Source organism: Melopsittacus undulatus, chromosome 5, assembly GCF_012275295.1.
Source record: "Melopsittacus undulatus isolate bMelUnd1 chromosome 5, bMelUnd1.mat.Z, whole genome shotgun sequence".
Lineage (NCBI taxonomy): Eukaryota > Metazoa > Chordata > Aves > Psittaciformes > Psittaculidae > Melopsittacus > Melopsittacus undulatus.
The window spans coordinates 55,442,570-55,547,731 of record NC_047531.1 but is presented as its reverse complement, the minus strand read 5'-3'; the positions used below and the strand labels follow the sequence as shown (position 1 = coordinate 55,547,731).

Here is a 105,162-nt window from a genome sequence, read left to right as displayed (position 1 = left end):
CCAGCTATGGCTTTATGGTCTTTTTATCATAAACCTATGAATTTACAGTAAGGTATTTTATACTTCTGTAAGATATGTATTTCTTTTTCTTTTGGGAGAAGAATTGTCTATAAGCGCACCTGAATATAACAAAGATTATGTGTTCAAGGTCAGGGCCTTAGTACTCAAGGAAAAGCATATTTAATGTTGGCCAACCAACCTGAATTAACCTACTGTTTTCTCCCGCTTTTCCTGGTTCTCTCAAAACTATGGCAGAATCTTGAATGAAATCCCCACAGCCAGTGTTTGTTTCCAACCAGATCAATTCTTACTCAGTTCAGGAAGTACACACAAGGAAGCTAACATGAATCATGTAAAGAAGACAGAATTAAAAAATGGGAGGGAAGAGATACAAGTATCGTGGTCTTGTGTTGCCACCTTCTATTCTGATTTCAGGGGAAGCCAGGGCATTTTCAGAGCCACCTGGAGGTTAGAAGCTGCTTGAGTAGAGACTCTTAGAGCTGCTTGCAAACAGCCTACAGACAAAAAAAATCTGCAGGAATTAGATGAATAATCTCAAAACAGAGGGTAGAATCAAGACAATCACGTTGTACTCATGCATAATTCATGTACTGGGGGGGGAGGTTGAATCTGCATCTCCTGAATGCTTCTTTCACTTGGGCTTCTTTCACTTAAGGCCTCATCCAAAACTATTCAGACCAATGAGAGATGTTTCACCATCTTGAGTCTAAGTCAAGTTACTGTCTGCTTACACCTGTAAAACAGATGCATAAAATGAGGCTAAGGCCAATCACAGTTTGTTGCCCACAATCTCACGGTGTGCAACTGAGGGCCTGTAATCAGAAAGCATTGGAGTCAACAGCAGTTCTTCTGGCGCTTCAGATGAGCATTGAGTAAAGGCTGGAGCTCTGCTTTAGATGAGTATGGAGTAAAGGCAAGAGGAGACCTCTGGCATCTTTTGCATCTCTCCAGCTTATAAAAGTGAGGTGGTATGGTCTAAACTAAAGTGAATGCTTTCTCTTTTATTGGGGCTGTTGAATTGTTAATTCATACTGTATCATAAAACCAAAAGCAAAAAGAAAATACCTTGTTCTATAAATCACACATAAAGACCTGAGAGGCAGTTTCAATGTTTAGTTGGGTTTTTTTCCTCTCTTAGCTGAGTACAGCTAAGATGGTAAATAACTGTTTCAAATCAGCTGCTCATCAGGAAATAATGAACAAGCTCAGTATTGTAGCCTTAGCTGATGTGCAGTTTTGACAGATTTTCAAATCTTGACTGTGTCTGAACTGTGTCTGAACTGTGCTGTTGCGGCGTTGCATTATTTACTGCAAATTAAAGGGAATCAAGGTGCTCTTTAGAATACACTTTCCCTTTTAATGTTGCTAAATGTTATATTATCTCCTGTCTTTTTCATGAAAGAAAATAAGCTTTGACCACTTAATTGATTAATTCTGGAGAGCAAATGCTGCACAGGGACATTTTCTTCAGAATCAGTCGGGTTTTTGTTTGAACTGACGGTTGTTCAGTCTTTTGTAAATACTGCAGTAAAATGAAAAAAGGGAATATGAGCTCAGTTCTCCAAAGGTTACCTGACTAGTCCCACTGAATTACATTGAGATTTTCAGATGGGACAAGTTTGGGTGATCTGATCTTGCATAAGATACACAGAAAAAAAGAGAAGAAATTGAATAATGTTAAGTCTAAACTCCAACTAGAAGGTTTTCCTGCAATGGCAGAGATGATATGCTGTCAAGAAAGCAAAAAGCATGCATGAACAGCATACATTTCCGCTAAGGCTACAATATACCATTTTCTGATGGGCAGCTGTTTAAAATATTTGTCAGTTGCATTCCAGGGGAAAAATAATAAAAATTTAAATAAACTGAAGTATTTGTCACATCTCAGCTCTTTGTTTGATTTATTGAATGAGATACTTCCTCTTCTGATTTTGTGATATTGTATGAACTAACAGTTCAGCAGCCCCAATATGAGAGAGTGTTTACCTTGTTGCAGATTTCTGTTTAAAGACGGTATGGCTGTAGAGCATAGAGTCTGGCTTTGAGGAGCAAGACTGAGGATGAAGATACCAGAGGATTCTTCTTGCCTTTTACTCAATGCCCATCTGAAACAGAGCAAGCATTTTCTGATTACATGCCCTCAGTGGCGTCCTGTTTCACCTTGAAAGCATGGCTTGTCTAGTCTGTGCTCCTGTTATGCAAAAGGGGTGAGCAGATGCTGACTTCTCAGGGAAATTAAGGCCAGGACAAATCAATAAAGCATCTGGCCTGATGTGCTACATACCCTATAATCTCATGCAGCTTGGAACATGAGTTTAATAAAAACCTATCTCCAGAAATGCCTTTGATACTACTGTGAAGACAGTAGAAGGTAGAGAATTTGTCTTGTTCCTTGATATTGTGTCACTATAGTTAATCTGACATTGTTGACAAGCTGGAATATTTTTCTGATTTGAATTTATCCTTTTTGCTTTCCAGAAGTGAGTATGCCGTTTTCCACTAGAGTAAAGAGCACTTTAGCCCTAAAGCCCTTCTCTCCTTGGAGAAGACTGATCAGCTCACCTGATGCTAATATTTTTAGCAAGCTAAACAGACTGAACTCTTTAAATTATGCAGTTTTATTATAACTTGAGTCATTTTTGGGTTTTTTTCTTGCTTTTGAGGTAATCTTTCAGACTTGCTGATATACACTATGGTCCAGCTAGAGGTAGGTCAAATATTTGATGAAGAGGTTGCTGCTTAGATGTGTTCCTGTCTCTTGTTGCTCATTATTTTGGGTGTCAGGCTTCTGCTCAGGTTAACCTTTGCCTTCAAATCTGCTTACAGACAGGATCCCTTGTGCTCAGACATGCTGACTTGTGATAGGTTCTATTTTGGTGTTTGAAAGAATTTCAAGGAGTAAACAAAGAGACCAGAAGGATCCTGTGACTCAAAACCAACAGACTAGACTCTTCTTTGAGGGACACGGCAAAATTGCTTCGGGCAGCTACCACCATCCACACTGCTGCAATTGATGCCATATGCCAGAGCCTCTGTGTGCACAGCCTCTTGCAAAAGACAGAAGAGATCACTGTTTTGGGAATCCCAGATATAAAGAGCAGGAGATAGGTCAAATGGTGGCAGATCACAGGTCTAGTTTTTGTGTTGCATGCATTAGCTTAACTTACGGTTAAGCTCTGGGTGCAAGCCATTCTGTCATGTGAATTTCTTGGGATTTCTCTTGGGATTTTGGCAAAATTTCTCTTGGGATTTTGGCAAAAGTTGAAGTCAGTCTAGTGACAAAACAAACAACTGAAACTTTACAATATTTAACTTGGCCGGAGAGGAATTCTCTACTGCTTTTCTGGCTACTTCATTGGCCCAAGTAAAAGCCTCCTAGGAGACCTTCCCAGACAGTGAGCAGAACTACCTTCTCAAACAACACTACACTCGATTTTAAAAGATAGAGAAAATGTGTCATGGGTTCAGCAGTAGCAGTCATTTTTTTCTCCTTCTTGGTAGCTGGTGCAGTGCTGTGTTTTGACTTTTGGGCTGAGAATGGTTGCTGATAGCAAGTATGTTTTGAGTTACTGCTTGGGTGTTTGGTTTGTCCAAGGCCTTTTCTGAGCTCATGCTCTGCCAGGGAGGAGGGGAAGCCGGGAGGAAGTAGAGACAGGACACCTGACCCAGGCTAGCCAAAGAGGTATTCCATACCATAGCACGTCATACCCAGGATGTAACCAGGAGAAACCCAGAAGGGCTGGAGGCTCTGGGAGGATGGAAGAGGTATCGGTCGGTGCTCGGTCGGACAGGGTGGGGTGAGTTATGGGTCAGTGGCTGGTGAGGTGTTGTATTCTCTTCACTTGTTATTGGCTTTATCATTATTATTTGTTGTAGTAGTAATAGCAGTAGTGATTTGTGTTGTGCCTTAGCTCTTAAACCATTCTTATCTCAACCCGTGGGGGCTACATTCCTTGGATTCTCCTTCCTAACTCTCCGGGAGTTGGGGGAGTGAGGGGGGGAGTGAGTGAACGAGCTGTGCGGCTTGGGTTTAAACCACGACAAAATGAAAATAAGAAATAATCCCCAAAGCTCACAGCAGCACTGCACTTTATTTCCATCCCATGCAGAGATGACAGTTCAGTTACTCCTTCCCTCTGCAGCACTCTCTGCAGCGCTCACCTTGGAAAGGGGGAGGGAGACATGGCAAAGAACCAAGGTGGATTTGGAAGCATGACACAGGAAGATGGGTGAGAACTAACAGGGGGCAGGATACTGAAGATGCATATATGGGTTCTTAGTCACTGGGGTGGGCAGAACTGAGGCAAGGGGAAGACTGATGTTTTGTCTGCAGGCAAGAATGATGTGGAAGTTGTGGAAGAGAAGTAAATGTGCAGAAGGAGGCACAAAGGTGTGAGGGAGGAGGTATCTGAAGTGTTTCTCAGTAAACAAGTATCTGGATATTTATTAAAAAGACATACTGAATATGGTCAAAAGGGAGACTCAAAACTTGAAAGGTTGAAATCCACTGTGTAAGACTTCAATAGCATATAAATAACAAAAATCAGGTGCCTAGAAAAGAGAATCACAGTGGGAGCAGCACAAAGTGATACTTTCCCAAAATACACTTCCAACCAGACTTCCTGAGCCAGAGGTGATACCCTTGCATTAAAAAAAAAATCCCTCAGTAGTTTTCCCTTCTATCAGTTTGTCTGGTCTCACCTTGATCCTGTCTGGATTTTTAGCATCATCCTGTGGCAGGGAGCAGATCTTTGCTTCAGCTGTCCTTACCTAACACTCTTCCTGTGCACTACTAGGAACAAGGACAGCATCATGTACATGATCAGGTACTTGGTCAAGGCCACTTGAGCAAACAGAATCCTCTCTCCAAAGATGTCATGGTGCAGGAGCACGTAGGTACGTGGGACATGGTCAAAAGACAAGGCCAGTCTTTCCATTGACTCTGTCTTCATTTCAGGTCTGGATCCTAACGAAGACAGAGTTATTTGCTGCTGTCTTAAGTTATGATTTGTTTAAAAGTATCCCATCTGTTCAGGTTTGTGCTCAGTTGCATACACATTTAAATTACTGCTGTGAATGTACATAGTAGAGTGATAATTTTGGAAATAGTGGGTTTTAATTTCTTCTGTTCTGTGTTTTTTACAGAGATCAGCACAAAAAGGCAAAACACAACCAACTGTGACAGAATATATAAAACAGCATGAGCTGCCTACGGAAAAATTAGAACAGTCCAAAATAATAGAGACCAATGTGAATCATGACCAATAAGCATATTTGTTACAATAAACATGTCATCAGTGTCAGATGAACAAATCACAAATATTTATTAAGATAAGAAACAGATTATTAATAGACATCCCAAATTCAAATCATGTCCTTCAGTCCTAGTAGATAGGAATTAGCAGCCAAGACTGCCAGAATGAATCTGGCACTCTCACAGAGGTCATCATACCTAACAAATTTAAAAATAAAGAGAGTACAAAGAAGGAGAGAGTAGACAAGTGTTTTTTTTTAACTCTCTTCTACTAGTCTGACATAGTTTAGATTAGAGAGATCAGGCTGCATTAGTGCTCCTAAAGATGATATAAGCATGATGATAACAAGAAAAAACTGGTTGTTAGAAGCATGACCATATTATTTTGTTTTACAGTTTTCTTTGACTCTTGTAAAAGATTGGTTGGTTGTTTTTGGGTATTTTTGGTGGTGGGTTTTTTGGTTGTTGTGTTTCGGTAGTTTTTTTTGTTTTGGTTTTTGTTCTTAAACTTACCAAAGAGATGAAATGACAGAAGAATTAACTGCAAAAAGCTACAGTTCACATTGCAGACATTGCATGCTTATTGTCTCTTTTAGGTCTGAATTTGCAGGATTCTATAGAGAGAATAAATGAGATATTCTCATTACAAAGATGATGTGGCTTAATCTGCCTCCTGTGCTGTGGTTCGCTGACACATACCTTTAAGATGATGAAGTTTGGTGTCACTAATTAAATCTCTAGATCTTGATTGGTTTTTTGACTTTAGTAATGTTGTAAATCAAGTCTTTTAAGGTTTGAGAAATGGGAAAACCTGTAGTTGCTGAAGGAGAGTGTTCAGTGTATGCAGATACTTCTTGCATAGTGGTTGTGATTTTTAGGAATAGTGAAATTGAAACCTAATGATATACATTTTGAAGAAAATTCCTTTTTTTTTTTTCAAACTTGGCTAACAGAAGTTTTAGGGGTAGAACAGTGAAAGAAACAACAGAAATTTTAGGGGTAGAACAGTGAAAGATGCTGTATTTGTATATAGGATTAGTGGCTTGAGAGAGGACACCTGCAACACTGGAGTGGAGCGGAGGGAGATCAGCATCCAGGAATCTCACCTCAGAGTAACAAGAGACACTGAGGAGGGAGCCTCAAGTCCTCGACAGGACTTGCCCAGGAGCTGGCAGCTCATCTCCCGCAAGGAGCTGACTCACCAGGGACGGAGCTAGGAGGAGTGGCACCAGCTGTGAGTGGTTAAAAACCTACCCAAGGAGCACAGCAGCCAGGAGTAAGGTGATCAGAGCGGGCAAACAGAGCGGGTCGAGGCAGTTTGCACGGCAGTTTGCACGGGCAGTAAGCGGGCTGGCAAGCGGGCTGGCAAGTGGGCTGGCAAGCGGGCTAACCGCCTTATCAACAGGACTCGCCTGGAGCTCAGGAGGGGAAGGAGTGCTTGCTTGTGTGGAGAGACGTAGACGGATCGATCGACCAGATAGGTCATGGTTACAACACGATCAAAAGCTGTAGTGAGAAATAATGTGAGTATGCAGACTGAGCCTTCCTGCAGACATGCGGCCGTGCAGGTCTCTGGCTGCAGTGAATGCCTGAGCCTGGCACTTGTATTGCAGGGAGCCAGTGACACTGCTTGTGTTCGCTGTGAGCAAATAAATGATCTGCTCAGGCAGGTGGTTGAACTGAGGGAGGAGGTAGAAAGGTTGAGAGCCATCAGAGAACGCGAAAGTGAAATAGATTGGTGGAGCCACACCCTAAGGCAAGGGCAGACGGAAGTGGTTGAACAAGTGATGGATCCCCTTCCCTCCTACCATCAGAGAGAAGGAGCGAACTTAAGGGACAAGGATGTATGGAGGGAGGTCCCTCCTTGGAGAGGTAAGTGAAAACCCTCGCAATCCCTTCCTCCCTCCCAGTTGCCCTTGAATAACAGGTATGAGGTCTTGGAACTAGAGGGCCAGGTAAATGGAGATGGAGAGGTACATCTATCTAGTGAGTCACCTATAGGGCTTGTCACTCACCCCCATGCCTTAGAACTTCCCCAACCAAGAAGAAAGGAAGAATAATTGTGGTGGGTGACTCCCTTCTGAGGGGAACAGAAGGGCCCATTTGTCGACCAGATCCATCCCACAGGGAAGTCTGATGCCTACCTGGGACTCAGATTAGAGATGTTAAAAAGAAACTCTCTGATCTGGTGCAGCCCTCTGACTACTATCCGCTGCTGGTTTTTCAGGTTGGCAGTGGTGAAATTATTACAAGGAGGGCAAGGGCAATGAAGAGAGACTTCAGGGCCCTGGGACAGCTGGTTAAAGGGTCTGGAGCACAAGTGGTGTTTGCCTCTGTACCTGTTACAAGCAAGGGTGAAGAGATAAATAGGAAGAGTCTGCAGATTAATGTATGGCTACATGACTGGTGCCAAGGGCAGGGTTTTGGGTTTTTCAGTCATGGGCTGCTATATGAGACACCTGGTTTGCTGGTGGCAGGTGGGATACACCAGTCCCAGAGGGGGGAAAGGGTTTTGGGGCTGGGGTTAGCAGGGCTTATTGACAGGGCTTTAAACTAGATATGAAGGGGGGAGGGGATTTAACTGGGCCTGTTAGGGACAAGCCCAAAAGAAACACGCTAGGACTTGAAGGATGGCGGACTAGGGAGGACTATCAATCTATTATTTCATTTGTGGGAAAGGGTAGTTGTTTAGACCCTGTCCTGCAGGGGAAAAAGGGTACTAGGGCAAGAGTTAGCAGAGCTCACTCACAGAGCTTCAGGTTAGATTCAAAGTGCGAGGGGGTTGTAGCTGGGTTTGAACTAGTGGGGCATTGTTCTAGTATTAATGAAGACCAGAAGGCCTCCCACCTCCCAAGGGTGCCATCAGCGTGCTCTGCTCAATCCCTGAAATGCCTGTACACCAATGCATGCAGCATGAGGAATAAACAGGAGGAGTTAGAAGTCTGTGTGTGGTCTAAAGGTTATGATCTAGTGGCAATTACAGAGACATGGTAGGACAGCTCACATGACTGGAATGTTGTCATGGATGGCTATGTCCTTTTTAGGAAAGATAGGCCAGCAAAGCGAGGTGGTGGAGTCACTCTTTATGTGAGAGAGTGACTAGAATGTATTGAGTTCTGTCCGGGGGCAGATGACGAGCAGGTGGAATGTCTGTACAAATTAAGGGACAGACTGGTATGGGTGATACAGTTGTGGGGGTCTATTATAGACCTCCTGATCAGGATGAAGGAGTTGATGAGGCTTTCTACAGGCAACTGAAAGCAGACTCGCAACCACATGCCTTAGTCCTCATGGGGGATTTTAACTACCTTGATATTTGCTGGAAGACTGTCCTTAGCAGTCATTTTTCTCCTTCTTGGTAGCTGGTGCAGTGCTGTGTTTTGACTTTCAGGCTGGGAACAGTTGCTGATAGCAAGCATGTTTTGAGTTACTGCTCAAATGTTTGGTTTGTCCAAGTCCTTTTCTGAGCTCATGCTCCGCCAGGGAGGAGGGGAAGCTGGGAGGAAGCAGAGACAGGACACCTGACCCAGGCTAGCCAAAGAGGTATTCCATACCATAGCACATCATACCCAGGATGTAACCAGGAGAGACCCGGAAGGGCTGGAGCTCTGGGAGGATGGAGGTGGTATTGGTCGGTGCTCGGTCGGACAGGGTGGGGTGAGTTATGGGTCAGTGGCTGGTGAGGTGTTGTATTCTCTTCACTTGTTATTGGCTTTATCATTATTATTTGTTGTAGTAGTAATAGCAGTAGTGATTTGTGTTGTGCCTTAGCTCTTAAACCATTCTTATCTCAACCCGTGGGGGCTACATTCCTTGGATTCTCCTTCCTAACTCTCCGGGAGTTGGGGGAGCAAGGTGGGGGGGAGTGAACGAGCTGTGTGGACTTGGTTTAAACCACGACAGTTCTTTTTGGCACCCAACGTGGGGCCCAAGGGGTTGAGATAACAACAGATCTGAGTGGATTTATAGACAGTTGTCACAATGCTGATTTATTGGCTCTCAAAGTTGTTTCTCTTGATCTCACAGTTTCAGATTCTTATCAGTTACTTTGGCCCTGTATTTGCTGTGTTCGTGTTTGTCAAGGTTCTTGTGTCACTGTACTGTACGGCAATGACTTGTAATACGGGGAGGCTCCTGCAGCAGGGGGGGATGGACGTGGCCGTGGACTTGGACTTGTACCAGGCCATCCCATTGCTCTTCACCGTCCTTGCCCTAGTCCTTGCCTCCGTCTGCGTGAAGCTGTGTGAAGCCGGGAAGGAGCGGCCCTGGGAGCTGCCGGCAGCTGAGGCTGCCAGGGAGAGCAGCACGGGGAGCCAAAGGGCAGTAGCAGAGCAGCGGGGGGAGGCGGTGGAGGAGCAGAGAGTGGCAGTAGCTGAGCAGCGGGAGCAGGCGCCAGAAGAACCGAGTCCCGCCGCCGTTCCGAACCCCGCGACGGTCGAGAGTATCCCCCAGAAGTCACCCACTGAGCCCCAGCAGGATGCAGGAGACCACGCAGCACTTCCCAGCAAGGCAGAGAAGGAAGATCCGGACTCGGGAGAAGAGAAGCTGGTGGTGGGAGAACTGGCAAGCACGGCAGCTACATCAGCCCCAGTGACAAGTGCAGCAGCATCATCTGAGAGTTCTGACGGTTATGAATGGTTTTTGGGTGCCCTTGGGACCTGCCTGCTGATTGTGATGGTGATCAGCATGGTGGCACACACACAGAGTGTGTTCTATCCACAACCATTTCGTCTGATCCCAAAAGTTAAGCAGAGTCAGGTTTGGGTCTTGTCTAGGGTTAGACAAATATATAGGAGCACCAGGAGACTGTCCCCAAAGCTGGACAGTCATGAGTGGCAGGGCATGTGGGACAGTATGGCCAAGTATTTGGTCCACTGGACACCTTCAGTGCTTTGGAAGCATTGGAGATGGAAGGCAGCTGTATGGAGTCCCCAGCAGCAAGCTGTAGAACTGCTGAAGGGGACGGTGAATGATTTTGAGCCTGGTGGGCCCAGATACTTCAGGCCATCAGTCCAGAGATGCAACATAGAGGTTGACTCATGATCGAGGGGTGGACTCAATGACCTTTACGGCCTACTCCAACCTAAATGATTCCTGTGCCTCTCATTACCATTCCACTATTACTTTAGCACCATTTGCTTACGCTATGATTTTCCTTCAGTCGTCGATTCCTTACCATTTGATCGTTGCTTCATCATGAAGAAAGCCCTTTTAATTAACCCACCAAGGATGACTTCCCTGAATAATTCACCTGCGACACCAGGACAAACACCAGACCGTGTCTGGAGCACAGCCAGAGTAGAAGAAAAGGAATGATGGAATAGTTTGGGTTGGATGGACCTTCAAAGGTCCACTTAGTGGCAGGTGTATTGTTTATCCATAAAAATAGAGAAGCCGCTGTTGGTTGTGGCAGTCATCGGGACTCCATTAAACTAATGCGGTGAGCACAGCTGTCCTGGGTTCAGCAGTAGTAGTCTTTTTTTCTCCTTCTTGGTAGCTGGTGCAGTGCTGTGGTTTGACTTTCGGGATGGGAACGGTGTGATGGGCACAAGTTGACATTTAGGAAATGCCGTTAATAAAATCCCAAAAATGCATAGCTTTTCACAATGTGGGTGTGTGAAAACTGGCACTGACTGCCCAGAGAGGTTGTGGCCTCTCCATCCTTGCAGCTATTCAAACCTTGCTGGACATGGCCCTGGGCAACATGCTCTAGCTGACCCTGCTTTGAGCTGAGGTTGAACTAGGTGATCCTCAGAGGTACCTACCAGCACCAATGATTCTGCAGCAATGTGGGAAGCCACAGGCATTCTTTTCCTTTACATCAGTGAGGAACAAGATACCTGATTTGTGGTGATGTCCATGGAGTTGATGTGGAGACAAAAAGTGGGAATGATTTGCAGCACAGCTTTCCCAAAGCATATTTGCTTTTTGTGAGTGAAATAATCTACCTTGAATTGCTTAATTGTTGGCAATAAAAGAAACCATAAGGCTGATCTGCAAATCACAGGGAAATGCTGGACAGGGGTGGTGCAGCTGATGTCATCTATCTGGACTGGTGCAAAGCATTCAACACTGTCCCACATGACATCCTTGTCTCTAAATTGGAGAGACATCAATTTGATAGGTGGACCACTCAGTGGATAAAAGAACTGTCTGGATGGCCGCACGCAAAGAGATGTGGTCAACGCCTGAATGTCCAGCTGGAGACCAGAAATGAGTAGTGTCCCTCAGGGATTGGTGTTGAGACCGGTCTTGTTTAACATCTTTGTAAGTGACACGGACAGTGGGATTGAGTGTGCCCTCAGCAAGTTTGCCGATGACACCAAGCTGTGTGGTTCTATTGATACGCTGGAGGGAAAGACTGCCATCCAGAGGGACCTTGGCACGCTTGTGAGGTGGGCTGATGCCAGCCTCATGAAGTTTAACCATGCCAAGTGCAAGGTCCTACACCTGGGTCAGAGCAATCCCAGGCACAGCTACAGGTTGGGCAAATAGGAAAGTCAGGGCAGCCCTGCAGAGAAGGACTTGGGGGTGTTGGTCAGTGAGAAATGAACATGAGCCAGCTGCAGTGTGCGCTCACAGCCCAGAAAGCCAACCGTATCCTGGGCTGCATCAAGAGGAGCGTGACCAGCAGGTCAAAGGAGGTGATCCTGCCCCTGTGCTCTGCTCTTGTGAGACCTCACTTGGAGTATTGTGTTCAGTTCTGGTGTCCTCAACATAAAAAGGACATGGAACTGTTGGAACAAGTCCAGAGGAGGGCCATGAGGATGATCAGGGGACTGGAGCACCTCTCATATGAAGACAGGCTGAGAAAGTTGGGGCTGTTCAGCCTGGAGAAGAGAAGGCTGCATGGAGACCTCATAGCAGCCTTCCAGTATCTGAAGGGGGCCTACAGGGATGCTGGGCAGGGACTATTCATTAGGGACTGTAGTGATAGGACAAGGGGTAATGGGTTGAAACTTAAACAGGGGAAGTTTAGATTGGATATAAAGAAGAAATTCTTTACTGTTAGGGTGGTGAGGCACTGGAATGGGTTGCCCAGGGAGGTTGTGAATGCTCCATCCCTGGCAGTGTTCAAGGCCAAGTTGGACGAAGCCTTGGGTGATATGGTTTAGTGTGAGGTGTCCCTGCCCATGACAGGGGGGTTGGAACTAGATGATCTTAAGGTCCTTTCTAACCCTAACTATTCTATGATTCTATGAAATGTTTGTATTGCTGTAGATTTTCTGTAATAGCACTAAGGGCTTGTGTACATTGCAAAATTAACACAAAGAAAGTTATAACTAGTACTTCTCCTTACTGCAGATGCAGTCCAACCATCTACATCACTGGTGTGATTTTTGATTCCTACTGATTTTTTTTGGCTGCAACTTGCTATTGTAAATTATTGTCCATCAATGTAAACAATCAGTATTATGGATGACTTAGGAGAGGCAATATAATGACCAAAAAAAAATTATTCAGGTGACGTGTAATTCTTGCCATTATTTCTAATGAGAAAATTTTTCAGATAGTTCTATTTTGTATAGAGATTTAAGGAGACATGGATTGTGAGCCTGTCATTTCAGTCAGGCAGAGTTGAGGGAGAGGCTTCCCTGGTAGCTGCAGTTCTAACCCCGATCCTATAAGCTGCTCCCGGCAAGCAGGTGCATGAGGCCTCATTTTGAAATCAGTGGGTTCAAGCCAAGTACAAAAATCTGTCTGGTCTGGGCATCAGTCTGCAGTTTCCATTTACCTCCTTTTGCCATTCTTTCAGATGCAGATAATACTGATATGGTGTGAATTCTGACATTATGAAAAAATAGAAGAGTATAACAGTATTTATTCTTCCACACTGGTGGTTGCAGAATGAAGCCTGCCAGTTTAAAAAGTGAACCAAAGTTAATTTTCAGGAGGAGCTAAATAAAACCAGTTGTTTCTTAATGCAGACCTAGCACTAGTACATCATGCAGGTGATGGATATATAGTCCTTAGCTACTGGAAACTGAGTGGCTGAGGCTATAGCAGCAGTGTTCAAAACATACATTCTGTATGTTTCACAGCATAGTTTTCAGGACATAAACAGCATTATGCCAAACTGAACAAAATTAGGCATGTAAAATGCTGAATGTGACTGAAACAATATTGGTTTTGGCATTATATTTTTGTGTTCCCCTCTGTGTAACATCTACATTGTTTTTCTAGTGGTTCTGGGACAGTGGTGAATCATAGTATCATAGAATACTTATGGTTGGAAGGTACTTTAAGATCCTTTATTTCCAACCCCCCTGCCATAGGCAGGGACACCTCACACTAAACCATGTCACCCAAGGCTCTGTCCAACCTGACCTTGAACATCACCAGGGATGCAACTTCCCTGGGCAACCCATTCCAGTGCCTCACCACCCTCACAGTAAAGAACTTCCTCCTTATATCCAATCTAAACTTCCCCTGTTTAAGTTTTAACCCATTACCCATTGTCCTGTCACTACGGTCCCTGATGAAGAGTCCCTCTCTCCAGCATCCCTGTAGGCCCCCTTCAGATACTGGAAGGCTGCTATGAGGTCTCCACGCAGCCTTCTCTTCTCCACGTTGAACAGCCCCAACTTTCTCAGCCTGTCTTCATATGAGAGGTGCTCCAGACCCTGATCATCCTCGTGGCCCTCCTCTGGACTTGTTCCAACAGTTCCCTGTCCTTTTTATGTTGAAGACACCAGAACTGCACACAATTACTCCAAGTGAGGTCTCACAAGAGCAGAGTAGAGGGGCAGGATCACTTCCTTTGACCTGCTGGTCATGCTGCTTTTGATACAGCCCAGAGTATGTTTGGCTTTCTGGGCTGCGAGCACACACTTGCTGGCTCATGTTCATTTTCTCATCAACCAACACCCCCAAGTCCTTCTCCGCAGGGCTGATCTGAATCTCTTCTCTGCTCAACCTGTAGCTGTGTCTGGGATTGCTCCGACCCAGGTGTAGGACCTTGCACTTGTCATGGTTAAACTTCATGAGGTTGGCATCAGCCCACCTCACAGATGTGTCAAGGTCCCTCTGGAGAATATTAAGAACTTTACAGTGATAGAGACAAGGTGGACTATTGTGCCACCATTTGCATGACTATAGGCCCAAAATAAATCCAGGAGCTCTCAATAACTGTAAGTACCAGTCAGCATAATAAGAGGTAAGTGCTGCCCTACTCGCCACTGGAGCTAGTGCCATCACTGCCAGGCCAGTTTGAATTTTAAGGAATATTCTTGTAGCTGGTTTATATTTTCATTTGTTTTCTGATAAGTTGTACTTAGTCATTTTGAGATAACCCCCACCAAAAAATCCTCCTTTTATGTTTGTATATTTGAATCCTTTCAGATATTCCTTCCCACACACAGCAGTTGTTTTGTGATGGTCCTGAGTTCTTTTGACTCTTTTCCTTACAAGCCAGTGTCTTGCTCCTAGTGCTGTTTGACTTACCTGCCTTTGCCATCTCTGTGCTTAGGCTACTTCCCTGCATTCTGGAAAGAAAGGTCAAGTCTGTAAGTTCCCTGCACTGTACACAGGCATATCCACAACTGCCTGCTGTAAAGGCAGCAGTACCCCAAGGCTTTGCATACAGAGGAGATCTGTGCTGTCTCACCCTTCAGAGGAGATGCAGCTTGTTTGTAGCAATCCAGCTCAGCACCTTTGCCCAGCAGCAAAATACTTAGACAAAAAAAGGTAGAGAGGCTCCCTTGAACAAACTTAGAGGATTTCTGGGCTCAACCCTGATTCTCTGCATTCAATGGGAAATTCAAGGACATATTCATGATTCATATAGATCCGAGAACATGTCTTTCATTGTTATTGAAGCTCAGCCTGAGCTGAGAGGTTAGGAGCTTGGCTGTGGTCCTGTCTTGCTCAAAATTCTTGGTTCCTGGCTCATATTAGTGGATGTGCTCACCTATAGCCATGTTGAAATTGATGTAGTGAATTGTTGGTCATAAACTGTTTATTTTCTAATATAAGTATTCAGTCAATGCAAAATTGTGAGTTTGAGATGTAGTCACTGAACATTTTGGACATCTAAAACAATGAGGACAACTTCATAGGAATGCCAAAATGCTTATTTTCCATGTATTTTTAAACAAATTTTTTGGATGTCCTGGATGAGGTCATAAGGTGGCAGGGACAGAGGGAAGTCCTACACCATCACCCAGCTGCCATCCTGTTCAGCAGCTCCTGGGGCCAGGACGCTCACGTGGACCATGACTGAATGATGCCACATGTCACAGGGGTGCACAAATGTAAACTGTTTCTCAGGAAAGAGGCTTTACCGTTGGAGCATAAAGGTGCACTCCCCTTCCTGCTCTCCAGTTTGTATGAAACTCCCCAGACTTGTAAGTCTTGAGGGTGTTTTTTTCCTAAGACCTCTGTCTTCTCCCAAGAATGGAAAAAAAGAAAACCTGGAGTAGTTACTTATTGATGCTTAACTTTAGCATTTTTAAAAGAATGAGCAATGCAGTTTAGCTAGCACATAGAAGTACTATTAGAAATATTTATTAAATAAATGCAGTGGTTTCATTATGAAACAATGACAAAGATACTGTTAAAATGGATGTTGTATTGCACACAGTATTATTTTTGCCTGTTTGCATCTCTCTAAATTGGAGGGGGGAATTAAAAGCTGAAGTGGGAGATATATCCTACTGCTTTGTAAATGAAAAGAAAGATTATATCTGTAGGTCTTAGAAACAGAAATAAGTAGGGACCTGACACTGCAATATAGATGCAAAATAAATTAATGTTTCTAGAGAAAAATCCTGTGAAATTAACGTGGCACCTTGGTATACAGTTATTACAAGGCTGTTAATATGGCATAATTCTAAGGACCACCAGGAAATTTGGCCTGCAGCACAGAGGCATTCTAATAGCCTGATATGGTAAGCTTTGAAATTAAATAACTTCATGTGAATACTTAACAGCAATAGAAAGCATTTGAAAGATTGAAATGCAAGAGTAATAGTATCACTGGAAATGTTTAACATGTATTTCACTGCTCATTCAGGAAGAAAATATTTCACGTAAGAATTTCAAGTTTTTTGCTAGATTTGCAGTTGAGTAGAAATTGGAAAAACATCTCTGAAGGTGATACCTGAGCTCTTTTATGAATCCAGTTCTTTGGCTTTATTGTATATACCTGGAAAAAGAATGGCAGAACTAAATTTTGTACCAACCAACCAAATAGATTATTTTTTACCCTAAGACTGTGGAGTTTAAATTATTTACCAAATACAATAAAAACTGTGATCTGAGGTTGACTTTGGAAAGAAGCAGGGTTTCATTTTTTGGTTCAACAACTGAATCAAATAACCAATTATCCACACAACCCAGCCATTTGAACACCCCCTTAAATCCTAAAAGAGGAGCTTTCCATTAACAGCAAAGAGTTCAGATAAACTTACTCTCACAGGGGTAAGTCTCAGGGAATATTGATTTCTGTTATTTAGGTTTTAGATTTGAAAAGATGAAAAATTGTTTCAAGCTTGAAACTAACTCTGCAGGAATAAGCTTTTATTAAAGGAATTTTTTCAGTGCACATTTTTCTTTACCACATATTACATCATTTTCTGAAATATATTTCTAGATGGCAATGTCAAAAGTACAATTAAATGGTGCAGGACTGAGTCCTAATTGATGGTGACAATAATTAAAATTAATTATTTCATGAAAACTTCAATTTTTTGTTGTTTTGGGTGGGGTTTTTTTCTTTTTTGTTTGTTTTTTTCTTTCACCCTCATTATTCTGTTTGGAAACATCCCCTCCTAAAATATATTGAATGTTATGCTGTCACTATTAGGCAAGCATTTGACAGTAGGTTCTTAATACACACTATTTTCAGTAGGCTTTTAATAGAACATCTTTCTCTCCTCAGTTATATTTCATTCTAATCTTTAATGTAAAGATGTGTTCCATCTTGTTTCATGCTTCGCTTTTTATTAACTTTCCAAATATATTCAGAAATCCCCTAATTTGTATCCAGCAATGACTTCTGTCTCGAAGCATTAAAATGTACATTTAAACATACTGAAGCTAATGTAGGAAACAGATAAAATACTATTAGGAGTTCCTGGATTAAATAGATGTGATTTGAAAAATATGACTTTTTAAAAGAGCTATTTAAAAAAAAGTAATGTTCTTGAAAATTCCTTTTTTTTTTTCTTTTATTAGGAATTAAAAGTCCAGAAGATTAGGGAACAAAAAAAAAAAAGGCATGTCCAAAGCCATGCAGGGAATGTAGTGGATTTTTGTCAGAATGCTGACATTTATTTATTTCAGAATGGCAAAAAAAAAGGAACCTGGAAATAAGGTCTAGTATTTAGTACCCACATTGCTCTAAAGGAACTTAATGGGTAATGGGTTAAAACTTAAACAGGGAAAGTTCAGGTTAGATGTAAGGAAGAAGTTCTTTACTGTGAGGGTGGTGAGGCACTGGCACAGGTTGCCCAGAGAAGCTGTGGCTGCCGCATCCCTGACAGTGTTCAAGGCCAGGTTGGATGGGGATTGGAGCAACCTGGTCTAGTGGATGGTGTCCCTGCCTATGGCAGGGGATTGGAACTGGGCGATCTTAAGGTCCCTTCCAACCCAAAGCATTCTATGATTTAAGGTAGTCGGAGCCAAGAGAATGATAGTCACGACTTAATAACACGGTAGCTGCTAGTTGTATTCACCCCTGGATGAAGGATCCTTGGATCCTTAATGTCCTCTTCATGTGACCAAGGGGGGTTAATCTGTGACAACTCCAAACTTAATCACAGCAACAGAAGAATGGCCAGCAATGAGGTTCATGTCTGAAACAAAGTGGAGAAGGTTTGGATAGCTGACTTTTGAGTTGGATATGCAATGGTAACTGGGACTGCATGGCACATAGCAGGGTGTCTGAGAGTGCTGCAGGTTCTGTGAGTTTTGTATGTGTTGACTTTAAAATTAAACAAGTAATCTGTGCCTGTTAGGAGCACAGTTAAGTGGAATGCCTTTGAATACTTGTTGCTTTTCTCTTATGACCATGGCTGTTCTTCATATTTCTCGCCCCCCCTTTTTTTTTTTTAAAGGCCTGGTATAGGATGTTTGATTCCTTGCCAGGTAGCCTAACAGGAATACTCTGTTCAGTTATGCAAGAAGCATGGATTTGATCCCTAACTCTTGTTACCATGCTCCTAGGAATAAATGGTTACAGAAATAAAAGCATTAGCCTGCAGCCATACTGCTATGTGCTGTGCTCTCCTCAGATCTCACATGTCAGTGAGGTCAGCCCTGCTCAGGACTCACAGCGCTGGGGGTGCTGTGGGGATGTAGAAAGGAGACACAGAATAAAAGAATATGTGGGAATCACTGTCCTCATCTGTGCTCCATGCCAGGGAGTTTCTACTCTCTTGTCTGTTTCTTTGCTACCTTTTTTTCTCCTCAGATTACCATTATTTCATAAATGTGTTTTATTTTCTTTTTTTTCTCAAAGTCAACAAAGGCACTTACTGAGAGTACACAAATTTGTGTGGATACAATGCTAAGAATGACATTTTGGAATCTGTAGCTAAAAGTCTTTCCAGCAACACTTACGATGGAGACCTTTGCAGTCCAGGCTTTCCTTACAGACCACTTTAAGGGGCATCAATACGAGACATATGTCCAGTGCAGCTGTAAAAAAAGGTACCATTTTAACCTATGATAGTAACACACAGGTTATTTGATACTTACGTGTACACTGAAGAAGTTGCATTGTTGTTGTTAATCATGGGGTTTTTTCCAGCACTGCCTGAGAAGCAGCCACAGCCCAAGCCCTGCATGAAACATTGCAGCACGCTGTGCTCTGGGGAACTTACAGTCTGACACACATTGCAGGCACAGGATGTCAGAAGGGCTCTGGCACTCATGAAGAGTAAGTTACGTGGTGCTGGTGAGTGATGTTTAAAGCTGTGATTCCAGGGCTGAGGAGGAGGCTTGGATAATAGGGAAGAAAAGATGGAACCAGAAGGGGTTGAGGAGGGGAATTTGACAAGAGTGGCAGAGAAGGCAAAAAGGGACAGATTACAGAATCACAGCATCACAGAATGGTTTGGGTTGGAAGGGACTTTAACGACCATGTAGTTTCAACCCCCTGCTATGGGCAGGGACACCCTCCAGTAGACCAAGTTGCATAAAGCCCTGTCCAACCTGATGAAGTCAAAGGTGAAGGAAAGGATCCTTCAGGATAATTTATATGAGGCAAGGAGCAGCAGCCTCTCAGTCTTGCAGCCATCACTCAGGTACCGTGCTTATGCTGTATACAGTACATAGCATATTACTTTTGTCTCCCAAATGGCAGAACATGGTTTAGTTATGTCTACATTCAACATCCTGTGAGCATATACTGATGGCTAGCATGCACTCAGAGGAGGTGCTCATTGTCACAGAACAAGGGACAGGTGTTCAAGGAGGACAGGGATCCTGCCTGTTCCTCCAAGGCAATGCTACAAGCAAAACATCAGCATCAGACCTGAAGCAAAACCTGAGTTCCAAACACTTCTAAATGTTAGGTGAGATGAACCCTACGTCCAACTGGAATAGCAAAAAATTCCTTGGATGTGAAAAACCGCAAAACAAGAGGGCTGTCTGGAGTAAAATCTGATCTGTTTTCTGGGCCTGTCCTGATGGTGCAAAAGCAACTCATGCAGCTCTGCCTGAATGTTTGACAAACAATGTTCAACAGACTATGAAGTATTTCCAGCATCTTCAGAACACACAACCACAGCAGCACTTTGTATGCTCCTCACCTTTGTTTTTACATTTTCCCTTCAGGTTCTGAGTTTTATGTTATTAAATTTTAGTGCAAAACATTGTAATAAATACTAAGTAGCAACATTTTCCATCCTAAAGATATCAAAGATGGAAAAATATTATTCTTTCCATTTTTCTAGTGAGGAAAGTGAGGCTTTAATTACTTGCCCAAGGTGACTTTGTTCAGTAAAAGATACCGCAGCAAGAGAAAGAGCAAATTAATTTAACATTTTGAAGGTTGGGATTGTTGGTTTGCTTTTTTTTACTTGAGAAAAGGCACTGTGGTAGGAAAATGCAGTTTCAAAAAACAAAAATGAGTTCAAACCTAATGTCTATCTAAACGGGTTGGCTTTTGCAAATGAATTTGTGGCTGCAACACAACAGATGAGTGATCAGTTTATGTATAGATAATTGCAATGAGCCTACAGGAAAAAAGAGTTCTGGATTCTGGGCAGGGTGGAAGCACATGAATATTGTGGTGATGGAAAAGCTAATAGGCAGACTAAGCACTCTAGACAGCCAGAGAGTAGCATGCCAAAGCACAGAAAATCTGATGTGCCCTGAGCAGCTCTGGATCAGACAGTTGTTTAGAGGGGGTTCTGTGGGCAGCTAAGACCAAAGCAGATCATGCAAAGCCTCTCCACAGCTGGCAAGAAAACTGGTGGAAACATCTGGCTTTATTTATTCAATGGGCCAAGAGCAAAAGCAGGTCTGACTGGGGGGTGGGGGGATCCAGGTCACTATCTTGCCACAGCAGAACAAGTGACTGAAAGTGGCACTGCCACCAGGCATAAATAGCATCTCTCTTCAGCTCCTCCCTCCCAACTTGTGTTTCCTGCTGGAATTGACTTGGACAGTTGCTCTGGGAAAGCCAGGGGGCATTTTCCAAACCAGTAGTTAGCATGTTTCCTAACTGCAAAGCCTCTGCCATGCTGTCATGCATGATCTGGCACACTACAAGGTGCTGTTTTTTGCACCCTAAGGAAGATCTTGTCTTCCTGACTGACCTCTGTATCAACCTTTCTGTACCTGGGCAACAGTGGGGATTAGTGATCCTTTTGTTAAGGGAGAAATATACTCTATGATTTTGTTCCTGTGGGCTGGGACTTGCCAGTACAAAGCAGTAGCAGGGTGAGTTTGGTGGCTAGAGGTGCCAGTCAGCTCCCCTGGACACAGCCCCTGCTTAAGCAGAAGGATGCTGTCCTCATGACCACTGAAAATGAGCCAGTGAGAGGTTATGTAGCCAGTGAACTTTGTTCTGGAGAGAGATGGTGTCCATTTCTTTCTGGCTGGTCTCCACCGGCCAGTAGCATGGCTGAGATATGCAACCCCCCAGAGGCTAGTGCTTCCGCAGTTGAATTGAACACTGTATTCAGCAGCTGCTCTACTGATTTGCCTCCATACCCTTTCTGCGCTGTTGTTCGCAGCCACTCGTGCCTGGATAGATAGGTCTTGCCTTCACAGGAAAGACATTTGATATATGACAAAGTTGCTGTGATTTACAGCCTCTCACCCACTACCAGGGTCTTTCCCCTGCTTTCTGCAATCCAGTGCTGCTGTATCACTTCTCTTGTGCAGCTTGCTGTACACCTGCTGCTCTTATCACCTCTCTGCCTGCCTGGCTTGAGGTTTACTGCATCCACTTTCTCCATGTTAGCTCTCTTTTTGCCTTTTAATAATGGGTCATCCAACCTGCTGGCTTTTCTTCCTCAGGGTGGCTGGGAGGGGAACACAGGAAGGGGCTGTGTCAGTCTGCCATCACTTCTTGCTTTCTCTGAATTTGATAAAGGCATTGAATTGGATTTTTACCCAAGCAGCAGCAAGCATTTGGAGGGCTTTCTGTCAGTGGTGTATAAATAAAAGTGAATCAGAATAGATTGGATTGTTGCTTCTTACATCCGCTTCCCTATTTTGTTTTTGACAGGTCCTGACACCCACACAGGCTCCTTGCTCAGACTTGGCTAGATCTGGTTTTTTTGTCTGCTTTGAGTTTTTGGCAGGATTTTTCATTTCTTATAACCTTCTTTCTTCATTGGAGGATTTTAGCAGCTCTTACTCTGGTCCTTAGCTCTTAGGCCTAGTGCCTTTATGCTCTCCATACTGATGGGTCTTACCAGGCCTATCATTAAAACATCACAGAGGCAAGCACTGCACCCTCCTGCAGGCTCTGAAATGGGGAAGCTGCTGCTGCTGGCTCCTGATCTGCTGTTCAACTCCACCAGGTCTAACATTACTCCCCTGCTTCAGGCCATGTATATAGAATCATAGGATGGTTTGGATCGGAAGCGATCTCAAAAGCCACCTAGTTCCAATACTTGCCAGGGATGGGGAAGCCACAGCTTCTTTGGACAACCTGTGCCAGTGTCTCACCACTCTCACAAGGAAGAACTTCTTCCTAATACATAAACTAAATCTACTCTCTGTCACTTTAAAGCCATTCCCCCTTGTCCTGTCACTACATGCTCTTGTAAAAAGCCCCTCTGTAGCTTTCCTGTAGGCCCCCTTTAGGTACTGGAAGCTGCTCAAGTGTCTCCCCAAAGCCTTCCCTTCTCCAGGTGAACAAGCCCACCTCTCAGTGTGTCTCCATAGGAGAGGTGCTCCAGTTCTCTGAGCATCTCTGTGGCCTCCTCTGGACTTGCTTGAGCAGGTCCACGTCCCTCTTGTTTTGAGGGCCCCAGAGCTGAACACAGTACTGCAGATGGGGTCTCATGAGAGCAGAGTAGAGGGGCAGGATCACCTCCCTTGACCTGCTGCTCACGCTGCTTTTGATGAAGCCCAGCACATGGTTGGTTTCTGGGCTGCAAGCGCACACTGCTGGGTCAGGTTGAGCTTCTCATCACCCCCCTCTGCTTCCCACTGCAGAGAGGTGGAACCAAGAAAAGAATCTGCACAGGCAATTTCTGTAATGGATTTACCTTTCTTTCCCCTAATTGAATATGCATGAGTGGGTCCTGATGTGTTCAAGTGCATTCACTGCTAGAAGAGGCTTGCCTCATTGTTTTCCTTGTGTACTGTTTTTGATGCTACATATCAATCACAAATGTTCCGTGTATACATTCAAAAACTGGTATTTGCTATTCAAATAGTGTTAAGTTGTAACTGTTTACCTAAGTCTTGAGAAATTGTTTCTGATCCTAAAATGGATGAGTATGCAAATACCTCTGTCATGTGTAGCACATACCCCTTTAAAATGCTGATTTTTATATTTACAGATGCACTCTTCAAATTCACTTTTCAGAAGCATTTGTGCTGGAAGAACCTGGTTGCCTGAATGCGTGCATGAAGGAGAGTATAAAAGCGACACAAGAACAAACAAGTAGAGCGTACTTAAAAATATCCACTATTTTACGAAGTCAATTTTTACATTGCCCAACTCTAAACATGAGCACTGGAGAAAAAACAAGTGTGAGTCAGAGATCCCCCTTTTGCTTGCCACGCTCTGTACATGGCAGCAGAAAAGCAGCCAGGCACAGAAGCAGGGCTGAATGTGGCAACTAAAAAACATCTGTGGGGTTTTCCCTAAATCCATGACTCTGCAGCACGTGGCAGGGACCAGAATGAGTGCTGTGCCAACACCACCTCTCTTTGCAATGGGGTCCTGCTCACAGAACCGGGAGCTCCGCTGAGGACCCCTCTGTGAAGGCATGCTGGAGGCACATTGCCTCCTCACCAAAGCAACCAGCAGTGCTCCAAGGAGCCTCAGCGGGGTCCCTGCGCTGCCTCTGCCCTGTTGCGGGGCAGGCAGATGACTGTTTCCTCCTGCACACTCCTTGTGACTCAGGCCAGCACAGAGGCTGGGCCACAACAGCCCCATGCAATGCTCCAGGCTTGGGCAAGAGTGGCTGGAAAGCTGCTTGGTGGAAAAGGACCTGGGGGTGCTGACTGATAGAGCTGAACTTGAGCAGCTTGTGCCCTGGCAGCCAAGAAGGCCAACAGTATCCTGGCCTGTATCAGCAACAGCATAGCCAGCAGGGTCAGAGCAGTGATCATCCCCCTGTACTGGGCACTGGTGAGGCTGCACCTCGAATCCTGTGTTCAGCTCTGAGCCCCTCACAGACATTGAGGTGATGGAGCAGGTCCAGAGAAGGGCAGTGGAGCTGGTGAAGGGTCTGAAGCACAAGCATGGTGAGGAACAGCTGAGAGAAATGAGGGTGTTTGGTCTGGAGAAGAGATGGCTCAGGGGCGACCTTATCACTCTCTATGATACAGGGGTAACCAATGTACAGGGGGGTAATAACAGAGAAATTGTACACGGGGTTAAAGGAATTCCTTTGCTTAAAAGTATTGTCTGTCCTAAGTACCTGCCATTGCCATCATGCCAAGGCATTGATTACTGCTGGAGGGGGAGAAGCAGATGCTAGTTCTACTGACAAAAGCAGATGACTGGTCCTGCTGATAAGCCGGGGAGAGGCAGACTGGGTGACCAAACCCTAAGACCATGACAAAAGCACAGGTGTTTGGTCCTACTGAGAGGTGGGGGAGAAGCAGACTGGGCACAGACCTAACCCTAAGGCCATGTCTGAAGGTTAAAAGGTGAAAAGTTTAAGAAGAGGAAGACTCATTTACTTCATCTTGAAGACCCCTACCCACAGAAGGCAGACTCATTTACTTCATCCTGAGACCCCTGCCCATGACCAGAAGGGGCACTGCGCAGGTGCAAAGGACCTTCTGGCTCATTATAATACGAAGCGGGGATAGATAATAAATATGTATAAGCGGACTGAGCAACGCCATGTCTATGTATACCTTAAGAGGATAAATGTAAAGGGAGAACAACCCTGAGGTGTACATGCTTTGGAGGAGCTATCCCCATGCACCTCAGTGCTGAATAAAAGCATACCTACTTTACAACTTTAACTAGCTGTGGCGTCTATCCACGCATCATCTACAGCTACCTGAAAGGAGGTTGTAGTGAGGTGAGTGATGGTCTCTTCTTCCACATAAGTGACAGGACAAGAGGAAACAGCCTCAAGCTACACCAGGGGTGGTTCAGCGTGGGTATTAGGAACAAGTTCTTAACAGAGAGGGTGCTTGGGCATTGGCACAGGCTGCCCAGAGCAGCCCTGAAATCACTGTCCCTGGGGGTGTTCAGAAACCATGCAGATTAAACAGTGAGTGACATGATTTAGTGCTGGACTTGACAGTCCTTGGGTAACAGTAAACTTGATGATCTTCGAGGTATTTGCCAACCCAGATGATTCTTTAAAGATGGCGGCAATGCCAGCCGGGGTTCAGGCAGGGCACACAGCTCAAGGCCATTCCCCACAGTGCTCGGGCAATGCAGCGGGCAGGCGGCTCCAGCCTCACAAGATGGCCGCCCCGCCGCCCGGGGGCGCTCCAGGCGAGGCGCCCCGCTCTCCAATGCGCGCATGCGCAGCTCCGCCCCTCACCCGGCGAGGGGGTAAGCACGCCTTAGCATTCACGGGACGCCCTAACTGGGCGGAAGTTACGTCAAACTAAGGGCGGAAGCGGTGCGGAGCCGCTTCTTGATCGGCGGTGGGGCGTGGTTGGCTGGCGGCAGGTAAGGGGCGCGCGGCGTGTTTGGGAGTGCGCGCGGGGCGGGGCTGGGCCTCTCTGCCTCCCTCCGCACTGCGCGGGGCTGCGCTCGGCCTTGGATCCGTGCGGCCCGGCCCGGCCCGCGGGGACAGCGGGAGGCCAAGGGGCTGGCGGAGCGGGGCAGCTTGGGCTTTACCCGGCGGAGCTCGGGCAGGGGCAGGTGCGCTGGCGGGGCCCAGTGAGGGGCTGTGGAGGGCTCTGTGGCTCATCAGCCCCCGGTGAGACGCTTTTGCGCTCCGTCTGCTGGGGACCTCGTGAGGTCTTGGTAATGGGGTGTGAGCGGCAGGCAGGACCTGTTTGTTACACTTACTACGCCGTGCTTCAGTGCTGAGCCGTGGACTTGGTTGGAAAACCTGTCAGGCGAGCATGGAGTATAGGAATCTGAGCTTGGCGGTGGTGTATGGGACACTTGTACTTAATGTTACGCTTCGGGGATTGAGAAGGGCAATGCCCTCCCTACATGTAGGTTAGGTATCCTGAAGGGATGGACAGCTGGGTGCTGCAGCCTGAAGGGAGTCACAAAAATGATGAAAAGGCGTCCAAAATAGGAGGTTAGAGTACTCTGGTGTGTGGGTTACATACTTTTCCTCAGAAAGTTAACTAATGGCTTATAACAGAGTTGTGTCATTCAGAGTTTCATAGAATCGTGGAATGGTTTGTGTTAGCAGGGACCTTGACGATCATCCAGTCCGACGCCCTTGCCATGGGTAGGGACACCTCACATTAGACCAGGTTGCTCAAAGCCCTGTCCAGCCTGGCCTTGAGCTAGTGGCGTTTTTACTATTCCAAGTAAAAATTGGTTACTATTAACTATCAACTAATTCAAAGAATGTCACAGATTAAAAAAAGCTTAACTTCTAGTCCATCAGTGCATCAACACAGTTTGCTGCCCAGAGTACTGACAAATTGGTTTTGATACAAATTGCCTTTAAGTTACACAAAGGCATGTTCCTCAGACTTCCAAGCCAGTAGCTGTGGTGTTGTAATGATTCTCCAAATAAAAGCACATCAGTGTTTGCAGGGGAACCCAAATGCTGTTGTGATAAATGCTTTCATTGTGGTTTGGCTTGTTTTTGTTGGTTTTTTTCCAATGTTCAAAATAAAGAATGAGTCAGACAACAGTAAAAAGACCACAGGGCTCATAGACCTGTCTGTACACGTGGAGAAAGGCTGTTAATGGCAGTGAATTTGCATCCAGCAGTAATCATCATAGAATCATAGGATCATAGAATAGTTAGGATTGGAAAGGACCTCAAGATCATCTAGTTCCAACCCCCCTGCCATGGGCAGGGACACCTCACACTAAACCATATCACCCAAGGCTTCGTCCAACCTGGCCTTGAACGTTGCCAGGCATGGAGCATTCACTACCTCCCTGGGCAACCCATTCCAGTGCCTCACCACCCTAACAGTAAAGAATTTTTTCCTTATATCCAATCTAAACCTCTGCTGTTTAAGTTTCAACCTGTTACCCCTTTTCCTATCACTATAGTCTCTAATGAATAGGCCCTCACCACCATCCCTGTAGGCCCCCATTAATCTTTTAGTAATCAGCAGAAGTCCTCTTGTGAGGCTTCCCACTCTCCTTTTATTATTTATTTTTAAGTGGTGTAGCTCAAATTGAGTGATTGGACAACATCTGGATTTTCCCAAAGGCCTTTTTCAGAAGAGGAGCCTTTTCATCCCTGAGAGATTAGGCCAGTTCTTGACTCTGCTTCTACAGTGCAGCTCCCAGCAAGGCGCTGGGATAGTGCCAGCTGTCGTTGTGGCGCTTCATGTGATTCAGGCAAATGTCAGCTCAGAGTTTGCTTGAGATGACCTATTTATTTCATTTAGGTTGTGCAGCAGGTGTTGCTGGCAGTGATTTGCAATGAGATTGACCTATCCTGGAGTGAATGAGGGGGAAGCTGAACCTGTCCCTATTTCTTGCCAGTTCTCTGAAGTACAGAACCTCCCTTGAGCAGTGAAAGGAAGTGGAGTGGATAGTGCTGCTTTTGCCAGAGGCAACAGCTGGAAGCAAAATGACTTTGACATGTCCTTGCAGAGCCTTTTTGCTTTTCAGTTGTCCAGGGAATCAGAGGTCCTCTAGTCAACTGTCCCTTACTTGGACTTCCTTTTACCAAGTTAGCTAAGGGCTGATAAGTTCTCCTCATACTTGGTTATGTTTGTCTTGTCTTGAGAAGTAAAGCTGGAATATAAAAGCTGCCTGATGCACCTCTGTATTCCTGGGATGCTTTGCTATGGGAGGAAACAGATGCACCTGTAAAGAAATCTCAGGCAGAAAAATGCCTGTGGCAGTCCCAGAGCAGAATAGGCTGGTGGTCTTAGCATCTGCCCTTCTTCTGTCACTCTGGATATTTAAACTGTTTTTTTATATTTTATAGTATGAGTTTGTCTTCATTCCTTAAGATAAAAAGTGCTGTTTTCTCTTAACTCAGGAGTTCATTGGCAAGAAAACTGAAAGCAGAGTCCCTGGAAAGTACTCCTCAGTCTGGGTTCTGGTCATACCAGGTAACTACAGTCACTGCACACTAAGTCTGAGCATTAAAAGAGAAGGGAAGGAATTGAGAGCTGGGGAAAATAGTACTGAGATAAGCCTGAAAGCAGGGCAGATTTATAAATATATATAGAGATTTTAGATTAAAGGTGGTATGCAGAGGAAGAAGAGGATTACGTCTGAAATTGTAATGTTTCCCGTGGCAATGGTGTATGAGCTTAAAGGGAATCATTTCTGTCACTCAAAAAGCAATTTCTGTAGCTAACCAGCTCTGCTTAGACCCCTTCACAAGATAACCTTTGCCAGAAAATAGCCCATCCAGCAGTTTCTTTAGTGGGTTATTGATTCCCAAGGTATTATTCATTTGACCCAGCTTTTTGTCAGCTCCTGTCGTCCAGGCCACACTGTAGGGCTGTTCCTTCTAGCAAATGTGAGTGGGCTTGAAGAGCCTGTTAGTGAGTTTCCCTCATGTCTCTTGCAGAAATGTAAGCATTTCCTTTGCTTTTCAGTGTATAAGACAGAGAGGAATTGCTTTGGTTGCCAGTTTGATTTGGTTGCTGCCTTCATTAAATATCATCTGTTGTAACATTGGGGGAGGGATATGGGGGCTATAAAACTCCAAGACTTTGGAGCAGAGGGTACTGAATGTGGATGTGAAAAATAGGACGTTGTTAGTTAGGGTTTGTAGCAGTGAAATGTGTCAGTGGTCAGATCTGCAGCTAAGGTAACTCTTCAGAGACTGAAGCTGACTTTGCACCAGAGAATTAGAGAGAAAAAATAACTGGATCTTTTTGCTTGTTTGTTTGGGGGTGTTTTTGTTTGGGTGGTTTTGGTGGGGGGTGTTTTTGGTGGGGTTTTCTTTTTTTTTTTTTAGCAAGGTGCTGTGTTTTTTGAATTATGTATTTATTGTTGTGGTAAGATTGTAAGATTGAGCAGCTCCTCATTTTTCTGAACCAAACTTTCTACAGGAAGCTCTGCAGCAGCATTTCAGCTAGTCTGCTTTTGGAACTCTAGTATTTAAGAGAACTTACTGGAGGGAAATGGCCCTCCAACAGACTTTTGGCATAGCTTGTGACTTCTGTGTACTTTAGGCATACATATTCAAAGCACCCCCATTTAAGCAGTTGAACAAAGAGCTGTGTCTTAGATTTTTGGGTGTAGCTGAGCTATTTGCTTAGGCTTCTTTCATAATAAATGATGAGGGGAAGGGAAAGCAGGCAATTAATTAGTGCAGTGCTTTTGGTCAGTTGTAGGTGCCTACCTTAGAATCAGATCAATTGTTCATTAGAGCACCTGATTGTTTCAATTAATGATGAGAGCTGAAGGTGACAGTTGCAGAGGGTTATCTAATTAACTTTAGATATCAACATCTGCCTGTCAAAATGAGCTGTATGTATCCAGCTGAAGGAAGTCAGTTTCAGCCTGTGCTTAGAGGACAGGATTTTCTCAGCAAGGTGATGCAGCCTGCAGCTTAGTGCCTCATGGCAGGGACGGCTGCTGTTAATCTCACAAAGCCGAGCTCTGTGCTGAGAGCAAAGACTGTCTTCAAGTCAGTAGTGGCTTAGAGGCCATCTTAGCTTGTGGAGCAGAGAGGATGGAAGTGCACCTCTAAATTCTTTAAGATTCTTTAATTTAAAAATTTAATTCTTTAATTTAAAATTCTTTAATTAAGATTCTCTTTACAAAATAATTTAATGCAGTAGCATTCTGTCTTCTGCAGAGTCGGTGACATTTGATTCTACATGATGCATCTGGAAATGTCAGGTATTTTGCAGTTTGCCAGGGAGCTGTATATGATATTGTAAAGCTGGGCTCTGAGATCTCAGATCTTGATTCTTTCTATTTAGTCTGAGTGGAATAGGGTAATGTAGTTTGTGACAAACCAAGAAATCTAGATGGCTCTGAGTCATTTTTAAGGCTCATTTGAAAATAATCACCAAGTCTGTTGATGTATTTGATCCAAGAGACAATGCTGATGGTGGGAAAACAAATCCTCCAGTTCATATGTATTTAGTTACTTGTCAATAATGTCTTCGCCTTCATGTCATATTCTCACAGATTTCATCTGTTTTTAGTAGCTGCAATAATTATTGTTTATTTCAAAACAACGCCTGAGACAAAGGTTTTAGCAATTCCTGGCTTCTTGAGAAGGGGCTGCCTTAAATACAGGACTTGTGCTTTCAGAAGTAGATTTTTGACAGTGCTTTTCCTTTACAGATAGCCTTTTATTCCAGAAACAGCAGGATATGACAAACACATAAGTAGCAATGGGTGGTTTTTCGGTGTCTGACACAACCCATGTCCCAGGAAGTACGCTCCTATCAGACACCCAGTGTACAGAAACTGCCACTAAGCCACTCTTGTTGCAAAGCAGCCTATTTATTGTGTGCCCTCAGCCGCTTAGGGAATTAACTGGGGGAAAAAATTGGTATTTTAGATGCAGTTTTCCTACCAGTCTCTCTTGCTGTTTCCAAAAGTGAGTGTCTTCATTGCATTACCTTAATACCTTTTTCTAATACAACATTAGTAGTCAGTTGGTTGAGCAAAACATGTACTTGAAATTGATTGGATCTGGGGTACCTTTCATGCAGATCCCAAGGTATGTTGAACTAGACAGCTCTGAGTAGTACATCGATTGAGTTATCTTAAGGCAACCAACACTATAGCTGACATCGTGGTGCAACACAATATTCTTTTGGTACCTGGATGTGTGAGCTATTGTATATGTGGTAACTGCCAGCAATTCCACATCATTTTGAATATGGAGAATTTAGGGGATTATATCACTGGGTAATCAGTGCTGCATACCAATGCAAAAGAAAAAGCTTTTGCTTTTCCTGCAGCTGCTGCTAGGACAGGTGAGATGGGACTGCTTCAGTGATGGAATTCCCTTCTGCCATTTCCAAGCAGAATATCAGCCCACAAGGCCAGGTTGTTCAGTGTGTGAAATGCAGTGTGAGCACCTGAGTCCTGCTGAGTATCAGATCAGGCTCCTCAATGCTGTGCTGTTGCTGCAGAGCCATTGTGTAATTGTGGGAGGCTACTCCTTTTAAAAACATCTTGGTTGTTCAGGCAGTCCCCTGTCAATGAGTGACTTTTGCCATGCATGTAGCAGGAAACACTTCTTAGGATTCATTTCTACATGGACTTTTTTTTGTGGTGGTTGTTCTGAGGTAACTGTACTGTAAGGGCAGGCTGAAAGTACAAGGTTGAGTAAGTATTTCTTCCAAAAGATGGAGCAGAGGAGCAGAAATGGCTTTTACAGCAGTGGATAGGTTAGCTTTATGATGTAGATATAGCCATGAGGTACTACCCTGCTCTGAGGGGGAGGGAGACTGACAGCTTCTGAAACTTCTCACTTTCCTGCACCCCTTGCCAGTCTCTGTGCCTGGGAAGCTCCAGCTGCCCGGTTTAATTTGCTCATGGAGAGTGGGCAGGGTGGGACAGCTGGAATGGAGAGATCTTTTGCTTCAGGAATGGTACTGGAAAGTAAAGTCCTAACTGATGCCAGGCCCTCCAAAAATGGAGAAACGCCACATGTCATAGCTTTGTCTAAAAGAGCTACTAGAGGTCTTGAGACCCAAAACAGTAATGTCTGCAGCGGAGTTTGAGGGTGCTATGAGATGTCTATTAACATGAGCACCTTGGTAGAGTGCAGCCTGCTACAGGGCCTAATTATGGTCTTATTAATGCTTTCTTTCATCATTGCCTTCCAGCCTTCAGATGGTGATTAGACCTATTTATAGGGGCAGAGTTCCTTAATATTCAGCAGAGTGCACCTTTTGCCAATCAAATCAGTACCATCTGCATCTTTGATTGCTGCTTAATAACACTGTAGAACGTGGTTAATTAAAAAATATAAATAGACTTTTCATCCTCTTAAGTTATCAAAGTGCTTCTTTCCTCCTCCCTTCCCCTGGTGCCCCCCTAAAAATGGTAAAGTTGGCTTAACACAGGGACTGTGAACCTCTTGTCTTTGCTGGAAATCCTACTCTCCTACCCAAGATAGTTACCTACTGTGTGCTCTGCTGGAGGACTAAATTTCAACCCCTCCAGTGAATGCATAAGGCAGAACAATCACTTGCTGCGCAATAAAACAAGACTTGCATCTGCGCTCTTGTGCTGCATTTACCATCAGCGTGTAAGGAACTTGTAGCTTTCATTTCAGTTGCATGTCTACATCTGTGTGAATGCATGTGTACACACTGCCTTATTGTGTCACTTAACAGGAGGAGCATATGCAATGACATGTTTTGTTGTCTAGCACTTTAGCCTCTCTCTCACAGTCCCCTGGCTTTGCAGCTGGTAAACACACAGGAGTGTGCTTTGTGTGTCCGTGGAGCACAGGCTGATACAATTATTTTATTTATTCCTTGGATGAGTTAATTTTGATATTTTCTTGGAACAGCTTCTAGGCAAGCTTCTGGTACAAGCAAGGTATGACTGGAATATGCCAGCAGATTTGCTCATGAGCTGAAATTCTGTGGGAAGCCTGTGCAGAAAGTAAGAGAATAAGGATGTGATGTAGCAGTATATTAAGTATGGTACTAGAGAATTCTGTAGTGAGGTGTACAATAGTAGAAGTTTGTGATGAGACAGACATTGTAGCAGCTGTGAGCTTTCTGAGCTCTAAAAGCTGCATTTAGGTATTGAGAACAATGTGCTGATGTAGTATGCTAAATTGAAGCAGAGGGAATTGAGAATAACAGAGGTCTGGTATTGTCAGCCTGGATGGGACAACATTTGTCCAGGTAAACATGGTAGAAGGTATTATGTGTAAGAAATTACTGTCAGTGAGGAATTTGGGGTGACTTCTTACTGTGAATCAAATTTTAGATGTGACATTCCTCTATCAGAAGAGACAGCACCTTGTGATAAGCTATGCCAAGTCCTGCCTCTACTTCGAGACTGTTTAACTTGTGATTTGGTCTGTTCCCACTGTGGAGCCATACTTGTGGTATTGTTATAGTGGTGTGTGGTGAGGGCTGTGCAGACTTGTCTGCTATTGCATATTCCTGGTCTCTCTGTCCTCACAGATGTCTACAAAGCATTGATCTTTTATTATTGCCCTACAAAGGAGACACATAGGGCTGGAAATAGCCTGTCGCTTCTTGGACATGTTACTATGTGTGGGAATTCAAGGCCTTTAGCTCATTCTGCCTTTCCAGCGTAGTGGCAGTAGCAGCAGCAGCACAGTAATTGCTGGAGCAGCCCTTGTATCTTTGAAGAATATTCACTGATTTTTTTTTCAAAGTATTTAAGCACTCTTCTCCCCTGAGCCCTCCTTTTTTTAATCCCTTGAAGCATGTTAAGGAAGCAAGTGTCATTGGTGACTTGCTTCATTCTCCCTTTATTTTCAGAGCAAAGTAGGCATCTGGTAAGTGGTTGTGTATATATAGCTTTACAGTCTCTGTCTGTGTTGAGGGCAGCCAAATTATTTTCTTAATGTTGCCTTTGTTTACATTCCCTTGAAAAGTGAAGGTATTTTAAGGCTGTGAGGAGTTTTGTTTGTAGATAATCTCAGTGATTGAGCCTCTGTAGACAAGTATTTTCTAACAAACTTACAGAAGTGTTGCTTCTTTTATAGCCTTTGCTCTGTAGCAAGTTCTTTTGGGTTTAGTCTTGACATAAGGAGTTTTATTCTTCAGTCCAGGGGTGCCCAGGAGGTGAGCCAAGTGGGTGGAGTGTTCCTCTAACCAATCCAGAGCAGTGAATTGTATACTTACTTTTCTGGGTTCAGTACCACAAATCTCTGTGTAGCCCTCAGAGTATTATATTTGGCTGTGGTGATTGAACAGTATGACCAGTTTCTGGTTCCAAATACCTGAAACCCCTGGGGTGCTCAGCTTGTATCCATCCTGGTATAAAGGCTTTTGGAAAGGTAAGACAGCCTGATGGAGGCTGCATTTCCCACTGCTGTTGGTTTGCTAATTTTGCTAGCGTGAATGTTGAAACTGAGAATAGGAGAGTAGCTTTGGGCACAGAAGGGTAGTCACCATCCTTGATGAGTTTTGTACCAGCTTGCTTGAGGTTAAAGGCATAGACAACGCAAAAGTGAAAATCTGAGCAGTTGCTAGCTCTAGTCAGAACTTCCAAATTGGGATATAGCACTTGTAAGCAAGTGGTGCAGTGAGAAAACATCCTTTTTCTCTTTGTTTGCAATTTAATATGGCAAATTAGGTTATTATATAACACCAGAGCACATTTGTCTCGATCATGAAAGTTGACATAGAAAAAATAATTGAATGAAGAGTGGCTGGAGCCCCCAGATGCTGCAGTTCTTTTCTAGAGCCTCTTTGATCACAAAAAAAGCTCAGTGTTGCTATTTCTTCTGCCTTGTGTGACCCACAGGTGGCACACCACTAATGATTAAATCTCTTGGGTGATCTGACATCTGCTTTTCTGAATCATACTTGCTTTGGGGTTTTATGTGCCCATTTCTCACTGTAGCATCAGAGTATTTCATGTCAGCCATCATAATTCCAGGATGCTGTACTTTCTGCTGAAACACACCAGCTTCTTCTTTAAGATTCTGGAGTGTTACTTTAACCAGTTTGTTGCTTTGCTGGAAATCACTTCCGTGTATATGATATGAACAGTTTATTTGCACCTTTGGTCTGTATGTAACATGAAGGCTTGGCATCCATTGGGCAGGGTGGAATAGTTGAGATGTTTATAATATGTGGCACTTGTAATAACTAATTCTCAAAATGAAGTACGGCAAGGAAATATGCTGCTTCCTTCTCAATACACTGTAGGTTGCAATAAAGGAAGAATTAGTCTTGCAGAGTGCCGTTCAGGCTTTGCTTTCCTTCCTGACTTTTGTCCCTGTTAAAATCGCCCTTGTTCCTGCAGTCCATGTCTGTTACAGGAAGCAATTCTGCTTTTATTCTAAGCCTATGGTCAGGTCTCTAAGTGTTTAGAAAACTGACTTGTTTCTCCAGTTAGCTTGGTCACAAGAGGTAAGACATAGCAGCTATAGCATGGGATTTTGCCTGAGTCTGGTCATTCAGAAGGCTGTTGCTGGTTTTTCCTCTTTCTTGCTATGAATCCCTCATTTGTTATCTTGCACAGAAAGTATTGTCTCTTGTATCTAACACTGGCAGCAGTTCCCACAGAGTCTGCCACATTTCTTTTTAAGAAAGGTGAGCATCTGGAGCTTGTTTGAGAGTCTGCGTTGAGAGCCTGTGAGCCTGAAGTTTACTGACAGCTGAACTGTGACAGTGTGTGTGTGGTATACCTGAAGTGTGTGCAGGTACACCTGGGGCCTGCTGCTTCGCCCCACTACTTCTTGCTCCTCTCTTTGCAAGGGAGCAGTGGGACCTAAAGGACAGTCTGTAGCTTCTCAGTGCAGGGAAGGTAGTAGTTAGGGTAGTGCTGCTTCTGAGTGTGAGCATGTGTCAGCAGCTGAACTGAGCTTTGCTTTAGAAAGGTCTCCAAGAGAATTAGGATTGGTGAAGGTCTGGGAAATCATGGTGAGACTGTATAATCTCATCTGGCCTTAAGAGGTGAAAAGCTTGACCTTCTCACCCTGCAGGGCAGGATTACCATTACACTGTAATGGTTTTGATAGTGAAGCAGGTTTCGGAAGTCCCCTTCTTGCCCTTCTTCCCACTCTGCTTCATGTCTGGGCAATTACAGCTCTCTATCTGTCTCCTGTAAATTGGGTCATTGAACTGATCTGAGTTAAAAATAGGAATCCCAAACATCAGCAGCACTGATGCAAGAGAAGAGTTGTGACCAGTGGCAGGGAGGATCGTAAACTCATGTTGCTGCTGAAGCCAGAGTATCTCATAACTGCATACTTGCTGTGTTAGCTGTTTGCTTTTGTTCTGCATTGTCAGTCAAATAGGAAATTTGAAAGCAAAAGGCTTCAAGCTTGGTTGTGGTCAGCAGATCAAAAAATGCCATCTCCAAATTAGCTTTGCTCCTCTCAGATTAGCTTGTATGCTTCACAAGTCTAAATAATAATTTCCTGTCTGATGAATAGGCCCAGTCAAGAAGACTAATCAGTGTGCAAACATTGCTGCTGAAGAGTGTGGGTACAGTCTGACTGCCAGTGATGCATGAAGTGAAACAGAGTAAGTCTAGGCTTCCTGCAGCAGAGCCAGGTCCTCTGATAGCTGAGATTCATATTGCAAATTAGTTATCTACAGAAAGGCTCCTTGGTTCCCTCCTCTTTTTACCTCTTATATGATTAATTGTTAAGCACTACCCTACACCCCCAAAAAGAAACCAACCTCAAAACCCCCCAAAATCCTGAACACCCAAAACAACAGCTGCATCACATCTACAGAAGGTCTTTCATAAGCTGCTGTAGTAGGACCAGAAAGGACAAATTCAGGAAGGGTGAATGGTGTTAAATGTACAGACATGCTACAGGCAAGTCTAATCTTTTTCAATTTGGTGAAGCAAGATGGGGAATTTAAAGAATTCATGAAGACCCCTCTAATTTTCACCTATTAAACTGTTGGTTTATGCTGTAATTGAACCTTCAGTCTCTTGTTTTGTAAATTTCTCCATTGTTGTATTTCTGTGCTATTCTCAGCCTGCTCTGTTGTGCAGGCTGAAATCCAGTTTGCACACAGCAATGCTCCCTGGAGTAGCTCCTCCAGACCACCGAGTACCAGAGAGGGAATGTGCTGTGTTTCGAGATATCTCTCTGTTTCAGATACCTTACTTTTTGATCCTTCTTTGTTTTGCTTCTCTTCAGCTTAATGATTTTTTTTTACAGATGTACAGCACTCTGTGTGATGAAACCCTGTAATGAAAGGCTGTAGGCTGCAGGTTTTTTACTGTCTGAATGAGCAAGACACACAGAGAAAGCAACTTTGAAGGGAGTTTTGTAGGCCTAGCAGGGCTTGGGTTAGAAAACTGAATGGATACTTCTCTGTTCCTTAATCAGGTTGTCCTAAGAGTAGTGTATTTGTGAGTTTACAATTTCTAATGTGCTCAGAGGAATGAATTTCTGCCCTATACCCAGCTCTTGTCCTGGGAATTGTTTTCTTTATCTGTGTGAGTAAAAATGCAAGAGGCAGACTTTTTGGAATTGCTGAGGGAGAGGTGAGGGAAGTTGGCAGGATGGAAGCATGGGTGATGCACAGTCTTCTCCTGGCTGAACTACAGAGCAGTGGTGTTGGCTTAGCTGCATCCAGGAGCATGCATACTACTCTGGTGCATGTGCTGAACGTGACTGAAAGATTTCAGTGACTGTGTAGGTTTTATATACGAAAGGATCCTAAAATATAAAGGCTTCTTTCAAGGTAGTTACGAAGGAAAGACCCAGTCACCAGAAGCAATGAGCAGCTCTTGGGAGTCTCAGAATGGAAGAATTCTCATTAACCTACATGGAGCAAGGGCATGTGTGCACATGCATGCCCTATAATTTCATAGCTGCTGCTCTTGGAAGGGAGCTGTAGTTGTGTTTCTTGGAGCAGAAGTGTAAGATGAAATACTGCATTTTGCTAATAGGATTGAATGACCTGAAATATATCCATCTGGACTATGAGGATGGGAGGAGGCGACTGAGGAGTCTTATCACCACCCTGAGCTCACTCTCCTCCAAAGTGTGGTCTTTGTTTTCAGCACAGTACTGAGCAGAGATCCGTTAAGTGACATGCTAAAAATAAAATTCTGGTTCCCAAGAGCATTCAGATAAGCAAGAGACTCCCACCTCACTTGGATTTATTAAAAAACCCATATGTCAAACTTACTACTTGTGCCTCCTGTCTCCTTAGCTCACCGGTTCCATTGCAGATGCTTGCCTAAAATAATTAGGTAAGCAAAGAATGGAAGTCCCTGAATAAAAGCTATGATAACATGGAAGTGTTTACTGCAATGACCTATTTGTCCTTTCTTTTAGGTGCAATGACTACTGTAGCCCAGAAACACTTTTTGGAAGGGCAGACGTACTCAGTCCCCCTGATCCAACCGGATTTACGCAGGGAGGAGGCTGTTCAGCAGGTGGCAGATGCACTGCAATATCTGCAAAAGGTGTCGGGTGATATCTTCAACAGGTATGGTGCTGTTACATAGGGATTCAGGGCTTAGCATTCAGCAATATGAAATGGTGCTGTGGTAAGGTTGCAGCAGTGAAAGGGCATTGCATTGGCAAGCAATGGAAGCTCAGAGAAGGGATGAAAAAGGACCATATGTACTTCAGTAAGAGTTTATTGGATTTGGGTATGTCAAACTTAAGCATAATGAAATGGTGGCAGTTAGCCAGAGGTTGGTTGTTATTAATTTGTTATTCAGTGGCAGACTCCCACAAATTGCATTACTGCTTCTGCAGCAGTTATCTTTTATTCCTTCTTGCTCATGTTTAAAACGGGAGACTTTTTTATTTAGAGTATCTCGAAGATATGTCTTTTTGAGTCATTGTACTTGAAGCAGTGTAGCAGAAAATGTCTCTCCTGATCTCTAGGACTTTACAGACTGTTCTCTTTGGGCTTCTGGTGTTTTGCACTTCTCTTTTTGTATGTTGGGAGGGCTGAGTGCATCAGTGTGTCTGTTCTTCATGCCACAGTTTCATAATCCATCTAAACTGATCTCTTCAGGGATTCAACCTGCGCTTGCTACCTCTTGCATATGGTCATCTTTAGGATTGGATTTATCAGACTACTTACATAGTAAATCAGAGAGATTCTTGGTTTTGCCTGTAAATGATAGTAGATAGTGTGGTGCCTTTTTTCAGCTGATGCCATCTTTGATTCCCTGAGATGGCATGTTATATCAGTGGTATAGAAATAGATCAGCATTTATCTTGTCAGACTGGTGAGCAAAAGCACTTGCTGTGGTTTCAGTGGGGATCATGACTACCTGGTTGGATTTATTATGGTAGGAGCAGGACTATAGCATTGTTTGTTTTTATTTTCTTATTTTTCTAAGAACAGATGGAAGTGGGTTTTTTTGGTTTGTTTTTTTTTTTTTTTTATATAGTGATCTTTTGAAGGGCAGCCTCTGGGGAAAGGGTAGTCACTAAGGCTGAGCTCAGGTCACTGAGGAAAATCAAGGCTCTGCTTGGGCAAGGGTGCTCCTGGGAAAGGGCTGTGTTTAGGCTATATTAGGTTGAACACAAAATCTCATTCTTTTGTGCACTTCTCAGAATGGGAGCCCTCCATGATATAAAGGTGGTAGAAGCATGTGAATGACACATCTCAAACTTGGGACTGGTGGGTAATGCTGTCCTTCTCTGTGGAGTAAATAAAGCTGTTGATAAAAGAGGAGTGGTTCTTTCTCTTTTTCTTTGTTTTCTCCTGCTTACTGTTTAGTAACTCAGTGCCCTGTAATTTCCCCAGGCAGACAAGCCTGCTGTTCTGTATGCAAGTCACTCCTGAGTCCTGAACAGTGACTGTGATGCTGTTCCCTCACTCTTTGGTGCACTCATGACTTCTAATTACCAATTTTTTTCCAACAACAGAGGAGCCTTCCATGGGCTCTTTGTTTGCTTTGCCTTTCCTCTGAGGTCTCGGCTCTCTGATGTAATTAATAATGATTTAGTAATTATGCAGGCGTCTGATTAAAAGTTCCATGACCTTGGTTGTTCCATGCCAATCAAGGGGCAAAGCTTTCAAGGTGAGAACTTCGCCACTTAGTGAAGAGTGACCTTTTATCTTCCGTTTCCTGAGATAAGGCAGCTCTGTCTTCCATTTCCAGGAAGGAGCTGCTTTATCTGGGGAAGCTGACTGTTCTGATCTGCAAAACTGCAGCTTGCAGTGCTGATGGAGAGGAACCTTGTTCAGTGTGGCACACTCAGCTGAGTGTGTCAAACTCATTACTTCAGCATTACAAAGCTGCAGATGTTCTGGGGATGTTTTGTGGAAATAGTTGGATTGGTACAGTGCTTTCGAGAGTGGCAAGCCAATCCGTTACTTGTTAAAGGTGGAGTGAAAAAGCCTCTCACTGTCTATGGAAAGAACCAAATATTTTTTCAGTGTTAGCTGATCAGAGCTTCTGCTCTCACTTCTGCTGACATGACAATTGAGTATGAATTCTTAAAATGAACATGTCCATCCATTGTACAAAGAAGGTGAGCTTTTTCTCTCTTTATTTGAAAAATGACTAAAGGCAACTATAGTACTGTTGTGGCTGTGGAATACATATTCCCTAGGCTGGGCAGAGGCAGCAGTGGTAACAAGTGCCTGTGGATTCAGCCTTCTCAAGAAGATGCAAGAAAGATACTTTTGCATGTGGAGACCTGGGAGAAAGAAGATAAGCAGCTTTCCTTCCCTTCCCACTGGTTTGGGGATTCTGGGAAATAACCCATGAGACAAGTCTCTGCCAAGCTGTCTTCTTTCCAAATGGTCTTAAACAAGCTGACTTGCTATCAAGTTTAACTGTGGCAAAGTATGTGGTGATGAGGCACTTTGCAGAGTTAATTAGTTTGTAGAGAATAAGGGAAGAGCAGGTGCAGAAAGCCAGGTAAACTATAGCTGAGACCCAGTGCAGACCTACTAGGAGCAGCCTTGAAGCCATGGTCTGGTAACCAATGGCAGGCTAAACCTTCCCTGTACCTTGCTAACAGTGCATGCACCTGTGTAATCTGTAATCTCTAAGAAACAGCAGGGAGTAGCTCAGCATCCCTCTCGGTCATATTCCTAATCCTTGGGAGCAGGGACCCATCCAGCCTCTTTCACACTGAGAACAGCAAAGTACCACATCCTGCAGAGGGAAAGCACTGACCTGGGCAGACTCTTGGCTGCTGGGCAATACAGGTTGATGTCTTTGGTCAGTACTATCAACAGTCCTGTCCTCTCAGAAAGTCCTGTCCTTTTGGTACTTTGAGGAGATCAAGAGGCTGCACGTACTTTCCATAGTTATGTTTTGGAGTAATGGAAGTTTTAACCTTGTGTATGCTAACTGAATTCATATAATTAATCTGCTGTGGAAGCTGCAGTAAAGATCAGATTCATTGCCTGAAGCTACTGAGATTTAGATCTGACATAATATCTATGTGAGTTTAACTCCTGGACTTCTAATAGGGGATTTTGATGTAGGTCACAGGAGGCAGAATGACCAATTTAGACACTCAAGCAGTAGACATTCATCTATTTGTTTCATTGTTGCCAGCATTTTCTGGGTGGGAGCTTGTGTTGGAATCATGTGCCATGGAATTATTTACAGAAATGTTGTTGTGATAAGTACTTCAGATAGGTGATGGTTTTAGCTTGCAGGATCCCCCTAGTTAGCTGGGATTGCCCTTTGGGATTTCTCATTTTCTGAGGAGATTTTTTTGTTGCCAGGTGATGTTACTAACTTCTAATATGCCAGTTCATTTTTCAGAGTGTACACTTTAGTATAATAAATTTGTGGAAAATTGCATATTCAAGTTATATCATAGAGTGTTACAGCAGTAGAAAGAAAACAAATACTTGGGTCTGGGATGTTGTTACGAAGGTCCTGGTCTCCTTTGCCTGTAATCCAGCCACAAATTGTCCCGTTTCTCATCCTTGTGTTTCTTTTCTTTCAGGTTCCAGGATTTCTGGGTTAATCTTTTTAAAGATCTTTATTCAGTGTTCTTTGCTTGTCTGGAATAGTATTTTGCTAAACAGGCATGTCCTCCTTGTTTCTTCCCAATTGGATTCACATTAATTTAACATTACATATTTCAAAAGGACATTAATATTCAGCAAAGGCTCAACTAAGAGCCACACTTCTGAAAGCAGTAGTTGGAAAACCAAAGCACTGTGGAAATTCTGTTAAGTGTGGGGAGGAAGTCTGGTAGGTGTGTGATTAAGGAGGTGTCTGACTGGACAGCAGAGCCTTAAGGGGTGTTTGGGACAGGAGCAGGGTTGAGGTGTGAGTAGTTCTGAACAGGAAAATACAAACAAAACCTTAATCATGAGGTGCATTTGGGTGTTTCCCCCCTCCTTGTTTTAAACTTGCTACTGGGATTAGTCATGATGATTGATAGTGGAAATGGGTGACTGAATATATCTGTAAGAAGGTACTTGATTTAGGAGGTCTGTGGAATGTATTATTAAATGTTCATGGAAACTTGCAAAGAAGGGTCTTGCTGCAAGCTATACTGTGATATTTGTTGTGCACTGTGGCTCCAGGGATGCAGTTTGGACACTACATCATAGCTGTTCCTCTGCTGGCTATAAGGGCTTGATCTTTCTAGGAGAAGTGTCAGGGGCACTGCATTTGTGATGGGTCACCATTCAGGTGAGTTTACTCCAGGATGCTCTCTGTAGCACAGGGAATTAAGTTTTCCCCATTTAATTTGAGAGTAATACCACTCTTGTTAAGCAGCAAGTCACCTCATGGTACTTGAAGCCATCCCAGAGGTCACCTGAGAGAGGATGCTAGGTCTGGTTTAGTTTCAGATGCCTCTCTTGAGGCATTCATTTGCTGCCAGGAAGATAAAGGAGAAACAGTGAGGTAAAGGAGTGGATGGTCCTGCAGATCTGAGGACATAGAGCATGGTGCCAGACTCTTCAGTGGTGCCCAGTGACAGGACAAGGAGCAATGGCTATAAACTAAAATACAAGAAGTTTCACCTCAACATGAGGAATAGCTTCTTCATGTTGAGGGTGGCAGAGCAGTAGAACAGGCTTTCTTGGAAAGTTGTGGAGCATCACTCTCTGGAGACATTCAAAACCTGCCTGGACGTGTTTCTGTGTAACTGCTCTAGGTGGCCCTGCCTTGGCAGGGGGTTTGCACTCGATTATCTGCAGAGGTCCCTTCCAATGCAGTGATTCTGTGAAGACATTCTGCCTGCAGGTACTGGTTATTCTTGTAGAGACATGTTCAATTAATGTGGATTTTTTTGAAGTGAAGCACACACTTTTTAAGAAATGGCTCATTTGTTTTAGCTCCTATGGTCCTCTGGAAGCTAATTTGAAAGCTCGTAAAGATGTAGCTTGAGGGAGATTCCCAAACTATTGGGAAGACTTTAGAAAGTGACATATGAGGATCAGATCACTATGCCTGGAAGGCTGGTGGCAGATGGCAGTAGCAAGCATCCCATGTCCTCAAAAAGAGGTGAAGGGATAGTGACTGTTTTGCAGGAGTCCAGCTTGCAACTCTCTCTGGATCCTGCTAAATCCCTAAGTTTAAAATTTTGCAGCCCATGGAGTGGGGCAGCAGGTGGGAAGAGGCATAGATAGAGCTGTCACAGCTTGAAATGAAATGGGAGTAGTAGGAGAGGAGGCTGAATGGTATTACATCATTAAAAGATTATTCCTTCAAAATGGAACAAACATGGTGGATAATTAGGCAGGATTCTTGCCCATCTCAGTGCTGAAAATCTGTCTTTTGGACCTCCAATTAAACATGTCTTTTTAAAGAGATTAAACATGTCTTTAGAAGGAGAGAAACAGAATGCCAAATTTGATTCTGCAAGTGAGATGCCTTTTATGGCATTGTCATTAAATGTAGTGATGGTTACTTAAGCCCTTGCTCTAAGTCTGCTGGCAAGAGCTCTTCTACATCAGTTTCTTTCACTAACAGTCTATCTTTGAATCCCATTCCCCCACGAGGAGGGTAATCAGTCTGTTCTGCCTTAAGTGATTGAAAGGCAGGCTTGAACTTGATAAGAGCGCTGTAGCCTTCTGTACACCAGCAAGACATTCAGAATTGTTTAAAATGAGCAATTTAAAGAAAATATTGAAATTGTTCAGCTTCAATATCCACCTTCAAGCAGACTTAAACTTTTTGTACCTAGTAGAAGCTATGCAAATAGTGGTACATCTTAATGAAGAACTTGAAGGCTCAGTGCTGGCATTAATACAAAATGTTTCTTAAAGAATGAGATAAGTTTGTATTAGCTACAGGAAACATTGTGTGTGGAGAAAGGGTTCTTAATGCTTGACTCTACATCTGAAAAGAAAATGATGGAATATTGTGTCCAGGATGCTGAAATAGCCATTCAGGAGTACAAAGGAAATATAAGCCCTAACCATATCCTCAGTCACTAAAAAGAAAATGTGTTGTATAGAATCATAGAATGGTTTGGGTTGGAGGGGACCTTAATGATCATCTAGTTCCAGCCCCCTGCCATGGGCAGGGATGCCTTTCACTAGACGAGCATGTCAAGTGCACCACACAGCTTCGTACTGTTGGCAGATCTGCTGAGGGCACACTTGATCCCACTGCTCAGGTCCAACCATGCCAAACTGCTGATGTATCAATTTGCTCTATTTAGTAAAAAAGTGAAGTAAAATACGGAAGGTGCAGGACAAGTGTTCTCCTGCTTCTGGAATTGATCTCAAAGTGGCTTATCAAAAGGAGGCAGGCAACAATTTCAGACTTAATGTTGCTCTTTAAAGGATTCTCTTCTCTTCCAGGGCCCTTCATGGTAGTGGAATATCTATTGGAAATGTGGGCCAGTTTGATCAAAACAGATGGCAATAGGAAATGCAAAGATAGGGAGAAACTTAAGTAACTTTGTTACATGTGGTTTGTTGTTTTATTTTAGTTTGTGGGGGTTTAAACCCTGACAGGGTTGTCTCTTGTCTGTATTGTGTGCCTTGTTGGAGAAAATTCAGTATTGAGTAGCAGCTTTCAAGTTCTTGCAAGCTAATTCTCTCCCTGGTCCTTAAAGACAGAACAAGACGGACTCCCTGAGGAAGCACGTAAGACATTAGAAAGTAGGAGGATGTGCACCTACCTAACACAATTTGGTACCTAGAAAAATAGCCAGTAGAATATGCACTGCAGCTTGTCCATCTTGAGGCCTGAATCTGTTCCTTCCTCTCTGGCAACTCTCATCCTACTTTTGCAATGCTGGAGAGATCTGCTCCATCCTCAGAAGGAGGATTTGCTGCTCCTCCAAGGGTGAACAAGTGATACAAGAAGAGAACGGAGGGAAGCAGGCTTGCTGTTGCAGTAAAGCAAAGCTTTGCTTTGAAGGTATTTGGTTTATTATCTTTGGTCATGGGCAAGGGGAAATCCCACCTTAGCTTCTAGAGGACTGATTATGGCAGTGCAAATAATAAGTCTGTGATAAATCTTAGCACACTTAATAAAAACAAGTTCTTGATATGATAGGAACTTCTTGCTGTGCAGACTGTCTTCATGCAGTAGAACTTTGAAAATCATTAATCAAAAAAACATTTGGTCCAATCACATGCACTCCACATTGGCTTTCTGATTTAATTTTTTCTTTTCTTTTGGTCTATGGATGTGTGTGTCTGTAGGCTAAAATCAATTTACTACCATCTATAGACTCTCTATGGCTCAGAAAAGCTTTTCTAAAATGTTTATAGAGAGCTATGATTTTTAACACAAGAGATGCCACATGGATCAGCTACCATTATTTATTATTCAAAGGCCATGTTCCAAAACACGTTTATCTGTTTCAAAACCATCTATGGAAATAAAGCCTGTAGCACCAAGAGGTAAAAGAAACTAATGTTAGACCTGTTTGTGGAGGTGAAAAGTAATTATATTGATAAATGTTCCCTTCTTTCACCTATGATTATTTTAAAGCACAGTCTATTTGAGGACAGAGAAGTGACTAAGTTGAAGGATGGATCACTTTGTTACCCCCAGCTGCTATAGATTGGTGTAAACTTTTATGAGCTATTTTGTAACAAAAAGTACAGAGTTGTAATTACCCCTGCTTTTACTGCTCTGTGAAGTGGAAGCCCAAGAGGACCTCTTGCTATTGACAAGATACATCTTTTTGCTTACTGAACTGTTTCTGGATTGAAAAGGTAGTATGCATTATGCAATTGCAGTGAAATAACCTTCTTTGAAGCTGAGTGCTGCAATGTCTCAATTTGCTGATGTTTGTGGAGGTTTATTGACTCCAGAAATAATAAATTCTCCTGGAAACCATGCTAGGGTACATGAAAAACAACGAGGTGGTTGGTGACAACCAGCATAACTTCACTAAGGGCAAATAGTGCCTGACCAATTTGGTAGCCTTCTATGATGGGGATGCAGAACTGATGGATGAGGACAAAGGAACTGAAGTCATCTACCTGGGTTTGTGCAAAGCATTTAACACTGTCCTGCATGACATCCTTGTCTGTAAATTGAAGAGACATCAATTTGAGAGATGGACCACCTGGTGGATAAAGAATTGATTGGGTGGCCGCATGCAGAGAGTTGCAGTTAATGGCTCGATGTCCTAGTGGAGACCAGTAACGAGTGGTGTCATAGAACCATAGAGTAGTTTGAGTTGGAAATGACCTTAAGATCATCCAGTTCCAACCCCCCTGCGATGGGCAGGGACACCTCACACTAAACCATGTCACCTGAGGCTCTGTCCAACCTGGCCTTGAACACTGCCAGGGATGGAGCATTCACAACTTCCCTGGGCAACCCATTCCAGTGCCTCACTACCCTTACAGTAAAGAATTTCTTCCTTATATCCAACCTAAACTTCCCTGTGTAAGTTTTAACCCATACCCTTGTCCTATCACTACTGTCTCCAATGAAGAGTCCCTGCCCAGCTTGTGCAAGACTGACACTAAAGGCGTAGAGATACTGATAAAAACTCACAAAAGCTTAGATTATAGCAAAGAAGCTACAAAAGTTTGGGGTTCAAAATAGCTAGGCTACCAATTTAGAGGGATTCTGTACCTCAGGGATTGATGTTGGGACTGATCCTGTCCTACATCTCTGTCAGCAACATGGACAGTGGGATTGAGTGCACCCTCAGCAAGTTTGCCAATGACATCAAGCTGTGTGTTTTGGTTCATATGCTGGAGGGAAGGAATGCCATCCAGAGGGACCTTGAGACACTTGTGAGGTGGGCTGATGCCAACCTCATGAAGTTTAGCCGTGCCAAGTGCAAGGTCCTACACCTGGGTTGGAGCAATCCCAGACACAGCTACAGGTTGGGCAGAGAAGAGATTCAGATCAGCCCTGCGGAGAAGGACTTGGGGGTGTTGGTCAATGAGAAAATGAACATGAGCCAGCAGTGTGCACTCACAGCCCAGGAAGCCAACCGTATCCTGGGCTGCATCAGAAGAAGCGTGACCAGCAGGTCAAAGGAGGTGATCCTGCCCCTGTGCTCTGCTCTTGTGAGACCTCACTTGGAGTATTGTGTTCAGTTCTCGTGTCCTCAACATAAAAAGGACATGGTGCTGTTAGAACATGTCCAGAGGAGGGCCACAAGGATGATCAGGGGACTGGAGCACCTCCCATATGAAGACAGGCTGAGAAAGTTGGGGCTGTTCAGTCTGGAGAAGAGAAGGCTGCGTGGAGACCTCATAGCAGCCTTCCAGTATCTGAAAGGGGCCTACAGGGATGCTGGGAAGGGACTATTTATTAGGGACTGTAGTGATAGGACAAGGGGTAATGGGTTCAAGCTTAAACAGGGGAAGTTTAGATCGGATATAAGGAAGAAGTTCTTTACTGTTAGGTTGGTGAGGCACTGGAATGGGTTGCCCAGGGAGGTTGTGAATGCTCCATCCCTGGCAGTGTTCAAGGCCAGGCTGGATGGAGCCTCGGGTGATATGGTTTAGTGTGAGGTGTCCCTGCCTACAGCAGGGAAGCTGGAACTGGATGATCTTAAGGTCCTTTCCAACCCAAACTGTTCCGTGATGCTGTGATCAATGGTTGGAGTGTGGCGAGGGCCTGAGCACTGGGCTGGGGCATCATGGAGAGGGATAGTTGCATCACACCTGTGACTGATTAATGCCATGATGCCTTATGGCTGCAGCCCTTTAGCATGGGAGTGTTAAGTGTGCTTCCCTAATGTCTTTCCATAGTTGTGGTGCCCTGAGAAGGTTCTCAAGGAGAAATGCAGCTGGGTAAACTTTCTTTCCTTGAAGTGCTCTTGATGTCTGTGGGTTGAAGAATCCATATCCACTTGATGGGAGATGCAGCGGCTGAGATTTTCTGTAGCAATAATTCATATCTATAAGCTACAAGGGCAGAAGGTGGCTGTTAATTAGCAGAGATTTGGAAAAGATCTCATGAACTTCCCCATCCAGAGAGTCATTCCCTTCTTCTCCCCACCTCTTTAACCAAGTGGCTGTAGCTATTACTCTGGAAATATCCAAGGAGAAGCAGATCATCATAACAAGTCAGTATGTGCCTCACAGCAAAATAAATGTTCATTTTTTTCCAGTTTCTTAGACCACAGGTTTGTCAATATTTTCAGATTTTCCCACTCCCACTCTTCTTGACACAGTTGCTGTATTGTTCTTTTCTTATACAAAGTGATGTAGCTCTACCTTCTCAACCAGCTTTAGATGCTGGACTCTAACGTGTTGGAGTCATTTTCTGTTCTTAGGGTTGAGTTTTGTCTATGCAATCAGCCCTGGAGGAAGAGATGCAAATAAGTCACTTTGTTTTACAGGCATGACTTCCATCAGGGGTCTAGTGTGGAGAAAATTGTCTGGAAAATAATACTGAGTGGCTTGAAATGTCTATTGCAGGCTTCCTTCTCTGTAAGTGGGAGTGTGCACAGCAAAGAAAGAGTTGCAGGAGGGAACACCAGTGCCAAAGGTCTGTTTCTCACACTTGACTGGCAGATTAAATTCTCTTTCCATGGCCCTTCTTTCTGACTAGCCATGGTGCTGTCACTGGGCTTTTCCAAATGTGGCAGGCTAGAGATTAGGTGTAAATGGAACGGACAGTTAAGATAGAGCAGTGGTTTTGAAGACAGCAGATTCATTTGCAGACACAAATGAGGGAGTTCTTGCTTTCCTTTCGTCTAAATCCGCCAGACAATGATTTTATTGAGGGAATCCTCCATGCAGTGCTGTTAGGGAGAGGATAAGATAACAATTATTTTTGAAGCCAGGAATGAAGGATTTGGATGGTAGAGAGCTAAAGAGAACCCCCAGATGGGTAATTTAGTATCTTCTGAGTTGGATTCCATTCTTAATTTATCCAAGAATATGACCCTTTTTTGGATTAATACACATTTTAAAATGCAAATATCTGGTTTTATTTTACTTCTAGGAGGTTCATTTTAGATCTGCTATCAAAGATGAATGAGAAGACATGCTTGATTGGCCTAAGAGGTATTAAAAGACTGCTTGTAGAAGAGGAGGTAAAGCTGTTGCACTTCTGTGGTAGTGAAGGAGGGATAAGCTTTCTGATTATATGTGAAATATACGTAACATGCCAGTCATTCCAACAGCTCAGCACCAAGAAATGAGAAAGCTTATGGTCTCCACAAGTCAGTTCTCTCTGTCACTTTAGCCTCATAAGTGGTTTTTGTAGAATCATTGAATGGTTAGTGTTGAAAGGGACCTTAAAGCTCATCTAGTTCCAACCCATGCTATGGGCAGGGACACCTTCCACTAGACCAGTTTGCTCCAAACCCCGTCCAGCCTGACCTTGAACACTGTCCAGGAGAGGGGGCATCTTTTTTCCTGTTGTTTTCACTTCAGCAATAATACTTTTGGAAATGGCATCCTGGATTTTGCTGATTCCAGAAGAAAATCAGATTTTGTGTTACTTTTGGAGGGAGGGAGGGATGGAGGGTGAGAAGCTCTTAACTCCTGTTGGGTTACTGAGCAACAGGCAGGGTTTTCTTTGTTCTTTCTAGCACATGGGTGATTTGGTGTGTTGAAGGTGCCAAAATCATGCCCTTCATTACACTTCATGCTCATTTTTAGCTGGGATGAGGGATTTAGCTACTGCTTAAGGCATTGGTCCATGAGAACATTTATTGTGTGAGTATGTCACAGGGTGAGTGGTTAGGCTATTAGAATTTATGAATTTACAGCCCTGGCAGTTTTGGGGTAGGGAAGAAAATAGGTTTGGAAAGTATACTGTACAAATTTGTTCTAGTATTATTGAGAAGCTAGTATTTCCATTCGTAATGACTGCTTGTGAGTCACTATGTGGGCAAGATGAGTTTTAAAAGGACAGTGAGGAAAATTAAATCATGTGTCTAGAACAGCTCTAAAGGTGGTGTCTGATCACTGATGAGCTACAGACTGTGTCATTGAAATGACAGAGCAGCTATCAGTCCAAACAGAGAGGCATCTGCTCTTTGATCCTGTTAGAAAAATCTCTGCCTGGGGCCCGAAGATTTTTGGGGAAAAGTAACTAGAAAACTCTCGAGAAAGTAATGGGCTGTAATCACTCAGGAAAGGTTAGATGGATAACATGTCATAAAGAGTTACTCTCATTTGTTGAAGAAGCACTTATGCTCAAATTAGCTTGTTGATGGGCATATCATAGAAGGTGCCTTTTGAGATTTAAGTGTGACTGCAATTGATTGTGGGAAAATGAAGAAGTAACACTAAACGACCTCTGTTTCTGAAGAGCAAATATTGTGAAATAAAAAGCTCTATTTGCAAAAAGCACAGAAAGAAATCTTTAAGAGAAAATGACTTGTGTTGAAAGAGTGTTGTGTCATGAGAAGTTTAAATTGGAAGTAAGGGTGAGAATTAAGCAGAAAGAACTGAGAGCAAACCAGAATGACTTGGATAATCCAAGTCATCCTTCAAAAGCTAGGTAGATCATTTACCGAGTATCTGACAGTACCCTCAAGAGGTCGGGGCAAAGAGACAGACTCGTAGTACGTGGTGTAAGTGAGAAAGGAACTAAGAGCTACAAAAAGAAGAGGTGAAATGCAGTTGCCTTTGAGGGTTTCACAGTTGATGAAACAGACTGCATTAGGTAAGTTCCTTTTCTTGGTTAGGCATTCCTTCTCCTGAATATGCAAGTCCAGTTCTGCAGGAGACTTTATAGACATTATAGGTTTTTATAGAGACTGATTTTTAGTTAGAAACTGCTGTTTGAGTACTGGCTTGTAAATGATAACTCTTAAGTACTTGTTACTGAGAAGGGGATAGGGTTCAACCTGTGAGGCGCAAGTCAAATTCTGTGTGATTGCCATCAGCTACTGGGAAATGGGGAAAATTTAAGGTCAATGCAAAAACCTTTACATTCAAACTTGTGTCATAAATGTGAGGAGAGGGTGTATTTTGGATCCAGACAAAGAAGTGGTGCTGGGGGGAATGGTCAGTGTTTTGCATCAGTGCTTTCTGCCTGTAGTTTATTCCAGAGAGCACAGTGGGATGGATTTGGTGACGGGGGGGGGGGGGGGGGGGGGGCCACTGAAAAGTGTACACATACATGCATAGGTGGTCTTAAATTCAGTAAAACTGAAAATTAAATAACTACTGAAATGTATATGTTGAATCCTGTGAATTAGAGCAAAAATTGTTCAGATTAGTGAATGATGAACTGAAAATAAGGTCTGCTGGGACAGTACTGTGAATTTCCCCAGATTTCCTTTGTCACAGCAGACAAACAATTCTACTCTTGGTTTCACAAGCAACCGAGACTTAATTAACACTTAGAAATTGCTTTGAGAACTTTGGGTGAAAAGTTGTAAAGTTATAATGATATTTGATTAAATGCAAAGAAAAGCAGTGCTTTTCTTGGAGAATGATTCTGTCACAAGGAATCATTTTCCACTCTGGAGGCAGCCATGTTTTTAACAGCATTCTATTCTTGGTGACAATGGCTTGTTTTGGTAGTGGAGATAAAGAGGCTAGAAGTAGCGTTTGTGCTGTGCCACATTGGTATGAAAAGCCTCCATCGCAATGAATGAGCAGGAGCTCACGTTACCTGGTGTATTCAGCTTTACATGTAGTAGAACGTTTAGGGATGTTCACTGAACCAGTTTTTATCACACATGCACAACTACATGCTGCTTTGGTCAAGAAAATTGATCTAAAACCACTTGGAAGGTATGGGAGAATGCTAAGAATAAAGAGGAACTTCCTGATTTTCTGCTGTAAACCAGGCTGTCTTCTTGTTCTGCAGTGGTGAGTTGATGTGGACTGCCTTGCTAGTAGGGAGGAAGGTGCTGCAAATGTCATTCTTCTTTCCCACATTACCTGAGTTATGTAGCAAGGCATCTTTGGCTCAAGTGAGACACAGGCTAAAAGGGCTGAGGAGGCTGCTTGTCAGTATTAGTCTCCTGCTGTTGCTACGTTCAGGTGAAGTTCAGAAGAAACGTCAGGTTTTGCTGGTGGCTTAACTTATTTCTCTTACTACCCCGGGTGGGGAAAGGCACAAATCAGGTATTTAAATACAGACTGATCTGCCTCCCCTGACTACTGCTGATAAGAAATGTAGAATGTAATGTTGATTAAGAGTGGGTTGTATAACAGAAGTGCTGGGAAGTGTGCTGGGAAGGAGTTTCTTCTACACTCAGTGATCCAGAGGAATCTGAGACCTTTTTAAAGGTGTTTGCTCTCCCTACCCTCAGATATAGTTCACCACTGGGTCCCCTGGGCATTTCTTCATTGCTTATGTTTTCTGTGACTTCGTGTGGTGAAACGCATTTTCTGCTCAAAGGGCACAAGGAGGAAGGTATTTGGCTATTCTAAGAAAGGAGCTTTGATGGGAGAAATTAAAACCTCATGTTTGTTTACATCATTGAAAGATTGAACTTCAGTGAGTAAATACTTGTGAGAATTTTGCAAGGATGAGTGAAGACTATATAGATAACAAAACAGTTAATACTATTTTACTGAAAGTAGTAAAGTTACTAGTAATAGCACCAGTTACTGCAACATCTCTCCTGTGAAGACAGGCTGAGAGAGTTGTTTACCCCGGAGATGAGGAGGCTCTGACAAGACATTAACTACAACCTTCCGGTATTAATAGGAGGCTTATAAGAAAGATTGGGACAAACTTTTTACATCCTGTTGCAATAAAACAAGAGGTAATGGTTCTAAACTAAAAAAGGGTAGGGTTAAACTAGAAATAGGGAAGAAAAATGTATGTTGGTAACACTGGAACAGGCTGCCCAGAGAGGTGGTAGATGTGCCATACCTAGAAACATTCAAGGTCAGGTTGGACAGGTCTCTGAGCAACCTGGTGAAGTTGAAAATATCTTTGCTTATTGCAGGGGTGTTGAACTAGATGATCTTTAAAGGTCCCTTCCAACCCAAACTGTTATATGCTTCTATACTTACAGCATCCACTGCCTAGTATCTCAAGACTACACCTGTGGCTGCTGCTCTGGAAAGCAGTTCCATTGTGGTGGTCAGTATCGGCTCCCATGCTACCAGTGGAGGAACACAGAAAGGTCACTTACTTAACTCCAGCAGTAGTGGTAGAAGAACCATTTTTTCCCATTACTTCTTTTAGAGCATCTTTCCCAAAAGTTGCCACCATGATGGTAGAACCTGTTGAGTTTATATATCTTAACACTATTCATGGAGAAGTAGCTTGACCAAAAGTATCCTGTATAGTTTAAATAGAAGATGTAATTGTGTCATTTATTTGCAAGCATGGACATTCTACTCAGTATAGACTTCCTGCTATATGTCTGTTACAAAACAGAAAGCGTGTCCACTTTCAGATCAGTTGGAGGCAAGTAAAAACGTTAGAAGGAAGGTTAAAGAAGAACTTGTTATTAAAAAGAAATAAAAGCTGCTTTTCTGGGGAGGTGAAGAAGCTGCAGGGGAAGAAGGAGGAGAGTGCTGTGATGATAGGTCAAAATTCCAAGTTTCCAGTTTTGCATAAACTCAATTCACAGCCGCAGGAGCACGTTGTGAAATGGGAGATTTAAAATCAAAGTGAAGTTATTGTTCTGTGAGAACATGATGACCTGTGGAGAGTGATGGATGCCAGATCCTGCTGAGGATACCTGGCATCTTCATCACCCTCCAATCTGCAAAGCCGTTCGGCATCACAGGAGCGGGGCAATATGTGAATGCTGAAACATCTGCAAATCAGGCTCGAGGAGCAATCAGAGTGTGATAAACATTAATTAGTATAATACCCAAACCCTTAATGGAGGAAGGAATGTTGATTACACTGTCTCACTTGGGATTTCTTTCTGCCAGAGATGGTGTATGATGACAGTTTCTGATTACACGTACTCAGATGTGAAGTAAGACTTTAAAAACCTGCTTAAATACAGAGAGAGAAGAGCAGAAAGCAAACTAGTTGATCTTTGAGTGGTTCAATGTATTCGGCTCTTTATAAAAACATACGGTTTTGCCTTTTGCCTTTCAAACTTTTGAGGTGAATTGGCTTTGTGAACTGGCTCTGAATGCTTCCCTGGATTGCTGTAAACCATAAATGTCTCAGCAGCCTTACCTTTGCTCTCTCTATTTCAATCATGCAATGCTGCCAGTGCTGGGGCAGAGGTACTGTGTGAGAGTGGGGAGAGTGGGGCTCGGGCTTCTCACAGTCCCTTTCTGACTGTGCCAGTCATTGCTGCAAGAACTCTGTGCTGGCCCACCACAGTGCATAGAAACATTCGTTGTGGTCAGGCTGTTTGTAAAGGAGACTCTGGTGCCTCATAGAACATCCTTTGTTGGCCAACCAGAAACCCCTTCAGTATTATAGCCTCGCTGTCTAGGGCTGCTTCAGCATAGTGGATTGTGCATCAAAACCCTGAGTTATGGGTACCAGGGGCAATGCACTGATGTTTCCCTACCACTTCAGCAGCCTAAGGAGCCATAAAAGTCCATGGCCTTTTTTTCAATAAGAGTTTTGGACAAATTAATACTTGGAAAAGCTCGATACCTTCTTCTTCTCTGCAGCATGCAAGTGGAAGAGAGCAGTGATGTGCCTCTGGGTCCCAGGAAAGAAGCAGGTGAGGTTGGATTAGGTGAACTCCAGAGATCCCTTCCAACCCTAATGATTTTGTCATTCTGTGAAGGGGCTCAGTAACCTGAGAAGAAAGGTGAACGTTTAGCTCCCTCAGCACTATCTGCTGCTGTTGCTTTCATCATAGGATGATGTCTCCCCTCCCCTGGAAGGTTGTCCCTCCTCACCTCGTCAGTGGTTCTCTCACTTCTGGAAACCCACTGAAACTTGTCTTAGGGGCAGTGGTATTATGCTGCTTTGGGCACTGCTGCTGTGGAAGAATGAATGGCAGCCAGCACTGTTATCATCCCTTGTTATGCTGCTCCAGCCCTAGCTACTTGGAGAGTCCTGGGATGTAATAAAATGCAAGAACCATAAATTCTGTCCCTTCTAATTCATGCCTTCTGCAGTAAGGGAGGAATTTAATAAAAGTACACTCTGTGGGGGAAGGAATTAAAAAAGAAAGAGGCAGCTTGACTTTTAGGCAAAAAGCCAAGATTTTACAGAGCAAATTTATCATATGTACCCTGAAGCTCAGAACAGCAATGCCAAGCCAGCCCCCTGCTATCTCTCAGGACTGGAACTTGGGCTGGGGAGGAGACCAGGAGCCTGATTTGCTGTGATGTGTACAGTTCTCATTTAAGGGAAAAGTCATTTAATACTTCAGCTGCCTTATCCTCCTGTGCAACTTCATTTCTCATTCTGCTCTGTAATGTTCTTTCTCCTTGGTTGGTCACTTGCTTTTGTACTTCAGACATGAAATGGAAGCTCTTGGATATTCTGGACAGGTTAGTTCCCAGCCTCTGCTGCCTCGCCTTTCTCATTCACCTTGGTGTGGGGTTTGTCTTTTCCCTCTCCCACTCCCCAAGTTCTGTCATCACTGTCACTTTTGGGTGATGTGTACTCTCAGCATAGACCACAAAGCTCTCCTGCTGCTGTGATGCTTCCTCCCAGCTGAATTCTTGCTCAGGCACCTTTCTGGGAATCTGTCAGCCTGTCTTTAAACCTGCTCTGATTTTAAACTTCATTCTGATGCTGTCTGATCCCTAGCAAATGTAGATGGTAAAAAGTAATCTTTGATTTTCTGCCTTTAAAATTCTTTGTGGGCATTGTGGAGCACTAGGAGACCCTCATAGAAACACAGTAGTATTGCCAGTGCTGACAACTGTCCAGTGTCCTGATGTCAGATTGCTAATGCCTCAAATATTTTTCCTATCAGAGTAAGAGAACAGTAATTTTTCCTCCATGATCAGCCACAGATGCAGCGGATGAGGTTTTTCAGTAGCCACCCCGATGTGAGGTCTGTCAGAGGAGTTATAAGGAAATAATGGGAAGTGATCTGCTCCATGGCTACAGAAGGCACATCTGCCTTTAGAGGATATGGGGCGAGAGAGGAAGGCGATGAGGTGGGAGTAAGCATGCTGTGGGTCTTGGAAAGAGTTGCTTCTAAAATAGAGAGGAGTTCAAGACAGCAGGATGGGGGATTTAGGAGAAAGGAGTAGCAAAATCAGACCTGAGGGTGATGCATAAGGGGCTTGACTGCAAAAAGGATTTCAGAGGGACAAGAGAAAGATTGAATCCAAGTAGCTGAAAGAATAATATCTGCTTAGATCAAAAATAAGCCTCTGTGGATTGAGAGATAATCCAGTAGATAATCTGCCACGTATTACTTCCCCAAGGAAAAGCACTGGGAGGGGAAGGTTGGTTTGGCTCAGTGCCCCAGATTTGAAGGCAGGTGATGTATCTTCCCTTCTTCCTCAGGCCCTCATTCCACTCATCTCAAAGCATGTGTCCTGCCCAAAGCGGGGGGGCTCTCCCTGCGTGCCTGGTGCTTCTCTGCCACTCCAGGGTCACGCTGTATTTTAACTAAAGAGGTTCCTCAAGCAGAAAGGAGTACAGAGAGCAAAATCACACAGCACTGGCTAACAGGATAGGCACATAGGTTCAGGTGCTGATGTTGGTTTTGGCTGAGGCAGGGTTCTGAGGGGCACTAATGGGCCACTTTATTAACACTTACCTTCCCTGTCTTGATTGCAATTGCCTTTCAAACAAACACCACTCAGTAACACACTCCTTAAATGGAGGTTGAGGTCTGATTGCCAGCTTGCTTCAAGCACCTTGCTTCTGAAATCCTTGGCAACAGCCCTCTCCATCCATTCCTGTTTCCTTTCTTTACAAAGAGTGGTTGACTCCTTTGAGTAAGTTAGTTTTCCACAGCAATAGCAATACTAAAGTTGCTGGAAGACACTTGAACATGATGGGGTTTTTCCCCCATGTATCTTTTCAAAATCAATATGGTGTATTATCTCTTTTAACTAACACGTGCTCCTGTATCTTGAACTGCACGTGTGTAACAGCCATGCACATGTGGCAGAATTTGGATTAGTTGGATTGAGGGGGTTTAATAATTTTTGTCAGAGTTATCTTCCTCAGCAGCAAATAAATTCTGTAGACTGGTTTGTGTTACTTCTGTGTTGTGGGCCTGCATTTGTACCACCTCAGGTGAAGGTTTTTGGCAGATCTCCCGAGGTCAGACTCAATCACAGGTAAAGTACAGGGTGCCTTAGAGAAGAGTTGTCATGGTTTGCAACACCTGAACTGGCACTGGACAATTTCCCTGGCTTGGGCTGGGAGCTTCTTCACAGCTAGCAAAGGAGTGAGTGTGGTAAAGGAGGTTGATACTTAGTCGTGAAGCATTGGGGATAATGTGGGTCGGGAAAGAGAGCAAGGGAAGCATTTGACTACCTCACTTGACATTGGAGTGGAAGGTAGGGGAACAGTTACTGGTTTTCAGGCCTGAGTTTGCATAACTATTTACTTAACACTTCTTTCTGGGAGAGAAACATGTGCTTATCAGCCCTGAGAACTGTGTCTGGGAATCAGCAGGGTACTGGCTAAAAGGCAGTTGATACCTTGCTTTTACCTGGAGCTTCAGGAAGGCTTTGTTGAGCTCTTCTAGCAGAGGGGTCTGCTCATGGGTGAGAGGGAAAATTGCATCATTGATTTGAGTGAGAGCAGCAAAGCAGAAATAAATGACTGTGTTTTTTTTTCAGCTTTGAAGGAAGTAAAAATAGTCAGATGTCCCCAGGAGCAGGGCTGGAAATAGTGCAAATCAATACAACTGTGAAACATCTAGAAAAGAGGTGAACTGTGACGTGGGAAAATGTACTGGGGAGGGCAGTTAGGGAAGATGTAGGTCCTTCAGTTTAACAAAACAAGGCAAAAGGAGAGCCCTATGACACATGAAATTTGCTGCACACAGGTGCTAGGGAATGCATGCTGAAAGGAGCAACAGAAACTACTCTGAGAGCCTATCAAGTGTGTAAGTGATGTGGACTTACACCACTGAGGCTGAGGGAGGGTGTGGGAAGGAAATCATGAACAGATTTGTACTTCGTGTTGGTACAAAATACAAGCTGTTAGGCTGTGTTTAAAATAAAAGGATGGGGAAATCGGGAATAATTCTAAAGGGAATCTCATGAGGTTCAGTTTTACTTGTCTCCCACTCCAAAAAGAATAAAGTAGAAACATGCTGTGTGCTTTCCTGCCATATGCATAAGGAGGGATTTTCATGTCTTCAGGAAGAGGGAAAAATGGCTGTAAACAGACAGAAACACTTAAAAGTGTTTAGAGAAAGAAGTGGGGTTCTTTCAGAACAATACAAGGTGAATAGGCTGCTTGTACTTGTGATTTTTTCACTACCTACAGTAGGGGAGCTTTAGTGGAATCTATTTCTGTACTGTAATAGAGAATGTGCGGCACAGAGTGAAAATGCTTGAAAAGATGGATTTGGTGCAGTTTGAAAATGGGAATTGTGGATCATTGCTGATAGTGAATTTGTTACTAAAAGGAATTTTACAGACAGTGGGGGAAAAAGCTTGGGAGCTCTCAAAAGCAAAGAGGAACTTCTGGTAAAATCTAAATACAGGAGTTTAATTTTTATAGATCCAACAGAACTCATTGCTACAAAACATTGCTGAAGTGGAGTTCTGTCTCTCCTACTGGGGTGTGTAGCCATAAAAATGTTCTGTGCTGACTTCGTTAGAGGGGTGAAGATTCAGAACAGCTTTCAGGTTTTGATCTTTGGAGGCTAGGGAGAACCTGCTGGTTATGCATGGGGAAGGAAGGTCTCCTCTGAGAAAGTGGCTCCATAGTTCCCTGTAGCTGATGCCTCCTAGCCTCCGGTTGACCCTATGTGACAGTTGCAGAGTGGTGGTGACTGTGCCTTGAGCACAGCCAGGACAGCTTCCTTTGAGGGGGGAAGTGAGTGAGCACATACAGGGTACTTAGCTGCTGGCTGGTATTAAACCACAAAACAAGAAAACTTGTGGATTAAGAACAGTTTAATAATTGAAGTAAAATATAATAATAGTAATTATTATTATTTGTAATGAACAGGGAAAATTTTTAAAAGATAAACAAAATCCACAAAGACAACTGATGCAAGTGAAAAAAAAACTGCTCACCACTGACCTATGGCCAGCCAGTCCCTGAGGAGTGGCCCCTGGCCAACCTTCCCCCATTTTATATGCCAAGCACGATGCCATATGATCTTGGATGTCCCTCTTGTGGCTGTGTCCCCTCCCAGCCTCTTGTGCACCCCCAGCCTGCTGGTAGCACGGTGTGAGAGGCAGAAAAAGCACTGCTCAGCAGTAGCTAAAACACCCCTGGGTTATCAGTGCTGTTTCCAGCACAAATCCAACACAGCCCCATGTGAGATACTATGAAGAGAATTACCCTAGCCAAAACCAGCACATCTAGTTTTGCAGAAATTATGCAGCTTAGCATGCTATATTACTCCAAATGAGGACCTGAGGTTGTTTAACTGATGTGGAAACCATGTCACAAAGCTGTGAAGCTTTGGATAAATGGAAGAAGTTGTTCAAGAAACTGCTGGTATAGTATAGGTCCCGAAAAGCCTTCTGTGTCCTGAACTCTGCCCATTAGCATGTGTTGCCTTTCATTTTATTAAGTCATTTTAATTAAAAATATGTTGGCAGTTAATAACTGGCTCTGGCTTTCTTGTCATCAGTACCTGCAGAGGGCTTGTGACACTGGTGTGGCAAAAAAGCTGCTGTTCTCCACCTTCCTGTGCTGTGCCTCAAGCAGCTGCAGGAGCGTTGTGCTGTGAGTCACTCACTAGACCTGCCTTGCTGTCGGAGTACATAAAGCTCTCAGTGGGAACAAGACAATCATAACTCAACCAGCACTATTTTGCCTTATGAAACAACCCAGTCCACCGAGATTCACGTCCTTTCCTGAGGGTCTGGCTGCTGCCAGACTCCAGCTTTGACTTCTTCATGTTAAGAAAGGTGCTTTCCTCCTAGGATCTCCCAGCGGGTGGAGGCCAGCCGGGCACAGCTTCAGGCAATCGGGGAGAGGGTCACGCTTGCCCAAGCGAAGATTGAAAAGATAAAGGGCAGCAAGAAGGCTATTAAGGTAGTGACCTCAGTGGAGGCTGCATGGTCTCCCTTCTTCCTTCCACCTTTCGTCTTTACTCCTGATGTAAGCTATGAAGAATAGGCTGCCACTCCTCTCTCTGTGCCTCACTGCTGAGCAGGGCTGTGATGAGAATCCCTTTCTTGGCTTGGCCAATTTACAATTTCTAGACCTATGAGCCTCACAGCTCTAGGCCTTAGGAGGCTTATATAGGTTGCTGCCTCTGCTGCTTCCTGAGAAAAGGGCATGTGCTTAACTAAGCCAAACATCCTCATGCTTCAGGCTTATAGACACTTTGTTTGAATGAAAGCTGCTGTTACAAAGCCTCCTCTTAGTGCATCTTAATCCTGTTGAGCCATGTAAAACTGGTGAAAATCCTTCGGTCCCTATTTTTCCTACATTTTATGTAATATTTCCAACTCCCTTCCTGCTAGTGGAAGCCTTTCTGCCTTCCAAGTACTTAGAGAGAAGCTCTGGCACTTCCAGTTTTGGAAGTGACAGCCCATGCATGTTTGGGTCCAAGGCTGTCCATTCCACTGGCAGCATAGATTCTGTGCTTGCCCCCCTCCTGAAATCATAGAATGGTTTGGGTTGGAAGGGACCTTAAACATGATTTAATTCCAACCCACCTGCCATGGGCAGCGGTTGCTCCAAGCCCCATCCAACCTGGCCTTGAACACTGCCAGGGATGGGGCAGCCACAGCTTCTCTGGGCAACCTGTGCCAGTGCCTCACCACCCTCATAGTGAAGAACTTCTTCCTGATACCTAATTTAAACCTCCTTTCTGTCAGCTTAGAGCCATTCTCCCTTGTCCTGTCACTACTTGCCCCATAAAATCTCTCTCCAGATTTCTTGTAGCTCCCCTTTAGGCACTGGAAGCTGCTCTGAAGTCTCCCCAGAGTCCTTCTTTTCTCCAGGCTGAACAAGCCCAACTCTCAGCATGTCTCCATAGCAGAGGTGCTCAGTCCTCTCTGAAGTGTTGCTGTATTATAGGGCTGCCTAGTTGTTGAGGTTTTCAGTCCCCTCCTTGTTTCTCCACAGGTGTTTTCCAGTGCCAAGTATCCAGCTCCTGAACGGCTGCAGGAATACAGTTCAATTTTTGCTGGTGCAGAAGACCCAGCTAAACAGAAATGGCCAAGACACAAGATTCAGAGCAAACACCGAATGCTGGATGAGAAAGCTCTACAGGTAAGGAGGAGGAGAATAGACCTTGAGATGAACAAGCAAAGAGAAGCTGGGAAGCTGTTAGTCCCTTTGAAGAAGTAGACCAGGGCTTTGGGATCTAGGCTGGGACCAGAACATCTTTTCAGTTAGGCCTGTTGATGAATATGTCTGAGGTCAGGCTGGGAAGCTTGTAGAACTGCCAGTTGGAGAGGGCCATGTCAGTACAAGACCTTGGCTGGGTGGTTGAGTGTGCTGCATGGATGTCAATTGCCAACTCTCTAGAGCAGTTCTATGTCCTGAAATGCTACTGTGTCCTGTAGCAGTGCTGCTGGCTGGGCTTAGGGTTTCAGCTATCCATAGCAAGGTAGCTGGAATCAGGGTCATAATCATTTGAAAAGTAGTTTTTGAAGGCTCCAATACAAGTGGTGGTGTGAAGGGAAAGGTAAAAGTGCTTGGGAGTGTGTCAGGAGAAAGGGGAGTCAGTGTTTTCTGTCCTAGGAAGGCGTTGTGATTGGGTATTGTCCCTCCGTGGTTTTGCATGTTGAGGAGGAAGATCATTTTGCTTCTTTACCTCTTCCATTTGTGCTTTACTTCTCCTTTGCCTTGTATTCAGCTATTGTAGGTTGCAAGCCTGTCAGTACTCGGCACAGCTGGGGCTTCCAGGTGTGCCTATAGCACTGATGCCTGTGGCTGGTGGTGTTGAAGGAGGTCCTGAAGTAGCACCACTCTGCCTGAGTAACAGAGGAGCTTCTTAGGGAGATCTTAGAAGTTTTGGGTTTGGCAGGAAGTGCTGCCAAAGGAATTTCCAGGAATTTGGGTCAAATCCCTGTGTTGGAAGAAGAGAAGGAAGAGTTGCTCTTCTTAAAGTTGAAAAGTTGCTGTGTATACGCTGTGCCAGGAGTAGCAGATGTGCTCTTCTTGCAGGTTAGGGATCAACCTGACAACTTCCCTGCTCTCCATCCCTAAAGAGACTTCCTTCCTCATCCTTGTGTGCCGCAGCCCAAAAATAAAGCTGCCACTGAATAATTTATCATGCTAAACTTTGCTGAGTGTTAATGGAGCTGAGACCTTGCACGGTGAGGTGATTATGAATATTTCAGCCAGGCCACGAAGCGGGGTTGCTGGCCAAATGGACAGCTGGCAAACTTGAGCAAGGTTCATGCTTCCTTTGAGCACAACAGGCAGAGCTGTGTGTGGGACCTACTGCTGCACAGCCAGAGGATGCTGGTTGCAGTTGTACTGTCTTGCTGGTGGCCCCATCCCATCAGAGCATGATGGGGCAGCAAAGGCAGGCAGTGAGTGGGCAAGGGTGATGCTTTCCCACCCTGAAGGGCTGGTGGCAGTGTACAGCCACTCACACAGGGAGGGGACTGAGAACTACATCAGCTGGTAAAAAAGTGTCCTGCAAAGAGCAAATGGTGTGCCCATTCAACTGGCCTGCTGGCTCCAGCAGGCTCTGCGTGACCCTCCCCACAGCACCCCATGCGACCTCTTCCCAGTTCCAGGCGGTCTCTGTATATTGCCATGTTCTGCCCTTCATGACCAGGGCTGCTTCAGCAGAGGGAGAAACTGTTGCAGGCCCCTAGGGATGTTTGTATTTGTTTCTCCCTTCCTGTGTCCCATTTCTTCATCCTCTTCTAGGGCTGTTGATCTTTCTCTGGCTTTGCTGACCCTGCCTCATGCAGTGGTCTTGTTACTCTTGCCAAGCTCATACACCCTAGCTCCTGCAGCTCTTCTGTGGGTCTTCTGTGGGGTGAGGGGACCCTGCTGGCTGTCAGATGATGAATGTGCTCCTGTGCCAGGAGCATCTGGTGTGCTGAGTGGGGCTTGGAGCAGCCAAGCTCTGATCACATTAAAGGGGACAGGCCCTTCTCGGCCGTAGTTGAGCACAGAGCCTGACATATCTTTCAGTAATGCAGTGTGACAGAGGGAAGTCTAATGTTTGCATTTGTGCCCTCCTCAATTATTCAGGGCTTTCAGCAGAGGCTCACTGCCTGTTTTCACTTCTAATGAGGGCCTCTTTGCTGGGAGCAGTTGCAGTGGCCTTTGCTAACTTCACTCGCACATGCTTCACCGGGAAAGCAAGTTCTGCTTTTGTCAGTTTGAGGGTAAGTGGTGGCAGCCTGTGCTCAGCATTTAGGGTTTGTGCTCTGGGGGGAGCCAGCTGCGTTGGAAATGTGCATGGTTCTGCAGTGTATTTAAAAATGCTTCCCTCCTGGAAATTCTCCTTTCCCACTTTGCATCCCAAGCAAGAGAAAGCTCAGCTGTTGAGAGGCCCTGTTCAGGTTGGTAGGGCAAGCACTGATGGATAAGAGTGCCAGAAACAAGGTCCTTGTGGTAAGCCTGGAAAGCCACTTGCTTTGCATATTGCTGTGGTAGCAGCCAGGCAGGGTTCAGCAGTGAGTTGGGGTTGTCACTGGGTGCTGCCTTTGCAGCAGGAGCTGTGTCTGGGTGCTGTCCTTACGAGGCTGGAAAACCGGGTGGGATACATGTGCCTGGGCTTGGGAAGAGGTCCAAGCAAAAGCTAGAGTCCACTGCTGGAGTAGTCTTTATGGACTTCAAAACTGTCAGTAACTTGGTGTGTCTGTGAATTCTGCTCTCTCCAAGTCCACCATGGGCATGGGGAGGCTAAACCAGGAGTTTGGCACTCGCCCATCTTCAAGTGCTTTTTGTGCTAGCCTCAGCACTCCCTTGGTACGGAGGGAATGGAGTTTCTGGTGTATCATACCAGTTCCCTTTGGAATAGTGCGTGCTGAATTAAACTTGAGCACCAGGGTGACTTTATGTATTTTTTAACTGTAGGGTCTTAGGAAGAAAAAGACCTGGAAATGCAGCATACTTAGGGATGTGATCCTGCCAGGTGCCAAACCCCAGCATTCCAGTGCCCCCCATGCCTTCAGTATGCCGATGCTGCTGAACCTTTGTCTTAAGGCTTTAATGTCCCTATAAGAAAACTGATGTTTTAAATGGCATGTTAACTTGTGGAATTCACAGTTGCATGACATGACAATATGTAGCTGTTATAAATTTCAAACCGTATCTAGGTAGTTGACTAAGACCAGCACTTTGGTGGCATTTCAGTTAAAAGGATTATGAAGAGCCTCACATTTCCGAGTAATACCTGTCTTTAGTGCTTTTATAACTGCCTTAGATGAGACTTATAAGTAAATTTAGGTAATGGTTGGTTTCTCACTCTGCCCTTAAAGTGACGCACATACTTCCAGTGCTAATTGAAATCTACAAAGAGAGAATTAAAAAAATACATGTATGACTTGAGGGCTCAGTGTGTGTGAGCAGTTCTAGCAACAACGTCAGCACTCCCTCATGCTTAAAAAATTCAACATTGGGAAATGAATATTAATGCTTCAAAAGAATCTTTATTTTTGAACCTCTGCTTCTACAGCTTCTAAATAAGAGTTTGTTGATTTTTGCCTCCTTGCCTCTGTAAAAATGCAGGATGTTTGTTTCGCTGTGTTTTCACAAGTTGGAACGTGGTCTTCAGGGACTGAGGAATGGATTCAATCAAAACCTCACAGTTTTTTTCCTATAGCGTTTTATAGGCTCAGAGCATCACACAAACTCTTAGCCGATTAACTGAGCTGTGACTAAGCCATTTCCTAGGATTTCTGGCTACCAAATTCAAGACTGAAATTTCAGTCAACAGGAACTGCTCATGTTGCTGAGATGCAGTCTTAAAACTGAACCCAACGTGATCTCCCTTTCCCCCATACAAGTATAAGAAGGGAAGAAGGACTCAGAGGATGGGATAAAGCAGGGATGCTAGAAGTAGTGAGGCAGTAGGATGCTATGGAAAGTATTTGGAATGATCATTTTCTGGTGACAGAAGAAAACCAAAAGAGTGTGGCCAGTTATTAACAACCTGTCCTGGGTAGTGCTCTGGTTTTGTCTGGTTTGGACACCTGCCACCTCATAGCTGTCAGGCTGCTGCTTGCCCTAGTTTGTAAGGGAAAAGCAGAAACTGTGAAGGGGCTGAGGAAAAGTGTAAGAAGGGGTCTGGGGTGAAGGTTTCTCCATCCCAAGCTGTCTCTGGGTTCTGGAACTGATGCTTTTCCTCCCTCTACAGCAGTGTGCTGTGGGCAGTGAGCTCCATCTCCCCAGAGCATGTGGCAGCAGCCACTGTCACGCTATCTGAAACGCTGCTCTGATCCGGGATGGCAATTCCTGTGCTCTATAAAAGTAAAGCAGTTCAGATGTAATAAGTCCTTTTCTAAAGGGAGCTCTATATATTATGCATGAAGTTTTAGAACCGAGAGAGAGGAGATTTCAGTTCATTAGAGTTGAAAACTCCTGCAAATCCCTCAGGCTTTGCAGAACCATCTGGCACACGTTCCACCCCGCGCACTCCCTTTTGTCTGCTCTCTTACCTCGTGCAGGCACTCTGCTTTTTCCTAACCTCTTTGCCTTCCCTATATACCCCACCAGTGGGATCACAGCTCTCAAAACATCAGCTGAAGGCAGCAGAGGGGAGGTAATAGAGATGTTTGGAGGACTCTGCCAGCATGAAAATGTCTAGTAGCTGGAGACACTAGACTCTGGTGTTTGATCCCTGCCTCTGGCTATAGAGTCCTGGTTGTATTATTTTGGTGGATCCAGCATCTATTCAATACGACCCATCCCTGGCATCAAAAGTACATACCATGAGTCTGAACTGCTGAGATTTGTCACAAGTGTGGGGTTGCAATGTTGTCCATGTGCTTCCCTGCTCAAAGGGAGGTGGAGAGGGAGCAGTAGGGTGCCCAGACCAAGCAGTGGATCCAGCAGTGTGGATTGTGGAGGCTGGGGAGAGCTGTGGCTGTAATGTCTTACTACCTGTTATCTCTTTGCAGGAGAAGCTCAAGTACTTCCCTGTGTGTGTGAGCACCAAAATTCACCAGGAGGATGATGCAGAAGAAGGCCTTGGCAGCCTCCCCAGGAACATCAGCTCCCTCAGCTCCCTGCTGCTGTTTAACACCACCGAGAACCTGTGAGCTGGACCAGTGCTGTGCTGCTCATCTGCCCCTGCTTGTCCTCAGAGGAGCTTTCCCTTCCCTGGGGGTAGCAGTCACTGCTTGCTTCCCTGGGTGTCTTATGAATCAGGCTCCTGGTAGGACAGGGTTTGATTCCTCTCTGCTGGCTACCAGCTAGCAACCCTGTTTTACCCACTCTTTCCCTTTGTATGGAAGGAGTTGTTTTGTCTGTACCTAATCCTCCACTCACTTGCTTTCAACCCAGTTTTGCAGGTCCCTTTGCTGACTTAGTTTTTCCTGTCATTCCCCTGTAATTTCTCTCCAGCCTTGAGAGCTGCTGTTACTCCTGCCCTTCTCTGCCCCATGTGCCAGCCTAGGTACTGCTCCTCCTTCTGATGATTCCTCTCAGCAATGCTTCACTGCTTTTGCTGCTTTCGTATCTCCCCTACCTCCCTCACTGCAGTTCCCATTCCCATTGGACTTTGCCTCCTTCTCCTCATATTGAAGAGCTTCTTTAAGCCCTTCCTTGAGCTTTCAGTTGCTGGACCTTCTCTTTCTTCTTCTGAGCCTTGGATTATTTCCCCTGTTTGTTTTTCATCCTGGAACCTGAGTGACAAGTCAGGGAGAGACTGGTGTCCTGCTGCAGGGAAAGGGAGAGCTTGGTAACAATGGCAGTGCAGTAGGGCTTTGTTTTAGGATGAATGTGGAGGCTGCACTAGTAGGGTGGGGAGCTGACTGGAAAGGAAAGAAAGGAAAATCAGGCTAAAAATTGGGGGGGGGGGGGGAAATTCTTCACTGTGAGGATGGTGAGGCATAGGCACAGGTTGCCCAGAGAAGCTGTGGCTGCCCCATCCCTGGCAGTGTTCAAGGCCAGGTTGGATGGGGCTTCGAGCAAGCTGCTCTAGTAGAAGGTGTCCCTGCCCATGGCAGGGGGTTGGAACTGAATGAACTTTAAGGTGCCTTCAACCCAAACTATTCTGTGATTCTAAAAGAAGGAAACTGGAAGGCCCAACGTGACTCGTGAGTCAGAGGTCTCTACCACCAAGGGTGCACTGTTTCTTCTGGTCTTGGCTCCTGAGGCAACATCACTGAAATATTTGTCCTCTACCTATAGGTACAAGAAGTATGTTTTCCTGGATCCTCTGGCTGGAGCAGTGACCAAGACCCATGTGGCTCTGGAAACAGAGACAGAAGAGAAGCTCTTTGATGCTCCTCTCTCCATCACCAAAAGAGGACAGCTGGACCGACAGGTGAGATGCAGCTGTGGGGATGCAGCTACTTTTCCTTCAGGGGACTTCTGCCCAGGCTGTTCCCTGCAGTGCCCTTCTTTGCTGCAAGAAAAAGCAAGTGCATAGTCACTGACTTATCTTTTTGTTTTGGGTTTCTTTTAGGTAGCTGAAAATTACTTCTACGTGCCAGACCTGGGGCAGGTCCCTGAGATTGATGTGCCATCCTACCTGCCAGACCTGCCTGGCATTGCTGCGGATCTCATGTACAGTGCTGATCTGGGCCCTGGCATTGCACCATCTGCCCCCAGCAGTGCTATTCCAGAGCTCCCCACTTTTAACACCGAGTCAGTGGAACGTTTGCAACCAGGTATTTCTGATTCCTGATCCCAGGACCCTGTGGAGGAAGAAGGCAGGGATTGCTAAAAGATGAAGACAAGGCAAAAATACCCTTGGTGGGGATTTAAATATGGATATTTGAGATAGATAACCTCTGGCTTGTGCTTGGGCCTGAGTCAGCCTGCTCAAGTGCTGGCCAGGCTCCTGGCCCCTTCCATCCCTCACCCTCTGCATGGCTAAGGAGGTGGGAACACTGTGTGCCTGGGGGACTGGCCCCATGGTGGGATGCTCTTGTGTGAGTGGGATGCAGCTGGGGAGGGCAGAGTGGGGAAATCTCAAGCCCTGCCTGTTGTCAAGAGATGCTGCATAGGGTGGGAGCGCGCTGCTGTACAGTGCGTGCTGAGGCCTCTGTTGTGTTGCTGATGAAGCACACAAAGCTCCGAGCTGAAGCTCTCACTGTGCTGTCCTCTGGGACTCTTCAGATGCAGCTTGTTTCATCTTTCAGACCTTCAAGAAGCTGAGCTAATGCCGCCGCCCCCACCACCACCGCCTCCTCCACCGCCTCCTGTTATGCCAACCTCTGTGCCTCCTCCGCCACCACTGCCCCAGCCCACAGCCCCCTCTGAGCCAGCCCGGACAGCGAGTGAGGAGAGCAGCAGTGCTGTGCCTGCAGGTAGGGGCAGGGCATCTCCACATTGCACCAGCACAGTATAGCTCTGTTGCCTTGGCTTCAGCCCATGGCCTTTTTGGTTCCCTGTAGCTTCGTAGCCTTCTAGCAGAGGAAGGAAGCTGCAGTGAGAGTGCAAGGTGCTCCCACCTGCCTGGAAGCTGCAAGCCTTCAGTTTGGCAGGGCTCCTGCTGGCTGGGCTGAGCATAAGCCTGTCACTGAGAGGTGTTTGGATTACAGCCTTGAGCAGAAGCTGGCGGGGTATCAGATCAGCCCTTTCCATGGGGATTTGGCTGTGCCTGTATCTGTGCACTGATGCCTGGCTGCTGCCTGTCCTTCCTGTCCCTGCAGCTGCAGTCCAGGGAGCCCCAAAAGAGGTGGTGAACCCCTCTACTGGGCGTGCCAGTCTCCTGGAGTCCATCCGCCAGGCCGGTGGCATTGGGAAGGCCAACCTCCGCAGTGTCAAGGAGAGGAAGCTGGAGAAGAAGAAGCAGAAGGAACAAGAGCAAGGTACTGAGGCTCTTTGGCAGAACAGATCTTCCTTCCTGTCAGCCCCAGGCTGGGGAGGTGTGGGGCTGGAGGCAGATGGGTAAGCCAAGCATGCAGTGAGCACACAGAATGGAAAGGCATCCTCTCTCCTCACAGGCTGGCTAAATGCTTCACATTTAGCCAGAGCTATGTGAACTTGCTCAACATCATCTGCCAGAAGAATGTTCGTGTTCTCGATCAAGACCTGCTCTGTCTCGGGACAGGCATTGCAGTTCCCTGTGTGCTGCATGGGGGGCAGACACAGAAGCCTTATGGGCACGAGGGGCAGGGCTGAGCCCATCTGAGCACCTCAAGTTAGGCAGCAGGGGAGGGCACTGATGGACTGGTGTGGCAGAATGAGACTGCAAATGCACAGCCCCTCTTGCCCCTCAGGAATTGTACGCTTGGATTTGCCACGAAGATGCTGTTCCTCTTTGGTGCGTCGGGTTTTCCTGACCTGAAACTGGACTATAGTGGGAGAGAATAGGGGTGTGATGCAAAATTAGCAGTATGCTTGTGGTTTTATTTCTTTAATCTGAAGGCAGTATTGCAGAATGCTTTTGCCATAGTGCTGGGACAGACTGATGCTGTTTCTTGGTTGAATTGTTCTGTTTCAGTGAGAGCTACAGGACAAGGTGGAGATTTGATGTCAGACCTCTTCAACAAGCTGGTGCTGAGGCGCAAAGGTACTGTCCTCCAGGGTGGCTGCTCTTTCCCCTAGGAAAGAGGGAGAGCACTTTTGGCACCTCACCTGTGGCAGGCTCAGTTCTAGATAAAGGAACAGAGACCTGGGGAAGGCCTTGGCAGAGTACCTGGGGTATTTAGGGCTGGTGTCACCCCTCAGTGCCTGGCACAAGGCAGAGGACATGGACTTGCTCAGGAATCATGGAATGGTTTGGGTTGGAAAGGACCTTAAACATCATTTAATTCGAACCCCCCTGCCACAGTTGTTCCAAGCCCCATCCGTCCTGGCCTTGAACACTGCCAGGGATGGGGCAGCCACAACTTCCCTAGGCAACCTGTGCCCATGCCTCACCATGTTCATAGTGAAGAATGTTTTCTTCCTGCCTAATCCAAGCCTCCCTTCTTTCAGTTTAAAGCTGTTCCCCCTTGTCCTGTCACTACGTGCCCTTGTAAAAAGCCCCTCTCCAGACTTCTAGTAGCCTCCTTTAAACACTGGAAACTGTTCTAAGGTCTTCCTGGAGCCTTCTCCAGGCTGAACAACCCCAGCTCTCTGAAGCTTGTCTTTGTAGGAGGAGCTTTAGTTAAGTGAGCCCTTGGCATCAGGGCAGGGGCAATGCTTAAGTTGCCTGGGTGCTGGGCACAGCCATGAGGTTTGTTTTTTCCTCTCCCTTGCTGAGCCTCTATGTTCTCTAGTCTACAGGTGTCACTGACTGCTGCGTTTTCCTTCCCTCACAGGTATTTCAGGGAAAGGGCCGGGAGCCTCTGGCAATCCTGATGCTCCTGGAAGTCCTGCTGGTGCCTTTGCTCGTATGTCTGACTCAATACCCCCACTCCCACCACCACAGCAGCCTGCGGGTGAGGAGGATGAGGATGACTGGGAGTCATAGATGGGGTCAGTTGAGTGTCGGTGTGACTCTCAGGACTCTTGAACTAAGCACCTTTGTGAGACACCATCTATGGAAGCACCTCCTGGAGGGTGGGTGAGCAGGAGCAACAGGAGCCAACAGCTGCTGAAGTTATAGTTACCAGTGAAGGCTTTTCCTCTGCTGCCTTCTGCTCTGCACCCACAATACTACATTCCATCTCAAATGCTGCTGCAGCTCACACTGGCTCAATAAATCCCGTCTTAGCTGGTGGGCAGTGGGGCAGCCTGTGCTCAGACGATCAGAACTAGCATTGCTCCTGATTTAAAGGGCTCTCTGTCTTTCCTAATGTGACGGGTGATGACTGCAAAAGCATCTTTCAGGCAAACAGCCCTGGCCTCATTCATTTCCTCACTGCTTACTGAAGCTCCTGCTTGCTTGGGTGTTGCTAGAGCAAATGAGCATGTGTGTGTGTGTGTTCCTTCTGGGGGGTCTAATGCCTGGTGCCTCTGAACTTGGTTTCTTTCTGTACCTGGCTCATGGTAATGCTTTGCCTGTCTGAAAAACTTCAATAAAGTTGAAGGAATCTGGTCCTTGCAGCCTTGACTTTGGTAAAAGCAGGAAGTGTGCTCAGTGGGAGTGTGTTGAGGGAAAGCCCATCTATCCACTCTCACCTCAGGCTAGGGCTAGCCTTACACCCCAGCTCTTACAAGCAGGTACCCCCCCCCACTCCTGCTGCTGCTTTTACTGATGTTAAGGCAGAGCTCATGCCAGAGTTTGTTCCCACTGAAAAGGCAGGAGATGCTCATGGAAGTTTCTCAGGAGCAGTTGTTTCTTCCCCTGCAGGGCTAATTAGCATCCAGCTGCTGAAACTGGCAGGGAGGTGAAAGAAGAGCCTAAGAAACTTGTTCAGGGTGACAGAGCTGCAAAGGGCTGTGGGATGGCATGGCCATCTCTCTTGGTATCACTGACCCCCAGCCTAGGAAACAACCCAGGAAGGTTAGTTACATTTAAAAACAAGGTTTTACCATTTCCCACAGAAAGGTACTTTGCTCCTGTTACTGCCTATGTCTTTGAATTCAAAAGAGCAGAGCAATCCTGTGCTTAAGCATGATCAATGGAGAAGTACTGTGCTGTATTATGGCCATGTTGTTACCTCCCTTCAAGGAATGAACCTCCTTGAACCTGTTGCCTGCTTGAAGCAAGGTAGAAAGAAGTGGATAGGAAATGTTACCTTTAGCTTGTCTTACCAGGGTGACCATGTATTTCCGACATGACACAAACTACTGGCCTGACAGTTTACAATTCCTGTGAAAAGCTGTTCCCAGTGGTCATCAAGTCCCCCCAACTTGGTGGTTGATGGGAAGAGGCAGATGTGTTCAAAGTAATGATACTCCCACTACTTAAGTGTTTGCGTTGAAAATATTTAATCAAATAAACCTTAACAGTGAAACAAACATAACAAGTAAACAAACAGGAGTGTGTCACTACTGCCTTGACCTATCTCAGGCCTACAGTCAGCTTCCCTCCTGGTTATGGTGCCTTACCATCATGGTGCTCAGATACTGAACAGCAAACATCCACACAGGAGACAGAAACCAGAAATTCACAAACTCTTTGGTACAGAAAAGCATGAACTGGTCTGTTTCAGGTATTCTTCAGAGAGGTAGCTCACAGAGTTAACCTACAGCCCATTCACTGGTCCACATCACGAAGCATTCAGCTTCCCTCGATGGAACTAGAAACACATAGAAACACATAAACCTGGCCTCACTCTTAAGTGAAAACAGAGGGGACTGCTTTGGTAGCAGCACAAAAGACACATGTTCTGACCTTTCTTAACTCCGCAAACGCTGCTCCAAAGGTAGGTTTCACCTGGGTTCTCTCCCTGATCCACTGTGGCAGTTTGTCAAGGATGGCAGGACTTGCATACCTGTGGTCCAGGAGCAGGAGGCTTGCGAAGTCCTTCTGATGCCGAATGGCTCTGCCTGCACAGAGTGTACATCCACATTAAAATAGCCCACTGAAGTGTTTGCTCATGGGCAAGGAAGCTCATGCTCCCATCATCTGTACTTGGATGGATTGGTAATGCATCCTTTTTTCCCACCCTCCTAATTCAGTGCAGTCACGTTTTGTATCCCTGGCAAGGAAGGATGAATTACCTATTGACTGGTTTACTGCTTTCATGCACAGGTTTTCAATCAGCGCTCTGCTGGGTGGCTTGCCAGCAGTTCTGGGCTGGAAAGGAGAAACAGGCAAGACTGAACATCAGGCAGATGATATAAATCAAGCTGGGGAGTCTTACTGACAGAATAAGGCAAATGCTTTTACCCCTGCAGTGTGAGTAGGTGGTCAGGCAGACCCCAAGCTAGGAGTCAGGAGGGACAGAAGAAAAGTTGCAGTCAGAAAACAATTCTGAGTATTCACAAAGAGCCAGCCCAAGGCCCTCCTGCATCCAGAAAACTTGTCCCCAGCTGCCCAGTAACAGCATCTCCAGTGGTGAGAACAAGTGAGCTGAGAGAAGTGATCCTGGCAAGCACCTTCTACCACCATGCCACCTCCTCTGGAGTGACAGGACCTTGCTCCCCTTGGAACTTGGGGGCTCCCAGTGAGCCCCTCCACTGAGCTGCTTAACTGTACTTAGGGCCACTCATATGTGTGCAGTATGGACTCTTCGGGCAAGCTCAACAAGCTCAAACAATAAGGTTTGAAGGCAGCCCTGGGATTTGTGTGCTATGAGGAAAAGTTAATACTAAAAAGCAGAAGTGAAACAGGCGGATGTGTTTCTATTACCATTTTTTTGTCAAGCCAAGCCATTTTTTCCTGGAGCTCTGGAGATTTAACGTTGGGGTAAGGCATTCCCACCATAATCACACACCTGCAAGTGAGAAGGACTGCATTATTCTTAATGCCTCATCCTAGAGCACTTTGCCAATAGACTGATGAATTAGAGGTCACTGCACCCCTGAAAGACAGCCAGCCCTGAAAACCCAAGGCAGCAATAAAGCACAGCAGCCTGACAAGCATGTTCTGAACAGAAAGCTGCAAAGGGATTCAGGGTGCCAGAACAAGGGATTATCTAGCACAGCAAGCCTAACTGCATTACTCATGTGAAAAGTAGCCTGGAAGAGTGTGTTTTACACCACCCAGCAAACCTAGGCCTGTCAGTTTAAGCATCAGCCCAAGCCGTGTGCTCCCCCGGATTTTAGATCTATATAAGTATGTGTCCATCCTGCCCGGAATTGCCACACCACAAGCCCAGTGCTCACCCTCCAAGAAGCAGCCCCCTTACCTTCCCAGGTCATCAGAGAAGTTGATCCCTTCACTCATTTTGCCTCCAACCACAGAAAGCAGCAGAGCCCCTGTCATCTGTTCTCCTGCCTGGCTGCAGCGCTGCAGGAGAGGAACCAACAACTTAAACCAGATTTCTGTGCTTCAGAAACACTCCCACAGCTGGGCTACAGCCCTCCTGCCTTGCTAAAAGCTACACTGCCCTCTTCAACAGTGCTCCCACAAGCTCAGCTTACCTTTATGCACTTGGCGTATTCCCCAAGCACCTGCTCCACCTGGTTGGCTTTCTTAGGCTCCTGAAAGATCTGTCACGGGCACAGTGCATCAGTTGCAGTAATGGGAAACAAACAGTCTAAAGAAAGCAACCCATTTTATTCCCATGCTGTTAAACTGGTCAGGGAAGGGCAGATGATTGCCTGAAAACCCAACATAAGCAGCACCTTTCCCCTCCACGCTGGAAGCACACTGCAGGCTCACTACAGCACTTTTCGACTGGGCAGTTGAAGGGCTCTGAAGGGAGCAGCAGCTGCTCCTGCCCCTTGACATTCCCTTTCGGCTGTGGCAGACCTGTCTACTTCTGCAAGAAGTTACAAGTCATCCGGGAACCAAAAGGCAGAAATGCACCTCTGTGAGTAAAGACCCAGTGGAGTGAGGAGTCCTCCAGCTACAAGATCTTGGAGGACAGTGACAGGACCAATCAATTCAAATCACCAATTAATTCCAAGTAATAGCTCCCCTGGCACAGTGAGCAAATTAGTTTTCTATGCAAAGCATAAAGTAATATTTCTTTATGTTATTCTAGCATGCCTAATTAGTTACTGAAAGCCCCTGCAGTTAATTAAGCTGTATTTTGATAGATGCTGCACTTTGGCCCAAATCACAAGTTGTTTGCCTAGTAAACAAGAGGTGCAACATCTGTCTTCTTTGTGACAGCAGAGAACCTAAAGAATGTATTTTCTCTTGGTTAGCAAGAGGTACTATCAAATTTTACCAGTCAGAAACAGTCTTTCAGTAGAAAAACATCTGGCAATTACAAACACAAGCCAAAACTGTTCAACTTATTAAAGAGTAGCTATTTAATCCCATGATTTAAATGAATTTTCCCTGTATCATGTATATATAATCTCAGTGTGATCTCACCACAGCCACCTCAGGAAGGACTTTAACCTTCCTTTGCTATGATACAATCCTGTGTGTGGGCAGCTGAAAGTCACACTTGCTGCACTTCTACCAAATTGCTTTGCTAATGCATATCCAATTTGCTGGAGACTGCAAAGGCCAAACAAGAACAAATCAGAGCTGAAAGGCAGATCAAGCTGCGTGATTGTGGCACGACGCCTTGGAGCAGCAGGCAGGCCCTGGGGACCCTGACAGAACACACCTGAAAGACACCAGGAGGATACAGATGGAGAAGCTGAAGCACAATGCTTCCACCACAAAAACCTGCAGCCAGATTCATATACCGGAATGCCTGCACCACGGCTGTGAAGTATCTGGTTCTTTGCTCTCCTAATCCACGTGGTAATGGAAGTCACAGCTCGGGTATATGCAATTCCTGGCACATGATCCAAGATCTCTGCCTCACGCCCTGAGATAGCCCAACATTCAAATACTTGTGAGAGTCACTCTAAAGATTGGACATTTGCAGTCATCCCACTATTTAATGTTTCCCATGGCTTCTTCAACAGAAGTCACCACTGCTAGTTTTTCAATCCTTATTTCTGTATTTCTGTTAGAATAAAACCCTATCATTTGTCCTGTGAACCAGCCTGGTCCCACTCTGCCTAGCCCTTTGTTGTGCTGGCCTGTGTTCAACGGACACATAGCTGAGGCTGGGAAAAAACAAATTCCCTATAAAAACCCAAACTGAGCAGCCCTCCAGCTACACAGGCACAAGCTGGCTGGTTCTGGAAAGCGAGGGCTGTCTCCCCCCATGGACACTACACATACTGTGCTCTTACAGAATCTATAGCTGCATTTAATCTAATTTAGATCCCAGCTCAGTGATCAGCCACCCGGGAAGTATCATTTCTACATTACTGGAGGGATTAGCTAGATAAACATCCGCTCTGCTCTGCTGTGCAGACTATGAGAGCAACTTAGCGAGAGAGGCCCTTAATGCATATATAACTGTTTGGTTTCTGAAACCCCCATTTAAAGCTCCAGCTGCCCCTGGCTGCACAATTACCTTCTTCTTCACTGCCAGGCGGGTGAGCAGCCCTGTCTTCTCCCAGTGAGCATATATCTGCTTCTCATATTCGTAGGAGGGGAAGAAGCACACCACACCCCCTGGGACCACATTGCACAGGTTGCAAAGGATTCGACCCATCTCATCCATCTGCAAGAGAGACAAGAGCATATTGCAGCTGACAGGAGCTCAAGCTAATGCCACTCCAATTCTGTGCACAATTCCAGGATCACACCTCCCCTGTGATATGCCTTAGGGATGAAATGTGGGAAATATGCCAGGTCTAGGAGAAAGGAGATGTGCATCACCAAAAAATCCCTCATTGCTGCTTGCTCTGTCCTACTAGTCCAGGGTTTCAGTTAGTGCTGTAGGCAGTGGTCATTCAGGAAAGGTGGGTTTATGTCTGTTGTCCAAGCAGATGGGACCTGTCACACAAGAACAGATGTGGACAGCACATCTGGTGGAGATTCAGCAGGGGCTGAGCAGAGCCAGCGCCTGGCCTTGGGTCCTTCCTGGCCCGTAAGAAGGTAAAACTGCAAAAACATCTGCTGCCACCCCTAAGGTTTGGGCTGCACACTGCAGGGCTGCCACGCTCCTCTGACACCGAGCCCTTCGAACTGCAGTCAGAAATCTCCTGCTGAGACCCAGCACACAAAGGCAGGATCTCAGTGCAGCCAGACAGAAGCTGCTCGTACTTCTCATCTCCAATAGCTACCTCTGAGCAGGCAGCTCAAAGCCTCTTTTGCTGTTACTTTTTCCCAACTAATTGGCAACACAACTGCCCCAAATCCTATGGATTTCCTTGCCATGGCTTTTGACTGACCCACCTTTCACACACTGTCCTATGAAAGAGAAGCATGTGAAGCAGAAAAACAATTCCAAGGAAGGGAGCAAAGCACAAAGGGAAGACTGACCATCTGAGGCATGCTTCTTGTCAGGTAGGTGAACTCTAGCCGCTGGTTGGAAGGACCATTGCAGAGGATTATGGGCAGAATGTTTTCTGGAGGAATCACATGTCCTACAGACAAAAACACACGGTGAGAGTCAACATCACTGTCGTTGGCACAAACCCCATTAGCTGAAAAGCTAAAGCTCTTCACAGGTGAACCTGTGGGCACTGACGAGAGGCAAGTGTTTGCCTGGATAAGCCAAAGCACCCAAGTCATTCAGCTCTGACTTCCACTCCCCAAGGCCCTGCAAAGAAGGCACAGCACACTGCGTGTGACCACTGAGGAAGCTCAGAGTGGAAGGCAACTGCCAGTCCTTGGCTGCCACAACTGCAAGGAAAGATGCTGTGATGCTTAGAGGGCTGCAAACCAGCAGCAAAGGCAAACAGCAGTACTCTGTTCTCGCAGAGGTAGGTGACCCCTGCCTGCCATCCCAGCACACTCACCACAGGAGAACTCCACCACACGAGCAGGGTCCACACCAGCACAGGACAGCAGCTGCTCCTGGATATCGGCCACCTGTGGACCCCAAGACAAACAGAGGTAAAGCACCAGTGTCCCAAAGGGCACTACATCAGCAGCACCCGTGTCAAGGGACAGCAGTTGCCCCCTGCAGAGGGCAGCCGGGCTCCCTCTGTGATGAGCAACCCAAGGACATGGGAATGCGGCGCACACAGGCCGGGGCATGCAGGACACCAGCGTTAGCCCCGCATGGTGCAGGGGCCGGGGGCGCTGCCCACCGGACACCGCATCTGCCCCGCGCCCTGCAGCTGCGCGGCGCCACGGCTCCGCCGAGCGAGGAGCGGCGGCGCCCCCTGCCGGCACAGCCGGGATTTCGGGACACGGGTGTCCAAGAACAGGATAGATGGAACCAACACCGCGCTGTGCCTGCACAACACGGACACTGCCTCCTAGGCACTGAAACAACGGGAGCTGCACAAGCTGCCTGCTATCATCCCAGCGCTGAACTCCTCATTTTTCTGAACGGTCCCCAATGGGATGGTCCCTGTGGGATCTCTGTCCCTTTAGGAGGTCAGATGGTTTCACTAGGTCCTGACTGCTACCCATGCTAGCTCCAACCTACCACAAGCTCAGCTTCAGCCTGCATCATCCTGAGGACAAGGCTGACAAGAGCAATCCTGCCCTTGCACCTACAGCTTTCTGCATAAACAGACAGGGAAACTGTATCAGGGAAATAAAAGGAGATCTTTTCCCCACATATGCCATTGGAAGCAAGAAGAGCACATCCTAGTGGGGCCAAGCTGTTATCTTTCCATGCCTACTTGCGGAGAGCATAAGACACCTCCTGAGACCTCAGTGTAGCATCCTTATTCCCTCACCGGCTGCATGGTGCCCCCAGCAATAATGACAGCACGGCATTCTTCCACCACCTTGGCAAAGTAGACAGCTGGATTCAGCAACAGGAATTTGAGGCTGCTCTGACCAACTGTTTCTGAGAAAAGGACAGCGACAGCATCAGGAGCCAGCTGTGACGGACACACACACACACTTAAGATTCCCTCCTGCTCTGGGCAATCAGGCAGGTCCCCCACCTCCCAAAGCAAGGACTTGCTTTCAGCATCGCCAGAGGCAGCAGCAACTAATGCCAGCCTTGAAGTTACATTCTGTTCCCCAATGCTCCTGGAGAAGGGGCACAGTAAATGGCAAGATAAAAAGAAATGGCAACCAAACTCGGAGCAGAGCTCTGCAAACCCTGGCCTCAATGTCCTTGGTTAAGAATCCCTTTGGGCTCATGAGCCTCCTCAAGACAGTATCAATGCCAGTGAAGCACCCTGCTTGTGACTCATGCCCCTCTCTCCCCAGCTCACCCTCTGCAGTACCTTGCCTGTTGATAATGACTCTGCCATCTTGGTTTGCATTGGTAAGGGCTGAGATAAATCTTTCAATCTGCATCAATGGAGAGGCACATCGGACCTGATCATGCTCAGCCTCCACGACAAGGCTCTGGGGAGTACCTGCTGACCCAAAGAGAGAAGGAAGGCAAGCAACTTAGGCCACACTTCTGAAGACAGAGATGAAGTATGAAATACAGATGCATCCCTTCTACAGGAACATGGTACCTGGTCTTCATATGCAGGCAGAGAACAAAGACCCAATAAAGGAGAGATCCCAAATTCCATTTCATTGCTAGGGGAGGGAATAAATAAATAAATAAATCTGGATCTTTGTAGCTGGCATCACTAAACAGAGCTACCCACAGCAGCTCATGTCCCAGAGCAGGCATGTCACAGCAGTGCAAAGCCTGAGTGCATGCAGTGTAAACATGGACCTACATCATCTCTCAGCTTGGGATACAGCTTAAGAGATCTTCTAATCATACATCTAGTTGCCTAGGTCATCTAGTCAGATATGTTAAAAACATCTGTGCACAGCAGCTTCTGCAGTCTCTCGTTCTTCAAATCTGCCTCCCCCCTTTCCTCACACAGATAGATGGAGGCTCCACAGCCTCCCTTTGTCTGCAGATGCATGCTTCAGGCTTCCTGCACTCACCCTCTGTAGCAGCTCCCTGCTGGAGGGTCAGAAGAAAGTCCTGCAAACCACTCAACTTCTGGTTCTCCTTGTTGGGCTTCACAGCTGAGGCAGGGTTTCCATATCGCTCCACAAACCCAAAGAGCTGCCAAGCAGAAGCCAGAAAGACTACGTCTACCAACAGCAGGAATCAGACAAGATAAGCACAGGTTTGCTCGCCTGCCACAGATGCTCCTTGGCAGGTGTTTGCATACCAACCCAATCAGCCCAAAGCTTCTGTTACTTTCCTCCACCCACTGAATCAAAACCAAAACAAGTCTCCAATATCTGCTCCTCCAGTGCAGTGCAGCTGACCAGGCTTGGCAGGTTTGAGGCCAAGCAGCAGAGCATTAGCACTGGCTGGAATACATCCCATTGTCTGTTTCGTTGCTGTATAAGGTAATCTGCCCATATAGTGCTTTCTGCAGGAACCACTTTGTTTCACAGAATCATAGAATCATAGAATAGTTAGGGTTGAAAAGGACCTTAAGATCATCAAGTTCCAAACCCCCTGCCATGGGCAGGAACATCTCACACTAAACCATGTCACTCAAGGCTCTGCTGTTTGCAGAGCAGGGTGGAGAAGACAGGCTCCCACCCCAGCTGCTGCACTTCAAACTCAATGTGTGAAACAGCATTTGAACACAGGTGACCATAAATCCTCAGGGACAGTACCTTCCTCCTGATGAGGCTCCTCTCACAGAAACGCTGAACCTGTTGGAGGAAGACAGCAAAATGAAGCGGCATTCAGCATCCCTTCTCCCATCCTACTGCCCTTGGTCCCTGAACATCAGGGGTATCACCTGCTGCTCTTGCTGTGCTCTTGTGGAGGTGTGCACAGTTTGTTCTGCTTTCTCCCAGACAACAGCTCAGCACAAAGGCACTGCTTCCACAGTGGAAGCACATGGGGTTAAGGTGCTGCACTTGGAGGTTTGAGGGATGGGGTAAGTTATTGAAGTGGTATAGTTACTGCATCCTCAACCCTTACAGTTTAGCTTTGCCTACAGACACCCTCTCCATGTGTACATGTTTACTTCTTTCCTTCCCTCCACCCCAAGACCACTTATCTAGCTTCAATGCAGTTATCCAGATAGCAGCAGCAGAGATCCATACACTGGGGAGGTAGGGAGAGTCTGCTAGAAAGCAGGTTCTGCCATGTGGGCGTTGGCTGTACTTCCACCTCTCACACACACTTCCTGACAACCCTGAGCAAAGTCACCGCCACCTGTGCCCTAGCAGATGACAGCATTTGCATTACCTTGAAGAGGTTGATATTGTCAGTGCAGCTCTGAAACAGAAAGCCATTGATGGATTTTAGCACTGTCCCTGAGAGAAAGGAGGAGAAAAAAGGAGAACAAAATTATTAGCTCCTGCGTCTGCAGCCCCTCACCGCCCTGACATCAGTCCCTCATGGACATGCCCCATCAGGGCAGTGTCCCTGATGATGGCTGCATACCCCAGGTGTTCACTCCAGACTTACCTGTTTGGGAAACAACCTGGCAGCTAGGATTTTGGTTCACATTACCTGTAAAACATGAAACCGATTCAAGGCAGTCTTAACAGGCCTGTCTTTAAAATGAAGCCAGAGACTAGCAGCTGAGCTGAAAGGGACACCACACCACGACAAAACCTAAGAAAAAACTATAGATCTGCAAAATGTAGCTACACAGGCCAAACAACAGCTCCTGCTCAGTTTTAATTTCCACTGCAGGGCAGCCCTACACTGGGGGGCCAGTCTTCTGCTGCATCCTAAGGAACACCACCTACATTCCTTCTGTAGCAGGAGGCAGCAGGTAGGGTGGGTGCGTACAAATGCTCACATACCATGTAGTCATCATGCTGCAAAGACAAAGGGACAGGGACTGCAGCGCATCCTTCACCCCCTCCCCCCCCCTCAATGCAGCAGCAGGGAGCTGGGAGGCTCATAGTCTATCAAGTGATTGGGAAGAGGGGAAAACCTGAGGAAAGCTCCACGCCCAGACCCAGAGAGCCAGAACAAGATTAATTGCTGCCAATCACTATGTTTTGTGTCCTTGTGTTTAACACCCACCTCACATTTCACTCTTGCAGCCTCAACCATGAAGCTGTACACAGGCTGCATTTTCTAATGAAAGCACTTAACTGAGTGTGGGTAAGAGAAGAGTGGCAGGAACAGAGCGGGAAGAGAAGTACAGGTTTAACAGAAAGGCAGATGCACCACCAGGCCCCTGCACCAGAGAGCTGCATTTCCCCTGGGCAAGGAGAAAGTTCTTTATGAACTTATAACAGGTCCTCTCTCCTCAAGACACACAGAGGTCCAGCAAACAGTTCTTTACAGGAAAGGAGCCCGGCAAATTCCAGTGGATCTAAAATCACAGCAAAGTATTTTCTCTCAAAGGAAAGACACCACTCAGGAAAGATTTATTCTGCAGAGATGCACCTGACAAAGGTAGAGGCCTTGCTACCAGACAAGCCAGATTAATACTGTGCAGGTCTTGCACTGTTCTAATCACTGTCATGCACCTGCTGCATTCTTCAGTTATCCACCTCATCCCCACTCAAATCAGACCTGAAAACCACACAGTAAGAAACTGCCTCTACCAACTTATGATGTCATCTGCTGCTCCCCAGCTAGTCGAGTGAGAGGGGATCAGGCAGACACCAGTCAGCATCCCCGTATTACAAAACAGCCTGAGAAATACAATTACTGACATCTGAACCTATACATGAGCAACAATTCCCCACAGTCTCTGCAGAGGGATAGACAGTGCCCTGAGGAAGCACCAACTAGCTCAGAGCCTGTCAGCATCCCTGGAGACAGAACAGGTCTGCTTACCTCCCAGCATGGCCACAAACCGCTCCAGCAAATACAGAATCTGTTTAATATACATCAAATTCTTTGCCTTCAGACGTTTCCTATGGAAAAGGAGAGATATAAGGCCCCAAAACAACTCCAGGAAGTAACTCAAACAAATGAGCTGCAGAAACAAGCACCTGAACTCCCCTTCATTTTGGGTAGACAGGAACCAAGAATCATTTCTCCCAGGCTCACTCCCCATTTGTGACAGGGCACAGACCTCTGGATATCCTGCCTGAGGCCAGCCCAAAGCACTCACCCATGCGCCCCACACTGTTCCTACCATTGCCTTTCTCCTCACACATTAATCAGTTTGCTTATTGCAGTGGCAGTGATACCTCAAGGCCCTGTTGCAATAATGCTCCACGAACTCCAGGATATTAGCATTGAGCACAATAATCAGCCACTGCAGGGATGACGAGGTGCAGAGCCAAAAAACCACATATAGCCTCCTCTTCCTTCCCAGAGCTTACTGCCTCTGTCATAACACCAGTCAGCACATGAAAGACTAAGGTCCAGGAGAGACATAAAAGGACAGAATCTTTTGAAAAGCTGATTCACAAAGCAGGAGCGATTAGAGAGACATCTTGGGAAAGGAACTAAGAGCATAAGGGAAAAGCAGAATCCTCACAGTATCCCCCTTCTCACTGCTTAATACCATCCCCAGGAGTCACACTTAGGTGGATTCTAAACAAAGATAGAAAGGCAAGTGGCTTTTCATCTGCAAAAGTATTAATGCAAATTACTTTCCACCAGGGAAAAGCATGAAAGACCTTGTAAACATAAGAGAAACCACAGCATGGACACTGCCTGCCACTGTTGTGCTACTTTCCTCCAAGATCCTCACCTGTATCGCTCCATGTACTGCAGCAGCTGGGAGTAGGCACAGCACAGCTACATGAACACAAAAAGGAGCTGTTATTATGGAGTCAAGAAAGGGCACTCTGCTGGAACTCACATTAACTGCACCAGGCTATGACTCACCTGAGAGCCTTTGACCTCTGCACTATGGATAGAGATGATGGTGTCTATGAGGTTGTGGGCCTCGTCAATGATTACAACCTGGTCCTTCAGCTTGATCCCAGCAGCATTCCTGGTAGGCTCATGCAAGAGCATCTGATAGGGCAGCACCACCAGCTACAGGAGAAGCACACACTGCCCTGATTCTGGTCCTCACCCTTACAACCTTAGGGCACTCTCCAAGCACTGACTGAAGGCCTGTTAGATGACCTCACAGAATTCAGTCAAGTTACTTTTATTATGGGAAAGGTAGGAGGAGAGACAGGAACACATACTTAATGGGGGCACTGGGATGTAAACTGAAGAGAAATAATGATGCTACAATTGCCTATCAGCTCAGGTTACATTTTAAATCTCCTCTGAAGCACTGAAAGCATGTCTTCTCTTAGAGAACCAGGCCAGGTAGAAGAGTGGTGGCAAGAGCTAAGATTACACCTAAGTGTCAGTATTGCCTCAAGAGTTATTGAGCCTTTCAAGTGTTTCAGAATGCTGAGACATACTCACAGCCTATTCATTTCAAATGGGTCTTCTCATTTTAATTTGCTTTCTCAGCATAACCACAGCTGACAGAAAAACAGGCTGTTTACAAATTCCAACAATATTTACAGTACTGGAGAGAGCAGGGAATAACATTATTCTTAGATCCCCTAGCATGAATTCTGCTAACACTGTGTACATCTTACCTGCGCAGCAGGAATGGCGTATCGACTCCCATAATAAGGGCAGGCTTTGGTCTCCCTTCCCAAAGCCACCAACTGCTCAATATCCTTCACTTCCAACAGAACTTCATCACGGAGAAACTGCATTTGCTCATATGAATAAAATGGGCATTTTTTGTGACTCACACGTCTCTCCTTCTCTCCATTCTCTTCATCACTCTTTTTTTCTAACAGCAGAAATCAAAAGAATGCTATCAGCAACACACACAATAAATGCAAATAATCACTTTGCAGAACTTCCTGCATTTCAAAGCAGGCTTTGTCATGTACACTTCTGACTTATCATCTATTCAAAAGTTATTCAGCATCTCCACAGTGGACACTATCCTTGCCAGTTTGATTTAGCCATGTGATGCTTTCCCATATTTCTGGTGCTGAGTTACAATTATCCTCCTGTTGCATAAGTCCTGACCAACTTAAGACATGCAGAAAATCCATACAGATTTCAGTATCCTAGCCTGGAGGTCAAGAAAAGTGCTGAGGATCTCTAGCTCTGTTCCTCCAACCTGCCATTTCCAAGCTCCTACCACCCTTTTGCTAGAACTGAATGGCAGTGCCCACTGCCTCCGGACTGTCACACCAGCTTTGTCAGAGACTGCTTTCCCAGGCTGGAAGGGTTTCTACCATGTTTGTTCTTCTGCATCTCCATGCAGCGGTCATTGATGAGCTGGAGAGACCCCAAGCGTCGCACACCCTCATTCACACACAGGTTCTTGGGACATGCAAAGAGAGGAAGGGACAGGGGGTCAGTTAAGAACTGAGTGCTCCATGTGCACCCTTTGCTATAAAATAGAAGATTTCTTTAAAGCAATCTTAGCCCAGAAACAAAACTGGGTAAGACTACTGGTCAGACATTGTGCACACAAACTGCTACAAATATGCTTGAAACCCAGAAAAACTTAGCAGGGAGTTTAAAAAATGAGAAAAGGTGCACTGAGATGGCTCACTGCTACACAACAGTGCCTAAAAAATGCTGCCAGAACTAAGAGGAGCACCTTTCCAGTGACTCAGACATCTGTTACGTTGCACATCTGAAAAGGTAAAAGAGATTTTTGCATTTACATCAATGTGTAAATGGTCAAAACACAGTTCACACAAGAATATCCATCACACACGTATCTGTGTCATGACCCACAGCTGCTTTAGTGTTTCAACAGAAGATTCAGTCAACCCCCAAGATAACTTCTCTGGTGTCACATTCACACACCCCCTCGTCGCAAGGTCTCTCACATTAAGTTAACACACACTTTGGGTCCCTTGTGAACAACAGCACATACCTGCCTGGATCCCAAGGAGACCAGACGTGTGTCTTTACCGAAAGGACTTTTCTGCACCTCATGCACAAACTGAGACAGCTGGGAGTGAGTGCGGCTGCAGTAGTAGATCTACAATGAGGAAGAACAAAGGGAAGACAAGAAGAACATGGAAGTCAATCTCCCACCCACAATCGATCTTGCAAGGAAGCAGCCAAGCACTTCTACAAAGTTAACTGTGCTCAAGCCTTCAAGGGAAGGCACATGTTTGAGTATCACCTTGAAACTGTTAAGGCAAACACCCTTACCTCTCTTTTCTCCTATGCATTTGCCTTCATTTCCATTTAATTTTCCAAGACCCCTATGAAACCAGGGACTCATTGTTGAAGAGCCATAAAAAACTGTTTCTTCCTGTGTGCTTTTACAGCAAGCCACAGCAAAAATTCAGCAATGCTAGCAGGGCAAGGTGCTTAGACAGCCAGTGTTGCCAAGAAGATGAGTATAGCAGAACTGGCTGCTACTATCAACAAACTTGTCAGGTCTTGGATGCTAGTCCTTCTGTACTGCATGACTCTGGGACAGATGCAAGGAAGCCATCATTTTGCTCACTCATACACTGTTCTACAAGGCAGCACTATTTCCTTTCCTCATCTCACCTTAGTCACGTGCTCCTCTTCCAAATCATCGTCTTTCAGCCTAAGAAAAGAGAAAAGTCAGTTTCCTTTCAGCAGATCACTGGCACTTAGAATCAAATGATATTCTACTTCAAGAGAGAGGTCTCAAGAGAGATGGTTCTGTCATCTCAAGAAAAGTCTCAGATCTTAACTCAGAAGGTAAGAGAAAAATTGACTTCTTAAGGACAGTGTAAGCATGCACAATCAAGTCAAGCCTTGCTCTTAAAAACCCCACGTCTGTAGGGTTGTGTCTTTAGCAACTTCAAGATTAATTTTTCTTTCTTTTAAATCTGAGACTTCTAAGCCCCAGGCACAAGCTAATCAGTGCGGTACTATTCTTTAGTGAGCTTATTTATTTTTGTAAAACTTTCCCTTTAGAGACAATTTACCACCCTCAAGCTATTGCATAAAGAAAAGCTTTAAGAAGATACTTAGCAGCTATAGAGTTCCTCCAAGGCAACAGCAGTTTGTTTGATAAACTACATACAAATTAAGTAGTGGTTTAGAACTTTTAAGGCAGAAGAATCTGTCTAGATACTAATTAGTGAATTGGTATGTTAAAATATATTTGACTTTTCATGCTGAAGCATGGCTTCTGGCCTTCTGCATAAAGCTAATATATGAGAGAGAAAAGTGCACATGGGGTTTTCATGCCGAAGCTCAGTCTTTAGAAATGTGAACATCTCTCCCTTTAGAGTACCAAAAGGTGCCAATGCTAATCTGCAGGACTGACAGCTTCCTGGAGCCCTGAGTTCTATTTTGCTTTTCAAATGCAAGGAACCTGATCTCAAGGCATTCATTCCACATCCAGGGGCATTCTTTGGGAAACTGGGCATGGTTAAAGGCAGGACACTGCTACACATTTCAACAAAGATGCACCTTCACAGAAATCACTTCAGGTCACTCTGATCAGTCTTAACAAAAGCTTAAAAAAACCCAAAACAAAAATTCCAATTAAACAAAGAACCCACCAGAACAACCACAGCTTGAACTGGGGATAAACTCCAGATGTGCACGATCACAGGTGAGATCTCTTAGATCAAGGCAAGCCAAAGGAACCCATTTAGTCCCTGTCCTTACCCAGATACCACTTTCTTTTCTTCATCACTCTCATATTCATCAAGAATCAGCTCCTCCTCACTGTGATCCAGCTGCTCTAGACCATCTTCAGCTCCCTCTGAAAGAACCTCTTTGCTGAGATTAAGAAGGCGCTTTGTCTCATCTTCCTCAGATCTCTGAAAGGAACACACGATCACATTACTGCTCATGCAGAAAGAAAGCTAGCACACTCCACACTTTATGCCATGGACAGGTCAGAAGACAGCAAAGTCCCTTGCAATAACACAGGGAATGGCTTGCTGGGGAGCCTCCAGTAGGACAAAAACGCACCAAGAGTGTCTGAAGCTGTTCAGCCCCACAGAACACAGCTTCCACCAGCAAAGACTTGCCCACATAGACACATATGAAGGCAAAACATAAAGAACCTCCTATGCAAAAGGCTCACTGAACTACTAGATTCTCAAATTACAGTATCCATGTAATCCAGTGTTAGCTGCTTGAAGTGGTCCATAAAAGACGCCTGCTTGAGAAAAAAAAAAAAAGGTGTGCAAATAAACCCAACCAAACATACAAGGACATAATCAAACCCTCTGTCACACTCAATTCAAAGCGAGGATAAATTCAGCACTTCAGAGTGCAGGGTACAAGGCTTCTCTTGCCATTTTTTCTCCAGTTATGTGGTTCCTATGCTAATGCAGTCTAGCGCTCTACAAAAACTCCATTACACTGTTGAAGAATAGTTTTCTGATCAACTTTGTCCTGATAAAGAGTTCGTTTTTTAAATCTGAAAACAGTATCTTCCAACGTCAATAAGCATTTTTTACCACAGCATTACAAAGAAATGCTGTTAGTGAATACTACAGAGAAGATGAATCAGTTGCTTTTCCCAATTTCTATAATATTCTCTCATTTGCTTTCTTGCTTTTTATCATACTCCTCATTTCACATGCTCTTCATCCTCTTTCAAGAGATGAAAGTTCTTTGTTCCACTTGTTTTCTATTTGCTGTTCACCTCTGAACCATTGCTATTCCTGCCATATGCTTTTGACAGGAGTTGACCAAAACATAACAGAGCACTTGAGATGGAGCACACTAGAAACTAATAACCTGGCAGCCTAATAGACCTTCCTGTTAAGGGGCCTGATGTGGGTATTTCTGGGAAGTTTGACTCATACCATCAAAAAGCTCTTAGAGTCAAGAGTCCTGAGGCCAGTTCACTCATCTAAATGGCAGGAAAATGTATCTGTGAACTTTTTATATGTAGAAAAGAGACATGACTTGAAAGTACAATCACATTTGCTATAAAAGTAAGCAAATGCAATTGTTCCCTAGTGGTGAGCAAAGTACATCCAAAGCCTGACCTGGCTTTTTCTTTGGTGGGGTGAGTGTCTTCTGTTCCCATGATTTTAAATCTAATCACAGTTCTACAGGTCTTATTCCAGCAGTACGTATTGTTCACACATGCTCACAAAAGAGCAAGCTTTCAAAATAAAGAAAAATCCAAGAACCTAACACAAAGAGCTCCCCAAATCCCAAACAGACAAACAGGGTTGGAAAACGCCAAGTGAAGCCACAGATATAAGCAGGTATGAACTACACTTGAGGTAACCAAACCAGGAAGTTCTGACCTCCTCAGGATAACTCACCTTCCTCTTTGCTGCATATTTTAACCGCACATTATTGCGAATTTTCTCAAGCTGCTCTTCTCGCTTTTTCCTCCTGATCTGCTCATCCTAAAGTAAAATGAGAGCAAAGGAAGGATGAACTGTATTTAGTCCTAAACCCTGCATGCAACTTTCCTATCTCCTGTTTTTTTCCTAACTGTGAGTAGTACACAATCCCTTTCTCCAGGACTGCATACTTAATATATGTTACCGTGTTTAGAATAATATAGTTTCCTGTCTTCTGCAACCTGCATAACAATGTCTCACTTCTCATAAACAAAACAAAGCCCTGTGAAAGACAAAGGCCACCACCAAAGTTTGCCTCATGTTTTTTCATATCAACCTTTCTGATCCTCACACCTTGTGATCTGATATATCCTTTACAGCTGAGCATGTAACAAAATCAGAATGGTTACTTCTGGAAGGGACCTTAGAGCACACCCAGTTCCAACCCCCACCTTCCACTAGAACATGTTGTTCAAGGCCCCGTTCAACCTGGCCTTGGAACATTGCCAGGGATGGAGCAGCCACAGCTTCCTTGGACAATTTGTGCCAGTGCCTCAGCACCCTCATAGGGAAGAATGTGTTCCTAACACCTAATCTAAATCTGCCCTCTCCCAGACAGAGCCCTCCCCCCTTGTCCCATCACTACAGTTCTCAACCTTCAGCTTGTCCACCACGTCCCGCTCTTCTTTCTTCTGCACAAAGGCTGTAACCCAGTCCGGCTCCCCAGCGGTGCCCTGGCTCTCCGGGTGTGCTGGCCCAGCCGAGGCCGGACGCTCCTTCCCCTCCTGCCCGCTCTCCTCGGGTGCCAGCAGTCGCGCCTCCTCCTCCTGCTTTTTCTGCTCGAAGTCCCGGAGCCAGGTGAGGGCCCCGCAGATCAGGCTCAGTGACTTCCCCTGCCACAGGACAAGGCGCAGGGTCACTGAGGTTCTGCCCGTCCTCACCGGGGTCGCACCCAGCGCTGGCCCCGTCCCCCTCCCCACCCCGAGGGGCCTCTGCTCTCCTCCATGTGATGCTCACCGTGCCCGTGGGGCTCTCAAAGATCCCGACCCGGCCATCCTCCAGCGCATCGTACAGCGCCGCCATGAACTGCTCCTGGATGGCGTACGGCGTGTACGGGAACGGGAACCGGGGCCCAACGGAACCGACCGCGGCCGCATCCTCGCTCTCCATCCCGCCGCAACGCTTCGAACCGAGCACCCCAGACGCACCGCCCCCTTCCCGTAATGCCCGGTGGCGGCGGGAGCGGGGCGGAAGGGCCGCCCTTATCCCTGGGATGGGCGGGGCGGCGGGAGCTGGGCTGGGGGAGGTGGATGCCGGGAGGGATGGGGGGGCTGTCGGGCTTTGCCAGGCCGTGGCTCCTGCTCCGAGACACTGGGTGATTCTGCCTTTACTAACGCCTGGTTCCTGCCCATCGTCAGTCCTGCCCTGCCGCTGCTGTCCTGCTCGTGGGCTTCCGCCAGAGGAAAGCCAAGGCTGAGCCCCTGCCCGCTCTGGTGAGGGTGCCCGTGTGGAGCCCCTCGGCACACCAGAATCGGTGTGGGGCAGATCTCTCTTTGTAAGCTCACACCCGTTGTACGCAAGGACAGAAAACGATTATACAGAGGGAAAGAAAGGTTTTATTTAGGGTAGAAACATGTAGCTAGTAATAAAACATACTGATACAGGGGAAGTTTATGTAATATACAGCCATTAACATAGCAAAAAAATGCAAATACAGTAATTCCTAACTCATAATGATGAGCTTTATATGCTAATACTTTACCAATGATATTGAGCTGAAGAGTATCATACAAAAGACTACAAAACTGCCAACAGTCTCTGGACTACCAGTAAGAACTCATTGTGCACCAGTTCACACTAAGGTATCGGAGGGGAGGCTATTTCTTTTGGTTAAATAAGGTAAGGCCACACTTTTGCCCATGTTTCATCGATACTGCAAGCTGGAAGGTGCTCCAGACCACCAAGGGCAAATTTAGGAGAAGCTGCCACAGACTAGTGAAGGGCAGCATTCCAACTGGAAGTGCTTGCACATCCCTGTTTCGTGGGGAAAGCCATGACAGTTTTGTGTTGCTCAGCTATTGTGTCACTCAGGCTTTGCGTGCAGAGGTAGGAATTCACTGTCCTGTCTAAGATTTGGAAAAAGAATTAGAAAAGACAAACAGACTGAAGTTCAGCTCCAAAGTCTCAGACTCAAAAGATTTGGAAATGCCTTGTCAAACACTGGGTTAACTTACTACATTCATGAAAAGTAAGGGAAGGTAATAAAAAGAGTTCCTAAGACTACCACAGTGCCTAACAAGCTAAAGTTTTGAGTCAAAACTAGCCTGGGACTTTGTATTTTGATCTTCACCTTAATTGTAAAGTTATTTTACAAGCCTGATTCTCCCAGTTGTTATTCTACCATATATTCACTGGTCCCAATTTACCCAGAAGCTGGTGCCCATTCCTTAGGCTCTCTGCACTCTTCCTAAACCAGCACTTGACTCTTACGACTGACTCCCTGCTTCCAAACCTCCTAATGGGTTTTGTGCCGCTGGGGTAAGCAGCCAGGCCTGACGCCAGTCACCATGCCTCCAGTCAGTCTCTTCCCAACGTGGGTCTCATCACCCACCTTTTCCAGGTGCTTTTGTTTCCCGCTCTGAACATGCACTGCAGCCCTATGGCAGAAGTGAGCTGGAAGTGAGCATTCTCCTACCCAGCATACATTTATAAGGTTTCTTGGCTGTGTGGATCGTCAAATGCACTTTAAGTGTTGAGCTTTTCCGGAAGCTTTTCCCACACTCACCACACTCGTAGGGCTTGGCTCCTGCATGGATCCTCAGGTGGGCACCGAGGGCTGAGCTGTGCCTGAACGCTTTTCCGCACTCCTCACACTTGTATGGTCTCTCCCCACGGTGGATCCTCAGGTGCACGTTGAGAGCCGAGCTCCATCGGAAGCTGTCCCCGCACTCCACACAGATGTAGGGCCGCTCCTCGGCATGCGTGCTCTGGTGCTTGGTCAGGGTGGAGTGGTCGCTGCACCTCCGGCCGCACTCAGTGCACTGGTAGGGGTTGGGCAGCAGCCTACCATGGTATATGGGCAAGGCTGCCCCACCGTGGATCCGGCGATGAGTGGTGAGCGCTGAGCTCTGGCTAAAGCCCTTCCCACACACGGGGCACTTGTAGGGCTTCTCACCTGTGTGTGTTCGCATGTGGGTCACCAGCGAGGAGCTCTGCCGGAAGGCTTTTCCACACTCGGTGCACTCATATGGTTTTTCTCCCGTGTGGATCCTCTGATGCCGAATGATGGCCGAGCTGTCCCGGAAATGCTTCCCGCATTCCTGGCACTTGTGGGGCTTCTCTCCAGTGTGGACTCTCCGGTGTATGATCAGGGAGGAGCGATCGCTGAAGCTTTTCTCGCACCGTGGGCAATTAAAGGGTTTCTCACCCTTGTGGCTCCGCTGGTGGACAATGAGGTGTGAGTTCTGGCTGAAGCTCTTCCCACATTCATTGCACTGGTAGTGTCTCTCTCCTGTGTGGGTCCGCTGGTGCCTGATTACATTGGACCTCTGGCTGAAGGTCTTCTCACACTCACTGCACTGGTAGGGCTTCTCACCAGTGTGGATCCGCTGGTGTTTAATCAGGTCCGAGTTGCGGGTGAAGCTCTTCCCACATTCGGAGCAGCTGAAGGGTTTCTCTGCCAAGTGGATCCTCTGGTGCTGGCTCAGGTATGAGCTCCGGCTGAAGCTCTTCCCGCACTCGGGACACTCGTAGGTTTTCTCTCCCATCTGCTGAATCCAGATGGTGCCGTTCCCACAAATGGGTGGGTCTGGCTTGTCACCAGCAAGGATAACCTTGCTCATGTGAGCTCTACCACTGTTGTCGCACTCCCAGACTTCCATCCCACAGGGAGTTACCATTCTCTGCCTCTCTCCATAAGATGTCTCCACCTCACTTTCTATCTCCAGCTCCTGCTTGCAGTCATGTCTTTGATCAGCATCCTGGAGTTTATCTCCTTTGAGCATTCTGGAGGGGAACAGATGCAGTCCAGCTCTCACAGCACTTCCCTGATGAATCTTGCCCTTCTGTGTGTCGCCCGTGGTCCTGTCACCTGCTGAACAGAGGAACTAGCAATGAATACCCCCCCTTCTCTGAGGGAGAAGTCAAAACAAGGCAACTGCAGCACATCAGCTACCATTAGCTAACAGCAAAGGAGCCAGCACCTCAGTATCTGCTCCAGGCAGAGAGAGGACACGGAGACTGAACATGGGAGGGGAATGTGACCCGAGGATGGGCAGCTGCTGTTGCACAGGTCACAAAAAGGGTCCTCTCTCAAAAAGTTACAGCCCTAAAGGACAAAACCTATCACATGCTTGTCCTCACAGTTCCCATGTCTAGCAAGGTGAGAGGAACGTCATCGCTGCTCTCCTCAACAACACCTACTGTAGCTGCTTCTCTTCCTGTTGCCTATGAATCACTGCTCTTCTTCCAGCATTCCCATGCTTAATCAGGGAAGGAAGCAGCCAACACCACAGGAGCATCCACCCCTACCAAGTAGACTATTTTCTTTCTTCTTTCCAGTCATAGCCCTTTTCCTTAAAAAGAAAGTGCTACATATTCTGCAGCAAATTGTACATAGATTTTATCTACAGAAGAGATAGGCGAGTGGAAAGATAAACTGTTTTATTAATCAAGCACGGAAATAAACCATTAGACTGAAACATTCAGAGCTTTCTGATTTTTTTATTAGTTATAAGGAGAACACACCTCAGAAATGGATGCTGGAGCATGAGGTAAGGCGATTAGCTGGATGGAACTGCTTACAGAGTTAACATCATCCTCTTATGTGTGGAAGGTCAGAATACGAGGTGAATGCAGCAAAGATAAACCCCTCAGGTCTGGCTTCAGGTGATCTGCAGATTTTGGAAGACACCACCGCACTGGTTATACTGATTCCCAAAGTTTTGTTTACAACCCTCAGGGCTGAAAAACATTTGCAGTACAAATAAAGGTACAGCACTGGCCCGAGGCATGCACCTCAAGGCAGAAAACCAGTACAACATCAGAAACATTGTCAGTGTGAAAGGAAAAAAAGCCACACTTTGGTTAGCTGTGCTTTCTGAGTAAGGTCTTTGCTGAAAGTACACAGGATTTAACTTCATTTGGATAGGGTCTTTTTGAAAAGATATTAGATACCCCAAGAGCGTGTTTCATTTTTATCATACCTTGCCTCCTGAAAGCAGAATCTCTACAGTACAGGAGCAGAGGAGGCAGGATGAGTGCGTGGCATGCAGCAGCACAACACACACCAAATTTTCAGCACGCAGCTCTTCTCTCCCCTTCCCAGACATGCTCTGTTCAATTCTCACCTGGGAAGCAAACTCTCTGCTCTCTTGGTGTTCTGCTGCTTTTGGCCACAAAGCTGTTTCTCTTCACACCACCCAGGAGGTTTAAACCAACAGTGACTGCAGATCCTGATCAGAGGAAAGAAAGCAGATGTAATAAATACCAATTGCAATAGCAGTGCTGTAGAGTGAGATTACAGGAGAATAAGTATTTAGGAGACAAAAGCAACCTAGACCAGAGGAAAATGACACCCAGGAACATGAGTCAGGGTCACTGTTTGTCCTGCCATGCACACCATGACACTGCTGTTCAGGTCCAATAACCAGGGCCAGCTCATGTAGCAAAGCCAGGGTCAACTACACACACTGCAGAGAGCTGCCTGCCAGCTTGCTGCCTTCTCACAAGTGTCACAATGTTCCTCCTGCTGCACCTTAAGACCAAAAATGCATCCTACTGAGTTTGATGTAAGAAAAACATCAATCCCTCAAACCCCTTGCCCTCCATCTTCTTTCTTCCTAGTGAACCAAGTAAGAACATAATGTGTTTAATGCAGTTCAGCAGTTCTGGTAGAGGGAAAATGCCAGCTTCACAACTGGGCTGCTCTCTGTGCCTGTCTGGATGCAGACAGTCTACTGCCTTTACCCAAGGAGTATTTTGCCTGGTTGCTCTCAGTGGCTCAGCCAGGCACACACAGGTTTGGGTGAGAGAAGATACTTTGGTCTGCTCACATATTACCGACAGGAGCAGTCCAAAGGCAGGACGTCCTGCCCTGTGCTACAGAAAAATGGCAATTTGGCTGTCTTGTTCCAGACGGAGTTTACAGGGCTGGCAGCGAGCAGGAAAGCAGTCACACACACCTGTGCATGAGCACCGAGATGATTTAGTCTGGCCAGTTCTGACAGCCAACACACAATCCCACTTGTCAAGGATCTCTGTTCAGAGCAGAAGTGTGCTGCGTGGGAGTGGGGTTTGTGGGAGAGAAAATTAGGTCACCCATTTAGCTTCAGCACTATATTTGTGCAGTGGCATTTGTTTAGAGACATTTCATGATGATGAGTACTCAGTGATATCCTAGAACTGTACAGGTTAAAGAAAGAAAATGCTAAAACCTGCACATGGAAATGCCAGCTCTGCCATGGAGTTTCACCTTTCTGGTCATGTGGATGCCCACCATGCCACTAGAAGTAAGTAAAATTACTGATGACCAGGTGTTCATCAGTAGAAATGAAAAAGAAATGTAAACCAGCATCTTTTGCTTTCAAAATGGGAAAAACTGAACTGGATGCTCAGTGGTTTACCAGAGGAGGGTACCACAATAGACATCAGCTGCCAGACCCTCTCAAGGACAGAGGGAAGATTTCCTCACCTATACAATGCCATCATGATAAAAGAAGCCCCCTAATCACAAGGAGAGCTGACATCCTGTTAGCTCTGCCTCAGCCTGGAGTCACATCCTTCCTGCTCCCTGCTGCCTACTCCACAGTGGATTCAGTGGGTATTCCCTCCTGAGGAGAGAGTGTTTCCAATCCTTCCAGCAGTAGGCAGCCACTGCAAGTTTTGATCCCAGGTAAAAGGCAGGGAAGCCGAGGTTTCCCTCTCTGTACAAGCCCCATCTGCCTATGAGGCAGTGCCGCTGTGACCCTGCTGAACCATCCTCCTGATTTTAGAAGGAGAGAAATGTCCTTTTGGTTCAGTCCCTGTTGTTGTTCAAGGTGAGCATGTAGTCAAAACAGGCGCCCTAAAATGGTGGGGGAGCACCTACAGAAAGCAGACAATGGATGTAAGAGACAGCTGATGATGTGCAGAGCCAGGCAGGTTGTGAGATATGGCAGAAAAGCACATTGTGCAATGGGTGGTAAAGATCTGTCCCTAAACAATATGGGAAACCTGAAGCACCACCAAGCACCAGACAGGGACAAAGTGCCAGTCTCCAGAACTTTGGATAAAGCCAAGTCCCCAGATAGTGTCCTGACTGATAGCCCAGTCTTATGAGGCTGAATGAGGAACAAGAACCTGTAGCATGGGGAGACAATGGGCCACACCAAGGTCCTGTGATGACAGACAGACATAAGGCCCCAAAGGGGCTGCCCCATGAAAGACACAGCTGGCCGGGGATGGGAGAGCCACAACTAAGACCACAAGCCTGGGAGGCAGGAGGGGCATGGAGAACAGAAAGCTGCAGTGGACATCAACCTGAGAAAACCAAACATACTCTGGGAAGGCTTTCTCTGAGTTCGGACCTGGTGTCACAGCGAGGAGGGCAGACCCCACTGTGGCAGGAGGTGGCCTGGGTCCGAACTCAGCCTCATTCAGCAGACTGGGTCCCCTGCTGCCTTCCCCAGCACAAAACCCAGCACCAGGTAGGGCACAGACCCAGCAGCAGGGCAGCAGGGGAGGCGGAGGGGGCATGGGCAGGAGGAACAGTTGGAACTGAGGTGTCTGTGACGCCACCAGACATTCCACTGCTGCTGGTGAACCCGGTGTGGCAGGACGAGGACACAGGCAGGAGGGCAAAGCATGAGACACCTCTGTCAGCATAGTGTGTCCAAGCTGTTACAGGCATTGCTCACGGTGTGATGTCGGCCACACGGGCTTGTCTGGTTTTGTTTGGTGAGTAGGACACATCTCTCTTTCAAGCCAGGCTGTGAGGAACAGCAACCAAACCAGCTGCTCTTTACACCTCCCCATCGCTCCTCAGGTTTAGCAATTTGAGGGCAAGAGGAAAAGACAGGAGCACCCCTGAACGCCTCAGGTGCAAAAAGATTACAACTTTGCCAGTCTTCACTGACTGGAGCTAATATTTTATTTGTCAAGGAGGGCCAGAGAGTGACCAAGAGCCAGGGAGGAGGACTCGGAGCTGGATGTAGTGGGTTGAGGCTGGAGCAGAGGTGGAGATTGGGGGTGTGATGATGGGGACAGCTGGGTGGGTAAACCAGACATGAACACAGAGGCACAGATGCAGATGTGACTTGCAAGGCCAGAAGGGAAGAGCTGTCCAGGTGAAGTGGCAGGAGAAAAGAGGTCTGAGGGAGGACCTTGACTAAAGACAAATAGAAGAGGATATAGCTGGAAGAAATGGACAGAAAGGCCAGGCTGCTCTGGCCACATCCTGGCAGGTGACCCTGGAGGGGTCCACTATCCCCCAGTCTACTCATTCCCCTGCTTTCTGCAAACCCACACATAGTCACCTGGCAAAGGGTGGTGTTCTTCTCTCCAGCTGCCTCACTGAGTGCTCAATAACCCCTGCTGTCCTCTTGGGGGGAAAGGTTATATGCTTTTCTTTGGTCCTGCTGCATCTACAGACACATAGGTGTTAATAAGTTGGCATAGCTGTTAATAAGATATTGGCCATGAGGGAGCTTTTAAGTTAGTTTTTAACCAAAAAGAACCCCAATGTCCTATGCTAAGAGAACATTACAGAGGTTGCAAAGTCAAACTTTGAGCATGCCTGAATCACACTCGCTTGGCGCTGTTAGATTTCTTCCCCCTGGGCATGGGCATGGTGACCCAGCTCTTTAGTTACCTAGCTTCAATGTTTTTACATGGGTTTTGGCTTCTTTAATCTCTTGGATGGACACTGCCTTTCTAATGAGCAGCTATTCAGTATGTTGTGTCACCCTTATCAGTCAGTGTTTGACTCAGATTTATTTACTTGATCCCATTTGAATTCTGCTGTAGACAGGATGACTCATTTCCTCATTAACTTCTTACAGACTCTATGTTTTAGAGCTTTACAGCTATTAATTGGTTTCTAGTGATTTTGCAAATGGCTAAATGAGGGCAGAGAGGAATTAAAGTCAAAAACATCTGCTACTTTTAGAATCTCAGTTTGAGCTATCTCAGCCCTGGCTTCTCAGAATACATATGCTAATGTAGCACTTACTTGCCATTCAAAATACACCACATGCAGACTCCAAAACAGCAAGAGAGCTCAGCATTCCTATAAACAGCAACCCACAAGGTAAGGAAAATGCCATTAATAACACACTACGAAACCTGGTACTTGCCTAGCATCACACAGGAGCCTCTGTGGTGTAGCCAGGAATAAAACCTGCTTCTTCGAAGAGTATCCACAAAACTACCCTTGCAGCATCTTCCTGACTCATTCTTCCGTATATCTTCCAATTTGTGGGAAATGAGGCAGATGTCCTGAATATAGTAAGTGTTTAACCTGGGAAGGCAACTCCCTCACAGACCAGGTGCAGTCTCTACACTGAGGGAGCTACAAAGTCCTTAGGAAGGAAGAGTAGGTTGCTGTCTACTTAAAGAACGTATAAAAAGCATATGCAAGGGGAGAAGAAATTAAGATTGTACATGAAACATCTATTTTTGTGCGCATCTAACCCCCAAAAGTTTGATTTCATGAGCTTTCATAATGTTCTTCACAGGGAAGAACTGGCTTTAAGTTTTGCATAAGGGTTCAGTGAATGTTTGGACCATTGCAAGGGCACACACACATCCACTGGAGCATGTACCATTCACTCAAGGGGTTTGAACACAGTTATGTGGAGGAAGAGAATTTGCAGAGGCTGAAATCTTGATAAGAAACAGTTCCCTTGCTCCACGCTGACAACAGAGCTACATTCCCAGTTCCAGCCATGATTAACAAGACATTTTTCCCAATTCAAGATTTGAATCTCTAGAGCTTTGGTGAAGGTACTTCAGCCACGTACTGCCACCAAATACTACACTGCTTTCAACATGGGCAAAGAAGGTCTTCCCCAAGGTCTAGACCTCCCATCTTGAGCCTTACTGCATTTACTGCATTTCCCATTTGTTGGATCCTGCACCTAGAGAAGGCAACAAGAGATCTGGGTTCAGCTCTCCAGTTCCTCTGAGTGTGCCATGGTTTGCATTTCCTGTGACTCCCTACATTTTATTTTTCACCAGTGCTCTTGGGTCTGGGCTTCAATTCCAGCCCCCATGGCGGGAAGGCACAGCAGCCTGGAACACCACTCTCCGATGAGGAGTACAGCCAGTTCTTCAGGTTCCTCCAGACAGCAGGCCGTGCCAACAGTGCCTGCCTGCTTCGCATGCTGTACGGCTGCCAGTACCCCCTGGTCCAGAGGCTGGATGAGTATGAAAACCACGGAGTCATCCCTCAGGGTAAAGACAACCGTGACTCCCAAGGGCAGGCAGATGGATGGGTGGGCATCCCCCATGGCCAGCTCTGAGCTGACCACTAGAAGAGATGGAGACTCAAGAGCTGGTGGGCGAAAAGGCTGGATAGCAATCCTGCAGTGAGAAGACATCTGCTTGTGAGCATCCTCTCTCACACTTGATTGCATCTACATGTCCTTAGGACTAGCCTAGGGTCATGAAAATAACCAAGAAGTGGTGAACCTGGGTTCAGGGAGGCACCCACATGGCCATGGGGCTTTTCATGGAGTGATGTCGTTTCACAGTGAGGTTATTACTGAGGGCTGGTGGGACCCCAGCACTGGAGTTTATAGCTGAGTTTGTGTCTTTATTTGCCTCTTTCTAGGGCCCATATGCTCTGAACTGCCAAAAAATCCTATCTTTCCTGACTTCTGCACCTTTTCTTTTTATCGCTGCACTAAGGAAAAGTACTTCATTAAGGTGAGTTATTTAGCTGTTTCCTGAAGACTGTGGTGTGCTCTGGGCAAGCAACAGGCAAAAGGGGGTGCTCTGGAAATAAGGAAGCGGGAAAACAGGAGGAAGGCTAAAATACAGGGAAGATCCAAGAGAGCCATGGCAGCCCACCTTCCAGGGGCACTCACACCAAGCTGACTAGCTTACACAGATGGCACCTGCAGCCACTTACCAACCTTTGTTGTCTCTTAGACGTTGAAGAAGGTATTCTTCAAGAAAATGAACCTTTGAGGTTCAGCCCTTAGCTCCATCTCTCATTCCCAACCTAGTTGAGACTATCTATCTAGGTTACTGCACGAGAAAGGCTGATTCATGCAGCCTAGAAGAGAAGGAAAGTAAAGACAACTGGAAGTCACAAGGAGACACTTATGGGGAGACTTGACAAAGAAAGGAGCAAAGGTTTCTTTCCTTTGTTGGGCTCATCTTTGTAGGAGTGGGAAAGATGGGACTGTGCAGTGAGTGCTAACCCCACAGAACAGGGGGTTGTCTGCTGCCTGCTCCTGAAGCCCACTGCTGCTACATGGGAGTGTTTTCTCTTCCACAGAGGATTGCGTGCCCAGGAGACAGCAAAGGCAAGCTGGACAGCACAAGTGCCTTCAATGACATGAGCACTGATGCCGTGTTGTCCAGCATCTTCAGTACCGCCCCCCCCTCTCCCCTTACATCCCACAGCCACCCAGCCAAGCCGCTCCAGCCCTGCTAAGGAAGTAGTTGTCAGGGCTCCAGCCCCAACAAGGAAGATCCCCACTTCCTTACCTGTGGGCATGCCACAGTCGAAACACATGCAACTGAATCCTTCTGACCCACATGCCACAGAGGTGAGAGCCAGTGGGCAGCAGCAAGGACAGCTGCCCACTACTGACATGCAGGATCTCCTCCTGAGGCTACAAGATACCAAAGTGCAGAGTTCACTGCAGAGACTTCAGTTGCTGGTCATGGGGATAGCAGTGCCGGAGGAAGAGTTGCAGGATGCTGCCTGGAAGCTGCTGGTGGCCCTGAACAATGTAAGAGTGTCTCAGCAGGCAACCAGCACTGATAAAAGGCACAGAAGAGAGAAGTGAGCAGCCGAGGAGGATCAGCCATTGATGCTCTGCTACACGGTATAGAAACAGATACACTGTCTGAGAGGGGACTTACGGGAACATGGAAACAAGAGAAGGCAGCATCATCAAGGTCAACAGTGCTTCCCCAGGCCAAAAGTGTGGGAGCCCCAAGTATGTGAAATGGTATTGCTCAGCATTCAAAGAGAAAGATGTTATCTTCTTGGAAATAACTGTATAGAAGAGATAGTGTCCTCTCTTACAAAAACTGTTCACTTGCTGTAGTTCAATTTGGGAGATGGCTGTTCTTGAACAAGGCATGATGGCAAAATAATCCATTTTTCCTGCTTGGGGTTGTGTCACCATGTCCTGGGCAGAGAGATGGGGTTTGTTGTGTCATTCAGTGAATGTTACAGAAGAATGCTGGCCACTCTTCATCAAGTATCAGTGTTCATGCTCAGAAGCATTAAGGGAAGAATCTTCTTTGGAAGCATGTGTGTGAATATACATACATATATACACATGGGGTGCTCTCTAAGTGCAGGAAGGCCTTTGTTGCAGAGGGTTGTCAGCAGCTTCTGAAATGACGCTATGAAATACACAGGATAAATGCTCATATTAAGAACCTCCTCTTGTCTCTCTTAGAAAACCAGAGACTAATCTATGGAAATTCAGACCAAACTGCTGTTCCTTTTATGAACGCTGGACATAGCTGTATGCAAACCCATGTGAAGCCATCCAAAGCCAGCACTTGCTGTTAAAAGCAGAGCGGGAACTCGGCAAGAACCAGCTCCAGTTTCCTGAATCTCCACTGAATGAGTTTAGAGCTACCTCAGACTTATTCTAAACTCCAGTGGTTGGTTTTGGCTTTCAGAAGACCACAGTTAAAGTGAGAATCCCCCGTTCACTCTTCCTCCCACTGGCCTTCCTGAAATCTATTCCACTGAGGGCTACGAGGAGAAAGGGGACTAAGGCAGCCCTCCTTATGGATGCACCACACCAAGCACATCCCTGCAGGGAAGGTCACAGATGTTTGTCCCCTTAACACTGGGGGTCAGGGATGTCTGCTCCCCTTAAAGTGAGAGTTAGGGATGTCTGTTCCCTCCACACTGCCTAAGTGACACAAAGCAGAGTGAAATACAGGTTCTGTCTCTATCTATTGAAGGAAGTCCTTAGAAGAAGACCTCCTTAGGAGATGATGTTAAAATGACAGGTCCTCCATTTGTCCTGGGAATCTTTCCCAAAGCTGAAGGTGGATCACACATGGGAAATGTGCAAGCCTTTGAACAAGAGTGCTCTTTTGCTTTTGTGGAGGGCTGCCCATAGTCACAGGATCACACAGAATCACAGAATCCCAAGGGTTGGACCCCACTGGGTGAGATCCCTAATAGAGCACAGGCTGCTCTGACCCTAGAAACCACCCAAACCTGTTACATCCCCTTCTGGGACACCAGGGCTTCGCATCCTCTTGCTGCCCGGGCAATGACAGCTCTCCCATCCCATGCAGCCGGGCACCGCGGGGGCACCCGTTGCAGCAGCCTCGGTCGCCATCGGGTCCTGGTGCGCATCGCCCCGTGTGGCTCTGTGCACCCGTGGGGCTGCCACACTCATGGGGTTGCCAGATTTGATCTCAGCGACCCAAACGCTAGAGATTCCTTAGCCAGGTAGCTCCGGCCGGGCCGCCCACGACACAACGGCCCCGGCCGCGGCCTCTGGGCCGCCCTCTCACCGGAGCCGCGGGGTCTGAAGGCCGCGAAGGGCCGCGCATCCCTGCCGTGACCGCCGGCTCCTCACCGGCCCTGCCCGCCCGCTGCGCACCTCCCGGCCGCGGTGCTCGCCACCTGCCCGCCCAGCGCCGCAGCCCCGCGGGGTGCCCGGCCCCTCGGCAATGTCACACCGCTCCCCAGCCCCGCGGCGGCCGCCTCAGCACAGCCCCGCGCTGCCGGCCCGTTACTTCGGGGGACTCGGCTCGCCCGGCCCGGCGCCGCCCCGCTTTTGTTGCGGAGGAGCCGCGCTCCCCCCGGCGGACTTACCGGGGCCATGTGCGCGGCGGCCGGCCGGGACCGGAGCTGCGGCCGAGGCGGCAGCGGGACCCAGGGGAGGCGGGGGGCGGCGCTGCGGGGCCGCTGTGCGAGGGGCGGTGCGGCGCCCTCCGCTCGGCTCCGCTCGCTGGTGTTAACCCCTGTGTGAGCCGCGGGTCTGCGGGCAGGGCCCGTGCTCCGCGCAGGGCCGCCCCCGGGAAGGAGGCGGGGAGCAGAGACCGTCGGTGCGGCCTGGCGGGTCAGCCCTGGCATCCCTGTGCTGGAAGAGCAAGGGTCGCAGCACAGGTGTGCGATGCTCAACAAGAAGACACAAGCTCCAGGGCGCTGCACAGCATCAGTTTTCAGTGCTCCTTGTCCGCGTTTCCAAGCGCTGGCTGTGTTTTACAGTGCAAGCCCTGGCACATAGTGAAGCACCAATGCTACAGCCAAAGCCAAGAGCTGCTGTCTGTCTCCAGCTCTCAGTGACAGGATGGTATTTTCCTCCTTGGGCACAGTTTATTTAAGGTGAGTGGAGGCTTCACCCTGCTACTGTGCCTAAGGGTTTCTGAGATGCTGGCACTGCTCATCACTGCAGCATCTTTTGCTGGGCTGTTTTATGCTGTACCCAAACAGCAAAAGATGCTTATGCCACAAGAAAGGGTCCATCCATCCCAGGCAGAACTCATCTCTCACTGTACATCCTGCAAGTGCTGTGGATTCACAGGTATTTTTTCCCCAGGGGAATGCACGAATGGCTGTTCCCTTTGAATGAGAGTAAAGGGGGCTGAGGCATGTGACAGTGAGTTTCCAGTGTATTTAACAACTTTTCCAAAGGCAAAGGGAGCAGGGTCATTCCCAAATGCAAAGTCTTGCGTAGATAATGCAGTTGCTGACTCCAAAGATGTTAGATAGATATGGAGCTTGAGCAAATCTAGACTTTGCAGCATTGCCTTTGCAGAGGGGAGGACTTTGCACAGATTGCACATTCTTGTGAGCCTTGCCCTGGTTCCCTCCACCTTCCTTTTGAAGAAGACATTGCTCCTTGTAGGGTAGACAAGTAAAATTAATACCACAACAGTAGCAAAAACCAAACCAGTTGAGCAAGGAGTCCAGCTACCAGAGCATAGATGCAAAGAGTGAGAGGCAAAGGAGGGAAGAGGAAGCATTTCTGGTGGGCAGGCAGAGCAAGATCTCAGTCTCCTGTTGTAGAGTGCTGTGAAAGGCCATGTGCAGCACAGCTCTGATAACAAACTCGAAGGGACATGGGAAAAATCCATTTTGACAACAGTTTGTATCAAAAACCAAATTATGAAAGAGCAAAATTGTCACCAGTTCATGCTAGTCAGTATTGCACAGTGAGACCATTTGTGTTAGCAGAATTTGCCATGGGATTTATGAGCCCAGGCCCAGCTATCACCCGTGACCTCTGCTGCAATATTCCACCCTGTCACTGGCATGCTTTTGCAGCCTCCCAAGAGCACACCTCAGTGTGTGTCCTGTACCTGCCTGGCTTGTGTCTCAAGTACAACTGTCAGCTCAGTTTTTCAAAGTAGTACCACAGCATTAGCTAAATGGCCTTGGTTAGTTTAAAAACCACTCATGAAAACTCAAAATAAGACCTCATGGTCCTTCACCTGTTGCTTCAGTGTGCCCTATAAACCTGGTTTAAAGCAGTTGCACCATTTGTTTAGCAACCCAGCACAGCGGGTCCGTTCCACAGATGGTATCCATACAACATAAACAGTGCAGGCATACATGAAAGCAGAAACTGTGAAAACATGAGTCATTCCACTTACTAGTCCGATGAAACCCCACCACTTTATCCAGGGACACTGCTGTCTACAAACGACTATTGAGAACCACCACAATCACTCCACAGTAAGGATATTTCACCATCCATTTGGGCAGAGAATGCCTTCACAGACATCTTTTCAACACAGTTTCCAACAGCAGTCCCACCAGGGGCACATAACTGCAGGTCCCAGCAAAGCAGGGTATGCGGCCCAGCAAAGCAAGTTTCATCACATCTTTATCTCTCTTCACTGGGGATTCGAAAGCAGCTACCATCATGCTTTCTCCACATTTATGTTTATGGGACATTAAGCTTTTGTAGGGCATTAACCATTTCTGCTTTCTCTAACTCCTTCGTCTGCACTTTGAGACACCTTTGGCCAAAATAAAGCAGAAGAATTCGCCATCAGAAAATGGCTTTTCTGAGCCACACTACCTCTCGTTCCTTCTGCCTTTATCACAAATCAAGTCTTACAGTATTTTCTCAGAAACTGAGGGCAAAGGGCTGTTAATTACAGATAAAAATCTATCACACACTGGCTTTCACTGATTTTCTTTCTGCATGAAGGTTATTAGCAACAGCAGCTGAATTGCACTATAAAGTAGTGAAAAACCAGGAAATATTACACACTCCAATTTAAATGTAAAGGAAAGTGGAATTGATGAAAAAGGTTAACCAGCCTTTCTTTGCTGCTTCATGACTGTGCAAAAATGTCCAGCTCTGTCTCCCCAGGCTG

At 46.0% G+C, this 105,162-nt stretch overlaps 3 protein-coding genes across 10 annotated transcripts; 1 reads left to right on the top strand and 2 right to left on the bottom strand.

Moving 5' to 3' along the window:
* The first annotated feature begins 25,484 nt into the window (after nucleotides 1-25,484).
* Nucleotides 25,485-71,055, top strand: WASHC1 (WASH complex subunit 1). Of its 4 annotated transcripts, XM_031044907.2 has the most exons (13): nucleotides 25,485-25,556; nucleotides 28,030-28,102; nucleotides 37,826-37,865; nucleotides 37,951-38,104; nucleotides 59,900-60,011; nucleotides 61,053-61,199; nucleotides 66,023-66,159; nucleotides 67,257-67,392; nucleotides 67,534-67,738; nucleotides 68,213-68,380; nucleotides 68,726-68,884; nucleotides 69,520-69,588; nucleotides 70,322-71,055. In XM_031044907.2, the coding sequence occupies exons 4-13, from the start codon at nucleotides 37,956-37,958 to the stop codon at nucleotides 70,471-70,473; spliced, it is 1,434 nt and encodes a 477-aa protein (XP_030900767.2). In that variant the 5' UTR covers nucleotides 25,485-25,556; nucleotides 28,030-28,102; nucleotides 37,826-37,865; nucleotides 37,951-37,955; the 3' UTR covers nucleotides 70,474-71,055. The 4 variants fall into 4 exon arrangements, with proteins under 4 accessions (XP_030900767.2, XP_030900768.2, XP_030900766.2 ...); XM_031044906.2 differs by lacking the exon at nucleotides 37,826-37,865 and having other exon boundaries at nucleotides 25,491-25,556; XM_031044908.2 differs by lacking the exons at nucleotides 28,030-28,102; nucleotides 37,826-37,865.
* An 809-nt stretch (nucleotides 71,056-71,864) lies between these two features.
* DDX11 (DEAD/H-box helicase 11) lies at nucleotides 71,865-89,822 on the bottom strand. 2 transcript variants are annotated; one of them, XM_005144382.4, is made up of 26 exons: nucleotides 89,653-89,822; nucleotides 89,292-89,528; nucleotides 88,612-88,698; nucleotides 86,987-87,141; nucleotides 85,889-85,928; nucleotides 85,257-85,364; nucleotides 84,604-84,691; nucleotides 83,944-84,146; nucleotides 83,225-83,377; nucleotides 83,088-83,134; nucleotides 82,220-82,299; nucleotides 80,885-80,929; nucleotides 80,663-80,730; nucleotides 80,080-80,118; nucleotides 79,387-79,510; nucleotides 78,717-78,854; nucleotides 78,216-78,328; nucleotides 77,322-77,394; nucleotides 76,843-76,946; nucleotides 75,929-76,078; nucleotides 73,977-74,045; nucleotides 73,742-73,842; nucleotides 73,243-73,327; nucleotides 72,612-72,687; nucleotides 72,283-72,437; nucleotides 71,865-72,187 (listed from the first exon to the last, which is right to left on the bottom strand). In XM_005144382.4, the coding sequence occupies exons 1-26, from the start codon at nucleotides 89,803-89,805 to the stop codon at nucleotides 72,158-72,160; spliced, it is 2,721 nt and encodes a 906-aa protein (XP_005144439.3). In that variant the 5' UTR covers nucleotides 89,806-89,822; the 3' UTR covers nucleotides 71,865-72,157. The 2 variants fall into 2 exon arrangements, with proteins under 2 accessions (XP_005144439.3, XP_030900764.2); XM_031044904.2 differs by having other exon boundaries at nucleotides 78,717-78,851.
* Nucleotides 89,823-90,233: 411 nt separating this feature from the next.
* Nucleotides 90,234-102,703, bottom strand: LOC101871436 (zinc finger protein 501-like). 4 transcript variants are annotated; one of them, XM_034063274.1, is made up of 4 exons: nucleotides 102,647-102,703; nucleotides 93,984-94,088; nucleotides 93,382-93,597; nucleotides 90,234-92,728 (listed from the first exon to the last, which is right to left on the bottom strand). In XM_034063274.1, exon 4 carries the CDS (start codon nucleotides 92,637-92,639, stop codon nucleotides 91,293-91,295), a length of 1,347 nt encoding a protein of 448 aa, XP_033919165.1. In that variant the 5' UTR covers nucleotides 92,640-92,728; nucleotides 93,382-93,597; nucleotides 93,984-94,088; nucleotides 102,647-102,703; the 3' UTR covers nucleotides 90,234-91,292. The 4 variants fall into 4 exon arrangements, with proteins under 4 accessions (XP_033919165.1, XP_033919163.1, XP_033919164.1 ...); XM_034063272.1 differs by having other exon boundaries at nucleotides 93,382-93,527; XM_034063273.1 differs by having other exon boundaries at nucleotides 90,234-92,725; nucleotides 93,382-93,527.
* Between the last annotated feature and the right edge of the window lie 2,459 nt (nucleotides 102,704-105,162).

Coding starts and splice junctions, on each gene's coding strand:
- WASHC1 (XM_031044905.2), top strand. CDS start 37,926: ATGACCTATTTGTCCTTTCTTTTAGGTGCAATGACTACTGTAGCCCAG. Junction 60,012..61,052: donor GCAGCAAGAAGGCTATTAAG/GTAGTGACCTCA, acceptor GTTTCTCCACAG/GTGTTTTCCAGTGCCAAGTA. Junction 66,160..67,256: donor TTTAACACCACCGAGAACCT/GTGAGCTGGACC, acceptor CTCTACCTATAG/GTACAAGAAGTATGTTTTCC.
- DDX11 (XM_005144382.4), bottom strand. CDS start 89,805: ATGGAGAGCGAGGATGCGGCCGCGGTCGGTTCCGTTGGGCCCCGGTTC. Junction 80,119..80,662: donor ACAATATCAACCTCTTCAAG/GTAATGCAAATG, acceptor TTCCTCCAACAG/GTTCAGCGTTTCTGTGAGAG. Junction 74,046..75,928: donor GCCTGGCAGTGAAGAAGAAG/GTAATTGTGCAG, acceptor TGCCCGTGACAG/ATCTTTCAGGAGCCTAAGAA.
- LOC101871436 (XM_034063274.1), bottom strand. CDS start 92,639: ATGCTCAAAGGAGATAAACTCCAGGATGCTGATCAAAGACATGACTGC.